Genomic DNA, 121,896 nt, shown 5'->3' on the forward strand with positions numbered 1-121,896 from the left:
CGCTGATGTAACTGCACGAGGGGGCCATAACAGACTTCCCTCCGTCGCGTCATCCCTCTAAAGCCTTTCTGTTAGCCTGCTAGCCCCATGCCGCTAGCTGCCTGAAGCCACGCACTGGACTTGTATGATCACCCGGCTACGCATGCCTTTCCCTAACGTCACCACGCCGTGTCGATTGCTGTTCTGGTTTGTAACTATTGTTTTATTTCACTGTAGAGCCTCTAGCACTGCTCAACACGCCTCGGCTAACAATTTAGTTCCACCCCCCCACACACGCAGTGACATCCCCTGGTTTAAATGCTATTTCTAGAGATGATATCTCTTTCATTATCACTATATGCACAGGTTTACCCCCACTGTATTCACATCCTACTATACCTTTGTCTGTACATTATGCCTTGAATATATTCTACCGTGCCCAGAAATCTGCTCCTTTTACTCTCTGTTCTGAACGTACTAGATGTCCAGTTCTGTTAGCCTTTAGACGTACCCTTATCCTACTCCTCCTCTGTTCCTGATGTAGAGGTTAATCCAGGTTCTGCAGTGTCTACCTCCACTCCCATCCCCCAGGCTGTTTGTTTTGTTTTATTCACTGCACAATCCACCAATCCGGATGTCCTAGCCGTGTCTGAATCCTGGCTTAGGAAGACCACCAAAAACCTTGACATTTCAATTCCCAACTATAACATTTTCCAACGAGATAGAACTGCCAAAGGGGTGTCTGGCTAGACTGTAAACTCTCTTTCCAGACTTACATTAAGCATCTCCAATCAAAAATGTAATTTAGAATCGGCTCCCTATTTCGCAACAAAGCTTCCTTCACTCATACTGCCAAACATACCCTCGTAAAACTGACCATCCTACTGATCCTTGACTTCGGCGATGTCATCTATAAAATAGCCTCCAACACTCTACTCAGCAAACTGGATGTAGTCTATCACAGTGCCATCCGTTTTGTCACCAAAGCCCCATGTACTACCCACCACTGCGACCTGTACGCTCTCGTTGGTTGGCCCTCGCTTCATACTCGTTGCCAAACCCACTGGCTACAGGTTATTTACAAGTCTCTGCTAGGTAAAGCCCCGCCCTATCTCAGCTCGCTGGTCACCATAGCAGCACCCACTCGTAGCACACGCTCCAGCAGGTATATCTCACTGGTCACCCCCAAAGCCAATTCCTCCTTCGGTAGCCTTTCCTTCCAGTTCTCTGCTGCAACTGACTGGAACGAACTGCAAAAATCACTGAAGCTGGAGATTCCCATCTCCCTCACTAGCTTTAAGAACCAGCTGTCAGAGCAGCTCACAGATCACTGCACCTGTTCATAGCCCATCTGTATACAGCCCATCTATCTACCTCATTCCCATACTGTATTTATTTATTTAGCTCCTTTTGCACCACAGTATCTCTACTTGCACATCCATCTTTTGCACATCTACCATTCCAGTGTTTAATTGCCACATTGTAATTATTTCGCCACCATGGCCTATTTATTGCCTTAACTCCCTTATTTGACCTTATTTGCACTCACTGTATATATACTTTTTTGCCTACTGTATTATTGACTGTATGTTTTGTTCATTCCATGTGTAACTCTGTGTTTTTTGTGTCGACCTGCTATGCTTTATCTTGGCCAGGTCGCAGTTGCAAATGAGAACTTGTTCTCAACTAGCTTACCTAGTTAAATAAAGGTTAAATTAAATTACAGCATAATGGTAATCACAGTGCTTAATTTGAGCCGGATCCTGGGCACCTCTCCGTTTGTTTCCGATACCTATTTGACCGGATCAGATACCTATCCTGGCATGAAAAACAACTATCACGTTTTGCAATGTAACATTTTTTATAAAACGGATCAAAGTTCATTCGAGTTGCCTCTTAGTTAATTATCCTGCCCCCACAAAAAAAGTAATGTGAAAAAGTTGATTTTCAGCCCGGGCCTAATATACTAATTTAGGTTTGAGACGAACGCGTTGCGGTGGCTGTGTGAGAAGCGCGCCGTTATGTCTCACATAGCTTTCTATGATCTCTCTCTACTCTGATAGGCATGAACCTGCAACTCTCATCTCTCCAGTGTTGCACTTCATCATTTTATTTCCTTCATAGCCACGTGAAGGGTTCTGAACGAACTGCAGCACCCCTGATACATTGAAATACATTCGCCAAAGTTATACCGTTACTGCTGTCTGTTTCAGAAAGAAATGACATCATTCAGAGTAGTGTACTACACGGAGAGAAGGCTTGTAGTTTAGCGACAAGAGGATCAACAGCTGTGGATTGCAGCCCAATAACAAGGAATAGTCTAGTCGGGAACGCGCGGCTAATCTGTCAGTGAATAAACAGCACGCAGACAAAATAGGCATTTCGCAATATTTCAAATCCAATCGAGGGAAAACCCAGGTTGGAAAGCGAATGGCTCCTGCTGAAAAGAGAAGACTCTGTGTTGTAGGCTACCAAAATATTTGATCAACTTCCAAATATTGTTTTACAAAAGAGAGAGAGAGAGGCCTTTGGCACGAGCACATAGGCACAGAGCAGTAGAGTAGAGGCACAGAGCAGTAGAGTAGAGGCACAGAGCAGTAGAGTGGAGACACAGAGCAGTAGAGTCAGTAGAGTAGAGGCACAGAGCAGTAGAGTAGTGGCACAGAGCAGGAGAGTAGAGGCACAGAGCAGTAGAGCAGTAGAGTAGAGGCACAGAGCAGTAGAGTAGAGGCACAGAGCAGTAGAGTAGAGGCACAGAGCAGTAGAGTAGAGGTGTGCCTCTACTCCACTGCTCTGTGCCTCTACTCTACTGCTCTGTGCCTCTACTCTCCTGCTCTGTGTCTCTATTCTACTGCTCTGTGCCTCTACTCTACTGCTCTGTGCCTCTACTCTACTGCTCTGTGCCTCTACTCTACTGCTCTGCGCCTCTACTCTTCTACTCTACTGCTCTGTGCCTCTACTCTCCTGCTCTGTGTCTCTATTCTACTGCTCTGTGCCTCTACTCTACTGCTCTGTGCCTCTACTCTACTGCTCTGTGCCTCTACTCTACTGCTCTCTGCCTCTACTCTACAGCTCCGTGCATCTATTCTACTGACTCTACTGCTCTGTACCTCTACTCTACTGCTCTCTGCCTCTACTCTACTGCTCTGTACCTCTACTCTACTGACTCTACTGCTCTGTACCTCTACTCTACTGACTCTACTGCTCTGTACCTCTACTCTACTGACTCTACTGCTCTGTACCTCTACTCTACTGACTCTACTGCTCTGTGTCTCTACTCTACTGCTCTGTGTCTCTACTCTACTGACTCTACTGCTCTGTGTCTCTACTCTACTGACTCTACTGCTCTGTGTCTCTACTCTACTGCTCTGTACCTCTACTCTACTGCTCTGTGCCTCTACTCTACTGCTATGTGCCTCTACTCTACTGACTCTACTGCTCTGTGCCTCTACTCTACTGCTCTGTGCCTCTACTCTACTGCTCTGTAACTCTACTCTACTGCTCTGTGCATCTACTCTACTGACTCTACTGCTCTGTGCCTCTACTCTACTGCTCTGTAACTCTATTCTACTGCTCTGTGCATCTACTCTACTGACTCTACTGCTCTGTGCCTCTACTCTACTGCTCTGTACCTCTACTCTACTGCTCTGTACCTCTACTCTACTGCTCTGTGCCTCTACCCTACTGCTCTGTGCCTCTACCCTACTGCTCTGTGCCTCTACTGCTCTGTGCCTCTACTCTACTGCTCTGTGCCTCTACTCTACTGCTCTGTGCCTCTACTCTACTGCTCTCTGCCTCTACTCTACTGCTCCGTGCCTCTACTCTACTGACTCTACTGCTCTGTGCCTCTACTCTACTGACTCTACTGCTCTGTACCTCTACTCTACTGCTCTGTACCTCTACTCTACTGCTCTGTGCCTCTACTCTACTGCTCTGTGCCTCTACTCTACTGCTCTGTGCCTCTACTCTACTGCTCTGTGCCTCTACTCTACTGCTCTGTGCCTCTACTACTGCTCTGCTGCCTGCTCTGTCTACTGCTCTGTGCCACTACTCTACTGCTCTGTGCCTCTACTCTACTGCTCTGTGCCTCTACTCTACTGCTCTGTGCCTCTACTCTACTGCTCTACTGCTCTGTGCCTCTACTCTCCTGCTCTGTGCCACTACTCTACTGCTCTGTGCCTCTACTCTACTGACTCTACTGCTCTGTGTCTCTACTCTACTGCTCTGTGCCTCTACTCTACTGACTCTACTGCTCTGTGCCTCTACTCTACTGCTCTGTGCCTCTACTCTACTGACTCTACTGCTCTGTGCCTCTACTCTACTGCTCTGTGTCTCTACTCTACTGCTCTCTGGCTCTATTCTACTGCTCTGTGCCTCTACTCTACTGACTCTACTGCTCTGTGCCTCTACTCTACTGCTCTGTGTCTCTACTCTACTGCTCTGTGCCTCTATTCTACTGCTCTGTACCTCTACTCTACTGCTCTGTACCTCTACTCTACTGCTCTGTGCCTCTACTCTACTGCTCTGTACCTCTACTCTACTGGTATGTACCTCTACTCTACTGCTCTGTGCCTCTACTCTACTGCTCTGTGTCTCTACTCGACTGCTCTCTGCCTCTATTCTACTGCTCTGTGCCTCTACTCTACTGCTCTGTGCCTCTACTCTACTGCTCTGTACCTCTACTCTACTGACTCTACTGCTCTGTGCCTCTACTCTACTGCTCTGTGCCTCTACTCTACTGCTCTGTGCCTCTACTCTACTGCTCTGTGTCTCTACTCTACTGACTCTACTGCTCTGTGTCTCTACTCTACTGCTCTGTACCTCTACTCTACTGCTCTGTGCCTCTACTCTACTGCTATGTGCCTCTACTCTACTGACTCTACTGCTCTGTGCCTCTACTCTACTGCTCTGTGCCTCTACTCTACTGCTCTGTAACTCTACTCTACTGCTCTGTGCATCTACTCTACTGACTCTACTGCTCTGTGCCTCTACTCTACTGCTCTGCCTCTACTCTACTCTATTCTACTGCTCTGTGCATCTACTCTACTGACTCTACTGCTCTGTGCCTCTACTCTACTGCTCTGTACCTCTACTCTACTGCTCTGTACCTCTACTCTACTGCTCTGTGCCTCTACCTACTGCTCTGTGCCTCTACCTCTACTGCTCTGTGCCTCCTCTACTGCTCTGTGCCTCTACTCTACTGCTCTGTGCCTCTACTCTACTGCTCTGTGCCTCTACTCTACTGCTCTCTGCCTCTACTCTACTGCTCTGTGCCTCTACTCTACTGACTCTACTGCTCTGTGCCTCTACTCTACTGACTCTACTGCTCTGTGCCTCTACTCTACTGCTCTGTGCCTCTACTCTACTGCTCTGTGCCTCTACTCTACTGCTCTGTGCCTCTACTCTACTGCTCTGTGCCTCTACTCTACTGCTCTGTGCCTCTACTCTACTGCTCTGTGCCTCTACTCTACTGCTCTACTGCTCTGTGCCTCTACTCTACTGCTCTGTGCCACTACTCTACTGCTCTGTGCCTCTACTCTACTGCTCTGTGCCTCTACTCTACTGCTCTGTGCCTCTACTCTACTGCTCTGTGCCTCTACTCTCCTGCTCTGTGCCACTACTCTACTGCTCTGTGCCTCTACTCTACTGACTCTACTGCTCTGTGTCTCTACTCTACTGCTCTGTGCCTCTACTCTACTGACTCTACTGCTCTGTACCTCTACTCTACTGCTCTACTGCTCTGTGCCTCTACTCTACTGACTCTACTGCTCTGTGCCTCTACTCTACTGCTCTGTGTCTCTACTCTACTGCTCTCTGGCTCTACTGCTCTACTGCTCTGTGCCTCTACTCTACTGCTCTGTGCCTCTACTCTCTACTCTACTGCTCTGTGCCTCTACTCTACTGCTCTGTGTCTCTACTCTACTGCTCTGTGCCTCTATTCTACTGCTCTGCCTCTACTCTACTGCTCTGTACCTCTACTCTACTGCCTCTACTCTACTGCTCTGTGTACCTCTACTCTACTGCTCTGTACCTCTACTCTACTGCTCTGTGCCTCTACTCTACTGCTCTGTGCTCTGTGCCTACTGCTCTACTACTCTACTGCTCTGTGCCTCTACTCTACTGCTCTGTGCCTCTACTCTACTGCTCTGTGCCTCTACTCTACTGCTCTGCCTCTACTCTACTGCTCTCTGCCTCTACTCTACTGCTCTGTGCCTCTACTCTACTGCTCTGACTCTACTGCTCTGTGCCTCTACTCTACTGACTCTACTGCTCTGTGCCTCTACTCTACTGCTCTGTGCTCCTCTACTCTACTGCTCTGTGCCTCTACTCTACTGCTCTGTGCTCTCTACTCTACTGCTCTGTGCCTCTACTCTACTGCTCTGTGCCTCTACTCTACTACTCTACTGCTCTGTGCCTCTACTCTACTGCTCTGTGCCTCTACTGCTCTGTGCCTCTCTACTGCTCTGTGCCTCTACTCTACTCTACTGCTCTGTGCCTCTACTCTACTGCTCTGTGCCTCTACTGCTACTGACTCTACTGCTCTGTGCCTCTACTCTACTGCTCTGTGCCTCTACTCTACTGCTCTGCTCTGCCTCTACTCTACTGACTCTACTGCTCTGTGCCTCTACTCTACTGCTCTGTGCCTCTACTCTACTGTCTCTACTCTACTGCTCTGTGCCTCTACTCTACTGCTCTGTGCTCCTCTACTCTACTGCTCTGTGCCTCTACTCTACTGCTCTGCTCTCTACTCTCTACTCTACTGCTCTGTGCCTCTACTCTACTGCTCTGTGCCTCTACTCTACTGCCTCTACTCTACTGCTCTGCCTCTACTCTACTACTCTACTGCTCTGTGCCTCCTCTACTGCTCTGTGCCTCTATTCTACTGCTCTGTGCCTCTACTCTACTGCTCTGTGCCTCTACTCTACTGCTCTGTGCCTCTACTCTACTGCTCTGTGCCTCTACTCTACTGCTCTGTGCCTCTACTCTACTGCTCTGTACTGCTCTCTACTCTCTACTCTACTGCTCTGTGTCTCTACTCTACTGCTCTGTGCCTCTACTCTACTGCTCTGACTCTACTCTCTGTGCCTCTATTCTACTGCTCTGTGCCTCTACTGCTCTGTGCCTCTATTCTACTGCTCTGTGCCTCTACTCTACTGCTCTGTACTGCTCTGTGCCTCTACTCTACTGCTCTGTGCCTCTACTCTACTGACTCTACTGCTCTGTGCCTCTACTCTACTGCTCTGTGCCTCTACTCTCCTGCTCTGTGCCTCTACTCTACTGCTCTGTGCCTCTATTCTACTGCTCTGTGCCTCTACTCTACTGCTCTGTGCCTCTACTCTACTGCTCTGTGCCTCTACTCTACTGTCTCTACTCTACTGTGCTCTCTACTCTACTGCTCTACTGCCTCTACTGCTCTACTGCTCTGTCTCTACTCTACTGCTCTGTGCCTCTACTCTACTGCTCTGTCTGTGTCTCTCTCTGCTCTGTGCCTCTACTCTACTGCTCTGTGCCTCTACTCTACTGCTCTGTGCCTCTACTCTACTGACTCTACTGCTCTGTGCCTCTACTGACTCTACTGCTCTGTGCCTCTACTCTACTGCTCTGTGCCTCTACTCTACTCTACTGCTCTGTGCCTCTACTCTACTGCTCTGTGCCTCTACTCTACTGACTCTACTGCTCTCTGCCTCTACTCTACTCTACTGCTCTGTGCCTCTACTCTACTGCTCTGTGCCTCTACTCTACTGCTCTGTGCCTCCTCTACTCTACTGCTCTGTGCCTCTACTCTACTGCTCTGCTCTGTGCTCTCTACTCTACTGCTCTGTGCCTCTACTCTACTGCTACTCTACTACTCTGTGCCTCTACTCTACTGTTCTCTCTCTACTGCTCTGTGCCTCTACTCTCTGCTCTGTGCCTCTACTCTACTGCTCTGTGCCTCTACTCTACTGCTCTGTGCCTCTACTCTACTGCTCTGTGCCTCTACTCTACTGCTCTGTGCCTCTACTCTACTGCTCTGTGCCTCTACTCTACTGCTCTACTGCTCTGTGCCTCTACTCTCCTGCTCTGTGCCTCTACTCTACTGCTCTGTGCCTCTACTCTACTGCTCTGTGCCTCTACTCTACTGCTCTGTGCCTCTACTCTACTGCTCTGTGCCTCTACTCTACTGCTCTGTGCCTCTACTCTACTGCTCTGTGCCTCTACTCTACTGACTCTACTGCTCTGTGCCTCTACTCTACTGCTCTGTGCCTCTACTCTACTGCTCTGTGCCTCTACTCTACTGCTCTGTGCCTCTACTCTACTGCTCTGTGCTCTACTCTACTGCTCTGTCTCTACTCTACTGCTCTCTACTCTCTCTACTCTACTGCTCTGTGCCTCTACTCTACTGCTCTGTGCCTCTATTCTACTGCTCTGTGCCTCTACTGCCTCTACTCTACTGCTCTGTGCCTCTACTCTACTGCTGTCTCTACTCTACTGCTCTGTGCCTCTATTCTACTGCTCTGTACCTCTACTCTACTGCTCTGTGCCTCTACTCTACTGCTCTGTCTCTACTCTACCTCTACTCTACTGCTCTGTGCCTCTCTGTACCTCTACTCTACTGCTCTGTGCCTCTACTGCTCTGTGCCTCTACTCTACTGCTCTGTACTCTACTGCTCTCTACTCTACTGCTCTGTGCCTCTATTCTACTGCTCTGTGCCTCTACTCTACTGCTCTGTGCCTCTACTCTACTGCTCTGTGCCTCTACTCTACTGCTCTGTACCTCTACTCTACTGACTCTACTGCTCTGTGCCTCTACTCTACTGCTCTGTGCCTCTACTCTACTGCTCTGTGCCTCTACTCTACTGCTCTGTGTCTCTACTCTACTGCTCTCTGCCTCTACTCTACTGCTCTGTGTCTCTACTCTACTGCTCTGTCTACTCTCTGACTCTACTGCTCTGTGCCTCTACTCTACTGCTCTGTGCCTCTACTCTACTGACTCTACTGCTCTGTGCCTCTACTCTACTGCTCTGTGTCTCTATTCTACTGCTCTGTGCCTCTACTCTACTGCTCTGTGCCTCTACTCTACTGCTCTGTGCCTCTACTACTCTACTGCTCTGTGCCTCTACTCTACTGCTCTGTGCCTCTACTCTACTGCTCTGTGCCTCTACTCTACTGCTCTGTGCCTCTACTCTACTGCTCTGTCTGTGCCTCTACTCTACTACTCTACTGCTCTCTGTGCTCCTCTACTCTACTGCTCTCTACTGCTCTGTGCCTCTACTCTACTGCTCTGTGCCTCTACTCTACTGCTCTGTGCCTCTACTCTACTGCTCTGTGCCTCTACTCTACTCTGTGCCTCTACTCTACTGCTCTGTGCCTCTACTCTACTGCTCTGCTCTCTACTCTACTGCTCTGTGCCTCTACTCTCTACTGCTCTGTGCCTCTACTCTACTGACTCTACTGCTCTGTGCCTCTACTCTACTGCTCTGCCTCTACTCTACTGCTCTGTGCCTCTACTCTACTGCTCTGTGCCTCTACTCTACTGCTCTGTGCCTCTACTCTACTGCTCTGTGCCTCCTCTACTGCTCTGTGTTCTCTACTCTACTGCTCTGTGCCTCTACTCTACTGCTCTGTGCCTCTACTCTACTGACTCTACTGCTCTGTGCCTCTACTCTACTGCTCTGTGCCTCTACTCTACTGCTCTACTGCTCTGTGCTCTCTACTCTACTGCTCTGTGCTACTCTACTCTACTGCTCTGTGCCTACTACTACTCTACTGCTCTGCTCTGTGCCTCTACTCTACTGCTCTGTGCCTCTACTCTACTGCTCTGTGCCTCTACTCTACTGCTCTGTGCCTCTACTCTACTGCTCTGTGCTCTACTCTACTCTACTCTACTGCTCTGTGCCTCTACTCTACTGCTCTGTGCCTCTCTCTACTGCTCTGTGCCTCTACTCTACTGACTCTACTGCTCTGTGCCTCTACTCTACTGCTCTGTGCCTCTGTCTCTACTCTACTGCTCTGTGCCTCTATTCTACTGCTCTGTGCCTCTACTCTACTGCTCTGCTCCTCTACTCTACTGCTCTGTGCCTCTACTCTCTACTCTGCTCTGCCTCTACTCTCTGTGTCTCTACTCTACTGCTCTGTGCCTCTACTCTACTGCTCTGTGCCTCTACTCTACTGCTCTGTGCTCTGTGCCTCTACTCTACTGCTCTGTGCTACTCTACTCTACTGCTCTGTGCCTCTACTCTACTGCTCTGTGCCTCTACTCTACTGCTCTGTGCCTCTACTCTACTGCTCTGTACCTCTCTCTACTGCTCTGTACTCTACCTCTACTCTACTGCTCTGTGCCTCTACTCTACTGCTCTGTGCCTCTATTCTACTGCTCTGTGCCTCTCTACTGCTCTGTGCCTCTACTCTACTGCTCTGTGCCTCTACTCTACTGCTCTGTGCCTCTACTCTACTGCTCTGTGCCTCTACTCTACTGCTCTGTGCCTCTACTCTACTGCTCTGTACCTCTACTCTACTGCTCTGTGCCTCTACTCTACTGCTCTGTGCCTCTACTCTACTGCTCTGTGCCTCTACTCTACTGCTCTGTGCCTCTACTCTACTGCTCTGTGCCTCTACTCTGTGCCTCTACTCTACTGCTCTGCTGCCTCTACTCTACTGCTCTGTGTGCCTCTACTCTACTGCTCTGCCTCTACTGCTCTGTGCCTCTACTCTACTGCTCTCTACTCTACTGCTCTCTACTCTACTGCTCTGTGCCTCTACTCTACTCTACTGCTCTGTGCCTCTACTCTACTGCTCTGTGCCTCTACTCTACTGCTCTGTGCCTACTGCTCTACTCTACTGCTCTGTGCCTCTACTCTACTGCTCTGTGCCTCTACTCTACTGCTCTGTGCCTCTACTCTACTGCTCTGTGCCTCTACTCTACTGCTCTACTGCTCTGTGCCTCTACTCTACTGCTCTGTGCCACTACTCTACTGCTCTGTGCCTCTACTCTACTGCTCTGTGCCTCTACTCTACTGCTCTGTGCCTCTACTCTACTGCTACTCTACTGTGCCTCTACTCTACTGCTCTGTGCCTCTACTGCTCTACTGCTCTGTCCTCTGTGCCTCTATTCTACTGCTCTGTGCCTCTATTCTACTGCTCTGTGCCTCTACTCTACTGCTCTGTGCCTCTACTCTACTGCTCTGTGCCTCTACTCTACTGCTCTGTGCCTCTACTCTACTGCTCTGTGCCTCTACTCTACTGCTCTGTGCCTCTACTCTACTGCTCTGTGCCTCTACTCTACTGCTCTGTGTCTCTACTCTACTGCTCTCTACCTCTACTCTACTGCTCTGTACCTCTACTCTACTGCTCTGTGCCTCTACTCTACTGCTCTGTGCCTCTACTCTACTGCTCTGTGCCTCTACTCTACTGCTCTGTGCCTCTACTCTACTGCTCTGTGCCTCTACTCTACTGACTCTACTGCTCTGTGCCTCTACTCTACTGCTCTGTGCCTCTACTCTACTGACTCTACTGCTCTGTGCCTCTACTCTACTGCTCTGTGTCTCTATTCTACTGCTCTGTGCCTCTTCTCTACTCTACTGCTCTGTACCTCTACTCTACTGCTCTACTGCTCTGTGCCTCTACTCTACTGCTCTGTGCCACTACTCTACTGCTCTGTGCCTCTACTCTACTGCTCTGTGCCTCTACTCTACTGCTCTGTGCCTCTACTCTACTGCTCTGTGCCTCTACTCTACTGCTCTGTGCCTCTACTCTACTGCCTCTACTCTCTGTGCCTCTACTCTACTGCTCTGTGCCTCTACTCTACTGCTCTGTGCCTCTACTCTACTACTCTACTGCTCTACTGCTCTGCCTCTACTCTACTGCTCTGTGTCTCTACTCTACTGCTCTGTGCCTCTACTCTACTCTACTGACTCTACTGCTCTGTGCTCTACTCTACTGCTCTGTCTCTACTCTACTGCTCTGTGCCTCTACTCTACTGCTCTGTGCCTCTACTCTACTGCTCTGTGCCTCTATTCTACTGCTCTACTGCTCTCTACTCTACTGCTCTGTGCCTCTACTCTACTGCTCTGTGCCTCTACTCTACTGACTCTACTGCTCTGTGCCTCTACTCTACTGCTCTGTGCCTCTACTCTACTGCTCTACTGCTCTCTACTCTCTGCTCTCTGCCTCTATTCTCTGCCTCTACTCTACTGCTCTGTGCCTCTACTCTACTGCTCTGTGCCTCTCTACTCTACTGCTCTGTGCCTCTACTCTACTGCTCTGTGCCTCTACTCTACTGCTCTGTGCCTCTACTCTACTGCTCTGTGCTACTCTACTCTACTGCTCTGTGCCTCTACTCTACTGCTCTGTGCCTCTACTCTACTCTACTGCTCTGTGCCTCTCTACTGCTCTGTGCCTCTACTCTACTGCTCTGTGTCTCTACTCTACTGCTCTGTGCCTCTACTCTACTCTACTCTACTCTCTGCTCTGTGCCTCTACTCTACTGCTCTGTGCCTCTACTCTACTGCTCTGTGCCTCTACTCTACTGCTACTCTGTGCCTCTACTCTACTGCTCTGTGCTCTCTACTCTACTGCTCTGTGCCTCTACTCTACTGCTCTGTGCCTCTACTCTACTACTGCTCTGTGCCTCTACTCTACTGCTCTGTGCCTCTACTCTACTGCTCTGTGCCTCTACTCTACTGCTCTGTGCTACTCTCTACTCTACTGCTCTGTGTCTCTACTCTACTGCTCTGTGCCTCTATTCTACTGCTCTGTGCCTCTACTCTACTGCTCTGTGCCTCTACTCTACTGCTCTGTACCTCTACTCTGCTCTGTGCCTCTACTCTACTGCTCTACTGCTCTGTGCCTCTACTCTACTGCTCTACTCTACTGCTCTGTGCCTCTACTCTACTGCTCTGTGCCTCTACTCTACTGCTCTACTGCTCTGTGCCTCTACTCTACTGCTCTGTGCCACTACTCTACTGCTCTGTGCCTCTACTCTACTGCTCTGTGCCTCTACTCTACTGCTCTGTGCCTCTACTCTACTGCTCTGTACTCTACTGCTCTACTCTACTCTACTGCTCTGTGCCTCTACTCTACTGCTCTGTGCCTCTACTCTACTGCTCTACTGCTCTGTCTACTCTACTCTACTGCTCTGCTCTGTGTCTCTACTCTACTGCTCTGTGCCTCTACTCTACTACTCTACTGCTCTGTGCCTCTACTCTACTGCTCTGTGCCTCTCTACTCTACTGTGCTCTCTGCTCTACTGCTCTGTGCCTCTACTCTACTGCTCTGTGCCTCTACTCTACTGCTCTGTGCCTCTACTCTACTGCTCTCTGCCTCTACTCTACTGCTCTGTGCCTCTACTCTACTGCTCTGTGCTCTACTGCTCTGCTCTGTGCCTCTACTCTACTGCTCTGTACCTCTACTCTACTGCTCTGTGCCTCTACTCTACTGCTCTGTACTCTACTGACTCTACTGCTCTGTGCCTCTACTCTACTGCTCTGTGCCTCTACTCTACTGCTCTGTACTCTCTACTGCTCTGTGCCTCTACTCTACTGCTCTATTCTACTGCTCTGTGCCTCTACTCTACTGCTCTGTGCCTCTACTCTACTGCTCTGTGCCTCTACTCTACTGCTCTGTGCCTCTACTCTACTGCTCTGTGCCTCTACTCTACTGCTCTGTACCTCTACTCTCTACTCTACTGCTCTGTGCCTCTACTCTACTGCTCTGTGCCTCTATTCTACTGCTCTGTGCCTCTACTCTACTGCTCTGTGCCTCTACTCTACTGCTCTACTGCTCTGTGCCTCTACTCTACTGCTCTGTGCCACTACTCTACTGCTCTGTGCCTCTACTCTACTGCTCTGTGCCTCTACTCTACTGCTCTGTGCCTCTACTCTACTCTACTGCTCTGTGCCTCTACTCTACTGCTCTGTGCCTCTACTCTACTGCTCTGTGCCTCTACTCTACTGCTCTGTGCCTCTATTCTACTACTGCTCTGTGCCTCTACTCTACTGCTCTGTGCCACTACTCTACTGCTCTGTGCCTCTACTCTACTGCTCTGTGCCTCTACTCTACTGCTCTGTGCCTCTACTCTACTGCTCTGTGCCTCTACTCTACTCTACTGACTACTCTACTGCTCTGTGCCTCTACTCTACTGCTCTGTGCCTCTACTCTACTGCTCTGCTCTGTACCTCTACTCTACTGCTCTGTGCCTCCTCTACTCTACTGCTCTGTGCCTCTACTCTACTGCTCTGTGCCTCTACTCTACTGCTCTCTACTCTACTGCTCTGTGCCTCTACTCTACTGCTCTGTGCCTCTACTCTACTGCTCTGTGCCTCTACTCTACTGCTCTGTGCCTCTACTCTACTGCTCTGTGCCTCTACTCTACTGCTCTGTGCCTCTACTCTACTACTGCTCTGTGCCTCTACTCTACTGCTCTGTGCCTCTCTACTGCTCTGTGTGCTCTCTACTCTACTGCTCTGTGCTCTCTACTCTACTACTGACTCTACTGCTCTGTGCCTCTACTCTACTGCTCTGTGTCTCTACTCTACTGCTCTCTGCCTCTATTCTACTGCTCTCTACTCTACTGCTCTGTGCCTCTACTCTACTGCTCTGTGCCTCTACTCTACTGCTCTGTGCCTCTACTCTACTGCTCTGTGCCTCTACTCTACTGACTCTACTGCTCTGTGCCTCTACTCTACTGCTCTGTGCCTCTACTCTACTGACTCTACTGCTCTGTGCCTCTACTCTACTGCTCTGTGTCTCTACTCTACTGCTCTGTGCCTCTACTCTACTGCTCTGTGCCTCTACTCTACTGCTCTGTGCCTCTACTCTACTACTCTACTGCTCTGTGCCTCTACTCTACTGCTCTGTGTCTCTACTCTACTGCTCTGTGCCTCTACTCTACTGCTCTGTGCCTCTACTCTACTGCTCTGTGCCTCTACTCTACTGCTCTGTGCCTCTACTCTACTGCTCTGTGCCTCTACTCTACTGCTCTGTGCCTCTACTCTACTGCTCTGTGCCTCTACTCTACTGCTCTGCCTCTCTACTGCTCTGTGCCTCTACTCTACTGCTCTGTGTCTCTACTCTACTGCTCTACTGCTCTGCCTCTACTCTACTGCTCTGTGTGCTCTCTACTCTCTGTGCCTCTACTCTACTGCTCTGCCTCTACTCTACTGCCTCTACTCTACTGCTCTGTGCCTCTACTCTACTGCTCTGTGCCTCTACTCTACTGCTCTGTGCCTCTACTCTACTGCTCTCTGCCTCTACTCTACTGCTCCGTGCCTCTACTCTACTGACTCTACTGCTCTGTGCCTCTACTCTACTGCTCTGTGTCTCTACTCTACTGCTCTCTGCCTCTACTCTACTGCTCTGTACCTCTCTACTGCTCTGTGCCTCTACTCTCTGCCTCTACTCTACTGCTCTGTGCCTCTACTCTACTGCTCTGTGTCTCTACTCTACTGCTCTGTGCCTCTCCTCTACTTCTACTGCTCTGTGCCTCTACTCTACTGCTCTGTACCTCTACTCTACTGCTCTGTGCCTCTACTCTACTGCTCTGTACCTCTACTCTACTGGTATGTACCTCTACTCTACTGCTCTGTGCCTCTACTCTACTGCTCTGTGTCTCTACTCTACTGCTCTCTGCCTCTATTCTACTGCTCTGTGCCTCTACTCTACTGCTCTGTGCCTCTACTCTACTGCTCTGTACCTCTACTCTACTGACTCTACTGCTCTGTGCCTCTACTCTACTGCTCTGTGCCTCTACTCTACTGCTCTGTGCCTCTACTCTACTGCTCTGTGCCTCTACTCTACTGCTCTGTGCCTCTATTCTACTGTGCCTCTACTCTACTGCTCTGTGCCTCTACTCTACTACTCTACTGCTCTGTGCTCTCTACTCTACTGCTCTACTGTGCCTCTACTCTACTGCTCTGTGCCTCTACTCTACTGCTCTGTGCCTCTACTCTACTGCTCTGTGCCTCTACTCTACTGCTCTGTGTCTCTACTCTACTGCTCTCTACCTCTACTCTACTGCTCTGTACCTCTACTCTACTGCTCTGTGCCTCTACTCTACTGCTCTACTGCCTACTGCTACTCTACTGCTCTGTGCCTCTACTCTACTGCTCTGTGCCTCTACTCTACTGCTCTGTGCCTCTACTCTACTGCTCTGTGCCTCTACTCTACTGCTACTGCTCTGTGCCTCTACTCTACTGCTCTGTGCCTCTACTCTACTGACTCTACTGCTCTGTGTCTCTACTCTACTGCTCTGTGCCTCTACTCTACTGACTCTACTGCTCTGTACCTCTACTCTACTGCTCTACTGCTCTGTGCCTCTACTCTACTGCTCTGTGCCACTACTCTACTGCTCTGTGCCTCTACTCTACTGCTCTGTGCCTCTACTCTACTGCTCTCTACTCTCTCTCTCTACTGCTCTGTGCCTCTACTCTACTGCTCTGTGCCTCTACTCTACTGCTCTGTGTCTCTACTCTACTGCTCTCTGCCTCTATTCTACTGCTCTGTGCCTCTACTCTACTGCTCTGTGCCTCTACTCTACTGCTCTGTGCCTCTACTCTACTGACTCTACTGCTCTGTGCCTCTACTCTACTGCTCTGTGTCTACTACTCTACTCTACTGCTCTGTGCCTCTACTCTACTGCTCTGTGCCTCCTCTACTGCTCTACTGTCTCTACTGCTCTGTGCCTCTACTCTACTGCTCTGTGTCTCTACTCTACTGCTCTGTGCCTCTACTCTACTGCTCTGTGCCTCTACTCTACTGCTCTGTGCCTCTACTCTACTGCTCTGTGTCTCTACTCTACTGCTCTCTGCCTCTATTCTACTGCTCTGTGCCTCTATTCTACTGCTCTGTGCCTCTACTCTACTGCTCTGTCTCTACTCTCTACTCTCTGTGCCTCTACTCTACTGCTCTGTGCCTCTACTCTACTGCTCTGTGCTCTCTACTCTACTGCTCTCTACTCTACTGCTCTGTGCCTCTACTCTACTGCTCTGTGCTCTCTACTCTACTGCTCTGTGCCTCTACTCTACTGCTCTGTCTCCTCTACTCTACTGCTCTGTACCTCTACTCTACTGCTCTGTGCCTCTACTCTACTGCTCTCTGTGCCTCTACTCTACTGCTCTGTGCCTCTACTCTACTGCTCTGTGCCTCTACTCTACTGCTCTGTGCCTCTACTCTACTACTCTACTGCTCTGTGCCTCTACTCTACTACTCTACTGCTCTGTGCCTCTACTCTACTGCTCTGTGCCTCTACTCTACTGCTCTGTGCCTCCTCTACTCTACTGCTCTGCTCTCTATTCTACTGCTCTGTGCCTACTCTACTGCTCTCTGTGCCTCTACTCTACTGCTCTGTGCCTCTACTCTACTGCTCTGTGCCTCTACTCTACTGCTCTGTGCCTCTACTCTACTGCTCTGCTCTCTACTGCTCCTCTACTCTACTGCTCTGTACTCTCTACTCTACTGCTCTGTGCCTCTACTCTACTGCTCTGTGCCTCTACTCTACTGCTCTGTGTCTCTACTGCTACTGCTCTGTGCCTCTACTCTACTGCTCTGTGTCTCTACTCTACTGCTCTGTGCCTCTACTCTACTGCTCTGTGCCTCTACTCTACTGCTCTGTGCCTCTATTCTACTGCTCTGTGCCTCTACTCTCTACTGCTCTGTGCCTCTACTCTACTGCTCTACTGCTCTGCCTCTACTCTACTGCTCTGTGCCTCTCTACTGCTCTGTGCCTCTACTCTACTGCTCTGTGCCTCTACTCTCTACTGCTGCTCTGTGCCTCTACTCTACTGCTCTGTGCCTCTACTACTGCTCTGTGCCTCTACTCTACTGCCTCTACTCTCTGTGCCTCTACTCTACTGCTCTGTGCCTCTACTCTACTCTACTGCTCTCTACTGCCTCTACTCTACTACTCTACTGCTCTGTGCCTCTACTCTACTGCTCTGTGCCTCTACTCTACTGCTCTGTGCCTCTACTCTACTGTCTCTACTGCTCTGTGCCTCTACTCTACTGCTCTGTGTCTCTACTCTACTGCTCTGTGCCTCTACTCTACTGCTCTGTGCCTCTACTCTACTGACTCTACTGCTCTGTGCCTCTACTCTACTGCTCTGTGTCTCTACTCTACTGCTCTGTGCCTCTATTCTACTGCTCTGTGCCTCTACTCTCTACTGCTGCTCTGCCTCTATTCTACTGCTCTGCTGCTCTCTACTCTACTGCTCTGTGCCTCTACTCTACTGCTCTGTGCCTCTACTGCTCTCTACTGCTCTACTCTACCTCTACTCTACTGCTCTACTGCTCTACTGCTCTCTACTCTACTGCTCTGTGCCTCTACTCTACTGCTCTGTGCCTCTACTCTACTGACTCTCTACTGCTCTGTGCCTCTACTCTACTGCTCTGTGCCTCTACTCTACTGCTCTACTGCTCTACTCTACTGCTCTCTACTCTACTGCTCTGTGCCTCTACTCTACTGCTCTGTGCCTCTACTCTACTGCTCTGTGCCTCTACTCTACTGACTCTACTGCTCTGTGCCTCTACTCTACTGCTCTGTGCCTCTACTCTACTGCTCTGTGCCTCTACTCTACTGCTCTGTGCCTCTACTCTACTACTCTACTGTTCTACTGCTCTGCTCTACTGCTCTGTGCCTCTACTCTACTGCTCTGTGCCTCTATTCTACTGCTCTGCTCTCTGTGCCTCTACTCTACTGCTCTGTGCCTCTACTCTACTGCTCTACTCTACTCTACTCTCTGTGCCTCTACTCTACTGCTCTGTACTCTCTACTCTACTGCTCTGTGCCTCCTCTACTCTACTGCTCTGTGCCTCTACTCTACTGCTCTGTGCCTCTACTCTACTGCTCTCTACTGCTCTACTGCTCTGTGCCTCTACTCTACTGCTCTGTGCCTCTACTCTACTGCTCTGTGCCTCTACTCTACTGCTCTGTGCCTCTACTCTACTGACTCTACTGCTCTGTGCCTCTACTCTACTGCTCTGTGCCTCTACTCTACTGCTCTGCCTCTACTCTACTGCTCCTCTACTCTACTGCTCTGTACTCTACTCTACTGCTCTGTCTGTGCCTCCTCCTCTACTCTACTGCTCTGTGCCTCTACTCTACTGCTCTGTGTCTCTACTCTACTGCTCTCTGCCTCTATTCTACTGCTCTGTGCCTCTACTCTACTGCTCTGTGCCTCTACTCTACTGCTCTGTACCTCTACTCTACTGACTCTACTGCTCTGTGCCTCTACTCTACTGCTCTGTGCCTCTACTCTACTGCTCTGTGCCTCTACTCTACTGCTCTGTGCCTCTACTCTACTGCTCTGTGCCTCTACTCTACTGCTCTGTGCCTCTACTCTACTGCTCTGTGCCTCTACTCTACTGCTCTGTGCCTCTACTCTACTGCTCTGTGCCTCTACTCTACTGCTCTGTGCCTCTACTCTACTGCTCTGTGCCTCTATTCTACTGCTCTGCCTCTACTCTACTGCTCTGTGCTCTCTACTGCTCTGTGCCTCTACTGCTCTGTGACTCTACTCTACTACTCTGTGCCTCTACTCTACTGACTCTACTGCTCTGTGCCTCTACTCTACTGCTCTGTGCCTCTACTCTACTGACTCTACTGCTCTGTGCCTCTACTCTACTGCTCTCTGCCTATATTCTACTGCTCTGTGCCTCTATTCTACTGCTATGTGCCTCTACTCTACTGCTCTGTGCCTCTACTCTACTGCTCTGTGCCTCTACTCTACTGACTCTACTGCTCTCTACTGCTCTGCCTCTACTCTACTCTACTGCTCTACTCTACTACTGCTCTGTGCCTCTACTCTACTGCTCTGTGCCTCTACTCTACTGCTCTGTGCCTCTACTCTACTGCTCTGTGCCTCCTCTACTCTACTGCTCTGTACCTCTACTCTACTGCTCTGTGCCTCTACTCTACTGCTCTGTGCCTCTACTCTACTGCTCTGTGCCTCTACTCTACTGCTCTGTGTCTCTACTCTACTGCTCTGTGCCTCTACTCTACTGTTCTGTGCCTCTACTCTACTGACTCTACTGCTCTGTGTCTCTACTCTACTGCTCTGTGCCTCTACTCTACTGTTCTGTGCCTCTACTCTACTGACTCTACTGCTCTGTGCCTCTACTCTACTGCTCTGTGTCTCTACTCTACTGCTCTGTGCCTCTAGTCTACTGCTCTGTGTCTCTACTCTACTGCTCTGTGTCTCTACTCTACTGCTCTGTACCTCTACTCTACTGCTCTGTACCTCTACTCTACTGCTCTGTTTCTCTTCTCTACTGCTCTGTGCCTCTACTGCTCTGTGTCTCTACTCTACTGCTATCTGCCTCTATTCTACTGATCTGTGCCTCTATTCTACTGCTCTGTACCTCTACTCTACTGGTCTGTGCCTCTACTCTACTGCTCTGTGTCTCTATTCTACTGCTCTGTGCCTCTACTCTACTGCTCTGTGTCTCTACTCTACTGCTCTCTGCCTCTATTCTACTGCTCTGTGACTCTATTCTACTGCTCTGTGCCTCTACTCTACTGCTCTGTGCCTCTACTCTACTGCTCTGTGCCTCTACTCTACTGCTCTGTGCCTCTATTCTACTGCTCTGTGCCTCTACTCTACTGCTCTGTGCCTCTACTCTACTGACTCTACTGCTCTGTGCCTCTACTCTACTGCTCTGTGCCTCTACTCTACTGACTCTACTGGTCTGTGCCTCTACTCTACTGCTCTGTGTCTCTATTCTACTGCTCTGTGCCTCTACTTTACTGCTCTGTACCTCTACTCTACTGACTCTACTGCTCTGTGCCTCTACTCTACTGCTCTGTGCCTCTACTCTACTGCTCTGTACCTCTACTCTACTGCTCTGTTTCTCTTCTCTACTGCTCTGTGCCTCTACTCTACTGCTCTGTGTCTCTACTCTACTGCTCTGTGTCTCTACTCTACTGCTCTCTGCCTCTATTCTACTGATCTGTGCCTCTATTCTACTGCTCTGTACCTCTACTCTACTGGTCTGTGCCTCTACTGCTCTGTGTCTCTACTCTACTGCTATCTGCCTCTATTCTACTGATCTGTGTCTCTATTCTACTGCTCTGTACCTCTACTCTACTGGTCTGTGCCTCTACTCTACTGCTCTGTGTCTCTATTCTACTGCTCTGTGCCTCTACTCTACTGCTCTGTGTCTCTACTCTACTGCTCTCTGCCTCTATTCTACTGCTCTGTGCCTCTATTCTACTGCTCTGTGCCTCTACTCTACTGCTCTGTTTCTCTACTCTACTGCTCTGTGCCTCTACTCTACTGATTCTACTGCTCTGTGCCTCTATTCTACTGCTCTGTGCCTCTACTCTACTGCTCTGTGCCTCTACTCTACTGACTCTACTGCTCTGTGCCTCTACTCTACTGCTCTGTGCCTCTACTCTACTGACTCTCTGCTCTGTGCCTCTACTCTACTGCTCTGTGCCTCTACTCTACTGCTCTGTGCCTCTACTCTACTGCTCTGTGCCTCTACTCTACTGCTCTGTGCCTCTACTCTACTGCTCTGTGCCTCTACTCTACTGCTCTGTGCCTCTACTCTACTGCTCTCTACTCTACTGCTCTCTACTACTGACTCTACTGCTCTCTACTCTCTACTCTACTGCTCTCTGCCTCTACTCTACTGCTCTGTGCCTCTACTCTACTGACTCTACTGCTCTACTGCTCTGTGCCTCTACTCTACTGCTCTGTGCTCTGACTCTACTGCTCTGTACTCTACTCTGTGCCTCTACTCTACTGCTCTGTACCTCTCTACTGCTCTCTACTCTCTACTCTACTGCTCTGTGCCTCTACTCTACTGCTCTGTGCCTCTACTCTACTGCTCTGTGCCTCTACTCTACTGCTCTGTGTCTCTACTCTACTGCTCTGCCTCTACTCTACTGCTCTGTGCCTCTACTCTACTGCTCTCTGTGCCTCTACTCTACTGCTCTGTGCCTCTACTCTACTGCTCTGTGCCTCTACTCTCTACTCTACTGCTCTGTGCCTCTACTCTACTGCTCTGTGCCTCTACTCTACTGCTCTGTGCCTCTACTCTCTGTGCCTCTCTACTGCTCTGTGCCTCTACTCTACTGACTCTACTGCTCTGTGCCTCTACTCTACTGCTCTGTGCCTCTATTCTACTGCTCTGTGCCTCTACTCTACTGCTCTGTGCCTCTACTCTACTGACTCTACTGCTCTGTGCCTCTACTCTACTGCTCTGTGCCTCTACTCTACTGCTCTGTGCCTCTACTCTACTGCTCTGTGCCTCTACTCTACTGCTCTGTGCCTCTACTCTACTGCTCTGTGCCTCTACTCTACTGCTCTGTGCCTCTACTCTACTGCTCTGTGCCTCTACTCTACTGCTCTACTGCTCTGTGCCTCTACTCTACTGCTCTCTACTCTACTCTACTCTACTGCTCTGCCTCTACTCTACTGCTCTGTGCCTCTACTCTACTGCTCTCTGCCTCTACTCTACTGCTCTGTGCCTCTACTCTACTGCTCTGTGCCTCTACTCTACTGCTCTGTGCCTCTACTCTACTGCTCTGTGCCTCTACTCTACTGCTCTGTGCCTCTACTCTACTGCTCTGTGCCTCTACTCTACTGCTCTGTGTCTCTACTCTACTGCTCTCTGCCTCTACTCTACTGCTCTGTGCCTCTACTCTACTGCTCTGTGCCTCTACTCTACTGCTCTGTGCCTCTACTCTACTGCTCTGTGCCTCTACTCTACTGACTCTACTGCTCTGTGCCTCTACTCTACTGCTCTGTGCCTCTACTCTACTGCTCTGTGCCTCTACTCTACTGACTCTACTGCTCTGTGCCTCTACTCTACTGCTCTGTGCCTCTACTCTACTGCTCTGTGCCTCTACTCTACTGCTCTGTGCCTCTACTCTACTGCTCTGTGTCTCTACTCTACTGCTCTGTGCCTCTACTCTACTGCTCTGTGCCTCTACTCTACTGCTCTGTGTCTCTACTCTACTGCTCTCTGCCTCTATTCTACTGCTCTGTGCCTCTACTCTACTGCTCTGTGCCTCTACTCTACTGCTCTGTGCCTCTACTCTACTGCTCTGTGCCTCTACTCTACTGCTCTGTGCCTCTACTCTACTGCTCTGTGCCTCTACTCTACTGCTCTGTGCCTCTATTCTACTGCTCTGTGCCTCTACTCTACTGCTCTGTACCTCTACTCTACTGCTCTGTGCCTCTACTCTACTGCTCTGTGTCTCTACTCTACTGCTCTGTGCCTCTACTCTACTGCTCTGTGCCTCTACTCTCTACTCTGCCTCTACTCTACTGCTCTGTGCCTCTACTCTACTGCTCTGTGCCTCTACTCTACTGCTCTGTGCCTCTACTCTACTGCTCTGTGTCTCTCTCTACTGCTCTGTGCCTCTACTCTACTGCTCTGTACCTCTGTGCCTCTCTACTGACTCTACTGCTCTGCCTCTACTCTACTGCTCTGTGCCTCTACTCTACTGCTCTGTGCCTCTACTCTACTGCTCTCTCTACTCTACTGCTCTGCCTCTACTCTACTGCTCTGTGCCTCTACTCTACTGCTCTGTGCCTCTACTCTACTGCTCTGTACCTCTACTCTACTGCTCTGTGCCTCTACTCTACTGCTCTCTCTACCTCTACTCTACTGACTACTCTACTGCTCTGTGCCTCTACTCTACTGCTCTGTGCCTCTACTCTACTGCTCTGTGCCTCTACTCTACTGTTCTGTACCTCTACTGCTCTGTGCCTCTACTCTACTGTTCTGTGTCTCTACTCTACTGCTCTGTGCCTCTACTCTACTGCTCTGTTTCTCTACTCTACTGCTCTGTGCCTCTACTCTACTGACTCTACTGCTCTGTGCCTCTACTCTACTGCTCTCTGCCTCTATTTTACTGCTCTGTGCCTCTACTCTACTGCTCTGTGCCTCTACTCTACTGCTCTGTTTCTCTACTCTACTGCTCTGTGCCTCTACTCTACTGACTCTACTGCTCTGTGCCTCTACTCTACTGCTCTGTGCCTCTACTCTACTGCTCTGTGTCTCTATTCTACTGCTCTGTGCCTCTACTCTACTGCTCTGTACCTCTACTCTACTGACTCTACTGCTCTGTGCCTCTACTCTACTGCTCTGTGCCTGTATTCTACTGCTCTGTGCCTGTATTCTACTGCTCTGTGCCTCTAATCTACTGCTCTGTGCCTCTACTCTACTGCTCTGTGCCTCTACTCTACTGCTCTGTGCCTCTATTCTACTGCTCTGTGTCTCTATTCTACTGCTCTGTGCCTCTACTCTACTGCTCTGTACCTCTACTCTACTGACTCTACTGCTCTGTGCCTCTACTCTACTGCTCTGTGCCTCTACTCTACTGCTCTGTCTCTCTACTGCTCTCTGCCTATACTCTACTGCTCTGTGTCTCTACTCTACTGCTCTCTGCCTCTATTCTACTGCTCTGTGCCTCTATTCTACTGCTCTGTACTTCTACTCTACTGCTCTGTGCCTCTACTCTACTGCTCTGTACCTCTACTCTACTGCTCTATGCCTCTACTCTACTGACTCTACTGCTCTGTGCCTCTACTCTACTGCTCTGTGCCTCTACTCTACTGACTCTACTGCTCTGTGCCTCTACTCTACTGCTCTGTACCTCTACTCTACTGACTACTGCTCTGTGCCTCTACTCTACTGCTCTGTGCCTCTACTCTACTGCTCTGTGCCTCTACTCTACTGTTCTGTGTCTCTACTCTACTGCTCTGTGCCTCTACTCTACTGTTCTGTGTCTCTACTCTACTGACTCTACTGCTCTGTGCCTCTACTCTACTGCTCTGTGTCTCTACTCTACTGCTCTGTGCCTCTACTCTACTGCTCTGTGCCTCTACTCTACTGTTCTGTGCCTCTACTCTACTGACTCTACTGCTCTGTGCCTCTACTCTACTGCTCGGTGTCTCTACTCTACTGCTCTGTGCCTCTATTCTACTGCTCTGTTTCTCTACTCTACTGCTCTGTGTATCTACTCTACTGCTCTGTACCACTATTCTACTGCTCTGTGCCTCTACTCTACTTCTCTGTACCTCCACTCTACTGCTCTGTACCTCTACTCTACTGCTCTGTTTCTCTTCTCTACTGCTCTGTGCCTCTACTCTACTGCTCTGTGTCTCTACTCTACGTCTCTGTGCCTCTATTCTACTGATCTGTGCCTCTATTCTACTGCTCTGTACCTCTACTCTACTGGCCTGTGCCTCTACTCTACTGCTCTGTGTCTCTATTCTACTGCTCTGTGCCTCTACTCTACTGCTCTGTACCTCTACTCTCTGACTCTACTGCTCTGTGCCTCTACTCTACTGCTCTGTGCCTCTACTCTACTGTCCTGTGCCTCTACTCTACTGCTCTGTGTCTCTACTCTACTGGCCTGTGCCTCTACTCTACTGCTCTGTACCTCTACTCTACAACTCTGTGCCTCTACTCTACTGCTCTGTACCTCTACTCTACTGACTCTACTGCTCTGTGCCTCTACTCTACTGCTCTGTGCCTCTACTCTACTGCTCTGTGCCTCTACTCTACTGTTCTGTGTCTCTACTCTACTTCTCTGTGCCTCTACTCTACTGTTCTGTACCTCTACTGGTCTGTGCCTCTACTCTACTGCTCTGTGTCTCTATTCTACTGCTCTGTGCCCCTACTCTACTGCTCTCTGCCTCTATTTTGCTGCTCTGTGCCTCTATTCTACTGCTCTGTGCCTCTACTCTACTGCTCTGTTTCTCTACTCTACTGCTCTGTGCCTCTACTCTACTGCTCTGTACCTCTACTCTACTGCTCTGTGCCTCTATTCTACTGCTCTGTGCCTCTACTCTACTGCTCTGTACCTCTACTCTACTGACTCTACTGCTCTGTGCCTCTACTCTACTGCTCTGTGCCTCTACTCTACTGCTCTCTGCCTATACTCTACTGCTCTGTGTCTCTACTCTACTGCTCTCTGCCTCTATTCTACTGCTCTGTGCCTCTATTCTACTGCTCTGTACTTCTACTCTACTGCTCTGTACCTCTACTCTACTGCTCTGTGCCTCTACTCTACTGCTCTGTACCTCTACTCTACTGCTCTGTGCCTCTACTCTACTGACTCTACTGCTCTGCCTCTACTCTCTACTCTACTGCTCTGTCTACTGCTCTCTACTCTACTCTACTGCTCTGTGCCTCTACTCTACTGCTCTGTGCCTCTACTCTACTGCTCTGTACCTCTACTCTACTGACTCTACTGCTCTGTGCCTCTACTCTACTGCTCTGTGCCTCTACTCTACTGACTCTACTGGTCTGTGCCTCTACTCTACTGCTCTGTGCCTCTACTTTACTGCTCTGTACCTCTACTCTACTGACTCTACTGCTCTGTGCCTCTACTCTACTGCTCTGTGCCTCTACTATACTGCTCTGTACCTCTACTCTACTGCTCTGTTTCTCTTCTCTACTGCTCTGTGCCTCTACTCTACTGCTCTGTGCCTCTACTCTACTGCTCTGTGCCTCTACTCTACTGCTCTGTGCCTATTCTACTGCTCTGTGCCTCTACTCTACTGACTCTACTGCTCTGTGCCTCTACTCTACTACTCTGTGTCTCTACTCTACTGCTCTGTGCCTCTACTCTACTGACTCTACTGCTCTGTGTCTCTACTCTACTGCTCTGTGCCTCTACTCTACTGCTCTGTGCCTCTACTCTACTGGCCTGTGCCTCTACTCTACTGCTCTGTGTCTCTACTCTACTGGCCTGTGCCTCTACTCTACTGCTCTGTACCTCTACTCTACAACTCTCTGCCTCCACTCTACTGCTCTGTACCTCTACTCTACTGCCTCTACTGCTCTGTGCCTCTACTCTACTGTTCTGTGTCTCTACTCTACTTCTCTGTGCCTCTACTCTACTGCTCTGTGCCTCTACTCTACTGCTATGTGCCTCTACTCTACTGACTCTACTGCTCTGTGTCTCTACTCTACTGCTCCCTGCCTCTATTTTGCTGCTCTGTGCCTCTACTCTACTGCTCTGTGCCTCTACTCTACTGCTCTGCGCCTCTACTCTACTGCTCTGTGCCTGTATTCTACTGCTCTGTGCCTCTACTCTACTGACTCTACTGCTCTGTGTCTCTACTCTACTGCTCTGTGTCTCTACTCTACTGCTGTGTGCCTGTATTCTACTGCTCTGTGCCTCTACTCTACTGACTCTACTGCTCTGTGCCTCTACTCTACTGCTCTGTGTCTCTACTCTACTGCTCTGTGCCTCTACTTTACTGCTCTGTGTCTCTACTCTACTGCTCTGTGCCTCTACTCTACTGCTCTGTGCCTCTACTCTACTGCTCTGTGCCTCTACTCTACTGCTCTGTGCCTGTATTCTACTGCTCTGTGCCTCTACTCTACTGACTCTACTGCTCTGTGCCTCTACTCTACTGCTCTGTGCCTCTACTCTACTGCTCTGTGCCTCTACTCTACTGCTCTCTGCCTATACTCTACTGCTCTGTGTCTCTACTCTACTGCTCTCTGCCTCTATTCTACTGCTCTGTGCCTCTATTCTACTGCTCTGTACCTCTACTCTACTGCTCTGTACCTCTACTCTACTGCTCTGTGCCTCTACTCTACTGCTCTGTACCTCTACTCTACTGCTCTATGCCTCTACTCTACTGACTCTACTGCTCTGTGCCTCTACTCTACTGCTCTGTGCCTCTACTCTACTGCTCTGTGTCTCTACTCTACCTCTCTGTGTCTCTACTCTACTGCTCTGTGCCTGTATTCTACTGCTCTGTGCCTCTACTCTACTGCTCTGTGCCTGTATTCTACTGTTCTGTGCCTCTACTCTACTGCTCTGTGCCTCTACTCTACTGCTCTGTGCCTCTACTCTACTGCTCTGTGCCTGTATTCTACTGCTCTGTGCCTCTACTCTACTGCTCTGTGCCTCTACTCTACTGCTCTGTGCCTCTACTCTACTGCTATGTACCTCTACTCTACTGCTCTGTGCCTCTACTCTACTGCTCTGTGCCTCTACTCTACTGCTCTGTGCCTCTACTCTACTGCTCTGTGCCTCTACTCTACTGCTCTGTGCCTGTATTCTACTGCTCTGTGCCTCTACTCTACTGACTCTACTGCTCTGTGCCTCTACTCTACTACTCTGTGTCTCTACTCTACTGCTCTGTGCCTGTATTCTACTGCTCTGTGCCTCTACTCTACTGACTCTACTGCTCTGTGCCTCTACTCTACTGCTCTGTGTCTCTACTCTACTGCTCTGTGTCTCTCTACTGCTCTGTGCCTCTACTCTACTGCTCTGTGCCTCTACTCTACTGCTCTGTGCCTCTACTCTACTGCTCTGTGCCTCTACTCTACTGCTCTGTGCCTCTACTCTACTGCTCTGTGCCTCTACTCTACTGCTCTACTGCTCTGTGCCTCTACTCTACTGCTCTGTGTCTCTACTCTACTGCTCTGTGTCTCTACTCTACTGCTCTGTGCCTCTACTCTACTGCTCTGTGTCTCTACTCTACTGCTCTGTGCCTGTATTCTACTGCTCTGTGCCTCTACTCTACTGACTCTACTGCTCTGTGTCTCTACTCTACTGCTCTGTGCCTCTACTCTACTGCTCTGTGCCTCTACTCTACTGCTCTGTGTCTCTACTCTACTGCTCTGTGCCTGTATTCTGTGCCACTACGCAAATGTGATGATATGCTTTAGTGTCAAGGTTGTTTATGCGTTCCACTACCTCAGAACTCACCAGGTCATCCCACTCTCGCGCTCACTTTTTGTTCAGGCTCCTCCCAATTTACACATTAAGCACTCGTTAATCCTTTATTTTAATGGTAAGTCTCTATTTATAAACTGGGTAAATCAAGATGTAGCCGAGACCCATTCACAATACAGGTGAATGCATATTCAATAGGAGTGTGTGCATGCATTGAGTTATTGAGCTTGTTTGGGCTGATTTCACGGGGCTACAGATGAAAAACAATCTGTTATCCTTCCATTTGGGACTTATTTTATTTGACTGATTAACATTTGCAAAGAAGCAATCTCTTATTTATTTTTTAAAGTGTGCGCTGACTCTTTAACACCCATGATGTCATTCACACACAAAGTCTGTTCGAGACCCGAACAAAGATGATCTCTTGACTGGGGAGACGTGAGTCGGGGGAGATGAAGTTAATGAATAACGTTTTTCGTGACGATCAGCAATATTTTTTTGCGTTACCGTTTGCATCAATTCAAATAAGCTACTGGGGTAGTGAATTGATGGTGGCACAGAGCAGTAGAGTAGAGACACAGAGCAGTAGAGTAGAGGCACAGAGCAGTAGAGTAGAGGCACAGAGCAGTAGAGTAGAGGCACAGAGCAGTAGAGTAGAGGCACAGAGCAGTAGAGTAGAGGCACAGAGCAGTAGAGTAGAGGCACAGAGCAGTAGAGTAGAGACACAGAGCAGTAGAGTAGAGGCACAGATTAGTAGAGTAGAGGCACAGAGCAGCAGAGTAGAGGCACAGAGCAGTAGAGTAGAGGCACAGAGCAGTAGAGTCAGTAGAGTAGAGGTACAGAGCAGTAGAGTAGAGGCACAGAGCAGTAGAGCAGTAGAGTAGAGACACAGAGCAGTAGAGTAGAGGCACAGAGCAGTAGAGTAGAGGCACAGAGCAGTAGAGTAGAGGCACAGAGCAGTAGAGTAGAGGCACAGAGCAGTAGAGTAGAGACACAGAGCAGTAGAGTAGAGACACAGAGCAGTAGAGTAGAGGCACGGAGCAGTAGAGTAGAGACACAGAGCAGTAGAGTAGAGGCACAGAGCAGTAGTCAGCAGAGTAGAGGCACAGAGCAGTAGAGTAGAGGCACAGAGCAGTAGTCAGCAGAGTAGAGGCACAGAGCAGTAGAGTAGAGACAGTGAATTGATGGTGTAAACTAGCAAGGACATTAGCCTACAAGCTGGAAGCTACCGGTATCTTCTTGCATTTTAGGTGTTATAGTACTGGACTTTGTTTTGGGAACACTAATTAGCAGATGCAACATTTCTACAGCCATGTTACATTATTCAAGTGTGTTAACTTCTGTGCAGCCCAGACTCCCAGGTAGTTTGCTGGTTCCTTGTGGCAGGCTTGAGCTAGCAATGAGGAAGTGGAGCAGACAGGCGTGGAGCAGACAGGCGTGGAGCAGACAGGCGTGAAGCAGACAGGCATGGAGCAGACAGGCATGGTGCACTCGTGCTATCGGGACATCGGCTGCGCTGATACAGACTCGGTCCTCTCTGAATTAGTGGACAACGTGAGACACACATTCTAGTGCAGAACCGTTTTTCTTGTTCTAGTATCGAAAAAACGGGTGTAACGTGCAACACTAGTATGTTTACAGTTTATAGTATTCCAATGAAAAAAATTATTGATTGATTAAATGGTTCCTCTCACTTGATTTTACAGGGAAACCCCATATTTAGCTAGTATGAGGGTCAAACGGTATGTTTAGTGTTCATCTTGGTTGACTGATTACAGCTACTGTGTCTTGGCCTTGACATTCTAAAAACCTCACCTCAGCTGGATCTATTATTGATGTGTTTAACTGAGCAAGTTGAAGAGACTTAACTGCTGGGTGCCACCCTAGATAGAAAGCTATCATGGTCAAAACATATCAGCTCTATGGTTACTAAACTGGGAAGAGGTCTGTCCGTGAGAAGGCGTTGTTTTGCTTTCTTGATATCCCAGTCAACCAGACAGGTCCTACAGGCCCTAGTTTTGTCCACCTGGACTACTGTCCAGTTGTGTGGTCAGGTGTGGCAAAGAAGGACATAGACAAATTGCAGTTGGTCCAAAACAGAGCAGCACGTTTTGCACTTAAATGTACAGTGGGCAAATGTCAGTAACATGCATGTCAGTCTCTCCTGGCTCAAAGTGGGAGGGGAGATTGACATGCATGTCAGTCTCTCCTGGCTCAAAGTGGGAGGGGAGATTGACATGCATGTCAGTCTCTCCTGGCTCAAAGTGGGAGGGGAGATTAACATGCATGTCAGTCTCTCCTGGCTCAGTGGGGGGAGTGGTCTCTCCTGGCTCAAAGTGGGAGGAGATTAACATGCATGTCAGTCTCTCCTGGCTCAAAGTGGGAGGGAGGACATGCATGTCAGTCTCTCCTGGCTCAAAGTGGGAGGAGATTAACATGCATGTCAGTCTCTCATGCTCAAAGTGGGAGGGAGATTAACATGCATGTCAGTCTCTCCTGGCTCAAAGTGGGAGGGGAGATTGACATGCATGTCAGTCTCTCCTGGCTCAAAGTGGGAGGGGAGATTAACATGCATGTCAGTCTCTCCTGGCTCAAAGTGGGAGGGGAGATTAACATGCATGTCAGTCTCTCCTGGCTCAAAGTGGGAGGGGAGATTAACATGCATGTCAGTCTCTCCTGGCTCAAAGTGGGAGGGGAGATTGACTGCGTCACTATAGGTCTTTGTGTGGGATGTTGATGTGTTAAAGGTAACATCTGTTCAGGCAGTTCAGACACTCATCGGCATCGCACAAGACATGTAACCACTGGTCTCTTCACAGTCCCCAGGTCCACAACAGAGGCTGGGAAACTCACAGCATTAAATGGAACCATGACTAAATGGAACTCTTTGCCACCCTGGTAAATCAAGACAGCAATAAAACCAGATAAAAGAGCACCTTATGGCACGACCGGGACTGTGAAGAGACGGACAGTTTCATGTATTTTATGTTTGGTATTGTATTATGTAGGGCTGAGCAGTATACCTGTATGTTATCTTTGGTATTGTATTATGTAGGGCTGAGCAGTATACCTGTATTTATGTTTGGTATTGTATTATGTAGGGCTGAGCAGTATACCTGTATGTTATGTTTGGTAGTGTATTATGTAGGGCTGAGCAGTATACCTGTATTTTATGTTTGGTATTGTATTATGTAGGGCTGAGCAGTATACCTGTATGTTATCTTTGGTATTGTATTATGTAGGGCTGAGCAGTATACCTGTATGTTATGTTTGGTAGTGTATTATGTAGGGCTGAGCAGTATACCTGTATGTTATCTTTGGTATTGTATTATGTAGGGCTGAGCAGTATACCTGTATGTTATCTTTGGTATTGTATTATGTAGGGCTGAGCAGTATACCTGTATGTTATGTTTGGTATTGTATTATGTAGGGCTGAGCAGTATACCTGTATGTTATGTTTGGTAGTGTATTATGTAGGGCTGAGCAGTATACCTGTATGTTATGTTTGGTATTGTATTATGTAGGGCTGAGCAGTATACCTGTATGTTATCTTTGGTATTGTATTATGTAGGGCTGAGCAGTATACCTGTATGTTATGTTTGGTATTGTATTATGTAGGGCTGAGCAGTATACCTGTATGTTATGTTTGGTATTGTATTATGTAGGGCTGAGCAGTATACCTGTATTTTATGTTTGGTATTGTATTATGTAGGGCTGAGCAGTATACCTGTATGTTATCTTTGGTATTGTATTATGTAGGGCTGAGCACTATACCTGTATTTTATGTTTGGTATTGTATTATGTAGGGCTGAGCAGTATACCTGTATGTTATGTTTGGTATTGTATTATGTAGGGCTGAGCAGTATACCTGTATGTTATGTTTGGTATTGTATTATGTAGGGCTGAGCAGTATACCTGTATGTTATGTTTGGTATTGTATTATGTAGGGCTGAGCAGTATACCTGTATGTTATGTTTGGTATTGTATTATGTAGGGCTGAGCAGTATACCTGTATTTTATACCGGTATTGATGCACGGACTGGTTTGAGTTTTTCTATAACGGTGTTTGAATGTTTGGTTTGTTGAATGTGATACATCGTGTGCAACGTCCATTTTTATAGTTTACTTTGCTACTTGAGTCATCTCTTTCCGCTCTCTCTATCTCTGTCTCCATGCGACTTTCTACACAAACCTGGCATCGCCCGCTGTTACTCAAGGAGTGCAATTGTTGTTCGTCGACCCCGAGAATATTGCGTTCATTCTGCATGGTCATGCAGCACATGGAACACAGTTAATTCTGCATGGTCATGCAGCACATGGAACACAGTTCATTCTGCATGGTCATGCAGCACATGGAACACAGTTCATTCTGCATGGTCATGCAGAACATGGAACACAGTTCATTCTGCATGGTCATGCAGCACATGGAACACAGTTCATTCTGCATGATCATGCAGCACATGGAACACAGTTGATTCTGCATGGTCATGCAGCACATGGAACACAGTTCATTCTGCATGGTCATGCAGCACATGGAACACAGTTCATTCTGCATGGTCATGCAGCACATGGAACACAGTTCATTCTGCATGGTCATGCAGCACATGGAACACAATTCATTCTGCATGGTCATGCAGCACATGGAACACAGTTCATTCTGCATGGTCATGCAGCACATGGAACACAGTTCATTCTGCATGATCATGCAGCACATGGAACATAGTTCATTCTGCATGGTCATGCAGCACATGGAACACAGTTCATTCTGCATGGTCATGCAGCACATGGAACACAGTTCATTCTGCATGGTCATGCAGCACATGGAACACAGTTCATTCTGCATGGTCATGCAGCACATGGAACACAGTTGATGACAACGATGCGGTTTTCGTGTAACAGTATCTTCTAAATCAAAGAGGCATACACAACGCATGAATATGTTATCTACATGAAGTAGCTAAAACATTGAATGTACGCAAAGATTATAGGGTCCCCTAGGAAACACTGATCAACACTGGTTCCTACCCTGTCACAGTAACTCCTCCCTGGCATTTTCATTCGTTGTCACGTCAAACAACACTGAATTCAAATGGTCCACTATTATATTCCAACTATAGAATTAGAATAGTCATTCTATTTCCATGATTCGGACAGTTCACCCACATCTTTTGCTCAAAATTGCAAGTCAAATCACAATTGCAACATTTAGTTAAAAATCAGGCCTAGATTGTTTGCCTTATATGGTGCAGCCATGGAAGTGTGGAAATGATCTCCAACAAGTGCAGGAAATGCAGAAATTGGAGGGTTGCCCCATTGAAATGACTTAGAATGTATGTGTTGCCACCATAGGGTTACGCACTACTCCTAAAGCACACACTTTTATTATTAAAAAACATTCAATACGGTCATACCATCCCATTTGTTTTAAATGCCGTGATTGACATTTTGCCATATCGATCAGCCCTAGTATTATGTATGGGATACATGGTTAGGATACAACTTTAATATGTGCTTGTCTAGCATCTCCAGATGAATGCTCTTGTGTGGGTTGCTCTGGATGGGAGCGCTTGCTGAGTGGCTAAATTGTAATGTCCATTTATTTTGATGTATTTTATTTATGTTGTTTCATGTTTGGACACCAGGAAGAGTTGCCTCTGCCCGGCAGCAGCTAATTGGGGATCCTAAAAAATCCCCTACTAGAAAGTTCCCCCAATGTATTTCCACGAAGATCCACCTAGACTGAGGCCCATTCTAATGACCTTCAACCCATTCAGCAGATAATCTAAACCACCTAATTGTCCTTAGTCAGACACAGACCAGAAGGAAATAACCGTGACTCACTTGTGGGTCTCAGACCACCACTTATCAAACACTGCCCTTGGTTTCCCTCTTATTGTGACCAAGAGGATTTATCACTCACTACGCCATCCCCAAGGGATATGAACTGATTTCAGCTACTGGAAGAACCTCCCTCTTACAGTGTTAAACTCATCTACTCTGGAGAGACGTCAGCTATGTCTTTCCAGGGTAACAGTAATACAGTAATAATAGTCATTCCTTTGAGTAGCCTACTCTAACTCTCTGCCTCATTGTGGTGAGATGGATGGAAAGAAAATGCACTTTTCAATACTAGTTTACTGCAACTACGCAAACCGTTTATGCTCCGTTTCTAAATAAGTGACTAATCACATTTTTCATCCCACATTTTATTCTGGGATTGGTTTTCCACATTAGCACCATTCTCAGCACTAAGATGTGAATAGCCTCATAATGTGAAGGATTCATGGTCGAATTTGGAATTGTTTACTAAACCGTTTCTTGGAGTTTCATAGGTAGGGCCAGGAGTTATTCCCTGACCACGTGACCGGACCAAGTAAAACTCTGGGCCCATGTTGGAGGTTTATAGAGAGTCCTCGGGCTACGGGGATAGGAGTTTTTCCTGGTCAAGAAAACACGAGTTCACTGTACAGAATCTTATAGATCTGATTCCCTGATAAACATTACTTAGCATAAAAATTGACCATCTCCATTCTATCTCACATTCTTCTTCTTATCATGTTTTCTTGACCTTTATACTAAAGTTTTACAGCATTGTGGACTTTGAGGAGTTGCCAGGGAATCTGGCGTCGTGGGAGAAAACATCCGTTTGGGGACCTGTGAGAAATAAATAAACCACAGAGAGATCAGCTGCCGAGACTGTGATTTCTGAGATTTCAAAATAAAGGCTTACTCATGAAAAACATCCAACGTTAGACCAATTCACTGAGACACAGCGGACCAATTGGATTGGATTTGATTTGGATTTATTTGAAGAAAACCCAAATCTTTGTTGGAACATTGACTTAGATTTTATTTGATGAAATGGTTTCAAATCCACACACAGACACACAGACAGACAGACAGACAGACAGACAGACAGACAGACAGACAGACAGACAGACAGACAGACAGACAGACAGACAGACAGACAGACAGACAGACAGACAGACAGACAGACAGACAGACACACAGACAGACACACAGACAGACAGACAGACACACAGACAGACACACAGACACACAGACAGACACACAGACAGATCCTTAAACATCCTGTGTTATGTGCGTTTTCTTTTACCAAGTACAGATGGAATGTGTTATTGAATCACTCAATAACATTTATAAAGTCTATATAGAGAGCGATCACTTGAGCTTAGGGACTTCAAAAATACTGTTTCTAATGATTAGTAAATGGTTTATAGATGTGGGAGTAATGATTAATAAATGGTTTATAGATGTGGGAGTAATGATTAGTAAATGGTTTATAGATGTGGGAGTAATGATTAATAAATGGTTTATAGATGTGGGAGTAATGATTAATAAATGGTTTATAGATGTGGGAGTAATGATTAGTAAATGGTTTATAGATGTGGGAGTAATGATTAGTAAATGGTTTATAGATGTGGGAGTAATGATTAGTAAATGGTTTATAGATGTGGGAGTAATGATTAGTAAATGGTGAACACACAATCTATAAAAGCCTTATAAAGGTTTTATAACGGTCCTTTATACTAAAGTGTTACCACATTGTGGACTTTGAGGAGTTGCCAGTAAATCTGAAGCAGGTACATGGAACAAAATAGTAACAAGCCCATTACAGTAAGGGCTTTGATCGGTACAAATCTGACACACTGGACATGTTTAAGACATAGCTGCAGCGTAGCCTAGTGGTTAGAGCGTTGGACTAGTAATCGGAAGGTTGCAAGTTCAAATCCCCGAGCTGACAAGGTACAAATCTGTCGTTCTGCCCCTGAACAGGCAGTTAACCCACTGTTCCTAGGCCGTCATTGAAAATAAGAATTTGTTCTTACCTTTATTTTACTAGGCAAGTCAGTTAAAATAAAATAAAATAAATAAATAAAGTGGTGCTTCATGATTTCACCCTTCCCTTTCAGAATTTTTTTAAATGTATTTGATGTGGGAAGAGCTGTTCAAAACACAGACCCATCATGGTAACCAGGTTACAAGGGGAACCAAGCCGATTGTAAGAAAAGTCTGTGTTTTGCTATAAACAATCCCTATCAAAAGGGATAATCAATGTTTAATGTTTGCCTCATTACTGAATATGTAGCGCTGGTTGTCTCTGCTCTGGCGTCTGATTGTAATTATGTTTCACATTACTCACAGTATGACATTTACATTTGGAGGTGATTGCCCCCCCTCCCTTAAATTGACTTCCTGGTTCCTGGAATGAGTATAGGTTCCAGAAGGTAGTCAGGTCCTGGTAATGTGTTGGATTATCCTTGAAATACTTGTACAAAATAATACTCATAATATACTTCAAATAATCATATGAAAGATCATTCACTCAAATTGTTCAATTACAACCCCGGAGGTTTGCAACGAGTTCTTATCACATTATAAATGTGTATTCAAACTCTAGAAATAGTATATTTGTCATTGAGTGTTCATGGATTATTTTATGGATGACATTTATGCACACTCGCAGGACTCTACACACTCACACACACTGTCACTCCAACACACACACACACACACACACACGTATACTTACTCTACACACCCACATACAATCATTATTGACTAATGACTAACGAGACATGGTGTGATGAAGGAAACATACAGGAACTCAAATCCTTCTGTTCACCTGATTTAGAATTCCTCACAATCAAATGTAGACCGCATTATCTTCCAAGAGAATTCTCCTCGATTATAATCACAGCCGTATATATCCCCCCCCAAGCAGACACATCGATGGCTCTGAACTAACTTTATTTAACTCTTTGCAAACTGGAAACCATTTATCCGGAGGCTGCATTCATTGTAGCTGGGGATTTTAACAAAGCTAATCTGAAAACAAGACTCCCTAAATTTTACCAGCATATCGATTGCGCAACCAGGGGTGGTAAAACCTTGGATCATTGTTACTCTAACTTCCGCGACGCATATAAGGCCCTGCCCCGCCCCCTTCGGAAAAGCTGACCACGACTCCATTTTGCTGATCCCTGCCTACAGGCAGAAACTAAAACAAGAGGCTCCCACGCTGAGGTCTGTCCAACGCTGGTCAGACCAAGCTGACTCCACACTCCAAGACTGCTTCCATCACGTGGACTGGGACATGTTTCGTATTGCGTCAGATGGAAATATTGACGAATACGCTGATTCGGTGTGCGAGTTCATTAGAACGTGCGTCGAAGATGTCGTTCCCATAGCAACGATAAAAACATTCCCAAACCAGAAACCGTGGATTGATGGCAGCATTCGCGTGAAACTGAAAGCCGAACCACTGCTTTTAATCAGGGCAAGGTGTCTGGTAATATGTCCGAATATAAACAATGCAGCTATTCCCTCCGCAAGGCTATTAAACAAGCTAAGCGTCAGTACAGAGACAAAGTGGAATCTCAATTCAATGGCTCAGACACAAGAGGCATGTGGCAGGGTCTACAGTCAATCACGGACTACAAGAAGAAACCCAGCCCAGTCACGGACCAGGATGTCTTGCTCCCAGGCAGACTAAATAACTTTTGCCCGCTTTGAGGACAATACAGTGCCACTGACACGGCCTGCAACGAAAACATGCGGTCTCTCCTTCACTGCAGCCGAGGTGAGTAAGACATTTAAACGTGTTAACCCTCGCAAGGCTGCAGGCCCAGACGGCATCCCCAGCCGCGCCCTCAGAGCATGCGCAGACCAGCTGGCCGGTGTGTTTACGGACATATTCAATCAATCCCTATACCAGTCTGCTGTTCCCACATGCTTCAAGAGGGCCACCATTGTTCCTGTTCCCAAGAAAGCTAAGGTAACTGAGCTAAACGACTACCGCCCGTAGCACTCACTTCCGTCATCATGAAGTGCTTTGAGAGACTAGTCAAGGACCATATCACCTCCACCCTACCTGACACCCTAGACCCACTCCAATTTGCTTACCGCCCAAATAGGTCCACAGACGATGCAATCTCAACCACACTGCACACTGCCCTAACCCACCTGGACAAGAGGAATACCTATGTGAGAATGCTGTTCATCGACTACAGCTCGGCATTCAATACCATAGTACCCTCCAAGCTCGTCATCAAGCTCGAGACCCTGGGTCTCGACCCCGCCCTGTGCAACTGGGTACTGGACTTCCTGACGGGCCGCCCACAGGTGGTGAGGGTAGGCAACAACATCTCCTCCCCGCTGATCCTCAACACGGGGGCCCCACAAGGGTGCGTTCTGAGCCCTCTCCTGTACTCCCTGTTCACCCACGACTGCGTGGCCATGCACGCCTCCAACTCAATCATCAAGTTTGCGGACGACACAACAGTGGTAGGCTTGATTACCAACAACGACGAGACGGCCTACAGGGAGGAGGTGAGGGCCCTCGGAGTGTGGTGTCAGGAAAATAACCTCACACTCAACGTCAACAAAACTAAGGAGATGATTGTGGACTTCAGGAAACAGCAGAGGGAACACCCCTATCCACATCGATGGATTAGTAGTGGAGAGGGTAGCAAGTTTTAAGTTCCTCGGCATACACATCACAGACAAACTGAATTGGTCCACTCACACTGACAGCGTCGTGAAGAAGGCGCAGCAGCGCCTCTTCAACCTCAGGAGGCTGAAGAAATTCGGCTTGTCACTCACAAACTTCTACAGATGCACAATCGAGAGCATCCTGGCGGGCTGTATCACCGCCTGGTACGGCAACTGCTCCGCCCTCAACCATAAGGCTCTCCAGAGGGTAGTCTGCACAACGCATCACCGGGGGCAAACTACCTGCCCTCCAGGACACCTACACCACCCGATGTTACAGGAAGGCCATAAAGATCATCAAGGACATCAACCACCCGAACCACTGCCTGTTCACCCCGCTATCATCCAGAAGGCGAGGTCAGTACAGGTGCATCAAAGCTGGGACCGAGAGACTGAAAAACAGCTTCTATCTCAAGGCCATCAGACTGTTAAACAGCCACCACTAACATTGAGTGGCTGCTGCCAACACACTGTCATTGACACTGACCCAACTCCAGCCACTTTAATAATGGGAATTGATGGGAAATGATGTAAATATATCACTAGCCACTTTAAACAATGCTACCTTATATAATGTTACTTACCCTACATTATTCATCTCATATGCATATGTATATACTGTACTCTAGATCATCGACTGCATTCTTATGTCACTAGCCACTTTAACTATGCCACTTTGTTTACTTTGTCTACATACTCATCTCATATGTATATACTGTACTCGATACCATCTACTGTATGCTGCTCTGTACCATCACTCATTCATATATCCTTATGTACATATTCCTTATCCCCTTACACTGTGTATAAGACAGTAGTTTTGGAATTGTTAGTTAGATTACTTGTTGGTTATCACTGCATTGTCGGAACTAGAAGCACAAGCATTTCGCTACACTCGCATTAACATCTGCTAACCATGTGTATGTGACAAATAAAATTTGATTTGATTTGATTTGATTATATACGCTGCTGCTACTCTGTTTATCATTATATCCTGATGCCTAGTCACCTTACCCCTATACAAACAGTATACCTCTATCACTCCAGTATTCCTGCACAGTGTACATACGCTGCTGCTACTCTGTTTATCATTATATCCTGATGCCTAGTCACCTTACCCCTATACAAACAGTATACCTCTATCACTCCAGTATTCCTGCACAGTGTACATACGCTGCTGCTACTCTGTTTATCATTATATCCTGATGCCTAGTCACCTTACCCCTATACAAACAGTATACCTCTATCACTCCAGTATTCCTGCACAGTGTACATACGCTGCTGCTACTCTGTTTATCATTATATCCTGATGCCTAGTCACCTTACCCGTATTCATATCTACCTCAATGTACATATGGAATTGGAACTGACTCTGTATATAAGTTCTTACTTTCTTGTGTTCTTTTATTTCCTATTCTTATTTTTGTTGTACCTTGTTTTTAGTGCTACATTGATATTGATTACTGCATTGTTGGGGTTAGAGCTTGCAATGAAGGCATTTCACTGTTCTTTCACTGTGCTCACATGACATTAAGGGTTGGCTGTAGCATTGAGGGAAGGGTTGGCTGTAGCAGTGAGGGAAGGGTTGGCTGTAGCAATGAAGGAAGGGTTGGCTGTAGCATTGAGGGAAGGGTTGGCTGTAGCAGTGAGGGAAGGGTTGGCTGTAGCATTGAGGGAAGGGTTGGCTGTAGCATTGAGGGAAGGGTTGGCTGTAGCAGTGAGGGAAGGGTTGGCTGTAGCAGTGAGGGAAGGGTTGGCTGTAGCAGTGAGGGAAGGGTTGGCTGTAGCATTGAGGGAAGGGTTGGCTGTAGCATTGAGGGAAGGGTTGGCTGTAGCAGTGAGGGAAGGGTTGGCTGTAGAATTGAGGGAAGGGTTGGCTGTAGCAGTGAGGGAAGGGTTGGCTGTAGCAGTGAGGGAGGGGTTGGCTGTAGCAGTGAGGGAAGGGTTGGCTGTGGCATTGAGGGAAGGGTTGGCTGTAGCATTGAGGGAAGGGTTGGCTGTAGCATTGAGGGAAGGGTTGGCTGTAGCAGTGAGGGAAGGGTTGGCTGTAGCAGTGAGGGAAGGGTTGGCTGTAGCATTTAGGGAAGGGTTGGCTGTAGCATTGAGGGAAGGGTTGGCTGTAGCATTGAGGGAAGGGTTGGCTGTAGCATTGATGGAAGGGTTAAATTCAGTTAAAATATATCAGGCAGTTTTTGGTTTTATGATAAGGGTGGACATGAAAATGAAATATCTTTGTGAACATGTCATAGTTAACGTGTTTTAATATAACGTACAACACTAAATCAGAGCAAGTTATGTTTTTAAAGGATTTTGTGACATATTGCGTGGCCAGATCCCAGAGGGTGAATGACCCCCTACATGGGTTAATGTCCTTTGGGATATAACTAATGTGATGTCAACATGAGCCACACAGATGTCTCTTCTCTCTAACTCTGTGAACCTTCAGATGGACTTCCAACACACTGTGTGATTGGCTGGCCCGTCTCCTCTTCTTTAGGCCATTGGCCAATAAGCTGTCTCTATATAGCATTACATTCTTGTAGGCGACAGCAGAACTTGAGGACAGACCTTTTCACAGAGTGATTCTACAGACAAACAAATAGTGTTAGGCTTAGAGAATGTGTAAAGGGTTTGCAGTCTTACAGCAAACATGTCTTGAGAGGTGAGTACAGTTCTATATGAGCATTCTGTCCAAATATTATATATTCTGAATGAATGTTCACCTTGTAGGCTATGTAAATACATACTCCATCTCTTTCCGATACAACAGTTTAATCTTAGGGCTCTGTTTGATTGATGATTTGTTACTTCTATGTAGGTTTTTGCCTCTCTGCAGTGCGTTTGCTTAACATGGTGCTCTATCAGGGTCTTTAAAAATCATGCCAACAGTTTAACACTTAAACCCTGTTTAGTTGTTTAACTGTTCTTTTACACTTTAACACTTGTTGTTTAACACTTGTTCTCCTGACTCCTAATGTTTGTCTGTAAATGTACAGTATGTGTGTTCTTTTCAAATGTTCCCTATTCACTTTTTAGAATTAAAAGAAATGTTGAGAATCTACTTACTAAGACTGATCTGAGTGATTCTGATTCAAAACGTCAGACAATAAATGAATCTTTGAGTGGATGGTATGCCAGATTGTCACATTCTCCGTCTTCTTCTAGGGCTAAACATATCAAGGTGAAGTTTGGTACCCTGCTCCAGAGGTCAGACCATGAACACACTGAGAACGTCATCCCCTTTCAGAAGAAACCTGAGAACGTAATCCCCTTTCAGAAGAAACCTGAGAACGCCATCCCTCTTCCACAGAAACCTGAGAACGCCATCCCTCTTCCACAGAAACCTGAGAGATGTCTGGAGACGCCTCAGAAGTATGACAGGTAATGGAAAAGCGTTCAGAATAACTCATTGGCCGTGTCCCAAATCTGTCTTGCCTATATTTCTTACATACAGTGGACTAATTGTACTGCATACATATAAACATTAGGTTGTTATTTTACCTGATCGCTGTGGTCAGCATTTAACTGCACACTTTTGTCCACTCTAAAATAATTCCAAACAGTGCACTGTGCACCCGCCATTTCAGCCAGTCATTTCTGCCTTGTGCAAAATGTCACTGTTCAGAATTGAACCGTGTTCTGGAGCAACACACACAACAAGTAGATCTGCTATTGTTTCATGCCTCTGAAAAACAGAAATGATAAATGGTGTGATGAATTATTATTTATTTTTTTGCAATAATTGTAATTATTCTGATAGGCTCATGTTTTACTGGTGTGACGTACCCCAACTATTTATTTTTCTGGGACTCCGTACCAGCTAACTTTGACCCCTGGCCACAATGATCAAATGTAAACACAACTGGAGACACCTCCTCATATTTGGAGACAGGACGACAGCTTTACGACAGCTTTACGATAGCTAGTGAAGGAGTGTAGAAAACTTTAGTAACTAATTGTAAATAACTTTAGGTGGCTTGCTAAGCATCTTTTGCCTGTCTACCCGTCCACATCCCTCTGGCCAAACGTCATGCCCACTAACTTCTCTTCTCCACAATGATGTATGGAGCGATCGATAGAGCAGTGAAATTAAATTCAGGATGAGACGTCTGGGAAAAGTATTTTGGCTGTGGAGCAAAGCAATTCACTGACTTACAATTAGTTAGCAACCGCACCACTCTTTGATAGCAAATGCGTCCCAAAACAGCAAGGTGTTTCCAGAAATGTTTACTTTTTGATGTTCTTTGACATCTTCACTTTCCAGAGTGTTATTCTGATATTGAAGCTTAAAATGTTTTTGCCAACATGATGTCTATACAGTATATATACACAAAAGTATGTGGACACCCCTTCAAATGATTGAATTTGGCTATTTCAGCCACACTCGTTGCTGACAGGTGTATAAAATTGAGAACACAGCCATGCAATCTCCATAGACAGACATTGGCAGTAGACTTTCAACGTTGCACCTTCATAGGATGCCAACTTTCCAACAAGTCAATTTTTCAAATTTCTGCCCTGCTAGAGCTGCCCCGGTCAACTGTAAGTGCTGTTATTATGAAGTGGAAACGTCTAGATGCAACAATGGCTCAGTTGCCAAGTGGTAAGCCACACAAGCACACAAAACGGCACCACAGAGTGCTGAAGAGCACAGCGCATAAAAATCGTCTGTCCTCAGTTGCAGCACTCACTATCGGGTTCCAAACTGCCTTTGGAACCAACGTCAGCACAAGAACTGTTCGTCGGGAGCAAATAGTTCTTGTTCGCTCCCAATGAACAGCTTGCCGCCCATGGACTCTGGAGCGTAGTGCCAACTGTAACATTTGGTGGAGGAGGAATAATGGTCTGGGGCTGTTTTTCATGTTTCCGGCTTGTTGGAAAGGTGGCATCCTATGACGGTGCCACGTTGAAAGTCACTCAACTCTTCAGTATGGCCATTCTACGGCCAATGTTTGTCTATGGAGATTGCATGGCGGTCTCCTCGTTTTTATACACCTGTCAGCAATGGGTGTGGCTGAAATAGCCGAATCCACTAATTTGAAGGGGTGTCCACATACTGCTGTATATATTTTTGTGGGCAAGGGTGTTCAACACCCTAGAAACAAATATGTTTTGCCTAGAGAGTTCAGTTGTTATTCTAAAAGTTCAAATATTGATTGATATTGATAGTCATTCAGAAAAAGCACACTTTATTTTGATTTACATTACTTTGTAAATTGTACACAGTCTCTTTGGGAACATCAGTCATGTAGAGTTACAACTTGAGAAGAGAGCAATTAATAATGCTATGATCAAAAAGTACTAAAAAGTATATTTTGTATTGAACCAAGCCTTCAAGTTTTCCTGAGTCATTTCAAAGGTGCAACACAAAATGTCTTTTTCCGCCCGGTTTGAAACGAGTCACAAGGGGAAGAAGAGAATCTAGGAGAGAATGTTGCAGTGGGAAGAAAAGACAACAATCGTGGGAGAAAGAGACGCTAACTAGCTAGCTAGCATCTTATCTGGTCTGTGGAAATGTGCATGAAGGAGAGACAAACTCAATCAACTACCTTCATATGGAAAGAATCCACAATGGTGTTGAACAGCACAGGCTTACGCTACACGAAACAAGTCCGAACAAGACTGCAGCACGCAAGGTCTTCGATGATTTCGTTCTACACTTCGGCCACCCATCCGATATCATCATGAGGGAGTTTGAGAAATGAACTATTCAGAAGAATGCAACAGTGGGATACCTTCACTGAAGAACAACCTCATATCACCCACAGTCAAATCTCAGTGGATAGCTTCAATAGAACACTCTTAAAGGACACTGGAAGAAACGCAGAAACTGGAAGGATTACCTCAACATGGTTCACGCCTACATTTCAACAAGTCTTTCTCACTTGTTCCTTCTCTTAGCATGTGAACTGGACAATCAATCTGGTGTACCTAAGAGACGAAGAAGGAAATACACAGTCTCGCGTGATATGCAGAGAAATGGAAGACACATCAATGCGAGAAGCGTATGACATCATGACAATCTCATGGAGAAAATACACAAAACACAACAAATCTTAAAGAGGGAGGAAGAAGAAAACATCAGTGGGACATAAACAGCCGAAGATACTCAGAATGAGGCGCAGTACCGCCTGTTGATTCCAAGATCAGAGTAAATGTCTTCCAACCTGCAGTAAGAGAGCATCTTGAAGAAGCAGAAGCTGGAGGCAAAGCCGAGGCACCAGAGTAAACTCAAGATGGAAGTCATGGAACTGAAGAGGAACCTGAACAAGACCCAGAAAGGGTCCATAAGTAGGATGAAGGTCAAGCTGAAGATATAGAATGAGAGGATGATCAAGATCACCAGGAAACCAGAACAGGTGTCATGTAGCTTGTGGAACAAGCATTGTCTGTTAAAATGCAGGGGGGGGGAAATTGATTATCAGAAAAATACAAGACAAGTCAAGAAGAACAAGTTCACTGTGAAGTTTAAGAAGAAAAATTGTTATTACTTCAAATCAAATTTTATGAGTCACGTGCCGAATACAACAGGTGTAGACCTTACAGTGAAATGCTTACTTATGAGCCCTTAACCAACAATGCAGTTTAAAACATATATGAGTAAGAATAAGTAATAAAAGTAGCAAGTAATTAAAGAGCAGCTGCTATTGTTATTTTACAAGACTATACACAGGGAGGGCACCGGTACAGAGTCAATGTGCGGGGGCGCCGGTTAGTTGAGGTAATATGTACATGTAGGTAGAGTTATTAGAGTGACTATGCACAGATGATAACAACAGAGAGTAGCAGCAGTGTAAAAGGGGGGCGGGGGAGAATGAAAATAGTCTGGGTAGCCATTTGATTAGACGTTCAGGAGTCTTATGGCTGGATCCTGGATGTCAGGAAGCTTGGCCCAGTGAAGAACTGGGCCGTACGCACTACCCTCTGCAGTGTCTTGCTCGGGGCCCGAGCAGTTGCCATACCAGGTAGAGCTGCAACCAGTCAGGTGTCTTGGTGTGCTTGGACCATGTTAGTTTGTTGGTGATGTGGACACCAAGGAACTTGAAGCTCTCAACCTGCTCCACTACAGCCCCGTCGATGAGAATGGGGACCTCTTTTCCTGTATTCCACAATCATCTCCTTTGTCTTGATCCTATTGAGGGAGAGGTTGTTGTCCTGGCACCACACGGCCAGGTCTCTGACCTCCTCCCTATAGGCTGTCTCGTCGTTGATCAGGCCTACCACTGTTGTGTCATCGGCAAACTTAATGATGGTGTCGGGGTCGTGCCTGGCTGTGCAGTCATCAGTGAACAGGGAGTACAGGAATGGACTGCGCATGCACCCCTGAGGGGCCCCTGTGTTGATGATCAGTGTGGCGGATGTGTTGTTACCTACCTTTACCACCAGGGGGTGGCCCGCCAGGAAGTCCAGGATCCATTTTCAAAGGGAGCTGTTTAGTCCCAGGGTCCTTAGCTTATTGGTGAGCTTTGAGGGCACTATGGTGTTGAACGCTGATCTGTAGTCAATGAATAGCATTCTCACATAGGTGTTCCTTTTGTCCAAGTGGGAAAGGGCAGTGTGGAGTGCAAAATAGATTGCATCATCTGTGGATCTGTTGGGGCGGTTTGCAAATTGGAGTGGTTCTAGGGTTTCTAGGATAAGGTGTTGATGTGAGCCATGACCAGCCTTTCAAATCACTTCATGGCTACAGACGTGAGTGCTACGGTCGGTAGTCATTTAGGCAGGTTACCTTAGTGTTCTTGGGCACAAGGGACTATGGGGGTCTGCTTAAAACAGGTTGGTATTACAGACTCAGACAGGGAGAGGATGAAAATGTCAGTGAGGACACTTGCCAGTTGGTCAGCGCATGCACACAGTACATGTCCTCGTAATCTGTCTGGCCCTGCATCCTTGTGAATGCTAACCTGTTTAAAAGTCTTACATCGGCTGCGGATAGCGTGATCACACAGTCTTGCGGAACAGTTGGTGTTCTCATGCATGTATCAGTGTTATTTGCCTCGAAGCGAGCATAGAAGTAGTTTAGCTCATTTGGTAGGCTCGTGTCACTGGGCAGCTCTCGGCTGTGCTTCCCTTTGTAGTCTGTAATGGTGTGAAAACCCTGCCACATCTGACGAGCGTCAGAGCAGGTGTATTACAATTCGATCTTAGTCCTGTATTGACGCTTTGCCTGTTTGATGGTTCGTTGGAGGGCATAGCGGGATTTCTTATAAGCTTCCGGGTTAGAGTCGAGCTCCTTGAAAGCGGCAGCTCTAGCCTTTAGCTCAGTGCGGATGTTGCCTGTAATCCATGGCTTCTGGTTTGGGTATGTACGTACAGTCACTGTGGGGACGATGTCATCGATGCACTTATTGTGTGCAATATGTGATGTGGTGTCCTCCTCAATGCCATCGGAAGAGTCCCGGAACAAATTACAGTCTGTGCTAGCAAAACAGTCCTGTACGTAGCATCTGCTAAGGAGGATATAATTATGGTCCGATTTGCCAAATGGCAATTGTACATCTTCATGGTGATAGTAATACTGTTACGTTTGCAAAGATTGGTAAATTCTGAGTCGAACTAAAGAGATGCACTTTGAGCGCACATCAGTGGAGATTGTAACTGTAACAGAATACTATGTTTGCTATAGAAGTATTCTGTAATTGTTATTGCAATTCATGGCATTAAGATCTAATCCGCATTTTGGGAAACAGCGCCTGTTCGCCCTGTTCTCCCTGTTCGCCCCAGCGCCCTGTTCTCCCTGTTCTCCCTGTTCGCCCTGTTCCCCCTGTTCTCCCTGTCCTCCCTGTTCGCCCTGTTCGCCCCAGAGCCCTGTTCGCCCTGTTCGCCCTGTTCGCCCTGTTCGCCCCAGCGCCCTGTTCTCCCTGTTCTCCCTGTTCTCCCTGTTCGCCCTGTTCTCCCTGTTCGCCCTGTTCTCCCTGTTCTCCCTGTTCTCCCTGTCGCCCTGTTCTCCCTGTTCTCCCTGTTCTCCCTGTTCTCCCTGTTCGCCCTGTTCTCCCTGTCGCCCTGTTCTCCCTGTTCTCCCTGTTCTCCCTGTTCTCCCTGTTCGCCCTGTTCTCCTGTTCTCCCTGTTCCCCTGTTCTCCCTGTTCTCCCTCCCCCTGTTCTCCCTGTTCTCCCTGTTCGCCCTGTTCTCCCCCTGTTCTCCCTGTTCTCCCTGTTCGCCCTGTTCTCCCTGTTCGCCCTGTTCTCCTGTTCTCCCTGTTCTCCCCTGTTCTCCCTGTTCTCCCTGTTCCCCCTGTTCTCCCTGTTCTCCCTGTTCTCCCTGTTCGCCCTGTTCTCCCTGTTCTCCCTGTTCTCCCTGTTCCCCCTGTTCTCCCTGTTCTCCCTGTTCGCCCTGTTCTCCCTGTTCGCCCTGTTCTCCCTGTTCGCCCTGTTCGCCCTGTTCTCCTTGTTCGCCCTGTTCTCCCTGTTCGCCCCGTTCTCCCCGTTCTCCCCTGTTCTCCCCGTTCGCCCTGTTCTCCCAGTTCGCCCCAGCGCCTTTGTTATTGTTTTTGTTTTGTTGATGTAACGGAGGAGAAATGGAAGAGTCTTCTGTAATTGTTATTGCAATTCATGGCATTAAGATCTAATCCGCATTTTGGGAAACAGCGCCTGTTCGCCCTGTTCGCCCTGTTCTCCCTGTTCGCCCCAGCGCCCTGTTCTCCCTGTTCTCCCTGTTCTCCCTGTTCGCCCCAGCGCCCTGTTCTCCCTGTTCTCCCTGTTCTCCCTGTTCGCCCTGTTCTCCCTGTTCGCCCTGTTCTCCCTGTTCCCCTTGTTCTCCCTGTTCTCCCTGTTCTCCCTGTTCGCCCTGTTCCCCCTGTTCGCCCTGTTCGCCCTGTTCCCCCTGTTCGCCCCAGAGCCCTGTTCGCCCTGTTCGCCCTGTTCGCCCTGTTCGCCCCAGAGCCCTGTTCGCCCTGTTCGCCCTGTTCGCCCCAGCGCCTTTGTTATTGTTTTTGTTTTGTTGATGTAACGGAGGAGAAATGGAAGAGAGGAGTGCGGTAAGCATGGTAAAAAAATCTGCCTTACATATTCTGCTGTTCTATGACGTGTGCAATGATGTCCGAGTGGAAAAATACAGTGTTTGTTGTTTGCAGTCATTTCTTTGATATTGTAATATCGTAAACGGACAAGGCAGTTTCAATAATTATGTGAAATAATTTACCCACACGACCCAACCCTAGAGAGACAATTATTATTGTAAAAGCTCAAATGTTGAATGAAATACCTGTCATTATATTTACAAATTCATGTTCTTCAGTGTTATGTTTCTACATTGTGAAAAAGCACATTTTCCATTGTGATACATTACTTTGGAAACTGTAGACTGTCTCTTTAACAACATATATGACAGAAAAATAAGCTAATAAAAAATACATTTTGCTTTCAACCAAGCCTTAATTTAAGTTGCCAAAAATGAGGATGGACAGGATTTGCCTGAGTCATTTAAAGGGTGCATTTAAAGGGTGCATTTAAAGGGTGCATTTAAAGGGTGCAACACAAAAGGAGCTGAAATTCTTTAGAAATTCAGCTGCTCTGGAAAAGATCTGATGCGATTGGTCAAAAGACCAATTTGTGGAAGAAATATCATAATTGGGCTGCCTATGTAAACGCAGCCATACAGTTCCACATACACGCACACACGCACACACACGCACACGCACACACACACGCGCACGCACACACACACGCACACACACACACACACACACACACGCACACAAACACGCACGCGCACGCCAGCAGCATACCACCCTGCGTCCCACTGCTGACTTGACTCTGAAGTTAATCAGGATCGGTCCTGGTTGGTCTCTGGTTGGTCCCTGGATGGGAGACCAGATGCTGCTGGAAGTGGTGTTGGAGAGCCAGTAGGAGGCACTCTTTCCTCTGGTCTAAATAAAATATCCCAATGCCCCAGGGCAGTGATTGGGGACATTGCCCTGTGTAGGGTGCTGTTTTTTTGGATGGGACACTAAACAGATGTCCTGAATTTCTGTGGTCACTAAAGATCCCATGGCACTTTCCGTAAGAGTAAGTGTGTTGACCTGGGGTCCTGGCTAAAGTCCCATTCTGGCACTCATACAATCTATGGCCACTTAGTCATCCCCAGCGTCCAATTGGCTCATTCATCCCCCTGTAACTATTCCCCAGATCGCTGCTGTAAATGAGAATGTGTTCTCAGTCAACTTACCTGGTAAAATAAGACATGCAAACATAAAAACACATCTCTATTTTGTGGACATCCTTTACATTATATATTTACTTTACATTATAATAAAATATGTCTCTTTCAAGACCATCAAGAGCGGAAGCATCGCAGTGGGGGAAGGCCCTGGACAAAGTACTGACCAACAACTGTAAGTTTCAGCACTTATACAAATGGTTAAATATCAGTATTTTGACATATTCTAATGAGACCATGTTGCAGTCAATCATTGACTCTACTTTGGTCAACTTCAAATCAGATAACTTACTGTATTCCTCTTCCTCTCTCTAACAGATGGTCTGGCTACTTTCAGGGGCTTCCTGAGGTCAGAGTTCAGCGAGGAGAACATTGAGTTCTGGGTAGCCTGTGAGGACTACAAGAGGACCAGAGAAACAAGCAAAATGGCAGCCAAGGCTAAGAGGATTTATAAGGAGTTTATACAGACCGGGGCCCATTGGGAGGTTTGTTCTAATTCTCCTTTTTCCAGGGTTGTGTTCGATAGGCACCAAACTGAAGAATAAAGACTGAAGTAGGGAGGGACTATCTGGACTTGTCCAATAAGAAGCGCTCGTTTTAAGTTTTCTGTTGTGTGCCCTAATGAACACAACCCTGCATCTGATACATTGACATAGTTATGAAATGACAATGGGCATGATGTCAATCCTCGAGCGTAATTCACCAAATTAGATGAGGACTTTAGTTTTGAAACTCTGTTAATATTGGTCACTGAACACGTGCCAGTCTTGTTTGGTTAGGAATGGGCTTTTACTGGGTCGTGTAATGAATAGGACGTGTGTTTGGGTAGGAATGGGCTTTTACTGGGTCGTGTAATGAATAGGACATGTGTTTTGGGTAGGAATGGGCTTTTACTGGGTCGTGTAATGAATAGGACGTGTTTTGGGTAGGAATGGGTTTTTACTGGGTCGTGTAATGAATAGGACATGTGTTTGGGTAGGAATGGGTTTTTACTGGGTCGTGTAATGAATAGGACGTGTTTTGGGTAGGAATGGGTTTTTACTGGGTCGTGTAATGAATAGGACGTGTGTTTGGGTAGGAATGGGTTTTTACTGGGTCGTGTAATGAATAGGACGTGTTTTGGGTAGGAATGGGTTTTTACTGGGTCGTGTAATGAATAGGACATGTGTTTGGGTAGGAATGGGTTTTTACTGGGTCGTGTAATGAATAGGACGTGTTTTGGGTAGGAATGGGTTTTTACTTGGTCGTGTAATGAATAGGACGTGTGTTTGGGTAGGAATGGGTTTTTACTGGGTCGTGTAATGAATAGGACGTGTTTTGGGTAGGAATGGGTTTTTACTGGGTCGTGTAATGAATAGGACGTGTTTTGGGTAGGAATGGGTTTTTACTGGGTCGTGTAATGAATAGGACGTGTTTTGGGTAGGAATGGGTTTTTACTGGGTCGTGTAATGAATAGGACGTGTTTTGGGTAGGAATGGGTTTTTACTGGGTCGTGTAATGAATAGGACATGTGTTTGGGTAGGAATGGGTTTTTACTGGGTCGTGTAATGAATAGGATGTGTTTTGGGTAGGAATGGGTTTTTACTGGGTCGTGTAATGAATAGGACGTGTTTTGGGTAGGAATGGGTTTTTACTGGGTCGTGTAATGAATAGGACGTGTTTTGGGTAGGAATGGGCTTTTACTGGGTCGTGTAATGAATAGGACGTGTTTTGGTTAGGAATGGGTTTTTACTGGGTCGTGTAATGAATAGGACGTGTGTTTTGGTAGGAATGGGCTTTTACTGGGTCGTGTAATGAATAGGACGTGTTTTGGGTAGGAATGGGTTTTTACTGGGTCGTGTAATGAATAGGACGTGTGTTTTGGTAGGAATGGGTTTTTACTGGGTCGTGTAATGAATAGGACGTGTGTTTGGGTAGGAATGGGTTTTTACTGGGTCGTGTAATGAATAGGACGTGTTTTGGGTAGGAATGGGTTTTTACTGGGTCGTGTAATGAATAGGACATGTGTTTGGGTAGGAATGGGCTTTTACTGGGTCGTGTAATGAATTGACCGTGTGTTTGCTGAGTAAAGAACAGAGACGAAAAGCTTCAAAGCGTCTATTGATGTGCCAGACCAGGGAATTAGTATTTACACACATTACCTATAGTATTACACACCTGGACCACTGCGTGAGGTTATACGAAGTACAGTGGTCCTAGACTGTACAAACATTACACAAATACTGTGTTTGTTTTTGAGAGGTATTACCATAGTAATCAGTCAATGATAGTCCAATGGTAAGATTAGGTTGTCTTACTGTAGAAAAGTTACGATATGATGATTGACACGATACCTTACTTTAGTATACATTTTCATGTAATATTCATTACAGTGCAATTTCTTAAACAATTCATGCTATATACTACATCTAGAAAAGGTACATTATCTTTACTGTACTCTGTGGTCAACTTACCTATATTTTGTCACGTCCTTATTGATCTAACATACCGAATACACGTCACATACACCCAGGCTCTGTAACAACAGGATACATTGAAACATGGACCTTCTCATTATAAAGGCACTATCCCTCAAGTCATTCGATTCTAATGCTCAGCTGACTCTCTGCCTCCAACAGGTGAACATTGACCACATCACCAAGGACGTAACAGTAAGGAACTTGGGCCGACTGACTCCTATGACCTTTGACCTAGCCCAGAGACAGGTCTTTGCCCTCATGGAGAAAGATTCATACAGGAGGTTCCTCAAATCCAACCAATACCAGGAGATTATAAAGTAGAAATTCAAACACTGATTGGCTAGAGTCGTGTCATCAGACTGATTGGTTGGTTGGTTGATTGATTGATTGATTGATTGGTTGATTGATTGATTGGTTGAGTGATTGATTGATTGATTTATCAATCATGTCATCGGAGTGATTGGAGGGTTCGTTGGGTAAATGACTGATTTATTGATTGGTCTGTTAGTCATTTTTTGGAATCTAATATTTAAATGACACACTAGCACATATTTACCTGAACCATTATTCAACTGATACAGTATCTAAAGGAAATAAATATTACACGCAAAACACCTTTTTTTTTAAGTCTTAATTTTAGCACTGCAATGTATAAATGAATACTTCAGAAATATGACGAAGAGTGTGTGTGTGTGGTTTGAGGAAGGATGGGGAGACAATGCAGTGACAACACAAGTTAACCACTATTCACATAACTAACTATGCACACCACCAACAGAGGATGTAGTGAGTACATCAGAGCTTTACCTGACATGCATGACATACCTCTGAAAATAGAAAGTGGTTTCATTCATTCAATCTGCAATAAAAACATAAAAACATGTCAAGCTACGTAACTTTGACCAATCTGTATAATTTATTTCACTGTTGGACATCAGTGTGGTTGCTCTTAAACCTCATGTTCGTAACTCTTATCGTCATGGCTTTGAAAATAGGCCTGGCGTCTCGAATGGGGCTTTCAAGCTGAAGCAAAACTGTTATACTTTGGTTGAATTTAGGTCAGCTAAAGAAAGAGGACTGAGAAAATTGCACCTTGTTCAGCTGCTCTTGCCTGTAATGATAAATAATAAATGAGTACAGTCAGTACCCAGACTGAAGCATTGCAAAGGAACAACCTTTGTGTCAGATTAGGGATTTGAAGGTGTTTTACACATGTTATGCTCTTGACCACTTGTTCATGTCACATACAGTTTTTTTTGTGTGTGTGTGGGGGGGGGGCTGACGCTGCACTCTGTTCAGTGAGGTGTATTGATGTTTCTGGCTACTCTCTGTGCCTTGGTTCAATGATTTGTTTCAGACGTCATCCCGACTCAAAATAGTCAAACCTAATTTCCATGAAGATGTGGACATTTTGTCACTACTTATTGTGTCAAACTCTTAAGTGAAATTAAAAAGTGGAACTATTGTCATCAGACCATTCGGTAGAACGACCCATCAAGACAATTTTCTGGTCAATTTGAAATGGTGCATTATGGGTGCACTGTGGGCAATTCCACGGTCACGGAGACTCTGATTTTTCACTTTCAATTGTATGCCAAAATAAAAACCATTGATTTCAAAGATTAACAAATCATACAACTCTATGCACAATGACTACTTTGAACAATTTACACAGTAAAATAACATACAGGGGAGAGTGTGGTAAATTGAGCAATGGTTTACATTCAGTATCACTCTGTCAAGGGAAATATGGTATCCTTACGAACAAAGATATCTGCATATATTTCAGGATGTTTCGGATCTCTGGAAATAATCAGAATTTATGTAAACATTAAAGTTTTGAAAACATAACTTGTTCAAAAAAAAAAAGTGGTACCTTTTGGCACAATTCACCCCGGATCAAATCCAATTTTAAAGTTCCTCCAAAAGTTCTACAGCTGCACCATCGAGAGCATCTTGACTGACTGCATCACCGCTGGGTATGGCAACTGCAAGGCACCCGACTGAAAGGTGCTACAGAGGGTGGTGAGTACGTATATATATATATAGGTGTAATCTAGAGCCAAACCTGTTTTAATCTTAGACTATCCTGTTATTGAATTATGCAAGAGAACGTGACACAGTAATTAATGAGTCAGTCTAGACAGTGCAGGTGAGTGCAGGTAGGCCTAGACAGAGGAAGTTTTTGGTGGTTGCAAACCTGTTCCACCCCTGTGTTTATGCAAATAAGTATGTATTTATGCAAAGTAGGCACATAATTGTCTTTATTTTAACACAAAATATTTACAAAATATCTGATACATTTGAGTGCATTCTAAGATTTAAAAAAAAAAAAAAAAATAGAATGCTGGAATTTCCACCAAAATCCCTGAACTCCATTAAATGTCAGTGCCAGTAAAATGTTTCATGTGCTATAATCCAGTCAATAGTTTAAGGATTAAAAACATTCCAAATGTTTGGGTTAACTTCTCCATTGGCCAACTGTTACATTTATTAGAATTGTTTTTCAAACATTTTATCAATTTTGATGACATTTGCTAATGTCAGAGGAAGGCCCCAAACATTTTCAATTACTCCAGCCACCTAAGCCATAGACTGTTCTCTCTGCTACCGCATGGCAAGTGGTACCAGAGCGCCAAGTCTGGAACCAATAGGACCCTGAACAGCTTCTACCTCCAAGACATCTGCTAAACAGCTAATCAAACGGCTACCCGGACTCTCTTGTAAAACACTGGACCCTTCACACACACACTGGACCCTTCACACACACACAGGACTCTTCACACACACACACAGGACTCTTCACACACACACTGGACCCTTCACACACACACACACAGGACTCTTCACACACACACTGGACCCTTCACACACACACAGGACTCTTCACACACACACTGGACCCTTCACACACACACACACAGGACTCTTCACACACACACTGGACTCTTCACACACACTGGAATCTTCACACACACTGAACTCTTCACACACACACTGGAATCTTCACACACACTGGACTCTCACACACACTGGAATCTTCACACACACTGGAATCTTTACACACACTGGACTCTTCACACACACTGGACTCTTCACACACACTGGACTCTTCACACACACTGGACTCTTCACACACACTGGACTCTTCACACACTCTTTCACTGTTTTTACCTAGTCACTTTACCCCTACTATTACAGTGACACCTTTACTTTTTCCACATTTTGTTACATTACAGCCTTCTTCTAAAATGTATTCAATCATTTTGGCGCTCAATCTACACACAATACCCCATAATGACAAAGCAAAAACCAGGTTTTTAGAAATGTTGTAATCTAACAAAATGTGGAAACGGTGAATGGGTCTGAATACTTTAGTGAATGCTCTGTACATAGCTACCTCAATGACCTCGTACCCCTGCAGCTCTGTACATAGCTACCTCAATGACCTCGTACCCCTGCAGCTCTGTACATAGCTACCTCAATGACCTCGTACCCCTGCAGCTCTGTACATAGCTACCTCAATGACCTCGTACCCCTGCAGCTCTGTACATAGCTACCTCAATGACCTCGTACCCCTGCAACTCTGTACATAGCTACCTCAATGACCTCGTACCCCTGCAGCTCTGTACATAGCTACCTCAATGACCTCGTACCCCTGCAACTCTGTACATAGCTACCTCAATGACCTCGTACCCCTGCAACTCTGTACATAGCTACCTCAATGACCTCGTACCCCTGCAGCTCTGTACATAGCTACCTCAATGACCTCGTACCCCTGCAGCTCACGTTGACTAAGTTAAGCCGCCTACATATTTCTGTACTGAATTAAATATTACCACTACGTTTTAAAAATCATGTCTATCTTTATTTCTCAAACACAATAGCAATTTGTTGTCTTTTAATCATTTAACACAGTCTTAACACCTAACAAACTTTGTACTTTTGTAAACACTTAAAAATAGTGCAGGCCTGTTGTTACCCCATATCCCAGCGATAATGCCTTGCATTACGCCAGGGAAGAAATACTTCCAATTGCTCAACTTGCCATTGGCTCCACCATTGTCTCAACTTACCCCATGGCCATTGACACTCCAAGGCAAACATTTAAACTATATTAGCCCACACAGCTATAAGTACAGTATGCACGTTCATGCTAGGTTTAGGTCCTAATATTAAAACGTATAGAGACCCCAACCGATGTATTGAACAATCTTAAAATGATCTACTTTACATTCATTTCACTTGATGAAAATCTGTTTTTGGACCCAACTTCTTCTCAGACTCCATGAAATGATGACCTCTTCCTAAATATTTGGTCAAATGATGAATAATTGTATTTATGGTTTCCTAGAAACAACTTATCCTTTTGGTTCAACTCTCCCCTACTGAAAAAACGGTGCAGATGCAATGTTTGGATCTGTACAGTTCCTGTAAATGTGTTTTTGTACAATTTTCTGTGGAAATGATTGCGAGTAGTCATTGTGCATTAATAAGGTCTATGGTTTGTTAAACTTTGAACATCAATGGTTTTTGTTCGTTAATACATTTTTAGGTGAAAACTCTTGAATCTCAACTTAATCTGTCAACATGGAATTTCCCCCTATTGAGATGAATCTGACATTTGTTATAATGTTGTTGAGATTTGTCAGCATGTCTAATACAGAGATCTAGTGCCATCGTCTGGACACTGAGAGAACAGGCCGGTATCAAGCTTGACTCATAAAAGAGAATAACATCCAAACATGATGTCATAACTAGAGGGCCTACTGTAACAATAAGGTCATGAAAATGCCACTCAAATGAAGGGATGGGTTGTCATTCACATTCCACAATTTTTTTTTCATCTTAAGTATTTCTAATAAAAATATTTTTCCCCCAGACTTGTCTCTTGTGATGGACATTTCTCCTTGTGGTTACTGAGATTGTGGTTAGGGGGGAGACCTGGAGGGGGGGTTGCAGTGAGATTAGTAGGTGAGCAGCCTCTAGTAAAGATTAGGTCAAGCGTATTGCCTGCCTGGTGAGTGGGAGGGGACTGGGAAAGGGTGAGGTCAAGCGTATTGCCTGCTTTGTGAGTGGGAGGGGACTGGGAAAGGGTGAGGTCAAGCGTATTGCCTGCTTTGTGAGTGGGAGGGGACTGGGAAAGGGTGAGGTCAAGCGTATTGCCTGCTTTGTGAGTGGGAGGGGACTGGGAAAGGGTGAGGTCAAGCGTATTGCCTGCCTTGTGAGTGGGAGGGGACTGGGAAAGGGTGAGGTCAAAAGAGGCGAGGGGAAAGAAAGAGTTGGAAAGAAATGAATCGAAGGCAAACTTCGGGAGGTTGAAGTCGCCAAGTACAAAGAGCGGTGAGCCATCAGGAAATGAGCTTATCAAGGTGTCAAGCTCATTAAGGAACTCTCCAAGGGCACCTGGTGACCGATAGATGACAATAATGTTAAGCTTGAGTGGACAAGTGACAGTGACAACATGGAATTAAAATGAGGAGATGGACAGGTGAGAGAAGGAGAAAAGAGAAAATCTCCACTTAATCTCCACTTAAATCTCCACTTAAGAGAAATGAGTAGACCTGAGCCACCAGATGCTCTCAGACTGTGAGAGAAAACGTAGTCAGATGGAGAAAGAGCAGCTGTGTTCTCTGGGGTGATCCATGTCTCCGCCAAGGCCAAAAGTCATGGGACTGAAGGACAGCATGGGCTGAAATGAACTTGGTGTTCGTGACCACAGACCGGCAGTTCCAAACGCTGCCAGAGAACGGGAATTCCATATGGGTTGTGCCCCCCCCCCCCCCAACCAAAGTGCTGAATTCAAACGCTGCCAGAGAAGGTGAATTCCATGTGGGTTGTGCACTCCCCCAAAGTGCTGAATTCACGTTGAATGACACATCTGATCAATGAGAAGATTTGAAATAGACAGGATGGTGACGAACACATTGTTGCATAAATAATTAGAATTATAACATTATATCATATCTACTCATAGTTAAATGGACGCACACGTGACTCAACAACTTGACTAGGCCATCTACCCATGACCTGTAAACCCATTTCCCTCTCTTTTCTGGAAACTCACATGAGTTTGGGGGGGTGATTTACCAACATAAGGCTTGTCAGCCATTGCCTTAAAGGCGCAGGGCCTTTTTTTTACAGCACATATTTAACCAGCGCCAGAGATGGAAGTGGAAACAAGACGTCTCACTCGCTCCTTTTTTCTGGTTCATATACAGTCAATGAACTAAGCAGACCAGACCCAGCTGCTAATGCATTGGTGCCAATGGGAGAGCCGGAACTGTGACCATTTTTCAATGGAAAATGGCCTGCATTATTTATCCACCATGTTTGACCAGCACTACACCAATCACACATCTGTCCTCCACATACATTACACACAGTATGGTCTTTGCCCTGTTGGTATTGTGTAGCAAATCCATTCTGGGGGCAATTGCCTGGTTCTTGTGAATAAACTCTCATGCATCAAATTGATTCTGTGATTAGTTGTTCGCAAATAGTAGGCTAACATCTGCATAGGCTTACTTAGTTAATCTGGACACCAATGGAGAATACAGTAGGCACATTTGAAAACAGCACCTGCGCTGTTTCCAGATTATGCCACTAGATGTCATACAACCCTTATTACAGGGTTTATGTGAATTGGAGAGAGTTATACGCTACTCCTGCAAATCCATGATGATGATGCTATGCTCTGTTCCAATGAAAATAGTGGAATCCTCTGATTTAAAACAAAACAGCTGGTCTTCAAGCAGATTTGGATGCTGTCATTCGTCATTTGGCACGCGCGTAAACATCAGTTTTTATTCATGGAAATGGCATAAAAATAATTGACAACCTTGCCTTGAGAATTGTGCGTCATCTGAAACGCCACTAGACTGGCAGATATTCTAGCTCGGACGGTATCAAATTGGACCGCTAGACGCATATGGCGTTAACAAAATTCATTAGCCAATCAATCTGTAGCGCACAGTGGTTCAACCGGAATGACCGCTGGGTTCTAGGCGACTAACCAATCAAAGACCCTCTTGAGTGTTGGGCGAGATGCGCGTATTTGCAGTCTTCTAATAGCGTTGGCATAAAACTAGTGTTGGACAAGTCGTGTATGTATCAGAAGGGCGATGCCAGGGATAACCAGGTATAATTTAGTGGATGATGCACAGGATTTGAGGATCCCAATGCACAACGAGGCGGCATTTCAGCATGGGGTCTGCTTCGAGGCAAAGGTAATGTTACATAGGCTATGAACTACAGTAGCGGCTCATCCATAAGGGTCTATAGTGTACGGATGCGCGCTGACTATATAATGAATTGATATTCAAAATGATATTTTTCCTAAATGTTATAACAATGTAAATTATGATAGCTAGATTGACATTTTTATTTTTTTCATTTGAATTGTGCCCTAATATTACACTCAACAGTGTTGATTGAATTCTGATTGCACTGTATTATATGTTACAGTGTGCTTGTTGAAATGTATTCATGAATGTATTATCCCATACCAATGCATCAAATCCATATAGACGTCCAGTAGCCTACCCTTACAATGTATTCAGAATGTACAGTGAAGTTCATTTGACAAGAAGCATATGAGAACAGAGTAAGAGTTCAAGACTTACTTGAGTTACTCATGACAAATGTCATAACTGTGTAAATATTATAGTACATTGGCAGTCTGGAAGTGGGTCGTCCGAACAGCCGGATGGAGATAGTGGCTGCAATGAGAAGGATACGGGTAAGATACTTCACTTTACCAATGATCACTTTACCAATGATCACTTTACCAATGATCACTTTACCAATTATCTAGTTACCTGTGGGGCATAATATTACATGTGTTTCTCTCCCTTCCAGTAATGATACTTTCTCCATATTAGGAATATTGCAATGTCTTAAAGATAAAAAATTAAATTAAATAAAAACTTGGACTGTGTGTGTGTGTGTGTGTGTGTGTGTGTGTGTGTGTGTGTGTGTGTGTGTGTGTGTGTGTGTGTGTGTGTGTGTGTGTGTGTGTGTGTGTGCGTGCGTGCGTGCGTGCGTTCTTGTATGTGTGTTTGTGATAGCTTGTTTGTGTGTTTTGTGTGAGTGAGTGTGCATCACCTGGTAGACGGTTAGTGATGGCTGTTCAACAGTGATGGTTAATAGAAGCTGTTGTTTAGTCTGCTTTCTTTTGTCTCTGTTAACCTGTTGAGCTAAAGGCTAACCTAAGTCTTCATGTCTACTGCACTACTCAGGTCAAACTATATTAGTCAGTTAGCACTAAACACATACCGTCAATAGAAAAATAAGACAGGAATGTGTGTGTGTCCAATATATTTTTAAGAGATTCATATTCTACTCTCTCACATTGGTATGGTATCTACATATCGAACTGACCTACATCTACATATCAAATATTGCAAATCAACCATCTAAGGTTATAAAAGTATAATCTCAGTCTAAACCAACCATCTCTTCTAATCCTATCAAACCAATCCTAACCATCTCTCTATAAGGAGATATCTTTCTTCATCTTAAAACCAATATCCTTAACCATCTCTTTAAGAGACGTCCTCTCCGCTGGAGAGATGAGATAGAGATGGCGATGGTGTCTGGCATTAATGGATACTGCAGTGGGCCAGAGTATTACAGTGTTACGGAGAGGATTTAACTGCTGCAGAGTCAGCTGGGAGAGCCAAATGCTACATTTAACCAAGCCATGCCGCCGGGTCTGTGTGACACAGAGGTCAGTGTCTCTGTTTCACACAGAGGCTGGCCACTTCCTCAATGACGTCCAGAGAGAGACAACTCTTATAAGGAGGAAAGTGATGGGGAATATTTTTAGTGAACATACAGATGTGGGATTTAAATTTGATCACTTTTTTGTTGCTTTGAATTTTCCTGAACAGCAGGACGTGCAAACTTGTAGTGTATTTGAGGTAAAAAGACTTCTTGTCACGGCTGTTGAAGGACGAGGACCAAGGTGCAGCGTTGTGAGCGTACATATTCCGTTATTTAGAATAAAGACGCCGAACAAAACAATAAACACTACAAAACAAACCGTGAAGCTAAAGGCTATGTGCCCGAAACAAAGTCAACTTCCCACCAAGAAAGGAGAGAAAAAGGGCTACCTAAGTATGGCTCCCAATCAGAGACACCGATAGACAGCTGTCCCTGATTGAGAACCATACCCGGCCAAAACATAGAAATACAAAATCATAGATAACAAAACATAGAATGCCCACCCCAAATTACACCCTGACCAAACCAAATAGAGACATTAAAAGGCTCTCTAATGTCAGGGCATGACACTTCTAAAGTTTGTAATTTAGAATTTTACATTTCAGACTTGACTTGCCTTTACGAAAAATGTATCAACCCCTACAAAATATCCATGAATGATAATCCACATAATAATTCACATTTCCTGTTGCTGCAGGATTACTTTCCTGCTGTAGCAAACTGGCTCAAATTAAGATCCTACTGTAACGATCGTCATAATGGGTAGACCAAGGCGCAGCGTGATTTGGGTTCATCATATTTATTTTTAATGTGAACCAGCAACAAAACAATGAAGAGAAACAAACGAACATTCAGCCTTGTAGGGCTCAAAAGCAACAATACAAAAACAAGATGCCACAAACAACAGGTGGGAAAAGGCTACCTAAATATGATCCCCAATCAGAGTCAATGATAGACAGCTGCCTCTGATTTGGAACCATACCAGGCCAACATAAAAATACAAAAACTAGACTACACATAGAGATAATAACTAGAACACCCCCCAGTCACGCCCTGACCTACTCCACCATAGAAAAATAAAGGCTTTCTACGGTCAGGACGTGACAGTACCCCCCCCCCCCCCCCCCCCCCGGACTCCGGCCGCAAATCAGTGTCCTCCGTGACCATAATGGAATTGCGCCCAACAAGTGTTTATTGAAGTCGTCCTAATTGGATCAGAGGAAAGTCAGTGTCCTCTGGGATCATAATGGAATTGGGCTCAACGAGCGTTTACTGTTTATCAAAGTCGTCCTTCTTGGGCCAAGTTCCCTTGTTGGTGTACAGTGGAGTACATGACCTACTCTACATTATGGCGGAAAAGTTAGCCTGGTCCCAGATCTCTTTGTGCTGCCGACTCCTACGTTCATTTGTGGCAAGACAGCGTATACATATCTGAAACCGGGCTTGTAAAGACTGCATCAGCTCAGACAAAAAAACACCACATCCATTCTTCAGGCATTGCTGCCTTCCAAATCCCATACAATAGCATAAAGAGAGAGGGGAATAGCCCATTTGCTTTATTCTCTCTTTCTAGGCTACGAGAGGCAGAGATTTGTTGATGCACATGAAAATAATGAGAACCGTCCTTTTTATGTTCCCCCTCATTTCCCACTGTCAGGTGTGTAGCCCCCGTTTCTATAGGGCTGTGTGTGTGTAGCCCCCGTTTCTATAGGGCTGTGTGTGTGTAGCCCCCGTTTCTATAGGGCTGTGTGTGTAGCCCCCGTTTCTATAGGGCTGTGTGTGTGTAGCCCCTGTTTCTATAGGGCTGTGTGTGTATAGCCCCAGTTTCTATAGGGCTGTGTGTGTAGCCCCCGTTTCTATAGGGCTGTGTGTGTGTAGCCCCCGTTTCTATAGGGCTGTGTGTGTAGCCCCCGTTTCTATAGGGCTGTGTGTGTGTAGCCCCAGTTTCTATAGGGCTGTGTGCGTGTAGCCCCCGTTTCTATAGGGCTGTGTGTGTGTAGCCCCCGTTTCTATAGGGCTGTGTGTGTAGCCCCAGTTTCTATAGGGCTGTGTGTGTGTAGCCCCAGTTTCTATAGGGCTGTGTGTGTGTAGCCCCCGTTTCTATAGGGCTGTGTGTGTGTAGCCCCCGATTCCATAGGGCTGTGTGGGGTGGATGGTGGGTGTGTAGCCCCCGTTTCTATAGGGCTGTGTGTGTGTAGCCCCAGTTTCTATAGGGCTGTGTGTGTGTAGCCCCAGTTTCTATAGGGCTGTGTCTGTGTAGCCCCCGTTTCTATAGGGCTGTGTGTGTGTAGCCCCCGTTTCTATAGGGCTGTGTTTGTGTAGCCCCCGTTTCTATAGGGCTGTGTGTGTGTAGCCCCCGTTTCAATAGGGCTGTGTGTGTGTAGCCCCCGTTTCTATAGGGCTGTGTGTGTGTAGCCCCCGTTTCTATAGAGCTGTGTGTGTGTAGCCCCCGTTTCTATAGGGCTGTGTGTGTGTAGCCCCCGTTTCTATAGGGCTGTGTGTGTGTAGCCCCAGTTTCTATAGGGCTGTGTGTGTGTAGCCCCCCGTAGCCCCAGTTTCTATAGGGCTGTGTGTGTGTAGCCCCGTTTCTATAGGGCTGTGTGTGTGGGCTATAGGGCTGTGAGTGTAGCCCCCGTTTCTATAGGGCTGTCTGTGTGTAGCCCCCGTTTCTATAGGGCTGTGTGTGTGTGTAGCCCCCGTTTCTATAGGGCTGTGTGTGTGTAGCCCCCGTTTCTATAGGGCTGTGTGTGTGTAGCCCCAGTTTCTATAGGGCTGTGTGTGTGTAGCCCCCATTTCTATAGGGCTGTGTGTGTGTAGCCCCAGTTTCTATAGGGCTGTGTGTGTAGCCCCCGTTTCTATAGGGCTGTGTGTGTGTAGCCCCCGTTTCTATAGGGCTGTGTGTGTAGTCCCCGTTTCTATAGGGCTGTGTGTGTGTAGCCCCTGTTTCTATAGGGCTGTGTGTGTAGCCCCCGTTTCTATAGGGCTGTGTGTGTGTAGCCCCAGTTTCTATAGGGCTGTGTGTGTAGCCCCCGTTTCTATAGGGCTGTGTGTGTGTAGCCCCCGTTTCTATAGGGCTGTGTGTGTAGCCCCCGTTTCTATAGGGCTGTGTGTGTAGCCCCCATTTCTATAGGGCTGTGTGTGTGTAGCCCCAGTTTCTATAGGGCTGTGTGCGTGTAGCCCCCGTTTCTATACGGCTGTGTGTGTGTAGCCCCCGTTTCTATAGGGCTGTGTGTGTGTAGCCCCTGTTTCTATAGGGCTGTGTGTGTAGCCCCCGTTTCTATAGGGATGTGTGTGTGTAGCCCCAGTTTCTATAGGGCTGTGTGTGTGTAGCCCCCGTTTCTATAGGGCTGTGTGTGTGTAGCCCCTGTTTCTATAGGGCTGTGTGTGTGTAGCCCCCGTTTCTATAGGACTGTGTGTGTGTAGCCCCCGTTTCTATAGGGCTGTGTGTGTGTAGCCCCCGTTTCTATAGGGCTGTGTGTGTGTAGCCCCCGTTTCTATAGGGCTGTGTGTGTGTGTAGCCCCCGTTTCTATAGGGCTGTGTGTGTGAGAACAGGGCTCCGGGCAGCCGAGCGGAAATGGAGGAAAACTCGCCTACCTGCGGACCTGACATCCTTTCACTCCCTCCTCTCTACATTTTCCTCTTCTCTCTCTGCTGCTAAAGCCACTTTCTACCACTCTAAATTCCAAACATCTTCCTCTAACCCTAGGAAGCTCTTTGCAACCTTCTCCTCCCTCCTGAATCCTCCTCCCCCTCCCCCCTCCTCCCTCTCTGCAGATGACTTCGTCAACCATTTTGAAAAGAAGGTCGACGACATCCGATCCTCGTTTGCTAAGTCAAACGACACCGCTGGTTCTGCTCACACTGCCCTACCCTGTGCTCTGACCTCTTTCTCCCCTCTCTCTCCAGATGAAATCTCGCGTCTTGTGACGGCCGGCCGCCCAACAACCTGCCCGCTTGACCCTATCCCCTCCTCTCTTCTCCAGACCATTTCCGGTGACCTTCTCTCTTACCTCACCTCGCTCATCAACTCATCCCTGACCGCTGGCTACGTCCCTTCCGTCTTCAAGAGAGCGAGAGTTGCACCCCTACTGAAAAAACCTACACTCGATTCCTCCGATGTCAACAACTACAGACCAGTATCCCTTCTTTCTTTTCTCTCCAAAACTCTTGAACGTGCCGTCCTTGGCCAGCTCTCCCGCTATCTCTCTCAGAATGACCTTCTTGATCCAAATCAGTCAGGTTTCAAGACTAGTCATTCAACTGAGACTGCTCTTCTCTGTATCATGGAGGCGCTCCGCACTGCTAAAGCTAACTCTCTCTCCTCTGCTCTCATCCTTCTAGACCTATCGGCTGCCTTCAATACTGTGAACCATCAGATCCTCCTCTCCACCCTCTCCGAGTTGGGCATCTCCGGCGCGGCCCATGCTTGGATTGCGTCCTACCTGACAGGTCGCTCCTACCAGGTGGCGTGGCGAGAATCTGTCTCCTCACCACGCGCTCTCACCACTGGTGTCCCCAGGGCTCTGTTCTAGGCCCTCTCCTATTCTCGCTATACACCAAGTCACTTGGCTCGGTCATAACCTCACATGGTCTCTCCTATCATTGCTATGCAGACGACACACAATTAATCTTCTCCTTTCCCCCCTCTGATGACCAGGTGGCGAATCGCATCTCTGCATGTCTGGCAGACATATCAGTGTGGATGACGGATCACCACCTCAAGCTGAACCTCGGCAAGACGGAGCTGCTCTTCCTCCCGGGGAAGGACTGCCCGTTCCATGATCTCGCCATCACGGTTGACAACTCCATCGTGTCCTCCTCCCAGAGCGCTAAGAACCTTGGCGTGATCCTGGACAACACCCTGTCGTTCTCAACTAACATCAAGGCGGTGGCCCGTTCCTGTAGGTTCATGTTCTACAACATCCGCAGAGTACGACCCTGCCTCACACAGGAAGCGGCGCAGGTCCTAATCCAGGCACTTGTCATCTCCCGTCTGGATTACTGCAACTCGCTGTTGGCTGGGCTCCCTGCCTGTGCCATTAAACCCCTACAACTCATCCAGAACGCCGCAGCCCGTCTGGTGTTCAACCTTCCCAAGTTCTCTCACGTCACCCCGCTCCTCCGCTCTCTCCACTGGCTTCCAGTTGAAGCTCGCATCCGCTACAAGACCATGGTGCTTGCCTACGGAGCTGTGAGGGGAACGGCACCTCAGTACCTCCAGGCTCTGATCAGGCCCTACACCCAAACAAGGGCACTGCGTTCATCCACCTCTGGCCTGCTCGCCTCCCTACCACTGAGGAAGTACAGTTCCCGCTCAGCCCAGTCAAAACTGTTCGCTGCTCTGGCCCCCCAATGGTGGAACAAACTCCCTCACGACGCCAGGACAGCGGAGTCAATCACCACCTTCCGGAGACACCTGAAACCCCACCTCTTTAAGGAATACCTAGGATAGGATAAAGTAATCCTTCTCACCCCCCCTTAAAAGACTTAGATGCACTATTGTAAAGTGGCTGTTCCACTGGATGTCATAAGGTGAAAGCACCAATTTGTAAGTCGCTCTGGATAAGAGCGTCTGCTAAATGACTTAAATGTAAATGTAATGTAAATGTGTAGCCCCCGTTTCTATAGGGCTGTGTGTGTGTAGCCCCAGTTTCTATAGGGCTGTGTGTGTGTAGCCCCCGTTTCTATAGGGCTGTGTGTGTGTAGCCCCCATTTCTATAGGGCTGTGTGTGTGTAGCCCCAGTTTCTATAGGGCTGTGTGTGTGTAGCCCCAGTTTCTATAGGGCTGTGTGTGTGTAGCCCCAGTTTCTATAGGGCTGTGTGTGTGTGTAGCCCCAGTTTCTATAGGGCTGTGTGTGTGTAGCCCCCGTTTCTATAGGGCTGTGTGTGTGTAGCCCCCGTTTCTATAGGGCTGTGTGTGTGTAGCCCCCGTTTCTATAGGGCTGTGTGTGTGTGTGTAGCCCCCGTTTCTATAGGGCTGTGTGTGTGTAGCCCCCGTTTCTATAGGGCTGTGTGTGTGTAGCCCCCGTTTCTATAGGGCTGTGTGTGTGTGTAGCCCCCGTTTCTATAGGGCTGTGTGTGTGTGTAGCCCCCGTTTCTATAGGGCTGTGTGTGTGTAGCCCCCGTTTCTATAGGGCTGTGTGTGTGTAGCCCCCGTTTCTATAGGGCTGTGTGTGTGTAGCCCCCGTTTCTATAGGGCTGTGTGTGTGTGTAGCCCCTGTTTCTATAGGGCTGTGTGTGTGTGTAGCCCCCGTTTCTATAGGGCTGTGTGTGTGTAGCCCCCGTTTCTATAGGGCTGTGTGTGTGTGTAGCCCCCGTTTCTATAGGGCTGTGTGTGTGTGTAGCCCCCGTTTCTATAGGGCTGTGTGTGTGTGTAGCCCCCGTTTCTATAGGGCTGTGTGTGTGTGTAGCCCCCGTTTCTATAGGGCTGTGTGTGTGTGTAGCCCCCGTTTCTATAGGGCTGTGTGTGTGTAGCCCCCGTTTCTATAGGGCTGTGTGTGTGTAGCCCCCGTTTCTATAGGGCTGTGTGTGTAGCCCCCGTTTCTATAGGGCTGTGTGTGTGTAGCCCCCGTTTCTATAGGGCTGTGTGTGTGTGTAGCCCCCGTTTCTATAGGGCTGTGTGTGTGTAGCCCCCGTTTCTATAGGGCTGTGTGTGTGTAGCCCCCGTTTCTATAGGGCTGTGTGTGTGTGTAGCCCCAGTTTCTATAGGGCTGTGTGTGTGTAGCCCCCGTTTCTATAGGGCTGTGTGTGTGTAGCCCCAGTTTCTATAGGGCTGTGTGTGTGTGTAGCCCCCGTTTCTATAGGGCTGTGTGTGTGTGTAGCCCCCGTTTCTATAGGGCTGTGTGTGTGTGTAGCCCCTGTTTCTATAGGGCTGTGTGTGTGTAGCCCCAGTTTCTATAGGGCTGTGTGTGTGTAGCCCCCGTTTCTATAGGGCTGTGTGTGTGTAGCCCCAGTTTCTATAGGGCTGTGTGTGTGTAGCCCCAGTTTCTATAGGGCTGTGTGTGTGTAGCCCCCGTTTCTATAGGGCTGTGTGTGTGTAGCCCCCGTTTCTATAGGGCTGTGTGTGTGTAGCCCCAGTTTCTATAGGGCTGTGTGTGTGTAGCCCCCGTTTCTATAGGGCTGTGTGTGTGTAGCCCCGTTTCTATAGGGCTGTGTGTGTAGCCCCGTTTCTATAGGGCTGTGTGTGTGTAGCCCCCATTTCTATAGGGTTGTGTGTGTGTAGCCCCGTTTCTATAGGGCTGTGTGTGTGTAGCCCCGTGTCTATAGGGCTGTGTGTGTGTAGCCCCAGTTTCTATAGGGCTGTGTGTGTGTAGCCCCGTTTCTATAGGGCTGTGTGTGTGTAGCCCCGTTTCTATAGGGCTGTGTGTGTGTAGCCCCAGTTTCTATAGGGCTGTGTGTGTGTAGCCCCCCATTTCTATAGGGCTGTGTGTGTGTAGCCCCGTTTCTATAGGGCTGTGTGTGTGTAGCCCCGTTTCTATAGGGCTGTGTGTGTGTAGCCCCCGTTTCTATAGGGCTGTGTGTGTGTAGCCCCCGTTTCTATAGGGCTGTGTGTGTGTAGCCCCAGTTTCTATAGGGCTGTGTGTGTGTAGCCCCCGTTTCTATAGGGCTGTGTGTGTGTAGCCCCCGTTTCTATAGGGCTGTGTGGGGTGGATGGTGGGTGTGTAGCCCCCGTTTCTATAGGGCTGTGTGTGTGTAGCCCCAGTTTCTATAGGGCTGTGTGTGTGTAGCCCCAGTTTCTATAGGGCTGTGTGTGTGTAGCCCCCGTTTCTATAGGGCTGTGTGTGTGTAGCCCCAGTTTCTATAGGGCTGTGTGTGTGTAGCCCCCGTTTCTATAGGGCTGTGTGTGTGTAGCCCCAGTTTCTATAGGGCTGTGTGTGTGTAGCCCCCGTTTCTATAGGGCTGTGTGTGTGTAGCCCCCGTTTCTATAGGGCTGTGTGTGTGTTGCCCCCGTTTCTATAGGGCTGTGTGTGTGTAGCCCCAGTTTCTATAGGGCTGTGTGGGGTGGATGGTGAGTGTGTAGCCCCCGTTTCTATAGGGCTGTGTGTGTGTAGCCCCAGTTTCGATAGGTCTGTGTGGGGTGGATGGTGGGTGTGTAGCCCCCGTTTCTATAGGGCTGTGTGTGTGTAGCCCCCAGGGGGGGGGTAGTGTGTTTGATTTGGTGGACACAGGGGAGGGTAGTGTGTTTGTTTTGGTGGACACAGGGGGGGGGGGTAGTGTGTTTGTTTGGGTGAAAATAGAGGGGGGGTAGTGTGTTTGTTTTGGTGGACACAGGGGGTAGTGTGTTTGTTTTGGTGGACACAGGGAGGGTAGTGTGTTTGTTTTGGTGGACACAGGGGGTAGTGTGTTTGTTTTGGTGGACACAGGGAGGGTAGTGTATTTGTTTTGGTGGACACAGGGAGGGTAGTGTGTTTGTTTTGGTGGACACAGGGAGGGTAAGTGTGTTTGTTTTGGTGGACACAGGGAGGGTAGTGTGTTTGTTTTGGTGGACACAGGGGGTGGTAGTGTGTTTGTTTTGGTGGACACAGGGAGGGTAGTGTGTTTGTTTTGGTGGACACAGGGGGGGTAGTGTGTTTGTTTTGGTGGACACAGGGAGGGTAGTGTGTTTGTTTTGGTGGACACAGGGAGGGTAGTGTGTTTGTTTTGGTGGACACAGGGAGGGTAGTGTGTTTGTTTTGGTGGACACAGGGAGGGTAGTGTGTTTGTTTTGGTGGACACAGGGAGGGTAGTGTGTTTGTTTTGGTGGACACAGGGAGGGTAGTGTGTTTGTTTTGGTGGACACAGGGAGGGTAGTGTGTTTGTTTTGGTGGACACTGGGAGGGTAGTGTGTTTGTTTTGGTGGACACAGGGGGTAGTGTGTTTGTTTTGGTGGACACAGGGAGGGTAGTGTGTTTGTTTTGGTGGACACAGGGGGGTAGTGTGTTTGTTTTGGTGGACACAGGGGGGGGGGGGTAGTGTGTTTGTTTTGGTGGACACAGGGAGGGTAGTGTGTTTGTTTTGGTGTTCATTTATTTTATAGTACAAGGGGAGTGTCATGTGGAAATATTTGTAACTTTGGGGAGGGGGGTGTTTTGAGTTGAGTTGTCACCGTGAGTTGTCAATTTCGATCTGTCCCTTAGTACTCACTACCTGTTAGTACTCACGACCTGTTAGTACTCACGACCTGTTAGTACTCACTACCTGTTAGTACTCACTACCTGTTAGTACTCACTACCTGTTACCACTCACGACCTGTTAGTACTCACAACCTGTTAGTACTCACTACCTGTTAGTACTCACTACCTGTTAGTACTCACTACCTGTTAGTACTCACTACCTGTTACCACTCACGACCTGTTAGTACTCACTACCTGTTAGTACTCACGACCTGTTAGTACTCACTACCTGTTAGTACTCACTACCTGTTACCACTCACGACCTGTTAGTACTCACTACCTGTTAGTACTCACGACCTGTTAGTACTCACTACCTGTTAGTACTCACTACCTGCTCCCACTCACTAACTGTTACAACTCACAACCTGTTAGTACTCACTACCTGTTACTACTACTACCTGTTACCACTCACGACCTGTTAGTACTCACGACCTGTTAGTACTCACTACCTGTTAGTACTCACTACCTGTTACCACTCACGACCTGTTAGTACTCACTACCTGTTACCACTCACGACCTGTTAGTACTCACGACCTGTTAGTACTCACTACCTGTTAGTACTCACTACCTGTTACCACTCACGACCTGTTAGTACTCACGACCTGTTAGTACTCACGACCTGTTAGTACTCACTACCTGTTAGTACTCACTACCTGTTACTACTACCTACCTGTTACTACTACCTACCTGTTAGTACTCACTACCTGTTAGTACTCACTACCTGTTAGTACTCACTCCCAGTTAGTACTCACTACCTGTTACTACTACCTACCTGTTACTACTACCTACCTGTTACCACTCACGACCTGTTAGTACTCACGACCTGTTAGTACTCACTACCTGTTAGTACTCACTACCTGTTACTACTACCTACCTGTTACTACTACCTACCTGTTACCACTCACTACCTGTTACTACTACCTGTTAGTACTCAGAACCTATTAGTACTCACTACCTGTTACTACTACCTGTTAGTACTCACAACCTATTAGTACTCACTACCTGTTACCACTCACTACCTGTTAGTACTCACAACCTGTTAGTACTCACAACCTGTTAGTACTTACTACCTGTTACTACTACCTACCTGTTAGTACTCACGACCTGTTAGTACTCACTACCTGTTACCACGCACTACCTGTTACTACTACCTTCCTGTTAGTACTCCCGACCTGTTAGTACTCACTACCTGTTAGTACTCACAACCTGTTAGTACTCACCAACTGTTAGTACTCACTGTCTGTTACCACTCACAACCTGTTAATACTCACTCCCAGTTAGTACTCACTACCTGTTACCACTCACTACCTGTTAGTACTCACAACCTGTTAGTACTCACTACCTGTTAGTACTCACTACCTGTTACCACTCACTACCTGTTAGTACTCACTACCTGTTAGTACTCACTACCTGTTAGTACTCACTCCCAGTTAGTACTCACTACCTGTTACTACTACCTACCTGTTAGTACTCACTACCTGTTAGTACTCACTACCTGTTAGTACTCACTCCCAGTTAGTACTCACTACCTGTTACTACTACCTACCTGTTAGTACTCACTACCTGTTACTACTACCTACCTGTTAGTACTCACTACCTGTTAGTACTCACGACCTGTTAGTACTCACTACCTGTTAGTACTCACTACCTGCTCCCACTCACTAACTGTTACAACTCACAACCTGTTAGTACTCACTACCTGTTACTACTACCTACCTGTTACCACTCACGACCTGTTAGTACTCACGACCTGTTAGTACTCACTACCTGTTAGTACTCACGACCTGTTACCACTCACGACCTGTTAGTACTCACGACCTGTTAGTACTCACTACCTGTTAGTACTCACTACCTGTTACTACTACCTACCTGTTACTACTACCTACCTGTTACCACTCACTACCTGTTACTACTACCTGTTAGTACTCAGAACCTATTAGTACTCACTACCTGTTACTACTACCTGTTAGTACTCACAACCTATTAGTACTCACTACCTGTTACTACTACCTGTTAGTACTCACAACCTGTTAGTACTCACAACCTGTTAGTACTCACTACCTGTTACTACTACCTACCTGTTAGTACTCACAACCTGTTAGTACTCACTACCTGTTACTACTACCTACCTGTTAGTACTCACGACCTGTTAGTACTCACTACCTGTTACCACGCACTACCTGTTACTACTACCTTCCTGTTAGTACTCCCGACCTGTTAGTACTCACTACCTGTTAGTACTCACAACCTGTTAGTACTCACCAACTGTTAGTACTCACTGTCTGTTACCACTCACAACCTGTTAATACTCACTCCCAGTTAGTACTCACTACCTGTTACCACTCACTACCTGTTAGTACTCACAACCTGTTAGTACTCACTACCTGTTAGTACTCACTACCTGTTACTACTACCTACCTGTTAGTACTCACTACCTGTTAGTACTCACTACCTGTTAGTACTCACTACCTGTTAGTACTCAGTACTCACTAGACCTGTTAGTACTCACTAGCACTACCTACTACCTTCCTGTTAGTACTCACCTGTTACCACTCACCACCTGTTAGTACTCACTACCTGTTACTACTCACTACCTGTTACTACTTACCTGTTAGTACTCACAACCTGTTAGTACTCACTACCTGTTACTACTACCTACCTGTTAGTACTCACTAACCTGTTAGTACTCACAACCTGTTACTACCTGTTACTACACCTACCTGTTAGTACTACCTGTTTACTCACTACCTTACCACGCACTACCTGTTACTACTACCTTCCTGTTAGTACTCCCGACCTGTTAGTACTCACTACCTGTTAGTACTCACAACCTGTTAGTACTCACCAACTGTTAGTACTCACTGTCTGTTACCACTCACAACCTGTTAATACTCACTCCCAGTTAGTACTCACTACCTGTTACCACTCACTACCTGTTAGTACTCACTACCTGTTACTACTACCTACCTGTTAGTACTCACTACCTGTTAGTACTCACTACCTGTTAGTACTCACTACCTGTTAGTACTCACTACCTGTTACCACTCACCACCTGTTAGTACTCACTACCTGTTAGTACTCACTCCCAGTTAGTACTCACTACCTGTTACTACTACCTACCTGTTAGTACTCACTACCTGTTAGTACTCACTCCCAGTTAGTACTCACTACCTGTTTGCACTCACTTCTTGTTAGTACTTACTACCTGTTAGTACTGACTCCTTGTTAGTACTCACTCCTTGGTAATACTCTCTCCTTGTTAGTACTCACTCCCTGATAGAACTCACTACCTGTTAGTGGTACATGTTTTCATTCCATTACATCAGGTATCTCTGGACAAGGTTGAGGAATTGAAATTTCAGTTTACTTCTTGAATAGGAATGGACACCAAAGTCCATGGTAGTCCATACTGTATAGCGTATAATTGCATGGGTTATTTGACATTCCAATTTCATGAACAAATCTATCTAATTGACACTCCCCCCCTCCCCTACAGTATGAATTCAAATTGAAGAACATGAAGAAGAAGAAGGTCAACATCATTGTGTCTGCCGATGGTGTGAGGGTGGTTTTGAGAAAAAAGAAAAAGGTAAGGCCCCTTCGACAGATGACAGACACCCCGATGAAAACAGAATGTCAAAATGTTGTTCTTTATTAGGAATTATTCTATCATTGTATTGGAGACTTTTTCTTAGTCCCCTTCAATTTTACATTGTATGAGTTTGGCTGTCTTGTGTCGTGTCCATAATGCACACTAACATCAATTATTATATTACACTGAAGTCAATGACACATACAGTACATTCGGAAAGAATTCAGACCCCTTGATTCTTTCACATTTTGTTACGTTACAGCCATATTCTAAAATGGATTAAATAATAAAAATGTATTCAGCAATCTACATACAATACCCAAAGCAAAAAATCTGTTTTTCAACACTTTGATGCCATATTTATAATCATATAAAATATATACAATGAAAAGCGAAAACAGGTTTTTAGAATTGTTTGCAGAAATACCTTATTTACATAAGTATTAGAGACTTTGCTATGAAACTCAAAATTGAGCTGAGGTCCATCCTGTTTCCATTGATCATCCTTGAGATGTTTCTACAACTCGATTGGAGTCCACTTTTAGTCAATTCAATTGATTGGACATGATATATAAGGTCCCACAGCTGACAGTGCATGTCAGAGCAATAACCAAGCCACGAGGTCGAAGGAATTGTCCGTAGAGCTCTGAGACAGGATTGTCGAGGCACAGATCTGGGGCAGGGTACCAAAAACATTCTGCAGCATTGAAGGTCCCCAAGAACACAGTGGCATCCATCATTCTTAAATGGAAGATGTTTGGAACCACCAAAACTCTCCCTAGAAGTGGCCGCCCGGCCAAACTGAGCAATCAGGGGAGATTGCTCAGATTGAGATTACTGTATCTAAATGGTATATCTGTGGGTATTTTTTAAATATAAATTTGCAAACATTTCTAAAAACCTGTTTTTGCATTGTCATTATAGGGTATTGTGTGCAGATTGATGAAGGGAAAAAAACAATTTAATTAATTTTGGAATAAGGCTGTAACGTAACAAAATGTGGAAGTAGTGAAGGAGTCTGAATACTTTCCGAATGCACTGTACATCCACAGTTTCCACATGAAGGAAACGTTATGTTACATGTTTTCAACAGTGTGAAGTGTGTAACTGTTCCTTACAGAGGCTAAATAAAATAAGTCATTTAAAAATGTATCCTAAAATGTAAAAATACAGTGTTCTGATCAACATTCTTTGCATATGGAGGCCGAATGGCTTATGGATGCAGAATGTGTTGATTTGCCAAAAGATGGAATACCACCATTAGCTCTCTGTCCTTCATGGAAGCTGCAAGGTCCTACATAATGAGTGTCTGCAGATGGAAAAAAGTTTAAGTCCATATTTATTTTAGGTGAAACACTTCATAAATCTGTCCCTAAGTCATAGCAGTGAATTGCAGCATTGTGTTGTTCTCTGGTTGTATTCCAGAGGAAAGAGTGGTCATGGGATGACAACACAGTCATGATAACACAAGACCCCATCTATAGGTAAGGGAATGTCAAAGTGTCCTCAAACATAACACTCTTTTTAAAAGTCCAATGCGGCCATTTAAAAAAAATCTCAATATCAAATCCTTTCTGAGTGATAATAAAGTACCTTCCTGAGATTGTTTTCAATTAAAATGGTCCAAAAAGAGAGGTTGGGAAGTCTCTTTCCCATTTTTCTATAATCTAATTTACAGGAAGTCTCTATCATAATTGTCACTATTTAATAGTATTATTCCAACCTCACAGTGTGGAAAGGAAATATATATAACACACAGGAAAATCATGTTTTTCACAGCACGGAGCCTTGAAAATATTTTGGGGGTATTTTTATACATTGATGACTTTTGGTTGAGTAGTTAATTAAAGGCCCAGTAAGGTCAAAATTCAGTTTTGTTGATGAAACTAACACTGTAACAGTATGAACATGTGATCAGTGTTATTTCCTAGTAGAAAATACAATATTTGTGGGGGGGGTACATTTTACCCCATTTTCATGATATCCAATTGGTAGTTACAGTCTTGTCCCATTGCTCCAACTCCCGTACGGACTCGGGAGAGGCGAAGGTCGAGAGTCATGCGTCCTCTGAAACATGACCCTAACAAATCGCACTGCTTGCTTTACCCCGAAGCCAGCCACACCAATGTGTCAATGAAAACATTGTATAGCCTGCGACCGATGTCAGCGTGCATGCACCCGGTCGACACAAGAAGTCGCTAGAGTGCGACGGGACAAGGACATCCCAGCCAGCCAAACCCTCCCTTAACCCAGACAACGCTGGGCCAATTGTGCGCCACCTCATCAGTCTCCCGGTCACATGATTGAACCCAGATGTGTAGTAATGCCTTTAGCACTGCGATGCAGTGCCTTAGACTGCTGCGCCACACGGGAGGCCCCTGGAAATACAATCTACATAGGACGTTCTAATCAACCGCTTGCATGGGCGGAAGACAGGTGCCAGGTGACATCACCAGGCAGTAAATTGGTTAGTAGACCAATAACCAAGAGAGTAACAGCCAGTTTTCCCCTTCCCCACTCAGACCACTCCCAGAAAGTCCTAGAATTTTTTTAAATTGAGAAATAGTTTATGCTAAAAAGCTATTTTTGTGAATTTGAATGGAAAACTATTACAGTAAGTTACTTAAATTATTACAGCGAAAGGATTTGATATTGATATGAAATGGCTGCATTGGGCCTTTAAAAAGTGAAATCAATCAAATTCTCATTCTCATTACATTTTCCCCGTCTCATTTAGGATTTTCTATGTGTCACATGACGCCCAGGAATTGAAGATCTTCAGTTACATTGCGAGAGATGAACAGAGCAACATGTTCCGGTGTAATGTCTTCAAGTCCAAGAGGAAGGTAGGACCTATAATTCTACAGCTCCTTCAGAAAGTATTCACATCGCCTTGACATTTTGTCAAGTGGGATTAGAAAGTGGGATTAACATTTACTTCATTTACATTTTGTCAATCTACATAAAATACTCTGTAATGTCAACGTGGAAGAAAAATTATAACTTTTTTAGAACATTTATGAAAAATAAAACACTAATATACAGTATCTTGATTATATAAGTGTTCAACCCATTGAGTCAATACGTGTTAGAATCACCTTTGGCGGCTGTGAGTCTTTCTAAGAGGTTTGTACACCTAAACCCAGCAAGAAAAGAAATGTCCTGTCTTTCAAAGATAATTCATAAAAATCCAAATAACTTCACAGATCTTCATTGTAAAGGGTTTAAACACAGTTTCTCATGCTTTTTCAAAGAACCATAAACAATTAATGAACATGCACCTGTGGAACGGTCGTTAAGACACTAACAGTTTACAGACGGTAGGCAATTAAGGTCACAGTTATGAAAACTTAGGACACTAAAGAAGCCTTTCTACTGACTCTGGAAATCCCCAAAAGAAGGATGCCCAGGGTCCCTGCTCAACTGTGTGAATGTGCTGCAAAGGAGGCATGAGACTGCAGATGTGGCCAGGGCAATAAATTGCCATGTCCATACTGTGAGACACCTAAGACAGCGCTACAGGGAGACAGGACGGACAGCTGAACGTCCTCGGAGTGGCAGACCACACAACACCTACACAGAATCGGTACATCCGAACATCACACCTGCGGGACAGGTACAGGATGGCAACAACTGCCCGGGTTACACCAGGAACGCACAATCCCTCCATCAGTGCTCAGACTGCCCACAATAGGCTGAGAGAGGCTGGACTGAGGGCTTGTAGGCCTGTTGTAAGGCAGGTTTTCACCAGACATCACTGGCAACAACGTCGCCTATGGGCACAAACCCACTGTTGCTGGATCAGACAGGACTGGCAAAAAGTGCTCTTCAATGACGAGTCACGGTTTTGTCTCACCAGGGATGATGGTTGGATTCACGTTTATCGTCGACGGAATGAGCGTTACACCGAGGCCTGTACTCTGGAGCGGGATCGATTTGGAAGTGGAGGGTCCGTCACGGTCTGTGGCGGTGTGTCACAGCATCATCGGACTGAGCTTGTCATTGCATGCAATCTCAACGATGTGCGTTACAGGGAAGACATCCTCCTCCCTCATGTGGTACCCTTCCTGCAGGCTCATCCTGACGTGACCCTCCAGCATGACAATGCCACCAGCCATACTGCTCGTTCTGTGTGTGATTTCCTGCAAGACAGGAGTGTCAGTGTCAGTGTTCTGCCATGGCCAGCAAAGAGCCCGGATCACAATCCCATTGAGCATGTCTGGGACCTGTTGAATCGGAGGGTGAGGGCTAGGGCCATTCCCCCCAGAAATGTCCGGGAACTTGCAGGTGCCTTGGTGGAAGAGCGGGGTAACATCTCACAGCAAGAACTGGCACATCTGGTGCAGTCCATGAGGAGGAGACGCACTGCAGTACTTAATGCAGCTGGTGGCCACACCAGATACTGACTGTTACTTTGATTTTGACCCTCCACATGTTAAGTTTGCTGAAAATGAACACAGTTGACAGTGAGAGGACATTTATTTTTTTGCTGAGTTTAGATTGTACAATATTTGCACATTATTTCTTAAAAAAAAAAATCAGGCTCTGTCAAGTTGGTTGTTGATCATTGCTAGACAGCCATTTTCAAGTCTTGCCACAGATTTTCAAGACGATTTTAGTCAAAACTGTAACAAGTAGGCCACTCAGGAACATTCAATGTCGTCTTGGTAAGCAACTCCAGTGTATATTTGGTCTTGTATTTTAGGTTATTGTCCTGCTGAAAGGTGAATATGTCTCCCAGTGTCTGTTGAAAAGCAGACTTAACCAAGTTTTCCTCTAGGATTTTGCCTTTGCTAAACTCTATTCTGTTTATTTTTATCATAAAAATCTCTCTAGTACTTGCCGATAACAAGAATACCCATAACATGATGCAGCCACCACCATGCTTGAAAATATGAAGAGTCGTACTTTGTGTGTTGTGTTAGATTTGCCCCAAACATAATGCTTTGTGTTCAGGACAAAAAGTTCATTTCTTTGCCACATTTTTTTGAAGATTTACTTTAATGGCTAATTGCAAATAGGATGCATATCTTGGAATATTTGTATTCTGTACAGACTTCCTTCTTTTCACTCTGTCAATTAAGTTAGTATTGTGGAGTAACTACAATGTTGTTGATACATCCTCAGTTTTCTCATATCACAGCCATTAAACTCTGTAACTGTTTTAAAGTCACCATTGGCCTCATGGTGAAATCCCTGAGTGGTTTCCTTCCTCTCCAGCAACTGAGTTAGGTAGGACGCCTGTATCTGTGTAGTGACTGGTTGTATTGATACACCATCCATAGTGTAATTAATAACTTCACCATGCTCAAAGGGGTATTCAATGTCTGCTTTTTTATTTTTTACCCATCTACCAATAGGTGCCCTTCTTTGCGAGGCACTGGGAAACCTACCTGGTCTTTGTGGTTGAATCTGTGTTTGAGATTCACTGCTCGACTGAGGGACCTTACAGATAATTGTATGTGTGGTGTACAGAGATGAGATAGTCATTCAAAAATCATGTTAAACATTATTATTGCACACAGGAGTGAATCCATGCAATTTATTATGTGACTTGTTAAGCACATTTGTACTCCTGAATTTATTTAGGCTTGGCATAACAAAGGGTTTGAATACTTATTGGCTCAAGACATTTCAGATTTAAATTGTTCATTCATTTGTAAACAGTTCTAAAAACATAATTCAACTTTGTGTTAAAGCCAGCGACAAAAAAAAATCTACATTTCATTGATTTTAAATTCAGGCTGTAACAAAAAAAGGTGGAAAAAGTCAAGGGGTGTGAATACTTTCTATATATCTTTTATGTAATTCTATGGTTAAGCCAGTGTGTATCGCTGTGGGAGTGGGCTGGGTATGAGATGTAAATTATCCACAGGATCCAGATCAGTGGCATATAATCAGTGGTATATAATCTGTGGTATATAATATGTGGTATATAATCTGTGGTATATAATATGTGGTATATAATATGTGGTATATACTATGTGGTATATAATAAGTGGTATATAATCTGTGGTATATAATATGTGGTATATAATCTGTGGTATTTAATCTGTGGTATATAATCTGTGGTATATAATCTGTGGTATATAATATGTGGTATATAATCCATGGTATATACTATGTGGTATTTAATCTGTGGTATATACTATGTGGTATATAATCAGTGGTATATAATCAGTGGTATATAATCTGTGGTATATAATATGTGGTATATAATCTGTGGTATATACTATGTGGTATATAATCAGTGGTATATAATCAGTGGTATATAATCTGTGGTATATAATCTGTGTTATATAATCTGTGGTATATACTATGTGGTATATAATCAGTGGTATATAATTTGTGGTATTTAATCTGTGGTGTATAATCCGTTTATCTCTACAGGGTATCAGATATGTGGCAGCAGCTGCTTTGGGAAGGGGGCTGGGTATAGGGCACTGTGCCATGATGCATTAAAGGAGCCTTGGGACTCTTGGATCAATAGAGAGTTTTGTCTATACACAAAAAAACACACACACATTGTCTCATCTACAAGATCACAGTTGCACACAGTACACACATGTGATGACTTTCAACTCTGCACGATAGAAAAATGCTGGTAGAAAAGAATGGCACGCGACTACCCCATAGCTGCATATTAAACAGAGGAAATGTTCTTCATTACAAAAGCCTGGATAACAACCCTTCCAGTGAGGTTGACTCACATCCCTTCACCATGGATACCAGGCATGTACCGTTGACAGTGACTGAGTGAAGCAGCATACTAATTCATCACAAATGACACCCTATTCCCTATTGGCCCTGGTCATAAGTAGGGCACTACATAGGGATGCAGTCAGAGAGAAAGAGGCTTTTAATTCTGACATTTGCAACCTGTACCACCTTCCATCTGTACCACAAAGTAAAGACACAGGATGTAATCCCCTATATGGTGTAGTCGCGCTTCTCAGGTGCCTCCAGCCCTGAACCCCTTATCTCAGACTTCCAGATCAAACCTTGTCCAGAGGAGAGGAGGGTAAACTGCTGATACTGGGTTTGGTAACCCTGGCTCCCATTGATCACTGTTGGGTTTAAAGAATCCTGAAATTCCTAAATTGGCCTTGTGATCCAGATGGTTCTTTTTTGAGAGCAGTGCTAGTATCTCAAAGGTCGTGAGTTCACTTCCCGTTGGGCCATGTAAAATGAAAATTAGTGGTGATCCTTTTGGATTGAGGCATCTACTGGAAATAGCTCAAATGATCATCATATGGTACAGTATGGTACTTACTATACACAGGTAACATAGAATATCATAAACATACAACGGTGGTCATTATTGTTGCAACATAGGAGCACACTGTCTCACACACACAACACTGGCCCTGTGCTTACCGACATACAGTGGTGATTGACAGCCTTGTGGCAGCATTCCTCCACAGTATGAATGTGGGGCATTTTAAAGCACCTGGTCAATGTGCCACTGAGTGCACAAGACAACCCTCCTTCGGGCCTTGCGGCATAATTGCTCTAAGGGCAAGAATGTATAACGTTGGAGATATTGAATTATTTTGGTTATATAATCAATAGATTTTTGAGTTTGTTGTGCCTTGTAGGGTCTAAAGGAAATACTTGAGATCCTACGGCTCTGGAATGAACCAATCCATTACAACGACAGCATGCACCTACTGAATTACTGTGCCGTCTAAAACTCTCTCCCCTCCTTCTTTTGTTGTCCTCTCTCTCCCCCATCTCTCTCTCTCCCTCCCATCTCTCCCCCTCCCTCCTCGGTCTCTCCCCCTTCTTCCTCTGTCTCTCTCCCTCCCTCCCCATCTCTCCCCCTCCCTCCCTCCCCATCCCTCCCTCCCCCCTCCCTCCCTCCCTTCCTCCCTCCCCATCTCTCCCCCTTCCTCCCTCCCTCCCTCCACTCACCTCCCTCTCCCCTTTTCTTCCACCCCCCGCCCCTCTAGTCCCAGGCCATGCGCATTGTGCGGACGGTGGGCCAGGCCTTTGACGTGTGCCACCAGCTGACCCTGCAGCAGACAGGGGAGCAGAGCTCTGAGGATGGACTGGACACCAATGATACCGATGCAGATGGGGTAGACGCTGTGCCAGGTGTGACTCACTTGCCACATACTGTCTTATTACCTTATACCATTTTATTACCTAGAACCATTTTACTACCTAGAACCATCTTATTACCTAGAACCATATTATTACCTAGATCCATCTTATTACCTAGAACCATCTTATTACCTAGAACCATCATATTACCTAGTAGCGTCCTATTACCTAGAACCCTCTTATTACCTAGTACCGTCCTATTACCTAGATCCATCCTATTACCTAGATCCATCTTATTACCTAGAACCATCTTATTACCTAGAACCATCCTATTACCTAGATCCATCTTATTACCTAGTACTGTCTTATTATCTAGAACCATCTTATTACCTAGAACCATATTATTACCTAGTAGTGCCCTATTACCTAGTACATACTGTTCTATATTTGCACAGTGGGGACATTCTCTTCTGAGACTCAATCAGTTAGAGTGTGTTGTGACTCTAGAGAAAGTGGAGAGGAGCCAAATTCTGATTCAATGTTTCAAGTGTCTTTGTCTGAGAAAATCTCTAAAATACAATTAGTTTGTATTTAAAAAATGGGTTATGTTATACGTTTTTGCTGGTGGTAGTTGGTCCCTATGTTAGTATGTTTATGATTTGTTTTCTCTCTCCATCCATCTTTCTGTCTCTCCATCTATCTCTCTCCATCCATCTCTCTCATTCAGCCAAGACGAGGTTGGCATTGTCTGATTCGACTGACCTTGAAGCCACCACAGAGGAGAGCATTGACTGTTTGTCATCTGACCTGGACAAGACCAAAAGCCAGGACCTTCTTAGTAAAGATGGGAAGGTACTGTATGACCTGAGTCTTATTCATTACATCACACTGTAACGAAACGTTTTGCAACAGAAAATGTATGTGGACACCTGCTCATCAAGCATCTCATTCCAAAATCATGGGCATTAATATGGAGTTGGTCCCCCCTTTACTGCTGTAACTTCAAACTCTTCTGGGAAGGCTTTCCACTAGATTTTGGAACATTGCTGCTATAACAGCCTCCACTCTTCTGGGAAGGCTTTCCACTAGATTTTGGATCGTTGCTGCAGGGACTTGCTTCGATTCAGCCACAAGAGCATTAGTGTGTTCGGGTACTGATATTGGACGATTAGGCCTGGCTCGCAGCCGGCGTTCCAATTTATCCCAAAGGTGTTCAATGGGGTTGAGGTCAGGGCTCTGTGCAGGCCAGTCAAGTTCTTCCACACCGATCTCAAAAAACCATTTCTCTATGGACCTCGCTTTGTGCACGTGGGCATTGTCATGGAAACAGGAAAGTTGTATAAGGGCACAAGGCGAGATCCAAATGCAGAGAAAGGAGGAAAATGATTGAGCTCCGATATTTATTAGAACAAAAGGGGTAGGCAAAAGGCAGCTCGGAGACAGGTGAGAGTTCATAAACCAGGAAGACTCGAAAAGAACAGACACTGGGAGAAATAGGAGCCAGGACAAACGCCAGTTTGTACACCGGGGATAATAAGCGACACCTGGAGGGGGGTGGAGACAAGCACAAGGACCGGTGAAACAGATCAGGGCGTGACATGTTGTCATGCTGAAACATGAAAGGGCCTTCCCCAAATTGTTGCCTCAAAGTTGGAAGCACAGAATCTATAACATCATTGTATTCTGTAGCATTAAGATTTCCATTCACTGGAACGACGGGGTCTAGCCTGGACTATGGAAAACAGCCCCAGACCATTATTCCTCCTCCACCAATCTTTACAGTTGTCTCTATGCATTGTGGCACGTAGCGTTCTCCTGGCATCCGCTCAACCCAGATTAGTCCGTTGAACTGCCAGATGGTGAAGTGTGATTCATCACTCCAGAGAACGCTTTCCCACTGCTCCAGAGTCCAATGGTGGCGAGCTCCTGCACCGCTCCAGCCGACGGTTGACATTGCACATGGTGATCTTAGGCTTGTGTGCGGCTGCTCGGCCTTGGAAACCCATTTCATGAAGCTCCCAACGAATAGTTCTTGTGCTGACGTTGCTTCCAGAGGCAGTTTGGAACTCGGTGTTGGAAACGAGGACAGACCATTTTTTACGTGCTGCGGACTTCAGCACTCGCCAGTCTCGTTCTGTGAGGTTGGGTGGCCCACCACTTCACGGCTGAGCCATTGGTTACTCTGAAATGTCTAGTTCCACTTCACAATAACAGCACTCGCCAGTCTCGTTCTGTGAGGTTGGGTGGCCCACCACTTCACGGCTGAGCCATTGGTTACTCTGAAATGTCTAGTTCCACTTCACAATAACAGCACTCGCCAGTCTCGTTCTGTGAGGTTGGGTGGCCCACCACTTCACGGCTGAGCCATTGGTTACTCTGAAATGTCTAGTTCCACTTCACAATAACTGCACTCGCCAGTCTCGTACTGTGAGGTTGGGTGGCCCACCACTTCACGGCTGAGAATTTGGTTACTCTGAAATGTCTAGTTCCACTTCACAATAACAGCACTCGCCAGTCTCGTTCTGTGAGGTTGGGTGGCCCACCACTTCACGGCTGAGCCATTGGTTACTCTGAAATGTCTAGTTCCACTTCACAATAACAGCACTCGCCAGTCTCGTTCTGTGAGGTTGGGTGGCCCACCACTTCACGGCTAAGAATTTGGTTACTCTGAAATGTCTAGTTCCACTTCACAATAACTGCACTCGCCAGTCTCGTACTGTGAGGTTGGGTGGCCCACCACTTCACGGCTGAGAATTTGGTTACTCTGAAATGTCTAGTTCCACTTCACAATAACAGCACTCGCCAGTCTCGTTCTGTGAGGTTGGGTGGCCCACCACTTCACGGCTGAGCCATTGGTTACTCTGAAATGTCTAGTTCCACTTCACAATAACAGCACTCGCCAGTCTCGTTCTGTGAGGTTGGGTGGCCCACCACTTCACGGCTAAGAATTTGGTTACTCTGAAATGTCTAGTTCCACTTCACAATAACTGCACTCGCCAGTCTCGTACTGTGAGGTTGGGTGGCCCACCACTTCACGGCTGAGAATTTGGTTACTCTGAAATGTCTAGTTCCACTTCACAATAACTGCACTCGCCAGTCTCGTACTGTGAAGTTGGGTGGCCCACCACTTCACGGCTGAGAATTTGGTTACTCTGAAATGTCTAGTTCCACTTCACAATAACAGCACTCGCCAGTCTCGTACTGTGAGGTTGGGTGGCCCACCACTTCACGGCTGAGCCATTGGTTACTCTGAAATGTCTAGTTCAACTTCACAATAACAGCACTCGCCAGTCTCGTACTGTGAGGTTGGGTGGCCCACCACTTCACGGCTGAGAATTTGGTTACTCTGAAATGTCTAGTTCCACTTCACAATAACTGCACTCGCCAGTCTCGTACTGTGAGGTTGGGTGGCCCACCACTTCACGGCTGAGCCATTGGTTACTCTGAAATGTCTAGTTCCACTTCACAATAACAGCACTCGCCAGTCTCGTTCTGTGAGGTTGGGTGGCCCACCACTTCACGGCTGAGCCATTGGTTACTCTGAAATGTCTAGTTCCACTTCACAATAACAGCACTCGCCAGTCTCGTTCTGTGAGGTTGGGTGGCCCACCACTTCACGGCTAAGAATTTGGTTACTCTGAAATGTCTAGTTCCACTTCACAATAACTGCACTCGCCAGTCTCGTACTGTGAGGTTGGGTGGCCCACCACTTCACGGCTGAGAATTTGGTTACTCTGACATGTCTAGTTCCACTTCACAATAACTGCACTCGCCAGTCTCGTACTGTGAGGTTGGGTGGCCCACCACTTCACGGCTGAGAATTTGGTTACTCTGAAATGTCTAGTTCCACTTCACAATAACTGCACTCGCCAGTCTCGTACTGTGAGGTTGGGTGGCCCACCACTTCACGGCTGAGAATTTGGTTACTCTGAAATGTCTAGTTCCACTTCACAATAACAGCACTCGCCAGTCTCGTACTGTGAGGTTGGGTGGCCCACCACTTCACGGCTGAGCCATTGGTTACTCTGAAATGTCTAGTTCAACTTCACAATAACAGCACTCGCCAGTCTCGTACTGTGAGGTTGGGTGGCCCACCACTTCACGGCTGAGAATTTGGTTACTCTGAAATGTCTAGTTCCACTTCACAATAACTGCACTCGCCATTCTCGTACTGTGAGGTTGGGTGGCCCACCACTTCACGGCTGAGAATTTGGTTACTCTGAAATGTCTAGTTCCACTTCACAATAACTGCACTCGCCAGTCTCGTACTGTGAGGTTGGGTGGCCCACCACTTCACGGCTGAGAATTTGGTTACTCTGAAATGTCTAGTTCCACTTCACAATAACTGCACTCGCCATTCTCGTACTGTGAGGTTGGGTGGCCCACCACTTCACGGCTGAGAATTTGGTTACTCTGAAATGTCTAGTTCCACTTCACAATAACTGCACTCGCCAGTCTCGTACTGTGAGGTTGGGTGGCCCACCACTTCACGGCTGAGAATTTGGTTACTCTGAAATGTCTAGTTCCACTTCACAATAACTGCACTCGCCAGTCTCGTACTGTGAGGTTGGGTGGCCCACCACTTCACGGCTGAGCCATTGGTTACTCTGAAATGTCTAGTTCCACTTCACAATAACAGCACTCGCCAGTCTCGTTCTGTGAGGTTGGGTGGCCCACCACTTCACGGCTGAGAATTTGGTTACTCTGAAATGTCTAGTTCCACTTCACAATAACTGCACTCGCCAGTCTCGTACTGTGAGGTTGGGTGGCCCACCACTTCACGGCTGAGAATTTGGTTACTCTGAAATGTCTAGTTCCACTTCACAATAACTGCACTCGCCAGTCTCGTACTGTGAGGTTGGGTGGCCCACCACTTCACGGCTGAGCCATTGGTTACTCTGAAATGTCTAGTTCCACTTCACAATAACTGCACTCGCCAGTCTCGTACTGTGAAGTTGGGTGGCCCACCACTTCACGGCTGAGAATTTGGTTACTCTGAAATGTCTAGTTCCACTTCACAATAACAGCACTCGCCAGTCTCGTACTGTGAGGTTGGGTGGCCCACCACTTCACGGCTGAGCCATTGGTTACTCTGAAATGTCTAGTTCAACTTCACAATAACAGCACTCGCCAGTCTCGTACTGTGAGGTTGGGTGGCCCACCACTTCACGGCTGAGAATTTGGTTACTCTGAAATGTCTAGTTCCACTTCACAATAACTGCACTCGCCAGTCTCGTACTGTGAGGTTGGGTGGCCCACCACTTCACGGCTGAGCCATTGGTTACTCTGAAATGTCTAGTTCCACTTCACAATAACAGCACTCGCCAGTCTCGTTCTGTGAGGTTGGGTGGCCCACCACTTCACGGCTGAGCCATTGGTTACTCTGAAATGTCTAGTTCCACTTCACAATAACAGCACTCGCCAGTCTCGTTCTGTGAGGTTGGGTGGCCCACCACTTCACGGCTAAGAATTTGGTTACTCTGAAATGTCTAGTTCCACTTCACAATAACTGCACTCGCCAGTCTCGTACTGTGAGGTTGGGTGGCCCACCACTTCACGGCTGAGAATTTGGTTACTCTGACATGTCTAGTTCCACTTCACAATAACTGCACTCGCCAGTCTCGTACTGTGAGGTTGGGTGGCCCACCACTTCACGGCTGAGAATTTGGTTACTCTGAAATGTCTAGTTCCACTTCACAATAACTGCACTCGCCAGTCTCGTACTGTGAGGTTGGGTGGCCCACCACTTCACGGCTGAGAATTTGGTTACTCTGAAATGTCTAGTTCCACTTCACAATAACAGCACTCGCCAGTCTCGTACTGTGAGGTTGGGTGGCCCACCACTTCACGGCTGAGCCATTGGTTACTCTGAAATGTCTAGTTCAACTTCACAATAACAGCACTCGCCAGTCTCGTACTGTGAGGTTGGGTGGCCCACCACTTCACGGCTGAGAATTTGGTTACTCTGAAATGTCTAGTTCCACTTCACAATAACTGCACTCGCCAGTCTCGTTCTGTGAGGTTGGGTGGCCCACCACTTCACGGCTGAGAATTTGGTTACTCTGAAATGTCTAGTTCCACTTCACAATAACTGCACTCGCCAGTCTCGTACTGTGAGGTTGGGTGGCCCACCACTTCACGGCTGAGAATTTGGTTACTCTGAAATGTCTAGTTCCACTTCACAATAACTGCACTTGCCAGTCTCGTACTGTGAGGTTGGGTGGCCCACCACTTCACGGCTGAGAATTTGGTTACTCTGAAATGTCTAGTTCCACTTCACAATAACAGCACTCGCCAGTCTCGTTCTGTGAGGTTGGGTGGCCCACCACTTCACGGCTGAGAATTTGGTTACTCTGAAATGTCTAGTTCCACTTCACAATAACTGCACTCGCCATTCTCGTACTGTGAGGTTGGGTGGCCCACCACTTCACGGCTGAGAATTTGGTTACTCTGAAATGTCTAGTTCCACTTCACAATAACTGCACTCGCCAGTCTCGTACTGTGAGGTTGGGTGGCCCACCACTTCACGGCTGAGAATTTGGTTACTCTGAAATGTCTAGTTCCACTTCACAATAACTGCACTCGCCAGTCTCGTACTGTGAGGTTGGGTGGCCCACCACTTCACGGCTGAGCCATTGGTTACTCTGAAATGTCTAGTTCCACTTCACAATAACAGCACTCGCCAGTCTCGTTCTGTGAGGTTGGGTGGCCCACCACTTCACGGCTGAGAATTTGGTTACTCTGAAATGTCTAGTTCCACTTCACAATAACTGCACTCGCCAGTCTCGTACTGTGAGGTTGGGTGGCCCACCACTTCACGGCTGAGAATTTGGTTACTCTGAAATGTCTAGTTCCACTTCACAATAACTGCACTCGCCAGTCTCGTACTGTGAGGTTGGGTGGCCCACCACTTCACGGCTGAGAATTTGGTTACTCTGAAATGTCTAGTTCCACTTCACAATAACTGCACTCGCCAGTCTCGTACTGTGAGGTTGGGTGGCCCACCACTTCACGGCTGAGAATTTGGTTACTCTGAAATGTCTAGTTCCACTTCACAATAACTGCACTCGCCAGTCTCGTACTGTGAGGTTGGGTGGCCCACCACTTCACGGCTGAGAATTTGGTTACTCTGAAATGTCTAGTTCCACTTCACAATAACTGCACTCGCCAGTCTCGTACTGTGAGGTTGGGTGGCCCACCACTTCACGGCTGAGCCATTGGTTACTCTGAAATGTCTAGTTCCACTTCACAATAACAGCACTCGCCAGTCTCGTTCTGTGAGGTTGGGTGGCCCACCACTTCACGGCTGAGAATTTGGTTACTCTGAAATGTCTAGTTCCACTTCACAATAACTGCACTCGCCAGTCTCGTACTGTGAGGTTGGGTGGCCCACCACTTCACGGCTGAGAATTTGGTTACTCTGAAATGTCTAGTTCCACTTCACAATAACTGCACTCGCCAGTCTCGTACTGTGAGGTTGGGTGGCCCACCACTTCACGGCTGAGCCATTGGTTACTCTGAAATGTCTAGTTCCACTTCACAATAACTGCACTCGCCAGTCTCGTACTGTGAGGTTGGGTGGCCCACCACTTCACGGCTGAGCCATTGGTTACTCTGAAATGTCTAGTTCCACTTCACAATAACAGCACTCGCCAGTCTCGTTCTGTGAGGTTGGGTGGCCCACCACTTCACGGCTGAGAATTTGGTTACTCTGAAATGTCTAGTTCCACTTCACAATAACTGCACTCGCCAGTCTCGTACTGTGAGGTTGGGTGGCCCACCACTTCACGGCTGAGAATTTGGTTACTCTGAAATGTCTAGTTCCACTTCACAATAACTGCACTCGCCAGTCTCGTACTGTGAGGTTGGGTGGCCCACCACTTCACGGCTGAGCCATTGGTTACTCTGAAATGTCTAGTTCCACTTCACAATAACTGCACTCGCCAGTCTCGTACTGTGAAGTTGGGTGGCCCACCACTTCACGGCTGAGAATTTGGTTACTCTGAAATGTCTAGTTCCACTTCACAATAACAGCACTCGCCAGTCTCGTACTGTGAGGTTGGGTGGCCCACCACTTCACGGCTGAGCCATTGGTTACTCTGAAATGTCTAGTTCAACTTCACAATAACAGCACTCGCCAGTCTCGTACTGTGAGGTTGGGTGGCCCACCACTTCACGGCTGAGAATTTGGTTACTCTGAAATGTCTAGTTCCACTTCACAATAACTGCACTCGCCAGTCTCGTACTGTGAGGTTGGGTGGCCCACCACTTCACGGCTGAGCCATTGGTTACTCTGAAATGTCTAGTTCCACTTCACAATAACAGCACTCGCCAGTCTCGTTCTGTGAGGTTGGGTGGCCCACCACTTCACGGCTGAGCCATTGGTTACTCTGAAATGTCTAGTTCCACTTCACAATAACAGCACTCGCCAGTCTCGTTCTGTGAGGTTGGGTGGCCCACCACTTCACGGCTAAGAATTTGGTTACTCTGAAATGTCTAGTTCCACTTCACAATAACTGCACTCGCCAGTCTCGTACTGTGAGGTTGGGTGGCCCACCACTTCACGGCTGAGAATTTGGTTACTCTGACATGTCTAGTTCCACTTCACAATAAATAACTGCACTGAGAATTTTGATTTCGCCAGTCTCGTACTGTGAGGTTGGGTGGCCCACCACTTCACGGCTGAGAATTTGGTTACTCTGAAATGTCTAGTTCCACTTCACAATAACTGCACTCGCCAGTCTCGTACTGTGAGGTTGGGTGGCCCACCACTTCACGGCTGAGCCATTGGTTACTCTGAAATGTCTAGTTCAACTTCACAATAACAGCACTCGCCAGTCTCGTACTGTGAGGTTGGGTGGCCCACCACTTCACGGCTGAGAATTTGGTTACTCTGAAATGTCTAGTTCCACTTCACAATAACTGCACTCGCCAGTCTCGTTCTGTGAGGTTGGGTGGCCCACCACTTCACGGCTGAGAATTTGGTTACTCTGAAATGTCTAGTTCCACTTCACAATAACTGCACTCGCCAGTCTCGTACTGTGAGGTTGGGTGGCCCACCACTTCACGGCTGAGAATTTGGTTACTCTGAAATGTCTAGTTCCACTTCACAATAACTGCACTTGCCAGTCTCGTACTGTGAGGTTGGGTGGCCCACCACTTCACGGCTGAGAATTTAGTTACTCTGAAATGTCTAGTTCCACTTCACAATAACAGCACTCGCCAGTCTCGTTCTGTGAGGTTGGGTGGCCCACCACTTCACGGCTGAGAATTTGGTTACTCTGAAATGTCTAGTTCCACTTCACAATAACTGCACTCGCCATTCTCGTACTGTGAGGTTGGGTGGCCCACCACTTCACGGCTGAGAATTTGGTTACTCTGAAATGTCTAGTTCCACTTCACAATAACTGCACTCGCCAGTCTCGTACTGTGAGGTTGGGTGGCCCACCACTTCACGGCTGAGAATTTGGTTACTCTGAAATGTCTAGTTCCACTTCACAATAACTGCACTCGCCAGTCTCGTACTGTGAGGTTGGGTGGCCCACCACTTCACGGCTGAGCCATTGGTTACTCTGAAATGTCTAGTTCCACTTCACAATAACAGCACTCGCCAGTCTCGTTCTGTGAGGTTGGGTGGCCCACCACTTCACGGCTGAGAATTTGGTTACTCTGAAATGTCTAGTTCCACTTCACAATAACTGCACTCGCCAGTCTCGTACTGTGAGGTTGGGTGGCCCACCACTTCACGGCTGAGAATTTGGTTACTCTGAAATGTCTAGTTCCACTTCACAATAACTGCACTCGCCAGTCTCGTACTGTGAGGTTGGGTGGCCCACCACTTCACGGCTGAGCCATTGGTTACTCTGAAATGTCTAGTTCAACTTCACAATAACTGCACTCGCCAGTCTCGTACTGTGAGGTTGGGTGGCCCACCACTTCACGGCTGAGAATTTGGTTACTCTGAAATGTCTAGTTCCACTTCACAATAACTGCACTCGCCAGTCTCGTACTGTGAGGTTGGGTGGCCCACCACTTCACGGCTGAGAATTTGGTTACTCTGAAATGTCTAGTTCCACTTCACAATAACTGCACTCGCCAGTCTCGTACTGTGAGGTTGGGTGGCCCACCACTTCACGGCTGAGAATTTGGTTACTCTGAAATGTCTAGTTCCACTTCACAATAACTGCACTCGCCAGTCTCGTACTGTGAGGTTGGGTGGCCCACCACTTCACGGCTGAGCCATTGGTTACTCTGAAATGTCTAGTTCAACCTCACAATAACAGCACTCGCCAGTCTCGTACTGTGAGGTTGGGTGGCCCACCACTTCACGGCTGAGCCATTGGTTACTCTGAAATGTCTAGTTCCACTTCACAATAACAGCACTCGCCAGTCTCGTACTGTGAGGTTGGGTGGCCCACCACTTCACGGCTGAGCCATTGGTTACTCTGAAATGTCTAGTTCAACTTCACAATAACAGCACTTACAGCCTGCCGGGGAAGCTCTAGCAGGGCAGAAATTTGACGAACTGATTTGTTGGAATCCTATGACGGTCCCACGTTGAAGCTTTTTGCAGATTAACAGACACTACTGAAGGATCTGAGATGTTACCTCCTGTTTGTCGGTATCTTGTGTTTGTTGTCATAAGGTCGAAAAATATCTCATAGGGTGGTGCTGTAATATTAATGTGTTCCTGTGTTTTATTGATGAAAACACAGCATGATGCTCTCCAGTGCTCTACTAACCAGTGTGTCATACAACCCACTCACTATCTATTCTCTCTCTCTCTCTCTCTCTCTCTCTCTCTCTCTCTCTCTCTCTCTCTCATTCCATATTGATATGATAAAGTCTATGGTGAGGGACTTCTGTGTTTGAACCGACGGTTGTTAGCAAGATGATGATAGTATTGTGTATTCTAGAGGTCTTGTTTTACAGTGAACGTCTTATCGAACAATGGAGTTCAAGAAATAGAGTTCAGGAAACATTTACCAATGAACTAAAGTAGAAAAAGATAATAAAATCAAAAGTAACACAAGAAAATGACATAACAATAACGAGGCTATATACAGGGGTACCTATACCGAGTCAATGTTTGGGGGTACAGGTTAGTCGAGGTCATTTGGAAAGTGACTATGCATAGATAATAAACAGCAAGTAGCAGCAATGTAAACACAAAGGAGGGGGGAATACATTGTGGCCATTTGATCAAATCAAATCAAGAAGAAGTTACAGGTCTGTGAGAGCCAGAAATCTTGCTTGTTTGTAGGTGACCAAATACTTATTTTCCACCATAATTTGCAAATAAATTACAAAAAAATCCTACAATGTGATTTTCTGGATTTTTTTTCTCATTTTGTCTGTCATAGTTGAAGTGTACCTATGATGAAAATTACAGGCCTCTCTCATCTTTTTAAGTGAGAGAACTTGCACAATTGGTGGCTGACTAAATACTTTTTTGCCCCAATGTATCTAACCAAGAGTAACAAGTCAACAGCAAACATGTCATCCCCCACAAATTATGCAGTGCCCCAACTTGGGCCAATTAGTGACAATTATTATGGATTAATCAAATCAAATCACATTTATTTATATAGCCCTTCGTACGTCAGCTGATATCTCAAAGTGCTGTACAGAAACCCAGCCTAAAACCCCAAACAGCAAGCAATGCAGGTGTAGAAGCACGGTGGCTAGGAAAAACTCCCTAGAAAGGCCAAAACCTAGGAAGAAACCTAGAGAGGAACCAGGCTATGTGGGGTGGCCAGTCCTCTTCTGGCTGTGCCAGGTGGAGATTATAACAGAACATGGCCAAGATGTTCAAATGTTCATAAATGACCAGCATGGTCGAATAATAATAAGGCAGAACAGTTTAAACTGGAGCAGCAGCACGGTCAGGTGGACTGGGGACAGCAAGGAGTCATCATGTCAGGTAGTCCTGGGGCATGGTCCTAGGGCTCAGGTCAGTTGAAACTGGAGCAGCAGCACGGCCAGGTGGACTGGGGACAGCAAGGAGTCATCATGTCAGGTAGTCCTGGGGCATGGTCCTAGGGCTCAGGTCCTCCGAGAGAGAGAAAGAAAGAGAGAAGGAGAGAATTAGAGAACGCACACTTAGATTCACACAGGACACCGAATAGGACAGGAGAAGTACTCCAGATATAACAAACTGACCCTGAATTGTTCAGCAGTCTGATGGCTTGGGGGTAGAAGCTGTTGAGGAGCCTTTTGGTCCTAGACTTGGCGCTCCGGTATCGCTTGTCGTGCGGTAGCAGAGTGAACAGTGAACAACCTCTGTGTTAACAAACCTCCAAACGAGCTTCAATGCCATACAACTCTCCTTCCGTGGCCTCCAACTGCTCTTAAATGCTAGTAAAACTAAATGCATGCTTTTCAACCGATTGCTGGCAGTGTAACAGTATAGCACCCATCGCTCCACAAAAGCCGCGGCCCTTGCAGAGCAAGGGGAACAACTACTTCAAGGTCTCAGAGCGAGTGACGTCACCGATTGAAACGCTATTAGCGCACACCCCATTTCACATCGGTTAAACCCGCACCTGCCCGTCCGACTAGCATCACTACTCTGGATGGTTTTTAGACTTAGAATATGTGGACAACTACAAATACCTAGGTGTCTGGCTAGACTGTAAACTCTCCTTCCAGACTCATATTAAACATCTCCAATCCAAAGTTAAATGTATATTTTATTTTATTTCACCTTTATTTAACCAGGGAGGCCAGTTGAGAACAAGTTCTCATTTACAACTGTGACCTGGCCAAGATAAAGCAAAGCAGTGCAACACAAACAACAACACAGAGTTACACATGGAATAAACAAACATACAGTCAATAATACAATAGAAAAAGTCTATATACAGTGTGTGCAACATCGACAGGCAGGTTACCTTCGCTTTCTTTAGCTCGGTGTGGATGTTACCTGTAATCCATGGCTTCTGTTTGGGAAATGTACGTACGGTGGGACAACGTCATCGATGCACTTAGAGCAGAGGACAGTTGAACGGTCTGGTCTGTCTCTACTGTATACCATCAATATACTTAAGTAATGAACTAATAATCTAATGATAATCCTCTATGAGTTGAGCTGGGCTGAGATAGACCCTCATCTCCATCAAACCAGATTGTCTTTGTACTGTAACATGCGGTAGATGTCTGTCACAAAAGCTAACATGCTGTACAACACAAGAAGGTACATAAATACTGTCAGACATAACAGCCACTCTCCTCCAGACCACTATTTATAGTCTCCCTTTTAAAAGGTGTTCTTTCACTCTCTCTTTTTGCTTGTCAAATAACTTTCTATCTTCCTACTGTATCTCTGTCTCTCTTTCTCTCTCTATCTCTTTGTTAATAGCTTCATCTTCCCTGTCTGATTGTATCAACCTCTTTTGTAGCCTATTGTAGTGTATTGAACCGTATTGTGTTGAATCCCAGCCCGGTGTATTCATAGCACAGAGATAATTACTGCTAGTACGGAGCTGTCCTTGGTGCTGTGTCCTTATTTCTTTATGATGGTAGGCATATTAAGTGAAGTGCTAAATGAAGTCCAATAGGTTTCCAAAATGAGCTTTCACTATTGTGGTATACACAATTATAACACATAGTAACATAGTGACACCATTCACCAATGGGGAAATGAAGGCTAATACTATCAGATGGAATAGAAGTCATGACAGTTTTGCTCCACATAAAGATAACAGTATTAGTAACTAATTTCTGCCTGTGTGAACATACAACAACGTACAGTATGGGCTTGTAAAATTTCAGTAACTTCCCCAAAACGTACAGTTTTTTTTCTTCTGAAATCCTGATTTGAAGATTCCCAGAATCAGGAGGGAATCAACAGACAATCTGGGAATCCTTCAACCAGGATTTCTGGGGAAAAAACAGTAGATTTGGGGAAAAGTTACTGGAATCTTGCAGTTTAACAATATGCAACGTAACGTGTACCCTCTTATCCTCATTCATTATAGATCACTAACAACTGACCTGGTCCTCTTTATTTCCCATCCAAGGACCCAGCCCTGCAGCTGACCTCCCCCAGAACGGGGCCATCCGTGTCGGACCTGTTGGCCGTGAACTCCCCCCGCTCAGTGGAGCACCAGGTGCAGCTGCTCCAAAGGCTGCTCCAGCAGCAGGAGCAGCAGGCCCAGGCTGCTGCAGCACAGGTAGACACGTTTTCAAACTTTTCCAAATGACAGTTTGTCTTGTTGAATGCAGCTCATGAGTAACATTGGCATAGTTTGATTAGCCAAAATACTGTACATTTCACTGTTTGTTATGGTATTTTAGATCAAAAAGAGACTATTAAACTTGAGCCACAGTACCTTGGCAGATTATTAGCTAGCTAGAAACCTCGTACAGCATTTTCTGTGGTGACCACAAGTGGATATTTCATAATGTGTCTGAACCGTCACTATAAACAGTACGACATTTTATATATTGAGTTTTTTGTTCATATTTTCCCCGAATGTGTTTACGTTACTTTTCAGTAGTTCAATTAGTGTTTATTTTGTTTAACTGGTTCGTGCTACCCTGAGCTACCACTCTAATGATTGACGGTTCAGCAAGAGAGAGGTATTGCCTTTTGCTGCTGGGGCTATAAAGAATGATAAGACAGTGCTCTTCCTCAAAGGTAGCTCTCAGCTCTGCTGGTCTAACAAGACATTCCTTATGACTAACGAGCAACGTTGTCACTCTACACTCTCTAGTCTGTTTCTCATTATCTCTTGTCATTCCTGTAACCACATGTCTTGGTCTAATGAGGTTTGGGCTGGTTTTTGGGTTATAACGACGGATTATTTTTAATGCTGAGCGAACAGAGGCAGAAGAGTGAAGAAACATTCACCCTTTCATCCTGGATCAGTGGATGTGTGTTTGTGAATTTCTGTTAGATATTTGGGGGTATTTCTGTGTGTGTATGTTTAATAACCTATGAGTACATATTCATTTATATTATTTTACTGTGTGTATTTGTGTGTGTGTCCTCACAAAAATAGTAATACACAAATGTGTGTGTGTGTTCGCATTTTTGCATGCATGCGCCTGGTGTGTAAGCATGCACACGAACATACAGTATCTACATACAGTATCTACAAATAGTACCTACATATAGTATCTACATACAGTACATACATACAGTATCTACAAATAGTATCTACATACAGTATCTACATATAGTATCTACATATAGTATCTACATATAGTATCTACATACAGTATCTACAAATAGTACCTACATATAGTATCTACATACAGTACATACATACAGTATCTACAAATAGTATCTACATACAGTATCTACATATAGTATCTACATATAGTATCTACATACAGTATCTACATATAGTATCTACATATAGTATCTACATATAGTATCTACATATAGTACCTACATATAGTATCTACATATAGTATCTACATACAGTATCTACATATAGTATCTACATATAGTACCTACATATAGTATCTACATATAGTACCTACATATAGTACCTACATATAGTATCTACATATAGTATCTACATACAGTACATACATACAGTATCTACATACAGTATCTACATACAGTATCTACATATAGTATCTACATATAGTATCTGCATACAGTATCTACATATAGTATCTACATATAGTATCTGCATACAGTATCTACATACAGTATCTACATACAGTATCTACATACAGTATCTACATATAGTATCTACATACAGTATCTACATACAGTATCTACATACAGTATCTACATATAGTATCTACATACAGTATCTACATACAGTATCTACATATAGTATCTACATATAGTATCTACATATAGTATCTACATACAGGATCTACATACAGTATCTACATATAGTATCTACATACAGTATCTACATATAGTATCTACATATAGTATCTACATATAGTATCTACATACAGTATCTACATATAGTATATACATACAGTATCTACATATAGTATCTACATATAGTATCTACATACAGTATCTACATATAGTATTTACATATAGTATCTACATACAGTATCTACATATAGTATCTACATATAGTATCTACATATAGTATCTACATATAGTATCTACATACAGTATCTACATACAGTATCTACATATAGTATCTACATATAGTATTTACATACAGTATCTACATACAGTATCTACATATAGTATCTACATACAGTATCTACATACAGTATCTACATATAGTATCTACATACAGTATCTACATACAGTATCTACATACAGTATCTACATATAGTATCTACATACAGTATATATATACAGTATCTACATATAGTATCTACATACAGGATCTACATACAGTATCTACATATAGTACCTACATATAGTATCTACATATAGTATCTACATACAGTACCTACATATAGTATCTACATCCCTGCAAACATGTGTCCACCTCCCAGTGTGTGTGTGTGTGTGGTGTGTGTCTACCTAGACGTGTGTGTATACACTCTCACCTCCCAGTGTGTGTGTGTGTGGTGTGTGTCTACCTAGACGTGTGTGTATACACTCTCACCTCCCAGTGTGTGTGTGTGTGGTGTGTGTCTACCTAGACGTGTGTGTATACACTCTCACCTCCCAGTGTGTGTCTACCTAGACGTGTGTGCTCCAGGACCAGCTGTCAGTGGAGGTGCGTGCAAGGACAGACGCCCAGGCCCGTGTCCAGAGACTCCTGCTGCAGAACAAGGACCTGCTGCAGCACATCTCCCTACTGGTCAAACAGATCCAGGAGCTGGAGCTCAAGGCTGCTGGAGGACTCAGCTCCAGTGACTGGCTTTGCTTCTTTATCCATTCTCTCTTCTCTTATCCCTCGCTTTCCTTCTTCTACCCCTCACTCTTCATCCCTCTTTCTATTCACATCTCTCCCCTCTCACCCCTTTTTCTCGTCTCATCTCTCCCCTCTCATCCCTGTTTCTTGTCTCATCTCTCCCCTCTCATCCCTGTTTCTCTTCTCATCTCTCCCCTCTCATCCCTGTTTCTTGTCTCATCTCTCCCCTCTCATCCCTGTTTATTTTCCCATCTCTCCCCTCTCATCCCTGTTTCTCTTCTCATGTCTCCCCTCTCATCCCTGTTTCTTGTCTCATCTCTCCCCTCTCATTCCTGTTTCTCTTCTCATGTCTCCCCTCTCATCCCTGTTTATTTTACCATCTCTCCCCTCTCCCCTCTCCCCTCTCCTCTCTCCCCCTCATCCCTGTTTCTCTCCTCATCTCTCCCCTCTCATCCCTGTTTCTCTTCTCATGTCTCCCCTCTCATCCCTGTTTCTTGTCTCATCTCTCCCCTCTCATCCCTGTTTATTTTACCATCCCTCCCCTCTCATCCCTGTTTATTTTACCATCTCTCCCCTCTCATCCCTGTTTATTTTACCCTCTCTCCCCTCTCATCCCTGTTTATTTTACCATCTCTCCCCTCTCATCCCTGTTTATTTTACCATCTCTCCCCTCTCATCCCTGTTTATTTTACCATCTCTCCCCTCTCATCCCTGTTTATTTTACCATCTCTCCCCTCTCATCCCTGTTTATTTTACCATCTCTCCCCTCCCTCTCCCCTCTCATCCCTGTTTATTTTACCATCTCTCCTCTCATCCCTGTTTATTTTACCATCTCTCCCTCTCCCTCTCCCTCTCTCCTCTCATCCCTGTTTATTTTACCATCTCTCCCCTCTCCCCTCTCATCCCTGTTTATTTTACCATCTCTCCCCTCTCCCCTCTCCCCTCTCATCCCTGTTTCTCTTCTCATCTCTCCCCTCTCATCCCTGTTTCTCTTCTCATCTCTCCCCTGTCATCCCTGTTTCTCTTCTCATCTCTTCCCTCTCATCCCTGTTTCTTGTCTCATCTCTCCCCTCTCATCCCTCTTTCTTGTCTCATGTCTCCCCCCTCATCCCTGTTTCTCTCCTCATCTCTCCCCTCTCATCCCTGTTTCTCTTCTCATGTCTCCCCTCTCATCCCTGTTTCTTGTCTCATCTCTCCCCTCTCATCCCTGTTTATTTTACCATCCCTCCCTCTCATCCCTGTTTATTTTACCATCTCTCCTCTCATCCCTGTTTATTTTCCCTCTCCCCTCTCATCCCTGTTTTATTTTACCATCTCTCCCCTCTCATCCCTGTTTATTTTACCATCTCTCCCCTCTCATCCCTGTTTATTTTACCATCTCTCCCCTCTCATCCTGTTTATTTTACCATCTCTCCCCTCTCATCCCTGTTTATTTTACCATCTCTCCCCTCTCATCCCTGTTTATTTTACCATCTCTCCCCTCTCATCCCTGTTTATTTTACCATCTCTCCCCTCTCATCCCTGTTTATTTTACCATCTCTCTCATCCCTCTCATCCTCATTTATTTTACCATCTCTCCCTCTCCCCTCTCATCCCTGTTTATTTTACCATCTCTCCCCTCTCCCTCTCCTCTCCCTCTCATCCCTGTTTCTCTTCTCATCTCTCCCCTCTCATCCCTGTTTCTCTTCTCATCTCTCCCCTGTCATCCCTGTTTCTCTTCTCATCTCTCCCCTCTCATCCCTGTTTCTTGTCTCATCTCTCCCCTCTCATCCCTCTTTCTTGTCTCATGTCTCCCCCCTCATCCCTGTTTCTCTCCTCATCTCTCCCCTCTCATCCCTGTTTCTCTTCTCATGTCTCCCCTCTCATCCCTGTTTCTTGTCTCATCTCTCCCCTCTCATCCCTGTTTATTTTACCATCCCTCCTCCTCATCCCTGTTTATTTTACCATCTCTCCCCTCTCATCCCTGTTTATTTTGACCCTCTCTCCCCTCTCATCCCTGTTTATTTTACCATCTCTCCCCTCTCATCCCTGTTTATTTTACCATCTCTCCCCTCTCATCCCTGTTTATTTTACCATCTCTCCCCTCTCATCCCTGTTTATTTTACCATCTCTCTCCCCTCTCATCCCTGTTTGTTTACCATCTCTCCTCTCATCCCTGTTTATTTTACCATCTCTCCCCTCTCATCCCCCATCTCTCCCTCTCATCCCTGTTTATTTTACCATCTCTCCCCTCTCATCCCTGTTTATTTTACCATCTCTCCCCCTCTCATCCCTGTTTATTTTACCATCTCTCCCCTCTCATCCCTGTTTATTTTACCATCTCTCTCTCTCCTCTCATCCCTGTTTATTTTACCATCTCTCCCCTCTCATCCCTGTTTGTTTTACCATCTCTCCCCTCTCATCCCTCCCATCTCTCATCCCTGTTTATTTTACCATCTCTCCCCTCATCCCTGTTTATTTTCCCATCTCTCCCCTCTCATCCCTGTTTATTTGACCATCTCCCCTCTCATCTCTCTCCCTCTCATCCCTGTTTCTGTTTCTCTTCTCATCTCTCCCCTGTCATCCCTGTTTCTCTTCTCATCTCTCCCCTCTCATCCCTGTTTCTTGTCTCATCTCTCCCCTCTCATCCCTCTTTCTTGTCTCATGTCTCCCCCCTCATCCCTGTTTCTCTCCTCATCTCTCCCCTCTCATCCCTGTTTCTCTTCTCATGTCTCCCCTCTCATCCCTGTTTCTTGTCTCATCTCTCCCCTCTCATCCCTGTTTATTTTACCATCCCTCCCCTCTCATCCCTGTTTATTTTACCATCTCTCCCCTCTCATCCCTGTTTATTTTACCCTCTCTCCCCTCTCATCCCTGTTTATTTTACCATCTCTCCCCTCTCATCCCTGTTTATTTTACCATCTCTCCCCTCTCATCCCTGTTTATTTTACCATCTCTCCCCTCTCATCCCTGTTTATTTTACCATCTCTCCCCTCTCATCCCTGTTTATTTTACCATCTCTCCCCTCTCATCCTGTTTATTTTACCATCTCTCCCCTCTCATCCCTGTTTATTTTACCATCTCTCCCCTCTCATCCTGTTTATTTTACCATCTCTCCCTCTCATCCCTGTTTATTTTACCATCTCTCCCTCTCCTCTCATCCCTGTTTATTTTACCATCTCTCCCCTCCCTCTCTCCCTACCTCCCCTCTCATCCCTGTTTCTCTTCTCATCTCTCCCTCTCATCCCTGTTTCTCTTCTCATCTCTCCCCTCTCATCCCTGTTTCTCTTCTCATCTCTCCCCTCTCATCCCTGTTTCTCTCTCTCATCTCCCCTCTCATCCCTCTGTCTTGTCTCATGTCTCCCCCTCATCCCTGTTCCATCTTCCTCATCTCTCCCCTCTCATCCCTGTTTCTCTTCTCATGTCCCCTATCATCCCTGTTTCTTGTCTCATCTCTCCCCTCTCATCCCTGTTTATTTTACCATCCCTCCCCTCTCATCCCTGTTTATTTTACCATCTCTCCCTCTCTCCCTGTTTATTTGACCCTCCCCTCTCCTCTCTCCCTCTCCCTGTTTATTTTACCATCTCTCCCCTCTCATCCCTGTTTATTTTACCATCTCTCCCTCTCATCCCTGTTTATTTTACCATCTCTCCCCTCTCATCCCTGTTTATTTTACCATCTCTCCCATCTCTCCCCTCTCATCCCTGTTTATTTTACCATCTCTCCCCTCTCATCCCTGTTTATTTTACCATCTCCCCTCTCATCCCTGTTTATTTTACCATCCCTCTCATCCCTGTTTATTTTACCATCTCTCCCTCTCATCCCTGTTTATTTTACCATCTCTCCCCTCTCATCCCTGTTTATCCTGTTTTTTACCATCTCTCCCTCCTCTCATCCCTGTTTATTTTACCATCTCCCCTCTCATCCCTGTTTATTTTACCATCTCTCCCTCTCATCCCTGTTTATTTTACCATCTCTCCTCTCATCCCTGTTTATTTTACCATCTCTCCCCTCTCATCCCTGTTTATTTTACCATCTCTCCCTCTCATCCCTGTTTATTTGACCATCTCTCTCTCCCCCTCTCCCTCTCATCCCTGTTTCTCTTCTCATCTCTCCCCTCTCATCCCTGTTTCTCTTCTCATCTCTCCCCTGTCATCCCTGTTTCTCTTCTCATCTCTCCCCTCTCATCCCTGTTTCTTGTCTCATCTCTCCTCTCATCCCTCTTTCTTGTCTCATGTCTCCCCCTCATCCCTGTTTCTCTCCTCATCTCTCCCTCTCATCCCTGTTTCTCTTCTCATCTCTCCCCTCTCATCCCTGTTTTTGTCTCATCTCTCCCTCTCATCCCTGTTTATTTTACCATCCCTCCCCTCTCATCCCTGTTTATTTTACCATCTCTCCCCTCTCATCCCTGTTTATTTTACCCTCTCTCCCTCTCATCCCTGTTTATTTTACCATCTCTCCCCTCTCATCCCTGTTTATTTTACCATCTCTCCTCTCATCCCTGTTTATTTTACCATCTCTCCCCTCTCATCCCTGTTTATTTTACCATCTCTCCCTCTCATCCCTGTTTATTTTACCATCTCTCCCCTCTCATCCCTGTTTATTTGACCATCTCTCCCCTCTCATCCCTGTTTATTTGACCCTCTCTCCCCTCTCATCCCTGTTTATTTTACCATCTCTCCCCTCTCATCCCTGTTTATTTTACCATCTCTCCCCTCTCATCCCTGTTTATTTTACCATCTCTCCCCTCTCATCCCTGTTTATTTTACCATCTCTCCCTCTCTCATCCCTGTTTATTTTACCATCTCTCCTCCTCTCATCCCTGTTTATTTGACCATCCCCTCTTATCCCTCTCATCCCTGTTTATTTTGACCATCTCTCTCCCCTCTCATCCCTGTTTATTTTACCATCTCTCCCTCTCATCCCTGTTTATTTTACCATCTCTCCCTCTCATCCCTGTTTATTTTACCATCTCTCCTCTCATCCCTGTTTATTTTACCATCTCTCCCTCTCATCCCTGTTTATTTTACCATCTCTCCCTCTCATCCCTGTTTATTTTACCATCTCTCCCCTCTCATCCCTGTTTATTTTGACTCCATCCCTCTCTCCCCTCTCATCCCTGTTTATTTTACCATCTCTCCCCTCTCATCCCTGTTTATTTTACTCATCTCTCCCCTCTCATCCCTGTTTATTTTACCATCTCTCCCCTCTCATCCCTGTTTATTTTACCATCTCTCCCCTCTCCCTCTCATCCCTGTTTATTTTACCATCTCTCCCTCTCATCCCTGTTTATTTTACCATCTCTCCCTCTCATCCCTGTTTATTTTACCATCTCTCCCCTCTCATCCCTGTTTATTTTACCATCTCTCCCCTCTCATCCCTGTTTATTTTACCATCTCTCCCCTCTCATCCCTGTTTATTTTACCATCTCTCCTCTCTCCCCTCATCCCTGTTTATTTTACCATCTCTCCCTCTCATCCCTGTTTATTTTACCATCTCTCCCCTCTCATCCCTGTTTATTTTCCCATCTCTCCCCTCTCATCCCTGTTTATTTTACCATCTCTCCCCTCTCATCCCTGTTTATTTTACCATCTCTCCCTCTCATCCCTGTTTATTTTACATCTCTCCCCTCTCCTCTCATCCCTGTTTATTTTACCATCTCTCCCCTCTCATCCCTGTTTATTTTACCATCTCTCCCCTCTCATCCCTGTTTATTTTACCATCTCTCCCCTCTCATCCCTGTTTATTTTACCATCTCTCCCTCTCATCCCTGTTTATTTTACCATCTCTCCCCTCTCATCCCTGTTTATTTTACCATCTCTCCCTCTCCCCTCTCATCCCTGTTTATTTTACCATCTCTCCCCTCTCATCCCTGTTTATTTTACCATCTCTCCCTCTCATCCCTGTTTATTTTCCCTCTCTCCCTCTCATCCCTGTTTATTTTACCATCTCTCCCCTCTCATCCCTGTTTATTTTCCATCTCCCCTCTCATCCCTGTTTATTTGACCATCTCTCCCCTCCCTCTCCCCTCCCCTCTCCCCTCTCATCCCTGTTTCTCTTCTCATCTCTCCCCTCTCATCCCTGTTTCTCTTCTCATCTCTCCCCTCTCATCCCTGTTTCTCTTCTCATCTCTATCCCTCTCATCCCTGTTTCTTGTCTCATCTCTCCCCTCTCATCCCTGTTTCTTTCTTGTCTCTGTCTCCCCCTCATCCCATCTCATCTCTCCCCTCTCATCCCTGTTTCTCTTCTCATGTCTCCCCTCTCATCCCTGTTTCTTGTCTCATCTCTCCCCTCTCATCCCTGTTTTTTTACCATCCTCCCTCTCATCCCTGTTTATTTTACCATCTCTCCCCTCTCATCCCTGTTTATTTTACCCTCTCTCCCTCTCATCCCTGTTTATTTTACCATCTCTCCCCTCTCATCCCTGTTTACCATTTTACCATCATCTCTCCCCTCTCATCCCTGTTTATTTTACCATCTCTCCCCTCTCTCATCCCTGTTTATTTTACCATCTCTCCCCTCTCATCCCTGTTTATTTTACCATCTCTCCTCTCATCCCTGTTTATTTTACCATCTCTCCCCTCTCATCCCTGTTTATTTTACCATCTCTCCCCTCTCATCCCTGTTTATTTTACCATCTCTCCCTCTCATCCCTGTTTATTTTACCATCTCTCCCCTCATCCCTGTTTCTCTTCTCATCTCTCCCCTCTCATCCCTGTTTATTTTACCATCTCTCCCTCTCATCCCTGTTTATTTTACCATCTCTCTCCCTCTCATCCCTGTTTATTTTACCATCTCTCCCCTCTCATCCCTGTTTATTTTACCATCTCTCCCCTCTCATCCCTGTTTATTTTCCCATCTCTCCCTCTCATCCCTGTTTATTTTACATCATCTCTCCCCTCTCATCCCTGTTTATTTTACCATCTCTCCCTCTCATCCCTGTTTATTTTACCATCTCTCCCCTCTCATCCCTGTTTATTTTACCATCTCTCCCCTCTCATCCCTGTTTATTTTACCCTCTCCCCTCTCATCCCTGTTTATTTTACCATCTCTCCCCTCTCATCCCTGTTTATTTTACCATCTCCCCTCCCCTCTCCTCTCATCCTGTTTATTTTACCATCTCTCCCCTCTCATCCCTGTTTATTTTACCATCTCTCCCTCTCATCCCTGTTTATTTTCCCATCTCCCCTCTCATCCCTGTTTATTTTACCATCTCTCCCCTCTCATCCCTGTTTATTTTACCATCTCTCCCCTCTCATCCCTGTTTATTTTACCATCTCTCCCTCTCCTCTCCCCTCTCCCCTCTCATCCCTGTTTATTTTCTCATCTCTCCCTCTCATCCCTGTTTTCTCTTCTCATCTCTCCCCTGTCATCCCTGTTTCTCTTCTCATCTCTCCCCTCTCATCCCTGTTTCTTTCTCATCTCTCCCCTCTCATCCCTCTTTATTGTCTCATGTCTCCCCCTCATCCCTGTTTCTCTCCCATCTCTCCCCTCTCATCCCTGTTTCTTTTCTCATGTCTCCCCTCTCATCCCTGTTTCTTGTCTCATCTCTCCCTCTCATCCCTGTTTATTTTACCATCATCTCCCCTCTCATCCCTGTTTATTTTACCATCTCTCCCCTCCCTCTCATCCCTGTTTATTTTACCTCTCTCTCCCCTCTCATCCCTGTTTATTTTACCATCTCTCCTCTCTCCTCTCATCCCTGTTTATTTTACCATCTCTCCCCTCTCATCCCTGTTTATTTTACCATCTCTCCCCTCTCATCCCTGTTTATTTTACCATCTCTCCCCTCTCATCCCTGTTTATTTTACCATCTCTCCCCTCTCATCCCTGTTTATTTTACCATCTCTCCCCTCTCATCCCTGTTTATTTTACCATCTCTCCCCTCTCATCCCTGTTTATTTTACCATCTCTCCCTCTCATCCCTGTTTATTTTACCATCTCTCCCCTCTCATCCCTGTTTATTTTACCATCTCTCCCCTCTCATCCCTGTTTCTCTTCTCATCTCTCTCCCTCTCATCCCTGTTTATTTTCCCATCTCTCCCCTCTCATCCCTGTTTATTTTACCATCTCTCCCTCTCCCCTCTCATCCCTGTTTATTTTACCATCTCTCCCCCCTCTCATCCCTGTTTATTTTACCATCTCTCCCCTCTCATCCCTGTTTATTTTACCATCTCTCCCCTCTCATCCCTGTTTATTTTACCATCTCTCCCCTCTCATCCCTGTTTATTTTACCATCTCTCCCCTCTCATCCCTGTTTATTTTACCATCTCTCCCCTCTCCCCTCTCATCCCTGTTTATTTTACCATCTCTCCCCTCTCATCCCTGTTTATTTTACCATCTCTCCCCTCTCATCCCTGTTTATTTTCCCATCTCTCCCCTCTCATCCCTGTTTATTTTACCATCTCTCCCCTCTCATCCCTGTTTATTTTACCATCTCTCCCCTCTCATCCCTGTTTATTTTACCATCTCTCCCTCTCCCTCTCCCCTCTCCCTCTCATCCCTGTTTCTCTTCTCATCTCTCCCCTCTCATCCCTGTTTTTTCTTCTCATCTCTCCCCTGTCATCCCTGTCTTCTCTTCTCATCTCTCCATCTCTCTCATCCCTGTTTATTTTCTCATCTCTCCCCTCTCATCCCTCTTTCTTGTCTCATGTCTCCCCCTCATCCCTGTTTCTCTCTCATCTCATCCCCTCTCATCCCTGTTTCTCTTCTCATGTCTCCCCTCTCATCCCTGTTTCTTGTCTCATCTCTCCCCTCTCATCCCTGTTTATTTTACCATCCCTCCCCTCTCATCCCTGTTTATTTTACCATCTCTCCCCTCTCATCCCTGTTTATTTTACCCTCTCTCCCCTCTCATCCCTGTTTATTTTACCATCTCTCCCTCTCATCCCTGTTTATTTTACCATCTCCCTGTTTATTTTACCATCTCTCATCCCTGTTTATTTTACCATCTCTCCCCTCTCATCCCTGTTTATTTTACCATCTCTCCCCTCTCATCCCTGTTTATTTTACCATCTCTCCCCTCTCATCCCTGTTTATTTTACCATCTCTCCCCTCTCATCCCTGTTTATTTTACCATCTCTCCCCTCTCATCCCTGTTTATTTTACCATCTCTCCCCTCTCATCCCTGTTTATTTTACCATCTCTCCCCTCTCATCCCTGTTTATTTTACCATCTCTCCCCTCTCATCCCTGTTTCTCTTCTCATCTCTCCCCTCTCATCCCTGTTTATTTTACCATCTCTCCCCTCTCATCCCTGTTTATTTTACCATCTCTCCCCTCTCCCCTCTCATCCCTGTTTATTTTACCATCTCTCCCCTCTCATCCCTGTTTATTTTACCATCTCTCCCCTCTCCCCTCTCCCCTCTCATCCCTGTTTATTTTACCATCTCCCTCCCTCTCCCCTCTCATCCCTGTTTATTTTACCATCTCTCCCCTCTCATCCCTGTTTATTTTACCATCTCTCTCCCTCTCATCCCTGTTTATTTTACCATCTCTCCCTCTCATCCCTGTTTATTTTACCATCTCTCCCTCTCATCCCTGTTTATTTTACCATCTCTCCCTCTCCCTCTCATCCCTGTTTATTTTACCATCTCTCTCTCTCCCCTCTCCCTCTCATCCCTGTTTATTTTACCATCTCTCCCCTCTCATCCCTGTTTATTTTACCATCTCTCCCTCTCATCCCTGTTTATTTTCCCATCTCCCTCTCATCCCTGTTTATTTTACCATCTCTCCCCTCTCATCCCTGTTTATTTTACCATCTCTCCCCTCTCATCCCTGTTTATTTTACCATCTCCTCCCCTCCCTCTCCCATCTCCCCTCTCATCCCTGTTTCTCTTCTCATCTCTCCCCTCTCATCCCTGTTTTCTTCTCATCTCCCCTGTCATCCCTGTTTCTCTTCTCATCTCTCCCCTCTCATCCCTGTTTCTTGTCTCATCTCTCCCCTCTCATCCCTCTTTCTTGTCTCATGTCTCCCCCCTCATCCCTGTTTCTCTCCTCATCTCTCCCCTCTCATCCCTGTTTCTCTTCTCATGTCTCCCCTCTCATCCCTGTTTCTTGTCTCATCTCTCCCCTCTCATCCCTGTTTATTTTACCATCCCTCCCCTCTCATCCCTGTTTATTTGACCATCTCTCCCCTCTCATCCCCATTTTACCCTCTCTCCCCTCTCATCCCTGTTTATTTTACCATCTCTCCCCTCTCATCCCTGTTTATTTTACCATCTCTCCCCTCTCATCCCTGTTTATTTTACCATCTCTCCCCTCTCATCCCTGTTTATTTTACCATCTCTCCTCTCCCTCTCATCCCTGTTTATTTTACCATCTCTCCCTCTCATCCCTGTTTATTTTACCATCTCTCCCTCTCATCCCTGTTTATTTTCATCTCTCCCCTCTCATCCCTGTTTATTTTACCATCTCTCCCTCTCATCCCTGTTTATTTTACCATCTCTCCCCTCTCATCCCTGTTTATTTTACCATCTCTCCCCTCTCATCCCTGTTTATTTTACCATCTCTCCCCCCTCTCATCCCTGTTTATTTTACCATCTCTCCCCCTCTCATCCCTGTTTGTTTTACCATCTCTCCCCCTCTCATCCCTGTTTATTTTACCATCTCTCCCTCTCATCCCTGTTTATTTTACCATCTCTCCCCTCTCATCCCTGTTTATTTTACCATCTCTCCCTCTCATCCCTGTTTATTTTACCATCTCTCCCTCTCTCCCTGTTTATTTTACCATCTCTCCCCTCTCATCCCTGTTTATTTTACCATCTCTCTCCCTCTCCTCTCCCCTCTCATCCCTGTTTCTCTTCTCATCTCTCCCCTCTCATCCCTGTTTCTCTTCTCATCTCTCCCCTGTCATCCCTGTTTCTCTTCTCATCTCTCCCCTCTCATCCCTGTTTCTTGTCTCATCTCTCCCCTCTCATCCCTCTTTCTTGTCTCATGTCTCCCCCCTCATCCCTGTTTCTCTCCTCATCTCTCCCCTCTCATCCCTGTTTCTCTTCTCATGTCTCCCTCTCATCCCTGTTTCTTGTCTCATCTCTCCCCTCTCATCCCTGTTTATTTTACCATCCCTCCCCTCTCATCCCTGTTTATTTTACCATCTCTCCCCTCTCATCCCTGTTTATTTTACCATCTCTCCCCTCTCATCCCTGTTTATTTTACCATCTCTCCCCTCTCATCCCTGTTTATTTTACCATCTCTCCCCTCTCATCCCTGTTTATTTTACCATCTCTACCCTCTCATCCCTGTTTATTTTACCATCTCTGCCCTCTCATCCCTGTTTATTTTACCATCTCTCCCTCTCCTCCCTCTCATCCATGTTTATTTTACCATCTCTCCCCCTCTCTCCCTCTCATCCCTGTTTATTTTACCATCTCTCCCCTCTCCCTCCCCCTCATCCCTCTCATCCCTGTTTATTTTACCATCTCCCCTCTCCCTCTCATCCCTGTTTATTTTATCTCTCCCCTCTCCCTCTCCCCTCTCCCCTCTCATCCCTGTTTATTTTACCATCTCTCCCCTCCCCTCTCCCTCTCATCCCTGTTTATTTTACCATCTCTCCCCTCTCTCCCTCTCATCCCTGTTTATTTTACCATCTCTCCTCTCATCCCTGTTTATTTTCTCTCCATCTCTCCCTCTCTCTCCTCTCATCCCTGTTTATTTTACCATCTCTCCCCTCTCCCCTCTCCCCTCTCCCCTCTCATCCCTGTTTATTTTACCATCTCTCCCCTCTCATCCCTGTTTATTTTACCATCTCTCCCCTCTCCCTCTTCCCTCTCCCTCTCATCCCTGTTTATTTTACCATCTCTCCCTCCCTCTCCCTCTCCCCTCTCATCCCTGTTTATTTTACCATCTCCTCCTCTCCCCTCTCCCTCTCATCCCTCTCATCCCTGTTTATTTTACCATCTCTCCCCTCTCCCCTCTCCCCTCTCCCCTCTCCCCTCTCATCCCTGTTTCTCTTCTCATCTCTCCCCTCTCATCCCTGTTTCTCTTCTCATCTCTCCCCTGTCATCCCTGTTTCTCTTCTCATCTCTCCCCTCTCATCCCTGTTTCTTGTCTCATCTCTCCCCTCTCATCCCTGTTTATTTTACCATCCCTCCCCTCTCATCCCTGTTTATTTTACCATCTCTCCCCTCTCATCCCTGTTTATTTTACCCTCTCTCTCCCTCTCATCCCTGTTTATTTTACCATCTCTCCCCTCTCATCCCTGTTTATTTTACCATCTCTCCTCTCATCCCTGTTTATTTTACCATCTCTCCCTCTCATCCCTGTTTATTTTACCATCTCTCCCCTCTCATCCCTGTTTATTTTACCATCTCTCCCCTCTCATCCCTGTTTATTTTACCATCTCTCCCCTCTCCCCTCTCCCCTCTCATCCCTGTTTATTTTACCATCTCTCCCCTCTCCCCTCTCCCCTCTCATCCCTGTTTATTTTACCATCTCTCCCCTCTCCCCTCTCCCTCTCCCTCTCATCCCTGTTTATTTTACCATCACTCCCCTCTCCCTCTCCCCTCTCATCCCTGTTTATTTTACCATCTCTCCTCTCCCCTCTCCCCTCTCCCTCTCATCCCTGTTTATTTTACCATCTCTCCCCTCCCCTCTCCCTCTCATCCCTGTTTATTTTACCATCTCTCCCCTCCCTCCCTCTCTCCCCTCTCATCCCTGTTTATTTTACCATCTCTCCCCTCTCATCCCTGTTTATTTTACCATCTCCCCCTCTCCCTCTCTCCTCTCATCCCTGTTTATTTTACCATCTCTCCCTCTCTCCCTCTCCCTCTCCCCTCTCATCCCTGTTTATTTTACCATCTCTCCCCTCTCATCCCTGTTTATTTTACCATCTCTCCCCTCTCCCCTCTCCCCTCTCCCCTCTCCCCTCTCATCCCTGTTTATTTTACCATCTCTCCCCTCTCCCCTCTCCCCTCTCATCCCTGTTTATTTTACCATCTCTCCCCTCATCCCCCTCTCCCCTCCCTCCCCTCTCATCCCTGTTTATTTTACCATCTCTCCCCTCTCCCCTCTCCCCTCTCTCCCTCTCATCCCTGTTTCTTTTCCATCTCTCCCCTCTCATCCCTGTTTCTCTTCTTCTCTCTCTCCTGTCATCCCTGTTTCTCTTCTCATCTCTCCTCTCATCCCTGTTTCTTGTCTCATCTCTCATCCCTACCTCTCCCTCTTTCTTGTCTCATGTCTCATGAGGGAGAGATCATCTCTCTGTCTCATGAGGAGAGGGGAGAGAGGGAGAGAGAGGTAAAATAAACAGGGATGAGAGAGGAGAGAGGGGAGAGATGGTAAAATAAACAGGGATGAGAGGGGAGAGAGGGGAGAGTAAAATAAACAGGATGAGAGGGGAGAGAGGGAGAGATGGTAAAATAAACAGGGATGAGAGAGGGGAGAGGGAGAGGGAGAGATGGTAAAATAAACAGGGATGAGAGGAGAGAGGAGGGGAGAGATGGTAAAATAAACAGGGATGAGAGGAGAGGGAGAGGGAGAGATGGTAAAATAAACAGGGATGAGGGGAGGGGAGAGATGGTAAAATAAACAGGGATGAGAGGGAGAGGGGAGAGATGGTAAAATAAACAGGGATGAGAGGGGAGAGGGGAGAGGGGAGAGATGGTCCCCTCTAAACAGGGATGAGAGGGGAGAGGGGAGATGGTAAAATAAACAGGGATGAGAGGGAGAGAGGGGAGAGATGGTAAAATAAACAGGGATGAGAGGGAGAGGGGAGAGGGGAGAGATGGAAATAAACAGGGATGAGAGGGAGAGGGGAGAGATGGTAAAATAAACAGGGATGAGAGGGGAGAGAGGGGAGAGATGGCAAATAAACAGGGATGAGGGGAGGGGAGAGGGGAGAGATGGTAAAATAAACAGGGATGAGAGGGGAGAGAGGGGAGAGATGGTAAAATAAACAGGGATGAGAGGGGAGAGGGGAGAGATGGTAAAATAAACAGGGATGAGAGGGGAGAGAGGGGAGAGATGGTAAAATAAACAGGGATGAGAGGGGAGAGGGGAGAGATGGTAAAATAAACAGGGATGAGAGGGAGAGAGGGAGAGATGGTAAAATAAACAGGGATGAGATGGTAAAATAAACAGGGATGAGAGGGGAGAGAGGGGAGAGATGGTAAAATAAACAGGATGAGAGGGGAGAGGGGAGAGGGGAGAGATGGTAAAATAAACAGGGATGAGATTTTATTTGTATCTTTCATTATTTATCCCTCTTTTAATCTCACTCTCTCTCTTCTCTGTTTTCTCCACAGTGGGCTCCCAGGACAGTTTGCTGGAGATCACCTTCCGTGCCAAGCCCCCCCTGCGTGACGCCCCCACCATCCCCACCTCCATGGGCCCCCAGCAGGGTCAGCCCCAGATCAACAATGGCCCATGGGCCTCCACCCTAACAGGGTCCTCTCCACCAGGGACCAGGGCCCCGGAGAGCCTCTCTCTGGGGCCTGGCGGTAGTGCCGTGAGGCTGGAGTGCTTCCGCTTCCCCCGCCGCAGGGGAGAGGAGCCCCACCAGAACCAAGACCAGGAGGGGGAGAGTCCGAGCTCAGGCGGCCCAGACGGGGACTCCCCTGTGGGTGGAGAGGAGGTCCTTGGAGCCCTGGAGCTCCTCCGGTTCCGGGAGTCGGGGATCGGTTCGGAATACGAGTCCAACACGGACGAGAGCAGTGACAGGGACAGCTGGGGGCAGGGCGAGGGTGCGGGGCCTGAGGGCACGGCACGCCTCTTCAACGTGCTGAACGCAGAGAGCCCTTCAGACTGTCTGGATGATGAGATGGCTGTGTAGCCCTCCACAGCTCTGCTTCACTCAGTCATAGCATATACAGTAGTGCTATAGTGCTGTTGACAGTTCTCCTCCCTCCAAACTCTGCTCACAGTACTTTTGTTTGATATTTGTTAATATTTATGAGATATGTGTTTATATTTGTTATACTTGCTAAATATGTTTTTTTTGTTGCATTGTTTACATATGTTGGATATTTTATTATTTGTTTATTTTTGCCGTTTTTGTTTATATTTGATGCAGTTGTTTACATGTGTTTGTTGCATTTGTTTTATATTTTTTAATATATTTTGTCTCAGCACTTGACATTCTGCTGCTGTTTCTACTCCCCTGGGCTTATTGCAGTGTAGTTGTAGTCTGTGTCAGACTCTATATCTAAATATATGACTCTGGTCTATATCATATATCTAAATATATGCCTCTGGTCTGTATCATATATCTATATGACTCTGGTCTGTATCATAAATCTATATGACTCTGGTCTGTATCATATATCTAAATATATGACTCTGGTCTGTATCATATATCTAAATATATGACTCTGGTCTGTATCATATATCTAAATATATGACTCTGGTCTGTATCATATATCTAAATATATGACTCTGGTCTGTATCATATATCTAAATATATGACTCTGGTCTGTATCATATATCTAAATATATGACTCTGGTCTGTATCATATATCTAAATATATGACTCTGGTCTGTATCATATATCTAAATATATGACTCTGGTCTGTATCATATATCTAAATATATGACTCTGGTCTGTATCATATATCTAAATATATGACTCTGGTCTATATCATATATCTAAATATATGACTCTGGTCTATATCATATATCTAAATATATGACTCTGGTCTGTATCATATATCTAAATATATGACTCTGGTCTGTATCATATATCTAAATATATGACTCTGGTCTGTATCATATATCTAAATATATGACTCTGGTCTGTATCATATATCTAAATATATGACTCTGGTCTGTATCATATATCTAAATATATGACTCTGGTCTGTATCATATATCTAAATATATGACTCTGGTCTGTATCATATATCTAAATATATGACTCTGGTCTGTATCATATATCTAAATATATGACTCTGGTCTGTATCATATATCTAAATATATGACTCTGGTCTGTATCATATATCTAAATATATGACTCTGGTCTGTATCATATATCTAAATATATGACTCTGGTCTGTATCATATATCTAAATATATGACTCTGGTCTGTATCATATATCTAATTATATGACTCTGGTCTGTATCATATATCTAAATATATGACTCTGGTCTGTATCATATATCTATATGACTGGTCTGTATCATATATCTAAATATATGACTCTGGTCTGTATCATATATCTAAATATATGACTCTGGTCTGTATCATATATCTAAATATATGACTCTGGTCTGTATCATATATCTAAATATATGACTCTGGTCTGTATCATATATCTAAATATATGACTCTGGTCTGTAATCATATATCTAAATATATGACTCTGGTCTGTATCATATATCTAAATATATGACTCTGGTCTGTATCATATATCTAATTATATGACTCTGGTCTGTATCATATATCTAAATATATGACTCTGGTCTGTATCATATATCTATATGACTGGTCTGTATCATATATCTAAATATATGACTCTGGTCTGTATCATATATCTAAATATATGACTCTGGTCTGTATCATATATCTAAATATATGACTCTGGTCTGTATCATATATCTATATGACTCTGGTCTGTATCATATATCTAAATATATGACTGGTCTGTATCATATATCTATATGACTCTGGTCTGTATCATATATCTAAATATATGACTCTGGTCTGTATCATATATCTAAATATATGACTCTGGTCTGTATCATATATCTATATGACTCTGGTCTGTATCATATATCTATATGACTCTGGTCTGTATCATATATCTATATGACTCTGGTCTGTATCATATATCTATATGACTCTGGTCTGTGTTATTGGGCCATTGTGTAACAGTGAAACACACCCCCCCAGCTTGGCCAGTCATCAGTCTTGATGTTTTTTCTTATTGAAAGACTTTAAATGGGTTAAAAAGGACTAAACTAGACTTGATATTGTTTTGATATTGACTTGATATTGTTTTGAACTGTGAACTGCAAACACCTGCTGTACTAACACTGTGTTACAGTACATTTGACTGGATCTCATTTGTAACGGACAAGTGATTCAAAACAGTTTATATGCATGTTTTTATCCACCACATTGCAACATACAATATATCCTTTTCCCCTAGACTATGGTACGATTCACTTTTGTGCCAACTGAATATCATACAGCACAACCAAAATGTTATTAACCATAATGTCAACAGCTCAACTCACCATCGCTACACTGTTTCCCCATCTCTCCCAAGATAGGATTTAGATTGACTTTGGAGCCAATAATCTATCACTACTCTGTAGAGGAGAGGTTTTGAGCCAATAATCTATCACTACTCTGTAGAGGAGAGGTTTTGAGCCAATAATCTATCACTACTCTGTAGAGGAGAGGTTTTGAGCCAATAATCTACCACTACTCTGTAGAGGAGAGGTTTTAGGCCAATAATCTATCACTACTCTCTGCAGAGGAGAGGTTTTGAGCCAATAATCTATCACTACTCTCTGTAGAGGAGAGGTTTTAGGCCGATAATCTATCACTACTCTGTAGAGGAGAGGTTTTAGGCCAATAATCTATCACTACTCTGTAGAGGAGTGATTTTGAGCCAATAATATATCACTACTCTGTAGAGGAGAGGTTTTAGGCCAATAATCTATCACTACTCTGTAGAGGAGAGGTTTTAGGCCAATAATCTATCACTACTCTGTAGAGGACAGGTTTTAGGCCAATAATCTATCACTACTCTCTGTAGAGGAGAGGTTTTAGGCCAATAATATATCACTACTCTGTAGAGGACAGGTTTTAGGCCAATAATCTATCACTACTCTGTAGAGGAGAGGTTTTAGGCCAATAATCTATCACTACTCTGTAGATGAGAGGTTTTAGGCCAATAATCTATCACTACTCTGTAGAGGAGAGGTTTTAGGCCAATAATCTATCACTACTCTGTAGAGGAGTGATTTTGAGCCAATAATATATCACTACTCTGTAGAGGAGAGGTTTTAGGCCAATAATCTATCACTACTCTGTAGAGGAGAGGTTTTAGGCCAATAATCTATCACTACTCTGTAGAGGAGAGGTTTTAGGCCAATAATCTATCACTACTCTGTAGAGGACAGGTTTTAGGCCAATAATCTATCACTACTCTCTGTAGAGGAGAGGTTTTAGGCCAATAATATATCACTACTCTGTAGAGGACAGGTTTTAGGCCAATAATCTATCACTACTCTGTAGAGGAGAGGTTTTAGGCCAATAATCTATCACTACTCTGTAGAGGAGAGGTTTTAGGCCAATAATCTATCACTACTCTGTAGAGGAGAGGTTTTGAGCCAATAATCTATCACTACTCTGTAGAGGAGAGGTTTTAGGCCAATAATCTATCACTACTCTGTAGAGGAGAGGTTTTAGGCCAATAATCTATCACTACTCTGTAGAGGAGAGGTTTTAGGCCAATAATCTATCACTACTCTGTAGAGGTAAGGTTTTGAGCCAATAATCTATCACTACTCTCTGTAGAGGAGAGGTTTTGAGCCAATAATCTATCACTACTCTGTAGAGGAGAGATTTTAGGCCAATAATCTATCACTACTCTGTAGAGGAGAGATTTTGAGCCAATAATCTATCACTACTCTGTAGAGGAGAGGTTTTAGGCCAATAATCATCTATCACTACTCTCTGTAGAGGAGAGGTTTTAGGCCAATAATCTATCACTACTCTGTAGAGGAGAGGTTTTAGGCCAATAATCTATCACTACTCTGTAGAGGAGAGGTTTTAGGCCAATAATCTATCACTACTCTGTAGAGGACAGGTTTTAGGCCAATAATCTATCACTACTCTCTGTAGAGGAGAGGTTTTAGGCCAATAATATATCACTACTCTGTAGAGGACAGGTTTTAGGCCAATAATCTATCACTACTCTGTAGAGGAGAGGTTTTAGGCCAATAATCTATCACTACTCTGTAGAGGAGAGGTTTTAGGCCAATAATATATCACTACTCTGTAGAGGACAGGTTTTAGGCCAATAATCTATCACTACTCTGTAGATGAGAGGTTTTAGGCCAATAATCTATCACTACTCTGTAGAGGAGAGGTTTTAGGCCAATAATCTATCACTACTCTGTAGAGGAGAGGTTTTGAGCCAATAATCTATCACTACTCTGTAGAGGAGAGGTTTTAGGCCAATAATCTATCACTACTCTGTAGAGGAGAGGTTTTAGGCCAATAATCTATCACTACTCTGTAGAGGAGAGGTTTTAGGCCAATAATCTATCACTACTCTGTAGAGGTAAGGTTTTGAGCCAATAATCTATCACTACTCTCTGTAGAGGAGAGGTTTTGAGCCAATAATCTATCACTACTCTGTAGAGGAGAGATTTTAGGCCAATAATCTATCACTACTCTGTAGAGGAGAGATTTTGAGCCAATAATCTATCACTACTCTGTAGAGGAGAGGTTTTAGGCCAATAATCATCTATCACTACTCTCTGTAGAGGAGAGGTTTTAGGCCAATAATCTATCACTACTCTGTAGAGGAGAGGTTTTAGGCCAATAATCTATCACTACTCTCTGTAGAGGAGAGGTTATAGGCCAATAATCTATCACTACTCTGTAGAGGAGAGGTTTTGAGCCAATAATCTATCACTACTCTCTGTAGAGGAGAGGTTTTAGGCCAATAATCTATCACTACTCTGTAGAGGAGAGGTTTAGGCCAATAATCTATCACTACTCTGTAGAGGAGAGGTTTTAAGCCAATAATATATCACTACTCTGTAGAGGAAGGTTTTAGGCCAATAATCTATCACTACTCTGTAGAGGAGAGGTTTTAGGCCAATAATCTATCACTACTCTCTGTAGAGGAGAGGTTTTGAGCCAATTGAATATCATGCAGTCAAAATGTTATTACTATTTCTACAGTAGCTCAACATAGCTATTTTCTCTCTCTCCCAAGGCGAGGCATGTTAGGATTCACTATTTCACTATTTCACTAGTCTTAAGATGTTTACTGACTATCGTCCCGAATCAAAATGTTGTTCGCAGCGGAGAGGTGTGTTGCAAAAACAGCATCGTATTTAGCAGGTGCTGCTCTCTGCAACACGGCTGTCACTATTCCCTCGTGTCAATGTACTGCACCACTGCAGCCGTTTCATATTGGAATGGCCCAGCTGTCAAACAGCAGGACTTTTTGACTCAGCGCCAAGCCTCTGACTCAATGTATTGGTGGGCCGTGTCTTTGAGCACTCTCCAAATCGATAAATCTCTCTCTCTCTCCTACTCTCTTACTTTTTTGTGCGTGTTTTACTCTCTTTCGCTCTCTGACTCTCTCGCTCTCCCCCCCACACACATACACACACACTCTTTATATTTCTCTGGTGCCCTCTCTACTTGTCTTTTACTCTCCCCCCTCTTCTCTCTCTCCCCCTCTCTTCTCTCTCTCCCCTCTTCTCTCTCTCTCCCCTCTTCTCTCTCTCTTCTCTCTCTCCCTTCTCTTCTCTCTTTCCCCCTCTTCTCTCTCTTCTCTCTATCTCTCTCTCTTCTCTCTTTCCCTCCTCTTCTCTCTTTCCCCTCTCTCTATTCTCTCTCTCCCCCTCTCTTCTCTCTTTCCCCTCTCTCTCTTCTCTCTCTCCCCCTCTCTTCTATCTTTCCCCCTCTTCTCTCCCCCTCTCTTCTCTCTCTCCCCCTCTCTTCTCTCTTTCCCCCTCTTCTCTCTCTCTTCTCTCTCTCCCCCTCTCTTCTTTCTTTCCCCCTCTTCTCTCTCTCTTCTCTCTCTCCCCCTCTCTTCTCTCTTTCCCCCTCTTCTCTCTCTCTTCTCTCTTTCCCTCCTCTTCTCTCTTTCCCCTCTCTCTCTTCTCTCTCTCTTCTCTCTCTCTTCTCTCTTTCCCTCCTCTTCTCTCTTTCCCCTCTCTTTCTTCTCTCTCTCCCCCTCTCTTCTCTCTTTCCCCTCTCTCTATTGTCTCTCTCTTCTCTCTCGCTTCTCTCTTTCCCTCCTCTTCTCTCTTTCCCCTCTCTCTCTTCTCTCTCTCCCCCTCTCTTCTCTATTTCCCCTCTCTGTCTTCTCTCTCTCCCCCTCTCTTCTCTCTTTCCCCCTCTTCTCTCTCTCTTCTCTCTCTCCTCTCTCTTCTCTCTTTCCCCCTCCTCTCTCTCTCCTTCTCCTCTTCTCTCTTTCCCTCTCTCTTTCTTCTCTCTCTCTTTCCCCTCTCTTCTCTCTTTCCCCCTCTCTCTTCTCTCTCTCCTCTCTCTCTCTCTCCCCTCTCTTCTCTCTTTCCCCCTTTTCTCTCTCTCTTCTCTCTCTCCCCTCTCTTCTCTCTTTCCCCTCTCTCTCTTCTCTCTCTCCCCCTCTCTTCTCTCTTTCCCCTCTCTCTCTTCTCTCTCTCCCCCTCTCTCTTCTCTCTTTTCCCTCTCTCTCTCTTCTCTCTCTCCCCCTCTCTTCTCTCTTTCCCCTCTCTCTCTTCTCTCTCTCCCCCTCTCTTCTCTCTTTCCCCTCTCTCTCTTCTCTCTCTCCCCTCTCTCTTCTCTCTTTCCCCCTCTTTCTCTTTCCCCTCTCTTTCTTCTCTCTCTCCCCCTCTCTTCTCTCTTTCCCCCTCCTATTCTTCTCTCTCTCTTCTCTCTTTCCCTCCTCTTCTCTCTTTCCCCTCTCTCTCTTCTCTCTCTCCCTCCTCTCTTCTCTCTTTCCCCTCTCTCTTCTCTCTCTTCCCCTCTCTTCTCTCTTTCCCCCTCTTTCTCTCTCTCTTCTCTCTCTCCCCCTCTCTTCTCTCTCTCCCCCTCTTCTCTCTCTCTTCTTCTCTCTCTCTTCTCTCTTTCCTCTTTCCCTCTCTTCTTTCCCCTCTCTCTCTTCTCTCTCTCCCCCTCTCTTCTCTCTTTATCCTCTCTCTCTTCTCTCTCTCCCCCTCTCTTCTCTCTTTCCCCCTCTTCTCTCTCTCTTCTCTCTCTCCCCTCTCTTCTCTCTCTCCCCCTCTTCTCTTCTCCCTCTCTTCTCTTCTCTTCTCCTTTCCTCTCTCTCTTTCCCTCTCTTCTCTTCTCTCTCTCTTCCCTCTCTTCTCTTCTTCTTTCCCTTCTCTCTCTTCTCTCTCTCCCCTCTCTTCTCTCTTCCCCCTCTTCTCTCTCTCTTCTCTCTCTCCCCTCTCTTCTCTCTTTCCCTCTCTTCTCTCTCTCTCTCCCTCTCTCTTCTCTTTCCCCTCTCTCTCTCTCTCTCCCCTCTCTTCTCTCTCTCTCTCTCTTCTCTCTCTCCCCTCTCTTCTCTCTTTCCCCTCTCTCTCTTTCTCTCTCCCCCTCTCTTCTCTCTTTCCCTTCTCTCTCTTCTCTTTCCCCCTCTTCTCTCTCTCTTCTCTCTCTCCCCCTCTCTTCTCTCTTCTCTCTTTCCTCTCTCCCCTCTCTTCTCTCTTTCCCCCTCTTCTTCTCTCTTTCCCCTCTCTCTCTTCTCTCTCTCCCCTCTCTTCTCTCTTTCCCCTCTCTCTCTCCCTTTCTTCTCTCTTTCCCCTCTCTCTCTTCTCTCTCTCCCCCTCTCTTCTCTCTTTCCCCCTCTCTTCTCTCTCTTCTCCCTCCTCTCTCTTCTCTCTCTCCCCCTCTCTCCCCCTCTCTTATCTCTTTTCCCCCTCTCTCTCTTCTCTCTCTCCCCTCTCTTCTCTATTTCTCCTCTCTCTCTTCTCTCTCTCCCCCTCTCTTCTCTTTCTCTTCTCTCTCTCTCTCTTCTCTCTTCCCTCTCTCTTCTCTCTCTTCTCCTTCTCTCTCTTCTCTCTCTCCCTCTCTCTTCTCTCTCTCCCCTCTCTTTCTCTCTCTCCCCCTCTCTTCTCTCTCCCTCTTTCTCTCTCTCCCTCCCTTCTCTCTCTCCCCCTTTCTTCTCTCTTTCTTTAATTTCCCCTCTCTCTCTTCTCTCTCTCCCCTCTCTTCTCTCTTTCCCCTCTCTCTCTCTCTCTTTCTCT

General features: G+C 45.9%; 3 protein-coding genes across 4 annotated transcripts; 2 read left to right on the forward strand and 1 right to left on the reverse strand.

Annotated features, from left to right (window-relative positions):
- Positions 1-41,657: 41,657 nt before the first annotated feature.
- Positions 41,658-53,636, forward strand: LOC115125947 (regulator of G-protein signaling 5-like). Of its 2 annotated transcripts, XM_029655535.2 has the most exons (5): positions 41,659-41,786; positions 42,290-42,505; positions 50,395-50,456; positions 50,600-50,766; positions 52,900-53,636. In XM_029655535.2, the coding sequence occupies exons 1-5, from the start codon at positions 41,743-41,745 to the stop codon at positions 53,059-53,061; spliced, it is 651 nt and encodes a 216-aa protein (XP_029511395.1). In that variant the 5' UTR covers positions 41,659-41,742; the 3' UTR covers positions 53,062-53,636. The 2 variants fall into 2 exon arrangements, with proteins under 2 accessions (XP_029511396.1, XP_029511395.1); XM_029655536.2 differs by lacking the exon at positions 50,395-50,456 and having other exon boundaries at positions 41,658-41,786; positions 50,619-50,766.
- A 6,118-nt stretch (positions 53,637-59,754) lies between these two features.
- On the forward strand, positions 59,755-114,275 carry LOC115117263 (carboxyl-terminal PDZ ligand of neuronal nitric oxide synthase protein-like). The gene is made up of 10 exons (XM_065005079.1): positions 59,755-59,969; positions 60,410-60,481; positions 74,117-74,209; positions 75,638-75,696; positions 76,950-77,058; positions 82,165-82,309; positions 82,986-83,110; positions 96,280-96,432; positions 98,884-99,052; positions 113,277-114,275. Exons 1-10 carry the CDS (start codon positions 59,865-59,867, stop codon positions 113,801-113,803), a joined length of 1,557 nt encoding a protein of 518 aa, XP_064861151.1. The 5' UTR covers positions 59,755-59,864; the 3' UTR covers positions 113,804-114,275.
- A 6,452-nt stretch (positions 114,276-120,727) lies between these two features.
- On the reverse strand, positions 120,728-121,297 carry LOC135562732 (uncharacterized; the record flags this gene model as incomplete). The annotated part of the gene is made up of 1 exon (XM_065005080.1): positions 120,728-121,297. A coding segment is annotated over one exon (570 nt), but the record flags the coding sequence as incomplete, so codon positions are not given.
- Between the last annotated feature and the right edge of the window lie 599 nt (positions 121,298-121,896).

Source organism: Oncorhynchus nerka, linkage group LG20 (assembly GCF_034236695.1).
Source record: "Oncorhynchus nerka isolate Pitt River linkage group LG20, Oner_Uvic_2.0, whole genome shotgun sequence".
NCBI lineage: Eukaryota > Metazoa > Chordata > Actinopteri > Salmoniformes > Salmonidae > Oncorhynchus > Oncorhynchus nerka.

Excerpts from the sequence above, each read along its gene's own strand:
- LOC115125947 (XM_029655535.2), top strand. The coding sequence starts at position 41,743 with ATGTGTAAAGGGTTTGCAGTCTTACAGCAAACATGTCTTGAGAG. Across the intron at positions 41,787-42,289 it reads CAGCAAACATGTCTTGAGAG|GGCTAAACATATCAAGGTGA; the intron begins GTGAGTACAGTT and ends GTCTTCTTCTAG. Across the intron at positions 50,457-50,599 it reads CAAAGTACTGACCAACAACT|ATGGTCTGGCTACTTTCAGG; the intron begins GTAAGTTTCAGC and ends TCTCTCTAACAG.
- LOC115117263 (XM_065005079.1), top strand. The coding sequence starts at position 59,865 with ATGCCAGGGATAACCAGGTATAATTTAGTGGATGATGCACAGGATTTG. Across the intron at positions 59,970-60,409 it reads GGGTCTGCTTCGAGGCAAAG|TACATTGGCAGTCTGGAAGT; the intron begins GTAATGTTACAT and ends TAAATATTATAG. Across the intron at positions 77,059-82,164 it reads TCTTCAAGTCCAAGAGGAAG|TCCCAGGCCATGCGCATTGT; the intron begins GTAGGACCTATA and ends CCGCCCCTCTAG.